This window comes from Aquarana catesbeiana, linkage group LG03 (genome assembly GCF_042186555.1).
Source record: "Aquarana catesbeiana isolate 2022-GZ linkage group LG03, ASM4218655v1, whole genome shotgun sequence".
Classification (NCBI taxonomy): domain Eukaryota; kingdom Metazoa; phylum Chordata; class Amphibia; order Anura; family Ranidae; genus Aquarana; species Aquarana catesbeiana.
The window spans coordinates 49868377-50001017 of NC_133326.1; the positions used below are offsets into that span (position 1 = coordinate 49868377).

General features: G+C 43.9%; 1 protein-coding gene across 2 annotated transcripts; it reads right to left on the bottom strand.

The window, feature by feature from the left end:
- Positions 1-17999: 17999 nt before the first annotated feature.
- On the bottom strand, positions 18000-81295 carry LOC141131351 (protein shisa-like-1). Of its 2 annotated transcripts, XM_073618509.1 has the most exons (5): positions 80807-81295; positions 62322-62886; positions 45531-45702; positions 27687-27900; positions 18000-18740 (listed from the first exon to the last, which is right to left on the bottom strand). In XM_073618509.1, exons 3-5 carry the CDS (start codon positions 45697-45699, stop codon positions 18476-18478), a joined length of 648 nt encoding a protein of 215 aa, XP_073474610.1. In that variant the 5' UTR covers positions 45700-45702; positions 62322-62886; positions 80807-81295; the 3' UTR covers positions 18000-18475. The 2 variants fall into 2 exon arrangements, with proteins under 2 accessions (XP_073474610.1, XP_073474609.1); XM_073618508.1 differs by lacking the exons at positions 62322-62886; positions 80807-81295 and having other exon boundaries at positions 45531-45861.
- Between the last annotated feature and the right edge of the window lie 51346 nt (positions 81296-132641).

Sequence of the window (132641 nt, forward strand, 5' to 3'; positions counted from 1 at the left end):
ACTTGTGTCTTTTTTCAATCAGACTGTAACCATGAATTCAGTGAACTAGACTTGCTTCTAGGCCCTGTGCCAAGTGGCTGTACTCATGCTTATTTGAACACAGGAGGTTTGCCACTCGGCATTGGGGCCATTTGGGAGATGGCTTTGCATTTTCTGAATTAACACAAAGCAATCTCTGATTGGAGGAGGCGGAGAAACAGGGTGGTGACGTCACGCTCTCCGCCTCATCCAATCAGAGAAAGCTTCATCCAATTTGCATGAAATGCGAGTGTGACTGGCTCTCAATGGAGCCGTTTCACACTGGTCCGAGGTGGCCACGGAGCGGATGGCAAAAGGGTCCTGTGACTGTTTGGGTCTGGTTCAGATGCAAATTCAGGCAAAAATTGGGACCTGAACTGGTAAACAGACATGCACTGGACCCCAGGCACGAACCCATGGCCGCACATATGTGAACCCGGCCTAAAACGGGTTTACCATTCACCATACCACACTGGAGGACTGTTGCATATTATGATTTTATTGTGACTTATTTGCTGTATAAAATCGGATTATAAATTACTTTTTTCATTGGAATGCCTTTAAATGGCTTTATGCAAGCAAATGAGCATTCAGTGTCCTAACATGCAAGATGCTTTGATAAGTCTTAATTATAAGCAATAACTTTTATGTTATATTTATTATATTTGATATGCTTTGAACTGGATATTCCAATCAAATTCTTCTCATACTGTCCCTGTACTAACAACATTCTTGACAAAATGTAAGACTGATGTCACCAGCAGCAAAATCGCTCTGGAAAGGTTTCCATTTACCTCTATGGAATCACTCTCAAAAGAGGAGAGAGGCAGCATCTTCTTGCTGGTCTGGGTAGGGGGCAACTCTATTAGAAAAGGTAAGTGGTTAGTTAGTGATCCTGTCATGGTAAGTTGTTACCAGATCTCTCTTGTGGCATGCCCATAAATATCGTCTGTAAAGTAAAGGTAAAAGGTAAATCATCATGTCAGTATATATGTTTGTTAAGCTGGCCATAGATTACTCTTTTTTTTTTTCATCAGCCAGCGGGCTGTTTTTAAAAAATACAAACAGATTCCGCCATTCCAACCAAGCAAGATGGGATCTTTCCTGATGAGTGTATTCTGGCAGCAGGGACTCTCCCCTATCAGAATACACTGATCAGCAGCTGCAGTCCATCGGCTGCAGATGCTGATTGAGAGAAACTTTCCTACATAGCCGTTTGAGAGAAGTTGATTGTTAGAGCGACTTCTGTCAAGGGGGAGTGGCCACACATCGATTAAAAGTGGGCCAGTCTCTGCTGAACCAGCCAAATTTGGATCCATCTGTGGCCAGCTTTAATATTACTACAAAGACACAATCACATTCATTTATTACCAAGAGCCATTTGCCATTTTTTTTGGATAGGGTTGAAAGCAGTTAAAAACTGGTATAAGATTTGATTTTTTGTCTTTGATATGTGTTGCTTTGATTTTTTTATTGGAAAAAATATATATAAAACGCAAAGCACTGTGATGCTAAATAGCTGATAATTACACATAAAACCAAGTGAGGCTGCTATCAAAAGAGAGTGTTTTCAGAGTCACTTAAAAAGAATAAATAATGATATTTGAAGCGCTTCATAATGTGCATGAAAATGAATATATAAGAATAAATATAAATAGTCAAATAAATCCAGCGGTGAGTAAAAATTCCTAAAAAATCCAGCAATCAAAATAGTGTAAAATTATAAAAAATTTGTGACACCAAATGTGTAAAAAAATTCACATAAAAAATCCACATAAAAATAAATATATAGGGATGTATTCAGAAGGTTCAATTATACAGGTGTAGAATTCTGATTGGTATAGAGCTTTTGATCACTAGCAAAGCTGTTTAACCACTTGCCGACCGCCGCACGACTATATACGTCGGCAGAATGGCACGGGCAGGCAAAAGGACGTATATGTACGTCCTTGCCTGCCCGCGGGTGGGGGGTCCGATCGGACCCCCCCCCCGGTGCCTGCGGCGGTCGGCAAATCTCCCCCAGCGATCGGAGGTGAGGGGGAGGCCATCCATTCGTGGCCCCCCCCTCGCGATCGCTCTCAGCCAATGGGATCATTTCCCTGCCTCTGTATTGTACACAGAGGCAGAGGAAATGATGTCATCTCTCCTCGGCTCGGTATTTTCCGTTCCGGGCAGAGGAGAGAAGACTGCAATGTAAGTGCACCAACACACTACACACAGTAGAACATGCCAGGCACACTAAACACCCCGATCCCCCCCCCGATCGCCCCCCGATCCCCCCCCAATCACCCCCCCCCCCCGTCACAAACTGACACCAAGCAGGTTTTTTTTTTTTTTTTCTGATTACTGTATTGGTGTCAGTTTGTGACAGTTACAGTGTCAGGGCAGTGAGTGTTAGGCCCCCTGTAGGTCTAGGGTACCCCCCTAACCCCCCCTAATAAAGTTTTAACCCCTTGATCACCCCCTGTCACCAGTGTCGCTAAGCGATCATTTTTCTGATCGCTGTATTAGTGTCGCTGGTGACGCTAGTTAGGGACGTAAATATTTAGGTTCGCCGTCAGCGTTTTATAGCGACAGGGACCCCCATATACTACCTAATAAATGTTTTAACCCCTTGATTGCCTCCTAGCTAACCCTTTCACCACTGATCACCGTATAACCGTTACGGGTGACACTGGTTAGTTTGTTTATTTTTTATAGTGTCAGGGCACCCGCCGTTTATTACCGAATAAAGATTTAGCCCCCTGATCGCCCGGCGGTGATATGCGTCGCCCCAGGCAGCGTCAGATTAGCGCCAGTACCGCTAACACCCACGCACGCAGCATACGCCTCCCTTAGTGGTATAGTATCTGTACAGATCAATATCTGATCCGATCAGATCTATACTAGCGTCCACAGCAGTTTAGGGTTCCCAAAAACACAGTGTTAGCGGGATCAGCCCAGATACCTGCTAGCACCTGCATTTTGCCCCTCCGCCCAGCCCACCCAAGTGCAGTATCGATCGATCACTGTCACTTACAAAACACTAAACGCATAACTGCAGCGTTCGCAGAGTCAGGCCTGATCCCTGCGATCGCTAACAGTTTTTTTGGTAGCATTTTGGTGAAATGGCAAGCACCAGCCCCAGGCAGCGTCAGGTTAGTGCCAGTACCGCTAACACCCACGCACGCACCGTACACCTCCCTTAGTGGTATAGTATCTGAACGCATCAATATCTGATCCGATCAGATCTATACTAGCGTCCCCAGCAGTTTAGGGTTCCCAAAAACGCAGTGTTAGCGGGATCAGCCCAGATACCTGCTAGCAACTGCGTTTTACCCCTCCGCCCGGCCCAGCCCAGCCCACCCAAGTGCAGTATCGATCGATCACTGTCACTTACAAAACACTAAACGCATAACTGCAGCGTTCGCAGAGTCAGGCCTGATCCCTGCGATCGCTAACAGTTTTTTTTGTAGCGTTTTGGTGAACTGGCAAGCACCAGCCCCAGGCAGCGTCAGGTTAGTGCCAGTAGCGCTAACATCCACGCACGCACTGTACACCTCCCTTAGTGGTATAGTATCTGAACTGATCAATATCTGATCCGATCAGATCTATACTAGCGTCCCCAGCAGTTTAGGGTTCCCAAAAACGCAGTGTTAGCGGGATCAGCCCAGATACCTGCTAGCACCTGCGTTTTGCCCCTCCGCCCGGCCCAGCCCAGCCCACCCAAGTGCAGTATCGATCGATCACTGTCACTTACAAAACACTAAATGCATAACTGCAGCGTTCGCAGAGTCAGGCCTGATCCCTGCGATCGTTAACAGTTTTTTTGGTAGCGTTTTGGTGAACTGGCAAGCGCCAGCGGCCTAGTACACCCCGGTCGTAGTCAAACCAGCACTGCAGTAACACTTGGTGACGTGGCGAGTCCCATAAGTGCAGTTCAAGCTGGTGAGGTGGCAAGCACAAATAGTGTCCCGCTGCCACCAAGAAGACAAACACAGGCCCGTCATGCCCATAGTGCCCGTCCTGCTGCATTCGCCAATCCTAATTGGGAACCCATCACTTCTGCAGCGCCCGTACTTCCCCCATTCACATCCCCAACCAAATGCAGTCGGCTGCATGAGAGGCATTTTTATGTCCTCCCGAGTACCCCTACCCAACGAACCCCCCAAAAAAGATGTTGTGTCTGCAGCAAGCGCGGATATAGGCGTGACCCCCGCTATTATTGTCCCTCCCGTCCTGACAATCCTGGTCTTTGCATTGGTGAATGTTTTGAACGCTACCATTCACTAGTTGAGTATTAGCGTAGGGTACAGCATTGCACAGACTAGGCACACTTTCACAGGGTCTCCCAAGATGCCATCGCATTTTGAGAGACCCGAACCTGGAACCGGTTACAGTTATAAAAGTTACAGTTACAAAAAAAGTGTTAAAAAAAAAAAAAACACAAACAAAAATATAAAATAAAAAATAATAGTTGTCGTTTTATTGTTCTCTCTCTATTCTCTCTCTCTCTATTCTCTCTATTGTTCTGCTCTTTTTTACTGTATTCTATTCTGCAATGTTTTATTGTTATTATGTTTTATCATGTTTGCTTTTCAGGTCTGCAATTTTTTATACTTTACCGTTTACTGTGCTTTATTGTTAACCATATTTTTGTCTTCAGGTACAGCATTCACGACTTTGAGTGGTTATACCAGAATGATGCTTGCAGGTTTAGGTATCATCTTGGTATCATTCTTTTCAGCCAGCGGTCGGCTTTCATGTAGAAGCAATCCTAGCGGCTAATTAGCCTCTAGACTGCTTTTACAAGCAGTGGGAGAGAATGCCCCCCCCCCCCCCACCGTCTTCCGTGTTTTTCTCTGGCTCTCCTGTCTCAACAGGGAACCTGAGAATGCAGCCGGTGATTCAGCCAGCTGACCATAGAGCTGATCAGAGACCAGAGTGGCTCCAAACATCTCTATGGCCTAAGAAACCGGAAGCTACGAGCATTTTATGACTTAGATTTCGCCGGATGTAAATAGCGCCATTGGGAAATTGGGAAAGCATTTTATCATACCGATCTTGGTGTGGTCAGATGCTTTGAGGGCAGAGGAGAAATCTAGGGTCTAATAGACCCCAATTTTTTCAAAAAAGAGTACCTGTCACTACCTATTGCTATCATAGGGGATATTTACATTCCCTGAGATAACAATAAAAATGATTAAAAAAAAAAAAAAAAATTAAAGGAACAGTTTTAAAATAAGATAAAAAAGCAAAAAAATAATAAAGAAAAAAAAAAAAAAAAGCACCCCTGTCCCCCCTGCTCTCGCGCTAAGGCGAACGCAAGCGTCGGTCTGGCGTCAAATGTAAACAGCAATTGCACCATCCATGTGAGGTATCACCGCGACGGTCAGATCGAGGGCAGTAATTTTAGCAGTAGACCTCCTCTGTAAATCTAAAGTGGTAACCTGTAAAGGCTTTTAAAGGCTTTTAAAAATGTATTTATTTTGTTGTCACTGCACGTTTGTGCGCAATTGTAAAGCATGTCATGTTTGGTATCCATGTACTCGGCCTAAGATCATCTTTTTTATTTCATCAAACATTTGGGCAATATAGTGTGTTTTAGTGCATTAAAATGTAAAAAAGTGTGTTTTTCCCCAAAAAATGCGTTTGAAAAATCGCTGCGCAAATACTGTGTGAAAAAAAAAAATTAAACACCCACCATTTTAATCTGTAGGGCATTTGCTTTAAAAAAATATATAATGTGTGGGGGTTCAAAGTAATTTTCTTGCAAAAAAAAATAATTTTTTCATGTAATCAAAAAGTGTCAGAAAGGGCTTTGTCTTCAAGTGGTTAGAAGAGTGGGTGATGTGTGACATAAGCTTCTAAATGTTGTGCATAAAATGCCAGGACAGTTCAAACCCCCCCAAATGACCCCATTTTGGAAAGTAGACACCCCAAGCTATTTGCTGAGAGGCATGTCGAGTCCATGGAATATTTTATATTGTGACACAAGTTGCGGGAAAGAGACAAATTATTATTTTTTTTTTTTTTTTTGCACAAAGTTGTCACTAAATTATATATTGCTCAAACATGCCATGGGAATATGTGAAATTACACCCCAAAATACATTCTGTTGCTTCTCCTGAGTACGGGGATACCACATGTGTGAGACTTTTTGGGAGCCTAGCCACGTATGGGACCCCGAAAACCAAACACCGCCTTCAGGCTTTCTAAGGGCGTAAATTTTTGATTTCACTCTTCACTGCCTATCACAGTCTCGGAGGCCATGGAATGCCCAGGTGGCACAAACCCCCCCCAAATGACCCCATTTTGGAAAGTAGACACCCAAAGCTATTTGCTGAGAGGTATAGTGAGTATTTTGCAGACCTCACTTTTTGTCACAAAGTTTTGAAAATTAAAAAAAGAAAAAAAAAATTTTTTTTTTGTCTTTCTTCATTTTCAAAAACAAATGAGAGCTGCAAAATACTCACCATGCCTCTCAGCAAATAGCTTGGGGTGTCTACTTTCCAAAATGGGGTCATTTGGGGGGGGTTTGTGCCACCTGGGCATTCTATGGCCTCCGAAACTGTGATAGGCAGTGAAGAGTGAAATCAAAAATGTACACCCTTAGAAATCCTGAAGGCGGTGATTGGTTTTCGGGGTCCCGTACGCGGCTAGGCTCCTAAAAAGTCCCACACATGTGGTATCCCCGTACTCAAGAGAAGCAGCAGAATGTATTTTGGGGTGCAATTCCACATATGCCCATGACCTGTGTGAGCAATATATCATTTAGTGACAACTTTGTGCAAAAAAAAAAAATTGTCACTTTCCCGCAACTTGTGTCAAAATATAAAATATTCCATGGACTCAACATGCCTCTCAGCAAATAGCTTGGGGTGTCTACTTTCCAAAATGGGGTCATTTGGGGGGGGTTTGTGCCATCTGGGCATTTTATGGCCTTCAAAACTGTGATAGGTAGTGAGGAGTAAAATCAAAAATGTACGCCCTTAGAAATCCTGAAGGCAGTGATTGGTTTTCGGGGCCCCGTACGCGGCTAGGCTCCCAAAAAGTCCCACACATGTGGTATCCCCATACTCAGGAGAAGCAGCTAAATGTATTTTGGGGTGCAATTCCACATATGCCCATGGCCTGTGTGAGCAATATATCATTTAGTGACAACTTTTTGTAATTTTTTTTTTTTTTTTTTTTTTTTTCATTATTCAATCACTTGGGACAAAAAAAATGAATATTCAATGGGCTCAACATGCCTCTCAGCAATTTCCTTGGGGTGTCTACTTTCCAAAATGGGGTCATTTGTGGGGGTTTTGTACTGCCCTGTCATTTTAGCACCTCAAGAAATGACATAGGCAGTCATAAATTAAAGACTGTGTAAATTCCAGAAAATGTACCCTAGTTTGTAGGCGCTATAACTTTTGCGCAAACCAATAAATATACACTTATTGACATTTTTTTTTACCAAAGACATGTGGCCAAATACATTTTGGCCTAAATGTATGACTAAAATTGAGTTTATTGGATTTTTTTTAGAACAAAAAGTAGAAAATATCATTTTTTTTCAAAATTTTCGGTCTTTTTCCGTGTATAGCGCAAAAAATAAAAACGGCAGAGGTGATCAAATACCATCAAAAGAAAGCTCTATTTGTGGGAAGAAAAGGACGCAAATTTCGTTTGGTTACAGCATTGCATGACCGCGCAATTAGCAGTTAAAGCGACGCAGTGCCAAATTGTAAAAAGTGCTCTGGTCAGGAAGGGGGTAAATCCTTCCGGGGCTGAAGTGGTTAAAAACACTTGCTTAATTAAGGTGCTCATTGACCTTTATAGTAACAGTGTGTTTTTTGCTTCTATTCACAACCAATGTGAGAATCATTAACAGGCAGATAAGAGGAAAAACCAATCATTGTGCAATAGTTAGGATACCAAGGTACACAGGCAAACTTCAATCCACTCACGTGTGCCTTATAATGATAAGGCATATGCAGGTTTTACTATAGCAGTCAGCCGCCTTAGACAGGAGCAGATTCAGTGCAGTACACTGTGTGATACTGCTGATCTGCACAGAGCATCCTTGGCTCCTCCAAGGAGTAACCGCGTTACACGTAATCCGAGGTTTCACTGTATATGAAAGTGAAAGGGTAAATTCTGTTCCAGTCACTAGATGGGCTTCTTTTAGTTAAATGCTAATTAACTTGTTTAGCTAGTTGGAAAGGCTAGTTAAACAGGAGGTTAGGTTGGCAAGAAATGGACGGAGGCAAGAAGTGAGATCACACATCTATGTGCTTGAGAGGAACACAAAAAGGTTGATTTACTAAAACTGGAGAGTGCACAATCTGGTGCAGCTGTGCATGGTAGCCAATCAGCTTCTAACTTCAGCTTGTTCAATTAAGCTTTAACGAAAAAAAACGTGGAAGCTGATTTCTATGCAGAGCCTCACCAGATTTTGCACTCTCCAGTTTTAGTAAATCAACCCCACGGAGCTGCAGGATGGAAGGAAGAGTGAGCAGCCATCGCTTTTCCTTCCATCCTGAAGACTTACCATCACCTCTAATCTCCAAAAGGGCCACAGGCAGCAATACAAACCTTAGAATTACAGAAAAGGGTGCCAAACCAAAACCAGATACAAGAGTTGAAGATAATTTTAATTGTTAGTAAAAAAGTCCTAATGAAAAATTATACATGACTTTTTTTTACCACCAATTAAAATGGTCTTGGATTCTTTTATCCGGTTTTGGTCTGGTGCTCCTTTCATATATGGTTTGAGCTGTTGCTGGATGCCCATCAAGGGAAGCCTTGCTGTGTGGGAGCCACATCACCAGAGCTATTGAGATGGTTTGAAGCTTTCCTTCATCTGACTACACATGCAAAAGGTTCGTATTGCGATTTGCTCGTTAACCGCGTTACTCAGAATCCGAGGTTCCTCTGTACATAATTTTACAATGACTTTAACCAAGGTTTATTTTTGGGGTTACGGCATGTCATAATGCTGACTCCTGCACTGTGCTGTCTATCATGCTTTAAAGGATCAGGATTTTTTTTTTTCGGGTTACAACCACTTTAAGATCGTCATGATGATATGACTATATTTGAATAAACGTAGATTATTGTACATACTGTAAATAAATAAGACATCTCCTCCTCTTTTGTCCAAAGACATGCTGGTAGGTTAATTAGATCCCATCGAAAAATTGGCCAAAATATGTGTATGTTGTATGTGTATGTGTTTGTAAGCGCATCTGGACCCCTTGGGGTAAAGGACCACTCTATACCGCAGATGGACACCGGTGGCAAAAAGTGCCCTGAGGCGATTCAGTTCGCATAGGTAGCACTATACAAGTCACTCATTCATTCATTTTTGTAGCCAAAATTAATATAAAAGGTCCTATTTTTTGAGGAAACACGCTAGCGGTGCATATGATGAGCAGCATTTATTGCATTAATTTTTTCTTTTTTTGGCTTTCTTTTCCATTTTCACCCGGTGATCTAGCCAGTCTGTTACTAAAAAAAAAAAAAAAAAAAAAAAAAGGTTTTCAGCAGAATGTATCAGTTATAGAGTTGAGACAAGCCATTTAACACTAGCAGGGGTACTTCCATTGATCAGCTTTTATGTATTTAAATAAAACATTTATCCCAAAAGGAAAAAAACTGTTTGTTATAACTGCTTATAAAGTATTAGCTGGAGTTTGGCTTCAATTTGTTTAATGCATTAAAATCTGCTAGTACATCTAAAATTGTGCCCCAATGTGCTCCTCCATCCAGAGCGGAGGCACTCCAATACAGGAAGTGTGTTACTGGACAGATCGCCAGGTGAAAACAGGGGGGGGAAACTAAACAAAATGATTGCAGCCATCAGTTTTAATGATTGGTAAGCTGCAATGCAGGGCGTTAAAAAGTAAAATGTAAATGTATTTTATTGGGATTTTATGTGATAGACCAACACAAAGTGGCACATAATTGTGAAGTGGAAGGAACAATTTTTTTTTACAAATAAATATGTGAAAAGTGTGGTGTGCATTTGTATTCAGCCCCCTTTACTCTGATACCCCTAACTAAAATCCAGTGGAACCAATTGCCTTCAGAAGTCACCTTATTAGTAAATAGAGTCCACCTGTGTGTAATTTAATTCCAGTATAAGTACAGCTGTTCTGTAAAGCCCTCAGAGGTTTGTTAGAGAACCTTAGTGAAAAAACAGCATCATGAAGGCCAAGGAACACACCAGACAGGTCAGGGATAAAGTTGTGGAGAAGTTTAAAGCAGGGTTAGGTTATAAAAAAAAAATATCCCAAGCTTTGAACATCTCACGGAGCACTGTTCAATCCATCATCAGAAAATGGAAAAGAGTATGGCAAAACTGCAAACCTACCAAGACATGGCCATCCAACTAAACTGACAGGCCGGGCAAGGAGAGCATTCATCAGAGAAGCCACCAAGAGGCCCATGGTAACTCTGGAGGAGCTGCAGAGATCCACAGCTCAGGTGGGAGAATCTGTCCACAGGACAACTATTAGTCGTGCACTCCACAAATCGGGTCTTTATGGAAGAGTGGCAAGAAGAAAGCCATTGTTGAAAGAAAGCAATAAGAAGTCCCGTTTACAGTTTGCGAGAAGCCATGTGGGGGACACAGCAAATATATGGAAGAAGGTGTTCTGGTGAGATGAGACCAAAATTGAACTTTTTGGCCTAAAAGCAAAACGCTATGTGTGGCGGAAAACATACACTGCACATCACCCTGAACACACCATCCTCACTGTGAAACATGGTGGTGGCAGCATCATGTTGTGGGGATGCATTTCTTCAGCAGGGACAGGGAAGCTGGTCAGAGTTAATGGGAAGATGGATGGAGCCAAATACAGGGCAATCTTAGAAGAAAACATGTTATGCCGTGTACACACGAGCGGACTTTCCGGCAGACTAGGTCCAACGGTCTTTCCGATGGACTTTCGGCGGAGTTTTGACGGAGTTTCCGAACCAACGGACTTGGCCACACACGATTGGACTAAGTCTGTTCAAAAGTCCGGTCGGTTTGAACGTGATGACGTAAACGGGACTAAAAAAGGAAGTTCAATAGCCAGTAACCAATAGCTTCCCTTGCTTTGTATTTGGTCCATTGCACTAGCACACAGACGAACGGTTTTCCTTATTTTTAGTCCGTTGGACAGATTTGAAACATGTTCTATTTCTAGGTCCGTCAGATTTTTATCCCGAAAAGCTATCGGACTAGTCCACACACGATCGTATTGTCCGCCGGAAAGTCCGCTCGTGTGTACGCGGCATTAGAGTCTGCAAAAGACTTGAGACTGGGGTGGAGGTTCACCTTCCAGCAGGACAACGACCCTAAACATACAGCCAGAGCTTCAGTGGAATGGTTTACATCAAAGTATATTTATGTTAGAATGGCCCAGTTAAAGTCCAGACCTAAATCCAATTGAGAATATGTGGCAAGACTTGAAAATTGCTGTTCACAGACACTCTCAATCCAATCTGACAGAACTTGAGCTATTTTGCAAAGAGGAATTGGGCAAAAATGTCACTCTCTAGATGTGCAAAGCTGGTAGAGACATCCCCAAAAAGACTTGCAGCTGTAATTGTAATGAAAGGTGGTTCTACAAAGTATGGACTCAGGGGGGGCTGAATACAAATGTACACCACACTTTTCACATATTTATTGTAAAAAATGTATAAAACCATTTATCATTTTCCTTCCACTTCACAATTATGTGCCACTTTGTGTTGGTCTATCACATAAAATCCCAATAAAATACATTTATGCTTTTGGCTGTAACATGACAAAATGTGGAAAATTTCAAGGGGTATGAATACTTTTTCAAGGCACTGTATATTACATTTTTACATGTTTAATACTGCTTGAAGTCGCGGTTTGCATATGTAATGAGATCCCACACTCTATTGTTCCTTAGTGGCATTTTCTATGGTGGTACTGGACACAAAGGTAGCAGATGACTGCAATCTGTCCACAAAATATTATGTCAGATAGTGATACATGCCTGAAAGCAACAGAAACTGGGTCAATATTTTATATAATGTATTTTTTATTTAGTAAAGTAAAACACTGTATAATTTCATCAATTAATTATTCATAGCGCAAATATTCTGTCTAGCAGCAATATGCACATACCATAAGGTATGGGAACTGCCACTGTAAGCACAGTAAAGGGGAAAATAGTGATCTAACCCAAACCCAAAACGATAAGAAAATCAGCACTAAGACTTGGCTGCCTTAATGAAAACTCATTTATCAAGTCCAGATCTCTTCTGCCAGCAGTCAAGATTGCCAGATGGTAAGTTGAGGACTTTTTAGGTAATGCTTCTCAAAACCATACTAAATAAATACATACTTTATTTAATTAATACACAACAGATCATTATCAGCAGGAAATTCATTTTTATGGTACATATTTGAAATGCACACTTCCAATTTAATTTACATGAATTATTAAGAGTTATTAACCAACAAATATTATTTAGAAAAAAAAATCACAAAGCTATTGTTTACAGTTTAGGTCTAAAATCCTTATCAGTATCACTGTAATCAAGGCACCAGGCTTTAAAGAATGTCTTTTCGCTATTACGGCAAACATTGAGGTTGATTTAAAGCATACAGGCTGTTCACTTTGCAAGAGAATTTTCACTTTGCAAGGGGATTTTCCCTTAGTTTGGTGATTGAGGTGTAGCTCCGCTAAGTCATCCAATCATGTGCATAAATATTGTTTTTTTCTTTTTACTCTTGCACGTGATTGGGTATTTGTTGCAAAGTGATTTTTCACCACATTCATCAAGTTTACATCCTTTGCAAAGTACAAAAATCCCTTGCAAAGTGTACAGCCTATTTGCATTTAGTAAATCAACCTCTTTGTGTCATATAAATGTAATAATTAGTAAAAATGTGCAGGAAGTATTCATTCATTCCTTTAAAATCACCTCTTTGGACACAGTTAGTCCAAATGAAACAATGCTTAAAAAATAAAAATAAAACAAAAGCAGCATGGTAGTTATTGGATTTTTTTTTTTCTTACCCCTTAGCGAGTATTATTACCACCAAGAACGCAGTGTTTTTATTAAAGCCCAACTCCGGGCAGAAAAAAAGTGATCCCTTGCCGCGGGGTCCAGGGGAGAGGAAAAACAGTTTTTCCTACCTGATCCTCTGCTTCCCCAGCAGATAGCGCTCCCCCATGGTCCAGCGAGGCATTGCCCCTTGGCATCCTCATGTCCAGAGCAGGGTTATGGACGCCAACACCTACAGTGCGGACACAGCCTCGCTGCCAGGGATAATTTTTTATTTGCCCAGAGTTGGGCTTTAGTTTTCTCCATATTTCTGTCCAGTTGTTCTAGGTGTTCCATTTTTCACTCACAAATGTACTTCGGTAATTGTCTTCCAATTCCACCCCTTTTATCCCTGTGTTTATGACTTTGGTAGGGACATTCATTTGTATATTTCTGCTGGGACAGGGACTGATGGTGCAGGGTTCCAAAATCGCTCCGTGCTGAGATGCATTGATGTGAATGGACAGCATTGAAAACAATGTGGCTTCCCTTGTCATGCGATTCTATGCGACTCAAATCGCATGTGAAATCACACTAGTGTAAACCAGACCTCAGTGAGCAAAACAAATAAATAAAAAAATTGTACCGCAGTGGTATTATTACACCATTGCCCGTTTGCTCCCTAGGAGCTATTAACGTTTTTCTTGTATCAGGTTGGGGTAATGGAATGGGACTGGGGTGCCTCCCTGACTTTTCCTTGCCTCCAGCTCTTTCTGAAAGCAGCAGAAGGCCAGTCCAGGGGGTTTGAACGTCCAGTATATGCTCTCTGTATATGCAAATGAGCTTGCATCTAGTCCCCTTTCTTATTTCATACAGCGTGGTCATGCAATATCCATATCTGTGTATATCCATGCATATCCATAAAGGCTTCTTGAGTATATAAATGATTACTTGGATACATTCCTCTTTGCCATTAATGTATAACCCAAAGATTATTGGAAGGATGAAAAGCATCTATACTAATGTAGTATAGGGGTATAGCAAACAATATGGATTTTAAAGGCATCAACAGTTATCCGATGATTGTTGTATGATACAAGCAATTTCAAAATATTGATCCGAGTGCTGTGTCTGTATTTGAGAATCTAGAACTGCTTCTGTTGAGACTTGACAGTAGTTCACCATTGCTACTACACAACATGAATAGGGAAAAGCAAAGTGACTTCAGCTCAACAGATTTACTGATGTTGCCATCTCCATAATTTTGATGAAATTGGCCTCTAATGGCACCATGAAGCTTGCTTAGAAAAATGTGCTTGAAGAAAGTTCTAACTTAAAAAAAAAACCTTCCCATGTTGCTTAACGACTCAAACTCTAGAAATCAATTCGTAAATGTCATGCAACAATGGGTTAAAGGGAATAATAGCGCAGCACGTTGTAACAACAAACCAAAAAAAAAAAAAAAGGCAATAGTGAGGATACAAAGGCAACAAATAGGCAGCTGTGACAATATACGGGCAACAAACAAAAATGGGCAGCTGTAACAATATACAGGCAACAAACAAAAACTTGCAGTAGTGAGAATACACAGGCAATAAATGGGCAACTGTGACAATAGACGGGCAACAAATAAGAAATTGCTACAATACATTAGCAACAAATAGGCAATTGTTACAATATGGGGGCAACAAATAGGCAATGATTATAACACTCGTGAAACAAGCCGACAACCGGTACAATATGTGGGCAAAGCAAAGAGCAATTCTAAAAATACAAGCGCAACATATGAGCAGTTGTTACAATAAGATGGCAACCAATAGGCAGTTGTTAGAGAAGGCAGCTAACAAAACGGCAATTATGACAATATATGGACAAGAAATGTTCAATGGTGACAATATGCGGGGAGCAAATTGGCAATTGTTACAATGAGTGAGCAACAAATGGGCAATTGAGATAAACAGGAAATCATGAAAATGTACAGGCAACAAAAAGGCAATCATGAAATTATGAAACAGAAAGGTGAGGGTAGACCCCACCTAAAAGTAATTACCATGGACTAAGCAGCTTATAAAGGGATCTTTAAAGGAAAATTCATAATAGTACAAAAAGCTGGATTAAAAAATTCCACCACCAACACCCAAGCAAGAGAGTTAAAAACAGACAGCGTTGTCTACAATTGATGCAGCTGTTTTATTTATATCGCTTATACATCATTCACATATAAGCCCATTAACTGGTGTAGTGGCCTGAAAGGTACTATTATGAACCACTTGATAAAGATCTTCAGGATTCAAAAAGAACTTCCCAAAAAAGTTTATAGATGGGTGGCCAGATCACATATAAATATGGGTTCTTGTGTGTGTATGGCTCCAAGAATCACATAGATGGGGAGAAGTCCACAATACACCGTATGTCAATGACAGATCAAAAAGCCAAAGTTACTGTGTTGTTATATCCAAGGTCTGAAATTCCACTGTATGGAATTAGTTTGGTAAGGCAAACACTGGATTAAAACGTTTGATGACGGCCCTTCAAGTGTGTATAACGCAGTTCTTAGTGCTGCTGTGTTTGACCATGAAAACCGCTGGTGTTAACTGTGGCACTTTACCATCACAGATGGTCTAAAGGCACATATCATGAAGCCATAGCACGACCTGCAGGTCCTCCCACCCAACCTCGATACGGTTGGTTCCCACTTGCATTCCAGCCTTGGATGACCGGCTTACTCACACTGGCAGACTGCAGGTGATCAGTGCGAGGCGGGGGTCAGTGTAGGAGGCTTTACTGGAGATTGGAGTGTTCACCACTTGTCAGGTCTGATCTTGTGGAGCAATGGCTTAGCATGCCTAATCCAAGATGGGTGCCATGCTGATCAAGGAGTCCATTGAGCATGTGCAGGTAAGCAGACTGCATTGGATGTGACGACGGATCGTCACTTACCTGGTGTCGTATTGTCCGACATGTTTCGCCCAATCAACTTGAGCTTCATCTGGGATGGGAGGGGCTAGACATTTATTTATACCATAATAAACAAGGGTGCAATTATACTTTTCGCCACTGGATGTCACCCTCACCATCAACACCACATTCTTATAGGGAAAATTGGCATTGGTTTCTGTTAAGTTAGCCATAGTTCCATTTTTGTGGAGCTGAAATAGGCCACAGGAGACCAGCAGATGTACCTTACAATCTCGGTGATAGTCCCCGGGATTGTAGGCAAACTTTGGCTTTTTGATCTGTCATTGACATACAGTGTATTTTGGACTTCTCCCCCTCTATGTGATTCTTGGAGCCATACACACACACAAGAACCCGTATTTATATGTGATCTGGTCACCCATCTATAAACTTTTTTGGGAAGTTCTTTTTGAACCCTGAAGATCTTTATCAAGTGGTTCATTAAACACCTTTCAGGCCACCACACCAGTTAACGGGCTTATATGTGAATGATATATGAACGGTATGAATCAAGCAGCTGCATCGATTGTAAACAACGTTATCTGTTTTTTAACTCTCTTGCTTGGTTGTTGGTGGTGGAATTTTTTAATCCAGTTTTTTGTACTATTATGAATTTTGCATTAAAGATCCCTTTACATGCTGCTTAGTCCGTGGTAATTACTTTTAGGTGGGGTCTATCTTCACCTTTCTGTTTCATCTTGCCTATGATTACCTGGATTACACCTTAACGCAGGGGTAGGCAACCTCGGCCCTCCAGCTGTTTTGAAACTACAAGTCCCATGAGACATTGCAAGACCCTGACAATCACAGGCATGACTCCTAGAGGCAGAGGCATGATGTGATTTGTAGTTTCACCACAGCAGGAGGGCCGAGGTTGCCTACCCCTGCAGCTTAACTGGTGAGCCAGCAAATAGAGGATCGCTATGTTTATGTAATTATACGGGGAAGGAAAGGACAATTGTGACAATACATTGGCAACAAATGAGCAGTCATTACAATAGTCAGGCAACAAATAAATAATCTTGACAATATTTCAACAACATACAGGCAATGGTTACAATGGGCACAAAACAGGCAATTGTGACAATGCATGAGGAATGGGCAGTTGTGATAAAACATGGGCAACAAATGGCAATCATGACAATACGCGGCCAACAAATGGGCAATCATTACAATATGTGGTAAACAAAGGAACAATCATGACAGCTCTTTGTCAAGAAGTTGTGACAGTTGTGACGATAAGTGGGAAACAAATGGGCAGTCATGGCAATGCTCAATCAAGAAAAAGGCCAGTGTGGCAATACACATGCAACAATTTGTCAATCATTACAATATGCAGGCAATAAAATGGCAATCATACATCATATTAATTTCAACAAAGTATCCAATGTCAGGTTCCAAAGTAACCAGGGTGGCACAAGAACGGGTTTGGGATTGATGAAGGAGCTTTTGTAACCTTTAGGAGCCTTTCAAACTCATTGCACTATTAGGAACCACTGAAGAACACCTTAAAGCCGTATTAAAGAGCTTGTAAACCCTGCTTAGTCATTTTTACCTACAGGTAAGCCTATAATAACGCTGTAGGTAAAATAAATATCTCCTAAATATTAGGATTCTGGCCCCCCCTCCCTATATGAATGAGTATGGGGTTCATGGTACCCCTACCCATTCACCTGGAGAAAAAAAGTGTAAGGCTTACCTGTAGGTAACATGGTTATCTCGTTTAGGAGTTATTCACTATATCCGCATGTGCCAACATCGTCGGCACATGCGCACTGAAGAAACGGCTCACTCGTGCCGTTTCTTCAGTAGCCATGCCGTGACCGCCGGCACCCGCACGCATGCGCAGCAGTGACATCATTACTTCCGGCGCTGTTATTGGCCGTGAACCCGGAAGTAACTCCAGTGGAAGATGTCTGCGCGGTACTCGGAGGGCCGACGCCGATCCAAAGCATCGTTCTAAGGTAAGTATTTCATAATGAGCTAGTATGCGATGCACTATGCGATGCATACTAGCTCATTATGCCTTTGTCTTGCAGGGGTTTTTTTTTTTTTCAAGGTTTACAACCTCTTAAGTGGTTAATACCGCTTTAATTTCGCCTTCCCCATTGACTCCGATGCAAATTGAAGAACGTTACTGAATTGTCTAGATAGTTCCCAAATTTTGGCAAAGTGAAAACTTTCAGTTTTGCTCATCCCTAAATAGGAAACGTAATTGCTCTACTAATAGATCACCTCCAAGCCTGCCATTTACCTTCAGACGCCAGGAGAAGGAACGTTCTAGGTCACAATACATGGTATGTGTAATGCAGGGGTTAACACATCCTCTATTAGTATTCATATCTTGGAAGCTGGTCTTCTACATATCTCCTGGAACAGTGAGAATGAATGATTACTTCCCTCTTACCAAGTCATGATTGTTGTGTCGTCAAAGCGTATAATAAATATGACTATTATCTCGGTGGTTCAGTCTTAATATTTATCAGCTCTCTATTGTTCTTCCACCTCCGCAGCATCTTCACACTCTGCCATCTAAAGGCTTGTGCCCGCCCTGTCTGCCATCCGCTGCCATTCTATCCGCTACACCTTTGTTCCATCGATCAACGCCTCTATTTGGGTTTCTATGGAAAATTGGAAGGACGAGGTGCTTCACAATCCAAGTATGACTGAGCATGCTGCAGAAAGATTTCTTATTGAGTCTGTAGTAATAGATGAAATCTACAATCATCAGTGAAAGAATCAGAAGTCCGTAGAAGCCGATGCCAAGCAGAGGAAGCGGGCTCCTTACAAAAATACACCAAAGGAAAAAAAAAATCACTCTCAGATTTACATTGACAAACCATTACACAACATGTAAACTGATGTCTGCATTGGAGCTAATACTGAGTCTGATGAAGAGATCTGATTTTCTGTCCTGGGGTCACCTGAGGATGAAATTGTGACTGTGATGAAAAGGATAATAATTGTTACTTTCTTTTTTTGCAAGATTTCTTTTATAATAATAAGGCCCCGTTTAGACCTGTTTGTAATGGTATTGGAGTACACCTGTTGTAAGGGGTGGGCACAAGGGGCGGCTGCCCTGGGCACAGCGTGTATTGTAGAGATGGGATGCATCACTATATCTGTCAGCTATGTATGGAAGCAGCAAAGAGAGGAAGGGATAGCCAGAAGGAGGTGCAGGCTGTACTCTCTCTCCCCCTCCTCCTCACATGCTCACACATAATAGACATGTGCAGTTCATTTTGTTCCGAACTGAAATTCGGACAAATTTATCATTTTCGAAAACTATTCGAATCGATTCGAATTTCATCCAAATTTTTTTTGTTATTTTGGATTTGTTTAAATTCGGTCCTATTATAATTCAGAAATTCGAATACATCCAAATTTCCGAATTATAATAGGACTGAATTTAAACTAATTATAAATAATGAAATTCTAATCGATTCGAATAGTTTTCGAATTTCAAATAGTTGTTGAATTCAAATAGTTTTCAAATTCTTAAAGTTTTAGGATTCAAATCATTTCCAATTTCCAAAGAGAATACAATAGAATAGAAAATAAAGGAATATAATAGAAAAAAAATGAATAAAATATAACAGAAAATAAAAGAATAGAATAGAATTGAGGAAACCAGAACAAAATAGAAAATAAAAGAACCGAATAGAATAGAATATTAACGAACAGAATAGAATAAAATGAAAAAAGAATAGAATAAATAGAATAAAATAGAACATAACCCTCTTCTGAAATTCGGATTTCAATTAGAGTAAATTTTAATTTTAATACAAAAGAAAAGAATAGAAAAGAACAGAATGGAAAAAAAAGAAGAATAGAATAGAGTATAATAGAATAGAAAAGAATAGAATTAAAAAAACAATAGAATAGAAAGAATATAACCATTTCCCAAAATTCAAATAGAATCAATTCCCATTTGAATAGAATAGAAAAGAATAGATTAGAAAAGAATAGAAAATAACAGAATAGTATAGAAAAAACAACAGGATAGAATAGGATAGAAAGAATATTTCCCAACATTCAAGTAGAATCAATTTGAATAGAAGAGAACAGATTGGAATAAGACGATTACTATATTTTTTCTATTCTATTCTACTCTATTCTGTTTTTTTCTATATCCTCTGTTATTTTCTATTCTATTTAAATTCGAATTGATTCTATTTGAGTTTTGGGAAATGGTTATTTCTATTCTATTGTCTTTTGAATTATATTCTTTTCTATTCTCTTCTTTTCTTTTCGAATTTCAGAAGATGGTTATGTTCTATTTTATTCTATTTTTTTATTCTATTCTATTCTGTTTGTTTATTTTCTATTCTATTTTGTTCTGTTTTACTCTATTATATTCTATTCTTTTTTTCTGTGATATTCTTTTCTATTCTTTTTTTTTTCTATTCTATTCCTTTATTTTCTATTTTTCTTTACACGCTTTGGAAATTGGAAAACTATTTAAATTCGAAACTATTTGAATTCGAAAACTATGCAAATTCAAATTTGAAAACTTTTCATATTAGAATTTGAAAAGTTTTTGAATTGGAAAACTATTCAAATTCGAAAAGTTTTAAAATTTGAATGAGAAAACTATTCGAAATTGATTAGAAAACTATTAGAAATCGATTCGAATTCTGAAGATTTGAATCAATTTGAATAAACAAAACTAATTCTGAATACGAACAAATAAATTTAACTGAACGCATTTATGTAAATGATGAATTGAAACAAAACAATTTTTTTCGTTCTGCACATGTCTAGCACATAATAAAGGGGGGGGGGGGGCAATTTGGCATCTTTGCCCTGGGCACTGGATAATCTTATACTGGCACTGATGGTAACCTGTGGTTGAATGCACAGATTCCTCTCTATGTGTGGTGCAATGCCATTCAATGTGAATGACAGTCCAACATACTGTACTGTAAATGGCAATGTAGTACTGTATGTTGTGGGGCACTGCATTGCAAAAAAAAAAAGATGATCACGTGTTTTTTTTGGTCCATTGTGGTATGTTGGCAGCCCATTTAAAATTGAAGGCTGTCTTAAACTTACATAACCATACTGCACAACATGACATGTATTAACTCACCCCAACAAATCAATAAAGTCTACTTTTAAACATTCCCAATTTTTAAAATTTACTGTAAATATTCACAATTTGTAAGATCAGATCTCTTCAAAGTCTCTTCACCTGAAGACACACAGAATACGACTTTGAAAACGTGCGATTTCAGATGAAGTCCCACAATTTCAAAGCCGTAGTCAATGAACGGGGGGGGGGGGGGGTGGCTTAGGCTCAGTTTACGCTACTGTGATGTCACTTTGACTCAGTTTGCAGTGGGATTATGTAGTGCAACTTTGATGTGACTGGTTGCATTTTGGATATGGTTTGCATATTCTCTGGGGCCCAATCACACTGTAAATCACACCAAAGTAGCACATTGTTATTTCCATTAGCATGCAATGCAGTGTGACCCAAGTCGCATCTGACATCGCATCAGTGTGAACCAGGCCTTACTGTGAACATGCGGACATTTTTGGGACGTGTTGCATATTCTTTGTTGTTAATATTTTATATTTAATTGTAGGTATTTACTTGTCCCTAATTGTGTCCGTATGGTACAGGTTGTGTATACAGACATGTTTCTGATGTGTCATTATGGTAGATTTTTTTGTCTGCAGATGTGTTTTTGGAAGTGTCATTAATCACCTCAATACCGGGCACCTATACCCCCCTCCTGCCCAGGCCATTTTTCAGCTTTCAGCGCTGTCACACTTGTAATGACAATTGCGCGGTCATGCAACACTGTACCCAAATGAAATTTTTATCATTTTCTTCACACAGATAGAGCTTTCTTTTGGTGGTATTTAATCACCACTGCGGTTTTTATTTTTTACCAAAAAAAGACAGAAATTTAAAAAAAAAGAAAAAGTTTTTCTGCCATTAAATTTTGTAAATAAATAATTTTTCTCCTTCACTGATGTGCGCTAAGAAGGCGGCACTTATGGGCACTGATAAGGTGGCACTATTATGCTGCACCGATGGGCACTGATAGGCGGTACAGATAGGTGGCACTGATGTCCACTAATAGACAGCACTGATAGGATGCACTGATAGGTGGTACAGATAGGCGGCACTGATGTGCATACTGATGGGAATTGATGGGCAGCATTCATGAGCAGGCACTGATGGGCACTGATGGGAATTGATGGGCAGCACTGATGAGCAGGCACTGATGGGAATTGATGGGCAGCACTCATGAGCAGGCACTGATGGGATTTGATGGGCAGCACTGATGATGAGCAGGCACTGATGGGCACTAAAAGGCAGCCCTGACTGCCACCAGTAATGGGCACTGATTTTTGTCACTGATGGGCACTAATTGGTGGCACTCATGGGCATTGATTGGTGGCACTTCTGGGCCTTTACTGTAATCATGATTGAACCTGATTACATGCCCTGTTCCCCCCTGCAAGAAGATGCCGCTGATCGTCTCTCCTCGCCACACGCTATGTGGCGATGAGAGTCAATTACTGGCACTGCCTGTATTTACAGAGATCAGGGTCATGCGTGTCCTAGCAACACGGTGCGGCCGCAATCTGCGTGCGGGAGTGGCGGTTTGGGTGCGCCATCATATGACGTCCACCCAGAACAAGAGCCGCACCATCCCTCCGTCATTCGAAGGTGGGCAGGTGGCAAGTGTTTAAGATTTACCCCCCGGAAGATTTACCCCCCTTTGTGACCAGGCTTTTTTTTGGGATGCTGCACTGCATTACTTTAACTGACAATTACATGCTCATGCGACGCTGTACCCAAACAAAATTTATGTCATTTTGTTCCCCACAAATAGCGCTTTCTTTTGGTGTTATTTGATCACCACTGGATTATTTATATATATATATATATATATATATATAATTATTTAAATTATTATAAATTAGTATATTTTACTTTCTGATATAAAGCATATCCAATAAAAAAAATTCTAATTTGCCGCTGCATTGGACTGAGATGATTGGGATGATGTGTGGGAAGCCCATTTTGCATGTTTAGTCTCCACTAGAGACCAGTTAATACATTTCAAATTCCTGCATACAGTATATTTCACTCTAGCTAGGCAGGCTAGAATACAACATATAGGGACCAATCCTCTAGTGGTTGGAGACGCTTAATCTCAGTGCAGGATTTCTGCATATCTTTTTGGGATTGCCCTGCCATTAAGCCCTTTTGGCAGGAGGTTGCAGCATGTATTGCATCAGTCACTTTAATCTCCATCCCCCGCTCGGTGGAAGTCTGCCTATTGAGTCTAGTTGAGCCGCAGACGACTACTAAGGCTTTACGTACACTTCCTACTATTATTATTTTATGGCAATTCTACTTCCTCAATTCTTACCAAAGCAAGTTTGGCACTCTCACCTCACTCCCGCCTGCAACCTCCTGGGACACGTCACATGTCGCATGTCCCATGTCCCAGATGGCTGTAGGACCACTCTGACAGTGCAACACGATCCCGCACATGCTCAGTGGGGAGCTGGCTGTAAAACAGCATTAAGGCCCCTTTCCCACTTGTGTGACTTGTCCTGCGACTTGGGACTGCAAAGTCGCATGACAAGTCGTACCCCATGATTTCCAATGAGTACCATTCATATCTGTGCGACTTCAAAAGTAGTCCCTGTATTACTTTGGTCCGACTTTGATGCAAGTTACACAGGCATTCCCTGAAATTGCATAAAAAGCGCGTCAAAATTATGGCCGCGAAGTCGCTGTCGTGTGAAAGGGGCCTAATGCTGGTCATACACTATACAAAAAATTGTCTGAACCCATTTTTGAAAAACGAACATTCGGCCGTGAGCGCAAGCAATAGTGCCATCATGTAATGACCGATAAATCTTCAGTGGACATAAATGAATGCATTTTTTGTTCATTTTTTTACATATACCTAGTGCAGACAGTTCGGACGGGAAACACATTAACCTTTCAATTTATTGTTCGTTCGGCAAAAAAATTTCCAAACTTTTCCTTCCTTTTTTTCGGCTCAAGAACGCCCTAATGATTATCGATATTGTGCCCATTAACTGGCCGAAAAACAAACGGAGTGTCTAAATGCTCGAATTTCAGCCGATTTTTTGTATACTGTATGGCCAGCATAAGTCACACAACTCCCACAGCCAAGATCACAGTTCCGGGGATCCGAATACCGGTGAAGAACCAGACCAGGTGAAGACAACGCCGGACTCCTGGGCTGGTAAGTGACACTTTCTTAAAAGTCAGCAGCTACAGTATTTGTAGCTGCTGACTTTTAATATATTTTTCAAAACGACCGGAGTTCCTCTTTAAATTCTCTAATTCTGATCATGATCTTGCCAATGTTACACAAGTTACATCTTGGTTATAGATAGGGCTAGTGTTAGGCAGGGCATTAGAGGGAGGGTAAGGCTACATTCACCCTGGCGATTTAGACCGGAGCAAATTGCAGCGGCAGGAATCTTCTGATTGTAAGTGGCTCGGTGCTGCTGCGTCCAGCAACAATTGCTGCAGGTAATGGCTGGCTGTGCATAGAACTGTGAATAGTCCGAGTCGCAGCCGCCGGAAATCTGCCATTACATTGAACAAGTCCAGAAGCTGCACCTAGCCACTCACAGCAGCAGAAATCAGAAGATTCCTGCTGCTGCAATTCTTGGCACCGGCCTAAATTGCCAGGGTGAATGTAGCCTATATGTTAGGGTTGGGGTTAAAAGGAGGCCTAATGCTAGGAGTATAAACATAGAGAGAGTTTGTGTTAGGACTGGGGTTATCAGTGTAAGGGTTAGGTTTATAAAGAGGGTTAGTGTGAAGGATGGAGGTATAGATAGGAATAGTCTAATGCCCTGTACACACGGTCGGACATTGATCGGACATTCCGACAACAAAATCCATGGATTTTTTCCGATGGATGTTGGCTCAAACTTGTCTTGCATACACATGGTCGCACAAAGTCGTCGGAAAATTTGATTGTTCTAAACGCGGTGACGTTAAACACATATGTCAGGACTATAAACGGGGCAGTAGCCAATAGCTTTCGTCTCAATTTAATCTGAGCATGCGTGGCACTTTGTGCGTCGGATTTGTGTACACACGATCGGAATTTCCGACAACGGATTTTGTTGTCGGAAAATTTTATAGCCTGCTCTCAAACTTTGTGTGTCAGAAATTCCGATGGAAAATGTGTGATGGAGCCCACACACGGTCGGAATTTCCGGCAACAAGATCCTATCCAGTGGCGTTGTTAGGTGGGTGCGGGCCACACCCGTGTGACACCCGCCAAAGGGGTGACACCCGTAGGTAGCGGCATGCACTGCTAACACTGCCCCTTGCCCTGATCTGCACCTCAGGTCTTGCGTTGTGTCCCTCAGCGCAGCGGACTGAAGCCGCCTCCCCCTCCTCTCTGTTTACATCCACACATCCACACACGGCTGTGTCTGTCCGCGATGTTCTGAGGTCTGTAAACTTTATGTATATGTGGGTGGACATGTGCAGGGGGTGTCTATACTAATGGGGGGTCTGCACTGAGGGGGGATTCTATACTAATGGGGGGTCTGCACTGAGGGGGGGATTCTATGCTAATGAGGGCTCTGCACTGAGGGGGATTCTATACTAATGGGGGTTGGCACTGAGGGGGGGTTATACTGATGGGGGGTCTGCACTGAGGGGGATTCTATACTAATGGGGGGGGTCTGCACTGAGGGGGATTCTATACTAATGGGGGCTCTGCACTGAGGGGGGATTCTATACTAATGGGGGTTGGCACTGAGGGGGGGGGGGTTTATACTGATGGGGGTTTGCACTGAGGGGGGATTCTATACTAATGGGGGCTCTGCACTGAGGGGGGGATTCTATACTAATGGGGATTGGCACTGAGAGGGGGATTCCATACTGATGGGGGGGTCTGCACTGAGGTGGAAGGTTGATACTGATGGAGGGGGGTCTGCAGACTCTGCACTGAGGGAGAGTGTCTGTACTGATGGGGGGGGTCTACAATAAGGGAGGGGTGTCTGTACTGAGGGAGGGGGTCAGTACTTAGTGGGGGGTCTATACTGAGGAAAGGGGGTCTGCACTGAGTGGGGGTCTGTACTGATGGAGGGGGGTCTGTACTGAGGGAGGGGGGTCTGTACTTAGTGGGGGGGTCTATATTGATGGAAGGGGGTCTGTACTGAGGGAGGGGGGCTATATTGATGGAGTCGGGTCTGTAGTTAGTGGAGGGGGGGTCTGTACTGAGGTAGTTGGTGGAGGAGGGGGTGACACCAATTTTTTCGGCACCGGGTGACACCAACCCTAGTGACGCCACTGATTCTATCACACATTTTCCAACGGAAAATCCGACCGTGTGCACAGGGCATTAGAGTTATAGGCATGGGCGGCCCATCCATTAAGGGCGCACGGACGCTGCCCCCACTATCCATGCATCTGGCCCCTTTCAGGACGCCGGATGCATGGATTCCAATGGGGGGTGTTTTTTTGAAGTACCTGATTAGAGCCAGAGGCTCTAATTGGCTTCAAAATAAGGTGGTGCTTGGGGCGCAGAGAATGCGCTCCGAGCCCATCCAGGTGTGTTACACTAGAGAATGAATATTCGCTATTATAACACTGATCCTCCTCCCGGCCAATCAGGAAGCAGTTGTGGGACCCATCACCTGATTGGCTGAAAGGACAGGCGACCCTATTTGTCGCCTAGGAGGAGGGGAGGAGATGCACGACCACCATGATGGATGAGAGGACATGCCTGGCCGATGCCAGCCACCTAGATGGGGTAAGGCTGCCCATACATGTTCGAATTTCGAAAGAATTTTCTTTTGAAAATCAGAAAATTTGTGCGTTTTGTGATCCGATGCCACAAAATTCGGCCAACCAAGCCTTTAATTTCACCTCCTGTTGCTACAGAAAAGAATTTTCGTGGCTGGGAATCTTCTTTTCTTTACGGGAATTTTCTTTTCTTGCACATGCACCACATTTCTTTTAGAATTACATTTCTCGCACAATTCTCCCATCATTGATTAGAAAATCGTTCCTTTTTCAAAAAATTTCCAACATGCCCGATTACTCAAAATTGGGCATGTTGGAATCGGCTGTTGCTGCAGCACACTAATGGTGAGATATACGAACGAAAATTCTTAGATAAGATTTTCGAAAGAAAATTCTTTAGAAATTCGACCCATGCCTAAGACAGCGAGTGGGTGGGAAAGGGGGGGGGGGGACTGGGGGGTTTGAGGTGTTGCCAACTGCCGGGGCGGGGGGGGGTGAGTGTTCAGGATTGTTTGTTTGCCCCCACCCCCAAAAAAAAAAAAAAAACAGCAGCTACTGGTTATAGGGCCTTATAGTTTTAGATTGGAGCTAAAGGGAAGGTTAGCATTAGGTTGGTATTATTGAGAAGATTGCTCACAGCCTCACACCAGGAGCTGACAGGCAGGAAGGTGGGGGGGAAGAGAGGAGAGACTGCGGGATGGCAGAGGCATGTAAACTGACCACGATATCACGGATCAGCAGCCATGGGGGACACAGGAACGGGCAGGATCAACCAGGTATTTTACTGCATAGAAAGGGACACAAGCACTGACCTGCTTTAAAGGAACAGGATCTCGTTTTTTTTTTGTTTTTTTTTAGGGTTACAACCCCACAAGATATTGTAGCAAAAACTACCAGTGCGAAGCTCCCAATGCTAACAGCCAATATGAAAATATTATAGACTTACCTATAAATGTAGGTAGCAATTTTTTCAGACAGATTCACTTTCATTACACTTTCAAACTCGTCCTGTTTGCAGCAGTATTTCAGAGAGTTGTTTCCTGTATAGCAGCAATACATATGCTCATGAGAGTCACTTAAACGTGGGCAGTGAAATCCCGAATGGTACACGTCTCCTTGCCCCGGGTATCCTTCACACGTCCGCACATTGAGAGAGGAAGCTTCAAAACAGATAAACAACTGACATAACTAACTGACAAGACTAACATTCTAACGGAAAACAATGATACACTCAAACCATGCACACCTTTATTTGGCAACCATTGTTTGGGTCTTTTTTTTATCACTTTTTTTTTTAATGTTTTGAATAATGCAGTAAAAAGGATATTACAGGGAAAAAAAAAGAAAAGCATTTGTGTCAATTATTCCAACACACAATCATAAATCGTAAGTACAAAGCATACTGATGAGTTCAACACTGAAGGGTTTTCAATAACCCTGGATAGAATAATACATAATAAGATGTAGAGTAATGGAGAAAATAAGGTATTTATCTCTCAGGATTGTACAATATCAGCAGTGCTAGGATTTATAATCGACATCATCATTAGAGAGAAAAAAAAAAACAAAACAGTAAAAATAGTAACATTATACAAGTAACAATGTTCAACAGTAGTCAAGTTGCTAACGTATATAGAGCACATACTGTATATTTTTGAGTGCCAATGGTAAGGGCACTACGCTTGACTCGGCCATAGATAGATCAGATCTTGGCCAGTTCAGCAGGGGCTGGCCGAGATTTAATCCATCTATGGGCAGGCTGGTTGTACTGCAGTCAATCCTTCGATCGACTTCAGTACAACCAGCCAGTCAGATTTTTTTCATGTGAACAGTGCCGGCGCCTATAGCAGCAAGCAATGATCATTGTGTTCTGCTTGCAGTGAAGTCTCCCTGCCGGCAGAACACAATAGCGCTGCGGGAGGTATTCCTCCATAACGCTGACTGTGTTGATGGGGGAATCAATCAATTTTCTTTCCTTCCACCCATGGTCAAAAGAAAGAAAATTGCATAATTTGTGGGTTGCTTTAGCCAGAAGGTGTCATGCCTATAAGAATAAATACAATGTTTTCCTTCTTTTGTGTCATCTGTTTATTTTGTACTATGCAAAATATTAATAAAAAGATAAATACAATGTTTTTGGGGTAAAGGGTAAGCCTAAAGGTGGGGTGATCCTGTGTGTTATAATGGGGGAATAACCTGGGCCGAAACTAGGGGGGCGGGGGCATGTGCCCCGCGCATGCCATTCAGGGGGTTCCACGGCTGGTACCGATCCTGCTGCAGCTTAAAGCCCTCTTCTCCTCCTCCTCTCCCTCTCGCCAGCAAGCATTTAGCTGCTGCAGGAGAGAAATACAGCGATCGGTACCAGTTTGCTGCCCAAGCTGTAACTTCTGTCTATGCCCCTTCTTAAACTGTCTGGCCCCTGTACTTCTCTGGTCTCCCCCAGGCCCCAGTGCTAACCTCCTCTTCCGCCAGCTAGCTGTGCAGTCATTTGTCCCACCCCTCCTTCCTTCTCCGTGCTCTTCTGGTCGCCCCCCCAGTGCTCCCCTCCTCTCCTCCTGCCGGCTAGCTGTGCAGTAAGCGGGGGGGGGGCTGAATAAAGGCATAATCCTCAGCTTATAGAAGTTCAGCATGTGATCTGGAAAATAGCCACAAAATAGTTACAACATAACCCTCCTCGGCACTCGTTCTCCTGGTCTTCCCTTCCCCTGCTCTCCATCCTGAATAGCACCTTTATTAAGCCCGTCTGCTTACCGCATAGCCAGCTGGCAGGAGAGGGGGTTAGCGCCGGGGGGGGCCAGAGGAGCGCGGAGGAGAAAGGGGGAGGGGGCAAGAGGCTGGACAAATGACTGCACAGCTATTGCCTGGGAGTCTGAGAGTTTTCCTGCCTTATTGAGCTTCTTCTTACGTCGTCTCTCTATTGTATCAGCCTTGTACACTGTGCATCGTGCACCCCTAAACCCTGCACTCTGTACACAGCACACCCCGAAGCTCTGCACTCTGTCTGTAGTGCACTGCTCAACCCTGCACTCTGTACACAGTGGACCCCGAAACTCTGCGCTCTGTATGTAGCACACCCCTAAACCTTGCACTCTGTACATAAACCCTGCACTCTGTACACAGCACATGCCCAAACTCTGCACTCTGTATGCAGCGCACCCCTAAACCCTGCACACAGTACACCCCAAAACCCTGCACTCTGTATGTAGCGCACTGCTCAACCCTGCACTCTGTACATAGTGCACCCTGAAACTCTGCACTCTGTATGTAGCGTACCCCTAAACCTTGCGCTCTGTAGATAGGCACCCCTAAACCCTGCACTCTGTACACAGCACATGCCAAAATTCTGCACTCTGTATGTAGCGCACCCCTAAACCCTGCACTCTGTACACAGCACACCCCGAAACTCTGCACTCTGTATGTAGCGCACCCCTAAACCCTGTACTCTGTGCACAGCACACCCTGAAAGTCTGCACTCTGTAGGTAGCGCACCCCTAAACCCTGGGGTGGTGGGCTGGCCGAACTGAGTCTTTGCCCCGGGTGAAAGAATGTCTTAGCTTTGCCACTGGGCATACCATTGTTTCTGAGCAATAGCTCATATGAGATTACAGGAGATCAGCTGTCGAATTGGGTTGTATTTGACATGTACATATTTGATCTTTCAAAACAATACAATTGCCAAGATATGCTCGCTTTATTCAGTCTCCAGCTTGGCTTATTTTCTAAAAGGGTTTTAATGCTGAGAAAAAAATAAAATAAAATGATATTTATATATTATATATATATATATATATATATATATATATATATATATGTAAAGAAGTGACCTGTTGCTACATCTATATTGGCCTTTTGTGATGTAAAGTTATTTATCTCTGATCCCTAAGGAGTAGTGTGGCCATTGTCAGTCATCCATTTACAATAAGAAAAATTAATAACTAGAGAAAGGAAAATACTATAAAGGTCTTTCATTAACTGATGGAGTAATAGACATGCGGGTCGCATGAGTAATCTAAAAAACGCTGAAAGCATCTGGCTTGTGAACACTAAAATGCTTTGACATTTGAACAAATATCACACTGAAAGCTGCAAAAGTTCCAGTTATTTCTGGCTCATGCTGATCCGGTTTTATTGTCCATTATGACAAGGCTAGGACAAAATGGATGGAATTAGTCATTTTAAAGTAAGCTCACATTATATATTTAGGGGCTGCTCAATCAGACCCTTTCTTTAAAACACCATGGGCATAAATGAGTAAAGCCAAATATCAAGCAGAAATTTAGAACCTGTGCGTACTTTACAAATCATGCAGAGAAGCAAAAGTACATGATGACTACAGGAATATACTTGGGCTGCTGTACTCAAAGGCCTCTTGTACACCGCAGCTTGAGAAAGCACAGTACAGCATTTTTCTTCTTTACTGATCTAAAATACAGCCCCCTGTACACACAGCACTGCAAATTTTTGAGTAAAAAAAAAAAAAAAAAAGAAAATAAAAAGCTGCGTTTCCGGTCAGCATTTTACGCTGGTACCTGTACATACACGCAAATGCGCTCAAATACACATATATTATTATTATCAGGGCTTTTTTTTCCCTCAAACAATAGGTGCTGGAACTCAACCACGACCCCCCAAAACCCCTCCCCCCACACACATACCCTCCAAATCACATCAAATAGTGAGTGTGGTCATATTTCACAAACAGTAGAAGGGTCTTAAAGGGGCATTAAATATCAGGATTGCATTACATACAGAGTGCAGAGTTCATGGGGGTTACACACAGAGTGCAGAGCTGTCACTTGTAAACACAGAAACCAGACTTCTGTGTTTACAAGTGATTGTGGTGAGCAGGCACCAAAGGGTCTGAGCCACCAAGTTCCCCCTGAAAAAAAGCCCTGATTATTATTATTATTATTATACAAGATTTTTATAATGCCAACAGTTTGCGCAGCACTTTACATCATGAGGGCAGACAGTACAGTTACAATAGAATTCAATACAGGAGGAATCAGGGAGCCCTGCTCGTTGGAGCTTACAATCTGAACATAAATATTAATTAATTTTGCCTAGGAATGTATTGTAAGTGTGAACGTGTATATATGCGCAAAGCAAACGTCTGCAATTACGTCCAGAAATGCTGATGCTCAAACTTCAGTACCATATGCAAGAGGCCAAAGACTTTCTCTCCATATTTGGATCATCAGAAATCTGGCCATGGAGTCATTTACTCCCCACAAGTGAGTAAATGATGATCAAATTTGGATCAATAAAAGCTAATTTGGCTCATATTCAACTATATATGGGTTTTTGTAATCAGACTTGTACTAAACCACTGATGGTCCACGAGAAACTTTTGGTGGTCCCCAAGGGTTCTGCCGCAAATCGACATTGTGGTGGATGTATACCGCCCAATGTTTTGGTTCCAGTGTTGTTCTCAATGCACACTGACTGTCCACACTGACAGCTCACATTCATACTCAGGCCTCCTCTGCAGTTCCGGCTTCTGACAATTCTAGGTTATAGGACTGCCAGTATTAATCACTTGCCGATCGCCCTATAGCAAGACGGGCACTGTGCGCAGGATCACACATATATACGTGACCCCGCACTTCCGGGTAGCGGGCGTGAATAATCACAGTGGGAGCCAATGTGCGGGTACCGTGGACTCGAAGTCCACCGGCACCCACCGATCGTTCGGTAGAGAGGCAGAGCGGCAGTCTGCCTATGTAAACAAGGCTGATTGCCATTCTGTCAGGAGGCAAGGCATGGATCCTGTTGGATCCAGGGACAAGGATTCATGTCTTCACCTAGAAAAAGCTCCTCTCACACTGTAAAAAAAACACTGGCTAGGCACACAGTTAACCCTTTGATCGCCCCTGATGTTAACCCCTTCCCAGCCAGTGTCATTAGTACAGTGACAGTGCAAATTTTGAGCACTGATCACTGTATTAGTGTCACTGGTTCCCAAAAAAGTGTCAGTTAGGTGTCTGATTGTCCGCCGCAATATCGCGATCCCGCTATAAGTCGCTGATCGCTGTCATTACTAGTAAAATAAGTAAATAAATAAAAATTCCATTAAAATATCCCATAGTTTGTAGACACTATAACTTTTGTGCAAACCAATCAATATACGCTTATTGGTATTTTTTTTTTTACCAAAAATATGTAGCAGAATACATATTGGCCTAAATTGATGAAAAATTTGATTTTTTTTAAATTATTGGATATGTTTTATAGCAGAAAGTAAAAAATGTTGTTTCTTTTTCAAAATTGTCGGCTTTTTTTGTTTATAGCACAAAATATAAAAAGTGATCAAATACCACCAAACAAAAGCTCTATTTGTGGGGAAAAAAAGGGTCACAAATTTTATTTGGGTACAGTGTCGCACGACTGCGAAATTTTCAGTCAAAGTAAGTTTAAAGTGCCGTATCGCAAACAATGGCCCGGTCATGAAAGGGGGTAAATCTTCCAGAGTTGAAGTGGTTGAGTTGGAAAGGAATTTTACCTTTTTGTAAGTAAATTGGACCCTTCCTATTAGGACATTTTATCTAGGTCAGTGTCACATCTTTGACAAAAAAAAAAAAAAATGTAATCAATTATATTGAAATCTTCTCACGCTTCTAATAATGAATTTGATGGGGGCAAATAGTACTTATTTTCTGTCAAATAAAGTTGCATGTGTTTAAATTACTTGGGCCTGGGGCGGTTATCCTGGAACATTTCTTAGCTAAGGGCACCTTCCTGCCTGCATGCCTGAACTAAGGGCAGATGAATACCAGGAAGTAAATGCTACAAAAATCATCTGCTCTTACTCAAGATGGCCATGGCTAGAAATGCTGGGGCAATGTTTATCAAAGTAATTTCTCGACAAAATAAAGCATGGAGACATGGATGCGTAGGCGGGTTTGCTTTGAATATTTAAAATGAAATAATTAGTGTTTTCAGTTTGTGTTGCTCAGATATAGTTTCATTCAGTGGCGGCTGATGCTTAATTTTCTTGGGGGTTCACCCCACGCCCCCCCCCCCAGTCAGCCAACTACATAACAAAAACAACCCCCCCGGTTGCTCGATCGATTGCCTGTTTCTCTGTCAGGCACCCCGCCAGCCCCTGCACTTACCCCATCCAGGTGGCGGCTCCCCACCCCCCGCATCTCCACCCAATTCCCCAAGCGTGTCGTCCTGCTCCGCCCACAGAGCAGGACGACGCGCTGACGTCACCTCCAGACTGTGTTCTCCTCCAGTAGGATGGGTTTGTCTGTGTGTGTTCGGCCGACACACCGGACTTTAGGCTTGTTTTTTGGACGTTCTATGTAAGTGTGTTTTTGACTTTCCTATTTAATAAAGCTAAAAGGTTTTACACGATTGGAGTTTCCCACTTTGTGTTACATGCTATATTCACCACTGCACCGATCGGGTCCCCCTGATGTTCTGAGGCACAGCCGCAGCAGTCCAGCCCGGGAGCTTTACAGCTGATATGCCCGTTATGATCCTCTGTAATAGGGGATCATTTACGTCTGGTAAGAAGTAACCCCTTCTGTACTGGTGGTGGTTCACCTCTTTCGCTGCATTGAAGTTGAAGATCTCCTTATGAATGGATCTTTTGAGCTTTTGTTTTGCACGGGTGGATTAGTATTTTCATCACAATGAGAGACTTTTTTCTTCTTTATATATGAAAGAATTATTCTGATCACATGTGTACATATTGTTTCACCAATGATGAGCATTTAGATATATACTGATAAGGAAATATCTATTTTGTTAATTTATTTTGTTTATTTAGTGCGGGATATAATTAGATCCAACACCGTATATATATATATATATATATATATATATATATATATATATATATATATATATATATATATATATATATATATTTATATTCAGTAGCGCGATTCAGTTGTTTTTTCTATTTCTAATTTGGTATATGTGTGTCATATATTTTGAATTGCTGCTCTCACGATTATTGGTTTATGGTTTATTGTTTTCACTTTCTTAGCGCAGTTTTATTTTCTCTTTTTCTTAGTACTATTTAGGTAACTGGTATTAGAAGACGATTATCTAATACATCATTGTGATAACCCTCAATCAGCCTTAGAAATCACCTGGAAGTTCTGGACTAAGGGGAAGGCGGTGAGACACCTCCTGTGCCAGGTTGGCACATGGGTAGAATTAGCAGAGCAAAATGACCCATATCTGCACACCTCTCTCCACAAAATACTCAGAGCTAACTCTGAATTGTCATTTCTTTTACCTACAATCATGTTTATCAGAATGAGCAGTTCTATTCATCACAGGCCTTCAGCAAAGTCCTTCTATACAGGCATCTGCTTTACCATGCAAAAAATGAAATCCTGCACAGTTCAGGATCAAGCCATACTTTGCTAGATTATAGGTTCATAAGAATATTACATGTGCCATTCCAAGAATTAGAGTTACACTAATGAGATCAAGAAGAGGGCATTGTTCTCATCAATATTAAAAGCATTTGATGTGCAGAAGAAAAAGTGATGAAGCCGCTCATCAAATGATAAGCTTAGCTTTGATTTAAATTTAAAATATATGCAGACACTTCCAAATAATGTTACCTGTGAACGTGTGTATGCAAATGAATTAGAATGTAGCAGCAGAGCTATGTACCCCAAAGGGTTGAACTGCCAAAAACCTTCTGTGAAACTGATTAATACAAACTTCTAAAAGAGAACAGAACTGCTTCTAGTGCAGTGATAGAGGCACAGTGATTATATAAAAAAAAATGTCAGTTCTTGGTGCCAGAAACATGTACCTTACTCACTTACCTACAGTATATTACACAGTGGGTTTCCATTCACAAAAGCATCTCGTATGCGGTATGTAAATGTCCAGACATATTTCCCTAAACTCACTATACCGCTCTGTGCAAAACGCTGAAAACGCTTGGTAAATACCAAATGAACAGGTGTTAAACTCAATTCACAGATGGAAATAAATCATTAAACGCATGCGGTACTTAAGTAGCGATCGAGGCATGTGATATTTAAAGAATGTGTATTGGTTGCCAAGGAGCGGACGGCTGCCGGCGTCAACAACTAGTATACAACATGGTTGTTAAGGAGCAGGCGGCTGCAGTGTCCTTAACAACCAATGAGTCATCAGCTGTCAGTGGGGTTCCTGGCTGACAGCTGAATGTAAAAAAATGAAAAATTAAATTAAAAAAAAAAAAAAAAATGGCGTAGGGTTCCCCCAATTAATACCAGACCCTCATCTGAGCATGTAGCCCGGCAGGTCAGGCAAGGGGGAGGGGGCGAGCGAGCACCCTACCCCCCTCCTGAACCATACCAGGCCACATGTCCCCAACATGGGGGGGGGTGCTTTGAGACAGGGAGGCTCCCCGTCTGCAGACCCCCCACAACCACCAGCCAGGGTTGTGGGGAAGAGGCCCTTGTCCCCATCAATATGGAGCCATTGGCTCCCGCTGCTGTCAATCACAACCAGTGAGGCATTCTGTGTCTTATGGATGCAGAGCGCTGGCTCAGGAGCGAGCATGCACGATTACCCCCAAGTGCCCCCCCTTGCTATGGGGGCACTTGGCAAGGGGGAGGGGTCAAGAGCACCAGTGGGGGACCAGAGAAGAGGAGGAGCAGGGCTGCTTTGTGCAAAACCACTGCAAAAGCAGGTAAGTGTAGCAAGGTCCCTGGTTTCCTTTAGTCTAATGAGAACCTCCAGAGCCAAAACCTGCTGAAATCCTTCCGTACAGAGTGGGTTGTGAGACATAGTGGGTGTAATGCCAGTTAGATTCATGGGCGCCAGACACTTCTTGAATGCAAAGAGATTTTATTTCTCTTAAACAAAACTTTGGGAGAGAGTGTTAGGGCCAGGACACCCTTAAGCAGTTGCAACTTTAATTGGCAGACTCCGAGACTTCTACACGAGGACAGCCAGGGCTGTGTTTTAGCCTAGGCCGACAAGGCCTAGGCCTAGGGCGGCACTTTGCGGGGGGGGCGGCAAAAAGGGCCGCCCCCCCACATGAGAGAAAGCCCCCCCACCCGTCTTGCTGATTCCTGGCTCCCGCTGCCAGCTCCCACACACTTGCAGCCCATGGTGGCCGGCTTTCTGTAGCGCCGCCACTGTGTATGGGCGTGCTTGGCAGAGGATGGGGGCGTGTATCTCACGCCCCCCTACTCTCTGACAAGCACGCCCATACATCACGCCGCTACAGAAAGCCGGCCGCCGCGGGCTGCAAGTGTGCAGGAGCCGGCAGCGGGAGCCGGGAATCAGCAAGATGGGTGGGGGGGCTTTATCTCATGCGGGGGGGCGGCGTGTGTCACTCGCGCCCCCATAAGCAACAGGTGACAGGTGGAGCCTTAAGCTCCGCCTACCCTCCCCTGCACTGCTTTCCTGCAGTGAATCTTCTCCTCTGCCCTGGGGCTGTGATGTCAGGAGGAGAGAGAGGAGCATGAGGGAAACCCCCAGGACAGCAGGTACAATGATTTAATAAAGTATATCAGTGTTATGGGCACTGGCAGAATTTGATGGGCACAGTGGCAGCATTTGATGGGCACAGTGGCAGCATTTGGTGGGCACAGTGGCTTCGTTTGATGGCACAGTGGCTGCGTTTGAGGGCACAGTGGCTGCATTTGAGGGCACAGTGGCTGCATTTGAGGGCACAGTGGCTGCGTTTGAGGGCACAATGGCTGCATTTGATGGCACAGTGGCTGCATTTGATGGCACAGTGGCTGCATTTGATGGGCACGGTGGCTGCGTTTGATGGCACAGTGGCTGCGTTTGATGGCACAGTGGCTGAGTTTGATGGCACAGTGGCTGCGTTTGATGGCACAGTGGCTGCGTTTGATGGGGCACAGTGGCTGCGTTTGATGGGGCACAGTGGCTGCGTTTGATGGGGCACAGTGGCTGCGTTTGATGGGGCACAGTGGCTGTGTTTGATGGGCACAGTGGCTGCAATTGATGGCACAGTGGCTGCGTTTGATGGGGCACAGTGGCTGCATTTGATGGGGCACAGTGGCTGCGTTTGATCGGGCACAGTGGCTGCATTTGATGGGCACAGTGGCTGCATTTGATGGGCACAGTGGCTGCAATTGATGGGCACAGTGGCTGCGTTTGATAGCACAGTGGCTGCATTTGAGGGCACAGTGGCTGCGTTTGATAGCACAGTGGCTGCGTTTATGGGCACAGTGGCTGCGTTTATGGGCACAGTGGCTGCGTTTATGGGCACAGTGGCTGCGTTTGATGGGCACAGTGGCTGCATTTGATTGACACAGTGACTGCATTTGATAGCACAGTGGCAGCATTTGATGGGCACAGTGGCTGCATTTGATGGGCACAGTGGCTGCATTTGATGGGCACAGTGACTGCGTTTGATGGGGCACAGTGACTGCGTTTGATGGGGCACAGTGAGGCTGCAATTGATGGGCACAGTGAGACCTGTACTGTAGCTGCTGACTTTTAATATTAGGACACTTACCTGTCCAGGGTCCAGCGATGTCGACACCTCAGCCGATTTTCGGATTGGCTCTCGGGTTTTGCCACTATCATTCATGGTAAGGGAAACCGACCGGTTCCCTACTGCACATGTGCGAAGCGCGTTGCATTTTCTGAATGGCCCAGTGGAGGAAGGAGGAGGGGGGGCAAACTTCAGAGGGGACAGCGCAGTCTCCTGGAAGTGGGGAAGGGTACCTGTCAGAAACAGGTACCCGTTCCCCCCTGAAAGGTGCCAAATGAGCCTAAAGAGGAAGGGGTGTTGTTTACAGATGATAGGGTGGGTCTTAAACAGGAAGGGGTGTGGCCTCGGCAGGATGGGGTGGGTCGTATTTAAATTAGGGGGATGCATGCGTTTAGTCAGGCCTAGGGCAGCACAAAACCTAAATACACCACTGAGGACAGCCGTGCACAGAAAGGCATCCAGCAAGACGCCACATATACATGTGTAGGAGTGCTGTTTCCTATGGCAACAATCTTTAACAGTTTCTAACACAAAGTATAACAGTTCCTTCACTTCCACTACAATCACTTCTTGTAGTTCTTCAGCCCACTGAGCTCCCAGTCTCTCTTACTAGACTAAATGACTAAATGATTCACTGCCACTGCCAATCTTCACTGTAGTATCTTCCTCAAGTGTCACCCCCGGCTCTCTGCTGGGTTCCTAGCTTGGCACTCAAGATACTCCTCAAGCTTCATCCCACTGGCTTGCTCGGTCTCTGGCTTGACACACAAGGCTGCTCTGCAAGCGTCACCTCCGCTGGTTGGGTCCCTGGCTTGATACCCACTGAAGTTTTCTGATTCTTCACTGTCCCCGGTTGGTGAGAATTCTGCTCCAGTACTTGCTTCAGCTACTCACTGTGGTCCCTGATAATTAGGTGGTTGGACCCTTTGTGGCGACAGCTCCCCCTCTACCTCAGACCACGACAGGTTCTCCGGCCGGTGGAACTGTCACTTCTGGTTGGACTGCAAGCCGCAATTCCAACCCTACGCTGCTCTCTTGTTTCTGGATAGGCCCTCACACAGTCTAGCACACAGATGTGCCCGGGATAGGCCCAAACTCCCGCCTAGCAGCCCTGGCAGCACAACACAAGTCCACCCAGACAGCCATCCAGGTGGCACAGAGCACCGATCACCTGACTCCACCCAAATATGTAGGTTCTATGATAGGCCTTTTACTCTGATCTGTGATCAGCCAAGTTCCAAGGACTCGGCAATCACAGAGCGCAGGGGGCACGTGGGCAGCGCGAGCATGGGAGGACATCCATGTACGCCCTCCCAGCAATGTAAGACCGCGCTGTAGCCTTCTTTCGGCTATAGTGCGGGCATCAAGTGGTTAATAACATTTTTTTCTTTACAATCACTTTAAAATCCTTTATTTTTAATACATATGAATATTACATTATGTCCAGGTTAGGACACTATCTGCCTAAAGTTTGCATGTTCTCCTCCCTCCTTGTGTAAGTTTGCTCCGGGTACTCTGGTTTCCTCCCACACTCCAAAGACAAATTAGTCCATTGGGCGTTATTAGGAAAATATCCCTTACATTAGGGGCGAGTGGGAAGAGCAGTCAGCTAAAAATATAATTCGTGTCATCCTGTTGCCTCTGCTAAGTGGTGTTGGACCCTAAGACATCATCAGATGGGAGGTCAGTTAGCTACAGCTCAAGTGACACTAAGCATCCTCTGGAGGAACCCTGGCTGAGAGTGGCTACACTACAGGCTGGCTGCAGAAAACTACAGGAGGGGGCGGGGACAAGGGGGCGGGAACAAGACCAGTCACAATATACAAGCAGTTGGGAGCAGCAGTGAGCGGTCTTTATTACAGGAAGCTCCTGCACAAATCACACACTGGATTGCTGCACAGATCTGGAAGAAATACACAAAGCACACCAAGATTCAAAAAGGAATACATTAGATGCATGTATTTAGACATTTGCCTATGCCAGAGGTCAGATTTCATTTAAAGCAAAACTTAAGGTGTTACTAAACCCACAACAGTAAAATCAGTCTGTATATGCAGTAAAACATGTCTTATACTCATTGTGGAACCTAAGGGGTTAATCATCTACATGTGTGTAAAAAGGCTGTTTGATCCTGTCTTCTCTGATCCTCCCCTTCTCGCACTGTCTCCAAACGATCTCCTGATAGTAAAAAGCCTTGGGGGCACTCTGCACATGCTCAGTTTGGTTTGGTGTGTATTGCTAGAGAATTTTTTTTTTCTTCTTGGGAGGATGCATGTGATCAGCACAGGGCCAATCAGCACTGTCCAGACTGTGGGGTTGATATAGTTGCTCCAGGACTTTGTAAATGAGGTAAAGCTTCACTTTGCAAAGAATACCCAATCACGTGCAAGGAGAAAAAAAAAAAAAAAAAGCATATTTGCTTGCACATGATTGGACGATGGAAATGAGCAGAGCTTCTGTTCATTTATAGAAAAAGGAAAAGAAACTGTGCTAAGATATAAAATGTGTACCTATAAATAATAATTATTATGTAATGGAAGCAGCAATTCTCCTGTGTAACATAAAACAGTGAAAAGATATAGAAAGAAAATAGGATCTGTGAGTTTAAACAGATATAAACCATAAATTATTGAATGAAACACGTCAATATTAAAACCATTCACAGTACTATGTGAGTAATAAACTGAGTGAACAGGTGTGAGAGTGAGGTTATTGATACAATAATCTCAAAATACCAAAATTGAGAGCTTGGTGAACCATAAATAAAATTGGAAATTCAATAAAAATTGTAAATAAATATATTAAATCACTGTGCAAATAAAGCAAAAAGTCTTATGCCCCATACACGCGATCGGACATTGATCGGACATTCCAACAACAAAATCCATGGATTTTTTCTGACGGATGTTGGCTCAAACTTGTCTTGCATACACACGGTCGCACAAAGTTGTCGGAAAATCCGATCATTCTGAACGTGGTGACGTAAAACACGTACGTCGGGACTATAAACGGGACAGTAGCCAATAGCTTTCGTCTCTTAATTTATTCTGAGCATGCGTGGCACTTTGTGCGTCGGATTTGTGTACACACGATCGGAATTTAACCGATCGGCTTTTGTTGTCGGAAAATTTTATAGCCTGCTCTCAAACTTTGTGTGTCAGAAATTCCGACGGGAAAAAGTCCGATGGAGCCCACACATGATCGGAATTTCCGATCGCACCGACCGTGTGTACGGGGCATTAGTGTAACAAGCTGTAAAATATGTCATCCACCCGTGCAAAACTTAGGGATAAAGTCCATCCACAAAATGAAATGTGTCTTCAGTCACTGATGGAGGAAAGACTGTGTTGAATCCACCACCACTATAGAAAGAATCACTTCTTACCAGATATCCGTGATCCCCCATTACAGAGGATCAGGGAAAGCATATAGTGTAGGCACAGCTTACTCCAAAGCACACCGAACTTGTTTGTTATCCTCCAGATGTCCTCATTGGTAGTCAGGCCCATGAATGGATACCCGTGGCATGTAAAAAATGTAAAGGCTCCAATAGTGTAAAAAAACTTTTGGGTGTATTAGAAAGATTAAAAACAAAGTATCGCACTTACAATGTTGCATCAATTAGAACGCCTAAAGTCCAAAGTGCCGGCCGGCGCACGTTCGGACAAACCCATCCTTCTGGATACTCAAACAGTAACACGAGGTGACGTCAGCGCGTCGCTCCGCCCCTCAAACAGTAACACGAGGTGACGTCAGCGCGTCGCTCCGCCCCTCAAACAGTAACACGAGGTGACGTCAGCGCGTCGCTCTGCCCCTCAAACAGTAACACGAGGTGACGTCAGCGCGTCGCTCTGCCCCTCAAACAGTAACACGAGGTGACGTCAGCGCGTCGCTCTGCCCCTCAAACAGTAACACGAGGTGACGTCAGCACGTCGCTCCGCCCCTCAAACAGTAACACGAGGTGAAAGCGACGCACTGACGTCACCTCGTGTTACTGTTTGAGTATCCAGAAGGATGGGTTTGTCCGAACGTGCGCCGGCCGGCACCTCGGACTTTAGGCGTTCTAATTGATGCAATATTGTAAGTGCGATACTTTGTTTTTAATCTTTCTAATAAACCCAAAGGCTTTTTACACTATTGGAGCCTTTACATTTTTTACATGCTACAGGTATCCATTCATGGGCCTGACTACCAATGAGGACAAATGGAGGATAACAAACAATTTCGGTGTGCTTTGGAGTAAGCTGTGCCTACACTATATGCTTTCCCTGATCCTCTGTAACGGGGGATCACAGATATCTGGTAAGAAGTGATTCTTTCTATAGTGGTGAATTCAACACAGTCTTTCGTCCATCAGTGACTGAAGACACATTTCATTTTGTGGATGGACTTTATCCCTAAGTTTCGCACGGGTGGATGACATATTTTACAGCTTGCACAGTGATTTATTATATTTATTTACAATTTTTATTGAATTTCCAATTTTATTTATGGTTCACCAAGCTCTCAATTTTGGTATTTTGATATTATTGTATCAATATCCTCACTCTCACACACCCGTTCACTCAGTTTATTACTCACATAGTACTGTGAATGGTTTTAATATTGACGTGTTTCATTCATTAATTTATGGTTTATATCTGTTTAAACTCACAGATTTAGCACGATCCTATTTTCTTTCTATATCTTTTCACTGTTTAATTAATACTCACATAGTACTGTGAATGATCAGCTCATTTACTAAGCTCTGGAGCAACTGCCCTTTGCAAAGTGCACAGTCTATTTGTCTTTATTAAATCAACCCCAGGGGGTCAGGGGTCCTGCAGCCTCATAGGACAGTCAGAGTAGAATAAAAACTGCTATATACTGCTATACAGACACAAGACTGCTATATACTGCTGATGAGAAAAGGTATTTAGCAGTTTATTTTTAATAAAATAATTGTATTTCCATGTTCTGTGTACTGTGGGAGACCAGATATAGTGAATGCAGGGCCCTGGGTTTAGTAACACTTTAAATGTTATCTGAGCGCCACAAACTGAAAACGCTATTAAATTAATTTTAATAATCACAGCAAACTCCCCCACCCATCCATGTCTCCATGCTTTATTTTGCTGAGAAATCACTTTCAAAAGTACCCCCTAGCATTTCTAGGTGTGGCCATCATTAGTAAGGGCAGATGATCCACTTTGTAGCATTTACTTCCTGGAATCCATCTGTCTTTAGCTCAAGCATGCAGGTTTGAGGGTGTGCTTGGCTGAGAAAGTTCCTCTTCCAGATGAACAAAGAAAAAAAATGCAATAAAGACTCTGAGATGTATGACATCATTTTGGCCTAGGCTAGAAACCAGGAAGCAACTGAAGAAATGTAAAAAAAGTAAATATATATGGCTTTCTATCTATTTACTAAAGCTAGCAGCATATAGATTAACAATAGTTAATATTGACCGAGTTTAGAACCTCTTTAATATTAACCCCTTCCAGCCAACGTAAACACATATATGCTGGTCTCACTTGGCTTTTTTTCCATGGGGTCGCATATATGAACATCTCCTTTTGTGCTGGGAGTGCGCCACACAGAGACCAGGGTCTCACCGAGAGCCTTGGGCCTCATACTAACCATCGGGACCCGGATCTCCTGATTTTAGGTCACCTGATCGCTGTGGAAGCCTTTGATTGGCTACCACAGGGATCAGTCACTGTGAAGCCCGCCACTCTGTTTTTCTCTTGAATGTAGAGGAAAGATGCAATGGGGGTTATTTACTAAAGGCGATTCCACTTTGCACTACAGGTGCAGTTACTGTAGATCTGAGGGGGACATGCAAGGGAAATAAAAAACAGCATTTTAGCTTGCACATGATTGGATGATAAAATCAGCAGAGCTTCCCCTCACTCAGATCTTCCCCTTTAGATCTACAGCGACTGCACTTCCAAGTGCACTTGTAGTGCAAGGTGGATTTGCCTTTAGTAAATCAACCCCAATGTATCTTTCTATTTCCTTGGAGAGAGAAAAAATAAGTGTGTGTAAAAAAAAGGTTTGATCTAGGTTAGTGACAGGGTTAGTGTGTGGGTCAAGGTCAGGGTCAAAGGTTAAGGTCAGGGTCAAAGGTAAGGATCATTATATTTTGGGCAGGATTTTTTTTGTTTATTATCATCAGTGGAGGTTAGGGATTAATTTACTAAAGGCAAAAAGACTGTGCCCTCTGCAAGTGTAGTTGCTCCAGAACTTTGTAAATGAGCAGAAGCTCTGCTGACTTCCATCATCCAATCATGTGCAATCAAAAAGCAGTTTTTTTTTCATTTTCCTTGCACGTGATTGGGTACTCAGGGTACTAAGCTCTGGAGCAACTGCACTTTGCAAAGCGCGCAGACTATTTGCCTTTACTAAATCAACCCCTATGTGTCAGTGTGTTTTAGGTAGGACAAAAAAAGCAAAAAGCAAAATGCGCATTAATGCTTCTGGGCTGTACTACGGGTACAAACCACAACGGACATACATATATGTGGTATTGCTACGATCGTCAGGAGAAGGAGAATTTATTTTGGATTGTTCTTTGGTGGTATATTATAGTAGTAACAAGAAAAATACAGCTAAAATAAAAAATAAAATTTTTTTTTTTACTATTTTGGGCCAGTTATTCTTTGATAATAATAATAATAATAAAAAAAAAAAATATATATATATATATATATATATATATATATATACATATATATATATATATTTTTTTTTTTTACTATTTTGGGCCAGTTTTTCTTTGATAATAATAAACTTTTTTTTTTTTACTATTTTGGGCCAGTTTTTCTCTGATAATAGTAAAAAAAAAAAGTTTTTTTTACTATTTTGGGCCAGTTTTTCTTTGATAATAATAATAATAAAAAAAAAATATCCATAACCATTTACTACCAAATGAAAGCCCAATTTGTCCTAAAAAAACAAAAAAAAAAACAAGGTATAATCCACCTGGATACACAAAGTAGTTGTGATGATATGTACGGTTTTACTAACACATGTCAAAGTTGCAAAATTGTGCTTAGGCAATAAGATTTGTTTTACCCTTAGGGGGTAAATGAGGCTGGCTCTTGTACTATGTAGTTGATGGTAAGACCTAAAGAAAATTGTACAATCAGATTGTATATTGTATGGTTAGCCTAAAAAGCATCCTAGTCATTTAAAAAAGTTGGTCAGTACCCAGCCCTGTAGCTAACAACAAAAAATATGTTCTGGTAAATATACACAGAGCTACCCTGTTACTACAAAATCACGGGTGAAGAAATCAAATAACACTTAGAAATAAAAGTCAGAAGAGCAGAAGGTGCATTTGTCTATTACAGCACACGAGGAGGATACCTTTCCAGAGATAATTGAAGAGCAGCACGGTCCAGCGAAGCAGGTTTGCTGAATTCAGCTGCTTCATCTTCTCAGGGGTTGCCGTGTTCTGTGGACATTGTTTGCCGGAGCGGTGGGTTGGGAAGAAAGATACAAAGAAACCGCAAGCGCCATTATCTTTTGCATCCATTACCTGTGACAATAAACAGAGAATAAATGCCATTAAGGCTTGCCACATGAGCAAATACATTTTATTGTTCCATTCCAATTAGTTCCTCTTATAAAAGCAATAGTCTGCTCCGAACTCTTCTGGGTGCCTATTATTCCAGCCGCGTCGGTTACCTGGCAGTTCTGCCTTCGGAGATTACAGTACATTCCATTCTGACACATGAGTGATCGACCACTGGGCAGGACACAATGAGCCGTACTCTGCAAATCACACACTACAAGTGCCATTTATAAATATATATATACTCACACACACATATACATGTAATTATATTGAGCTCTGGTGCTTAACTGGTGCTTAATACAGTTAATTAAAGGTCTGTCTACTACCATTTTTTTTCTCTTTTAGTTTTAATAAATGGCAGTTGCTTCACATGGATCCTCAGGTCTGCCCCCCCCCCCCCCAACCAATTTAGAAGAAATGGCCGCACACCATTATAGAGCAAAATCCTTTTTATTTGGACATCCCAAAAACTACAGGAACCAGAATGCTGGGTAGATGCGTTTCGCACACTTCCTGTGCGCTTAGTCAACCACACAGACACACAAACATTCACGGTTTGAGTGCTGATCGCACAGAAAGGCGCTCCGCTTTCCCATGCGATTCATGTGTGATTCAGTGCAATGCGATTTTCAGCCCTTTCATTTACATAGGCTGATATCGCACTGGATCGCACAAAAAGTAGTGCATGCGCTACTTTTAAAAACTCCCTGTGCTGCGGTACCATTCGGTCTGGTGCAGGCAAACACATTGCATTTACAATCTGCGTTTGGGGTGTCATTAGGATTACATTGACGCCTGTAGCAGATCGCACACCCAGTGTGTTTTGAATGTGGTGTGGGAAATGCGCACGGAACACGGGTTTCCCCCCTCCATGTTCTGGTGCAGCCTTTTTCAACCGGGGTGCCCTGAGGTTTCTTCAGGGGTGCCTTGGCAAAATGCCTAAAAATTGCCCAAAAATTGTATACAAGCCAGCGTGTGGATGAAGGCTGCCTTTTTAGTTACACCAAGTCCATAGGCGTGCGCAGGGGGTGTGACAGGTGTACCTGGGCACACTCTAATCACTGTGTGCAGTGCCGATTCCCCCTATTGCCTGGGCTTCCCCCCATGCTGCACTCCCAGGTTGAAGATTGGGGGGAAGGGGCTAGTTAATATGTCCTTTACTGACCTCTTCTTTTTCTAAATTAACATTGTGAACACACTCACTCACTGTGTTCATTCGTATCTGAAGCCTAGTAAACTGTGTTTACTAGGCTTCAGTTTGTGAATGAACAGGAAGCCACAGAGCACTATCCCATTTTTTCATTGTCCAGTGCAGCTGAGGCTGCAGAGAAAGGCGTGGGTGTTTGAGCTTTGGGGTGCACATCCTAATGCAATAGGCTGCACACACCTATGACTAAGTCACAGGTTTTTATTATGCACAATTACAGCCTTCTGGCTGCCATCGTCCTAATGACCAATGGCATTATCAGTTGCTAAGGAGGATGTCAGCCACCTGCACAGCATCCTTGTTTGACCCTCCCCTGCCCCTCTCCATCAGCGTGGGGTCACATTAGCTGAGTGATGGAGAAAAACTGAGGGAGAAGAGAAACCTTGGAATACTAGTCAGTACCAGTGTGCAAAAGTATATTTGCTTTAAAAGAATAAATCACCTCTAACATTGGGTGTCCTACTTGGACTTGTGGATGTTGCTGTATTATGTAAAACTATTAGAATAGCTTTTATATTTTAGAATGGAGTGCCTCGATACTGTCCCAAATTTTTAAAGGGTGCCCTGAGACTCTCTTTCATTTTTAAAGGGTGCCTCGAGGCTGTCCATAATTTTAAAGGGTGTCTCAAGACTGTCCGTAATTTTAAAGGGTGCCTTGACTGAAAAAAGTTTGCGAAACCATGATCTGGTGTGAATGGGCCCTGACTTTTTTATTTTAATTTAGAGACACAAGAAATGATTAGAATGAATAACTGATTCAGTCCATCAGTATCACACCTAGCTGAAATGGCAGTTTCAGTTTACTAAACCTTCAGTCCCCATTCAAACCGGTGCGACTTGTCATACAAGGCTAGGTTCACACTAGCCTGCATGGTAAATCGCAGTATGGTGCCGTGCAAGCTATTGCATTGTCAGATCAAACTTTTTTTTTTTTTTTACTTTATTTGAAGTGCCACCTAGTGACACTTCATTCATGTCACTGCACAGAGGTGCAGTAGCAGTGTCTTTAAGACCCATTCAGCCAAGTGGCTGCCGGTGTTTCGTTTAGATTAGGAGACCAGTCAGAATGTGTAATGGAAGTGACATTTTGTCACCGCCATCTTGCTACACCCCGCACCCGTCCACAGTAAGTATACAGTGAGAAGGGGGCAAGCGGACATCTTGTAACACCCACTGGAAGTTTTGCATTTTACACTTTTTTAACAGTAAACTGAATTTATATAGTGAAATACAGTACTTAGAACTCCGTGTGACTGTTTAGATGTTGAGTTTTAAAAGCAGCCGTGTTCTGTCAGATTAGTAAACCTGTGAGATCAGCAGGCTTGCCACTGCATTTAAAATTCAACTTCACAGTCATACAGAGTTCTAAGTACTGTATTTCACTATATAAACTCAGCTTACTGTTAAAAATAAGTGTAAAATGCAAAACTCCGGTGGGTGTAACAAGATGTCCACTTGAGCCCTTCTGAGTCTATCCTTACTGTGGACGAGTGCGAGCTGTAGCAAGATGGCGGTGAATAAACGTCACTTCCGTTACACATTCTGACGGGTCGCCTAATCTGATGAAACACCGGCAAGTACTTGCATCTCTTGATGGTGGAGAAACCGGTGTGTAGCACCCCCTTGTGTAAAAAGTTGGGATTGATAGAAGCTTCTGGAATGTTCCAGAACTTAGTGGGTGGGGGCATGGAGATGAGAACCTGAATATTCAAGGGATCTCTGCCAAATCCCTGGGCAAGGGCAGCCCAGAAGGTGGAGAGATGGTCCTTAAATATTGTAGAACCTGGTCTTGTGGGGAGAGATTCCAGGATTCAGAGGCCTGGAGGGCAGAAGAGGTGTGCAGTGATGAGGCCAGTGTGCTGTGGAGAGAGAGGAAGGAACCAGAGAGGGACCCTGATCACCCCCTTCAGTTCATATAGGAGACATCCTGCCAAGCAAGTAGGACCTGCACTGCAGGAGGCCTGGACAGAATACCCCCCCCCCCCCCCCCCAAAGCCATAAGGAAGAAATCAGCCAGGTGCAAAGTCTAGCTTGTTTCAAGAAGGGACCGTGTACAACCTACCTCCTTCATCCCTGCTTGGGGAAAAGTTCAGTAAAGTCAGGTGCATTTTTGCAATAGGGAGGATATAACTGGCAGTCTGTTGGGGACTTGTGCTTTGAGGGTCCATCAAGGACTTGTGATTATTCCTGTGGGAGTTTAGTCCAGGATCTATTCTGTAAGTTGGGAGTAGTTCAAATTGTCCTCAGGAATCTTCTGTAAATACAGTTCTGGGCATCCCATATCATCTAAACCCTACCTAAGTTATATTCCCCTAATAAACTATCAAAACCAAGCTCATAGACTTGATTATTGACTGTGGAGTGTTTGCTGAAAATGCGTGTTGCCTGGCTGTGCAGACAAAGAGGGACACAAAATCCAGATGCTCCTGGGGGGGTAGCGCTACAAATGTAATCTCTCTGCTCTCTTCTCCTGTCAGCATGTTCCTTTTCAGCAGATGTGAGTGCAAGACACTTGATGGACCTCTCCCTCTCTCTGTCTGAGCATTATATTACTTGAAAAAAGGGAGATATTTTCCTGCCCATCATTCTTGGTGAGATATCTGCCTGATTCTGATCACACTTTAACCTATACTATGCGATTTTCTGATTGTTCCTAACAATCTGTCCAAAATTTGTTCTGTGGGTGGCGCTGTCACCATCCTCCCGCCCGACATCCTCCAGCTGAAAAATTGGAGCAAGACAGAAAATTGTCAACTTCTGATTGCATCCATTCTTCAGGTATTCTGACAGTGGCTGGTATTGGCTGTCAGAATATAATAGCTGTAGCAGGAGATTCATCCATCCCTGCTGTATATTATGGATGGAATAATCAGATTGTTCTCATTCAGCCCACAGGATGAACAAAAATATCCAAACTGTGTATGTCCAGCTTTGGGCAGGAAAGCACAAGAGTAAAAGGGGAGGCTCCCTGCAGAGGTAAATGGGAGATAAGCACCTTCCCCACCTTTGATGAGGTCCAGGCTTCCACATTCTTGGTCTTCAAGTCCCCAAACTATTAAGCTGGCCATATACTGAGCATGTTTCAGCCAGTTCCTCATGAACCGGTCAAAGTTTGTTTCATAGGCGGCCCTGTTGGTACCCAACCACCCAACATCCTTTGACCAAAAATCGAGGAAACTCATGAGAAAATTGTCACCCAACAGTGTCTGTGTTTAGTTAGATGCAGATGTTGTTTGAGTATTTTTGCAGCCGTTGGCAGCAGCTGTCGGGGTACAATAGCTGCAGCAGGAGGAACGTTCAGCTTTAGGCCAGCCATACACGGTTCGATTCTCGGCCAGTTTAGCAGGAACCGGCTGAGATTCAAACTGTTAATGGGCAGGCTAAATATACCCAGTTGATTGAACAATCAACTTGGGTACAACCAGCTTGCCCGGACTCTCTTGCAACCATAGAAGCCGCTAGTGATAATCACTGTCTTCTCCCAGTGGGGGCGGCTTTCCCCCCCGCCCGCCAAACAAAAGAGTGTGAAGCATGTTTTAGGCAAAGGATCATCCACCATGTGGTAGCTAGGTGTGTCTAGAATCTTCTGTATGTAGCTATGCCAGGTGCTGGACTACAGCAATATGGAGAAAGAAACTTTGCATTTTTTCTCTCCCTCTACTGAGTTATGTTATGTTGTTATGCTGCACCATTCTCTTCTGGCCAGCAGGGGGAGAGCTAAAGCCAAGCAAGCCCATAGACATCTATGCAGAGAGTTGAGAATCCTGGGAGCTGTAGTTTGAGACGGCAGCCATATAATGGGACGAAATGATTCCTTACAATACAAATCCCAATAGGCACTGTGCAGTAGATGGAGATGAGATATGATTTTTATTAAACTACCTAGAATGATCTTCCTCTTGGCGCAGGGGGAGTTAGAGAGAGAGAGAGCGCATCTCTGCCTGAATATTTGCCTGCCAGCTGGAAACCATACCAACGGAGACCGAACCTAAGACTGGAGATGAGGACACCTGGGGGCAGCGTAGCACTGCCCACATCACGGCACCTGCATCACTGCCGCAGTGAGACTGTAGCATCCATTCACCCTCTGCTTCCCTCCACTGATCACGGGAGGTTTTTCGAAGGAGACCAAGGGGGTCCCCCTTCTACAGTGAGAGCTCAACACAGCATCCCTGGGACTGGTGACAGGGCTATGTGCCCATTGCTGATACCGCTAGCAGGGACTGAGCCACTGAGAGCAGGACACCAAGAATACCCAATCCATATTGCATCTATTTTGCACTCTATACTGCACTTATTCCAAACCTAGACTGAACCTTTACCAACCCTGTACCGCATTATACCGAAACTTTACCTCTGCTGAACTGCATCAACCTTGCACCTATGTCAAAACTATATTATACCTATGCTGTACCTACTGTATACTGCATTAACTGGGACTGTCATTAAAGTAGAAGTACAGCTATAGCTCGGGCTGAAGCCTGCTGTCGGCTGACGTCACAGAGCCGGTCCAGGCTTGGAAAAGATTGCGCCCAAATGATTGGGATAAACCCACATGCCTGGACCAGCACCCGACTCAGCAAACCACTGCTGAGAGCCTGAGCCAGCCACTCCTGCCCCCGCCACGGCCCAGTGCTCCAGTGAGTGCTGGAGCTGCAGAGCAGACTGCGGTGACTGACAATCACCAGCTCTTTGCTTAGGGAGCTCTGAGAACACCGCCGATTGCTCAGTTCTCAGCCTTAGAGCTGGCGGTAGACAGATGTAGCATTGGACTGATGCTGCATCCACCTAGGTAAGTTTGATTCTAAAATAAAAAAATCCCATACTTATATTTTTAAGTGCAAAGATACTGTTAAAGGGCCACAACGATAGCCGTCAGAAGAACGTCTCAAAGGAATGCCCCTCTCGTAATAATTATTCTGCAAGCCCCCTTAGTTCCCCTGCCCCGTCCGCCACCATTCTCTTTTTCTTTTGGACGGGGCATACCCAGTCAGTCTAGGACTAGCATTGCCACCATGCTACTGTTTATGCTGATCAGAATTCCAAATGGCATTTTATGCCTAGTCCCCACTGTTAATCACTTGGTATGTTAAATTGTGTTATTCTTTCAATATGGAAAGGTTTCTTCACAGTAAGAGCTGTGAAAATGTGGACTAGACTCCCTCAAACGCTGGTTCTGGCCAGCTCAGTAGATTGCTTTAAAAAAGGCCTGAATTATTTCCTAAATGTAAATAATATAACTGGATACTAACATTTATAGGTAAAGGTGATCCAGGGAATATTCGATTGCCTCTCAGGGGATCAGGAAGGAATTTTTTCCCCTGCTGGTGCAAATCGGATCATGGTTTGAACTATGGGTATAGGATTGCGTATATAGTGTATATTGTGTATATAGGAGTATATATATATATATATATATATATATATATATATATATATATATATATATTATTTTTTATTTTATTTTTTTTCTATTTTTTTCCCCTTTTAATGGTTGAACTAGATGGACTTGTGCCTTTTTTTAACCAGACTATGTAACCACCAATGCAGGGGGGGTTATGTTTCATTGCCAGAGACCACCCATGTGGGGGATTATTATAAAGTTTACTGATGCCAATGCTGGGGGTTATTAATGCGGTCACTGACATCAGTGCTGGGGGCTAATATTGCATTCACTGACACAAATGTTTGGGATTATTATTGCGTTCACTAACAACAATGATGGGGATTATTATTGCATCCACTAATGCCAATGCTGAGGGCTATTATTGTGTCTGTTGATGCCAGAGCTGGGGTTATTATTGTGTCTACTCAAACCACTGCTGCGGGATATTATTGGGTCCACTAAGACCAATGCTGTGGATTATTATTGCATTCACTGACACCAATCCTGGGGGTCATTATTGTGTCCACTGAAACCAATGCTGGGGGTTATAGTACCCCAACTTCTTCAATGTGCATTGCAATATGTTGCAAAAAATTAAGCAGGATGAAAACTTTAGGGCATGGAGATACAGAAATGTGCTGTAACTTAAGACCCGCTATAATTTTAAAGTTGACCACCACTGGATAAAACAAGCTTGATACACTGTATACACTGGGGAACAGGGAAGAGGGAAAAGATTCAGTTTTTCGGGCCAGACCGGAGTTCAGCTTTAGGAAAACTGTATACAGTGAGACATGATGCCAACCATATAGAATATATTTTAGGTTCACATACACCTTAAAGTAAACTCTTGCTTATAAATACACAAAGGCTGACCTCTCTTCTGAAAATGCTTTTTTTCTGGCTGGAACACTCATATAGCGGCTCCTGAGCATATGATGAAAAGAAATGCATAAGCCAACTTAACTTTCAAAAGTCTGATCTTCAGTCTGAGATTTAGCCCTCGTTCACATCGAATGTGGCTTTGAAATCTGAAATCTCACAATTTCAAAACCACATCAGTGCAACTTCAGGTGCGACTTTGAAGACATCCGTGTGGCTTCATGCACAGATGTCTATGCAAGTCACACCCAAAATTGCCAAAAGTAGTGCAGGAACTAATTTTTCAAATCGAGGCGACACCGCAAAGTCGCGTGGCATCGATTTGAACATGACCGTTGCCAACATTAGGGTGCAACTTGTCAAATCAAATGACAAATAGCTCCAATGTGAACGAGGGCTTACCAGCTGCTTTCTTGTTAAAGTGTAATTAAATCTACAGATGTAAAATACTCCTAGTGCTGCAGACCTCAGAGCTTATTATCTTCACTGTGTATTGATTTTTTTTTTTAAGCCTTTGTTTGCTTTGCATTGCTCTCTTGCAAAAAAAACTCTCTTCCTGAGTCCTGTTTTTTGGGTGGCTCCATTCCCTTAGACTCACACACTTTACAATCTGATTGTCCTTTAGATCTACCAACAAGTATAGAGTTTAAGGTTCTGCCTAATTAGATACAGATTGATTGAACCCCCCCACCCCAATGTTGAAGGCATGTGGTCTGGTATGGTTTTGGGGAAAATCCAAGCTACATGCTTAGGCAAGGTTCTGGTATTGATCTTTCTTGTGCTTTGCATGGGATTCCCCTTAAAATCAATAAAAAAAAAAGTTGCACGCCATTTATCCCCGCTCCTTTGATTTTGAATTTTCCTATCACGTAATGTTGGAGGGATTTCCCCTCACTTCCTGTTGTGGCTCTGAGCTAAAGAACTAAAAAAAAACCTTCTTTTTTAACTTTTGGATAGAGTAGAGATGTCACTTTTTATTGCAGTCTGTGCCCCCATTAGGGAGATTCACCTTTCTATTTTTTCTGTTTACCATTATTGTTAAATGTGAAAAAAAATCCCAAATTTTGGGTTGTCACCAGAACAGGAATAGAGGGTAAATCTTCCAGTGGGGACACTATTTTCTAGTTCTGGTGACAACCAGGGATTCTCTCACACTTCCAGTTGTGGCCATTGGATAAGAAGTGAAGTGAAGTCTCCCCAATGGGACACAGTTGGCAAAAAAAAAAACCTGACAAGGGTTATAACCCTCCCTTACTCTATCCAAAATGTTTTGCCTTTAATTCTACTTTAATTAAACGCATTGAGAATAAGGCGTACAGTAAAATATTCCATATGAGGTGACATCATGGAGACATATACTGTCGGATATACAAGGGGTCTGACATAAGGGCCTTCAGCCGCATTCCACCTTGCTGTTTTTTCACAAAGCCGAGTCTATGAGACACTTCATCTTCTACCTCTCAGCATGTCAGATGACCATAGAGAGACATTTTATGGCTGGTTTCATGAGCGCACAAGTTACCGTCCAGCTCTATATATAGACAGGTATTCAATTCTTGGCAGACACATAGACACAAACCAGCAGTAATATAAACGACTCTAAACAGAGAAAAATACCACAAAACACTGGGAATGAAAACACCTAACAGACCAGGAAGATACTTTGTACTTCTAAATGATACTCTGTGTTACCTGTCAATGAAAATCGCTGCCAAAAGCGATCAATTCAAGCAAGTGGGGGCGCATCGGAACCGCTCTGCAACTGTGTGTAAAGCATGCCGTTGTCAATATACATATTTACCAGCACACCATGGATCTTCAGATAGCGTCCAAAGGGTTTAGTTTATATTCTCATGGAACATGTTCCCAGAATGGGAATTACTAAACCCACAACAGTAAAATCAGTGTGTATATGCTGTAAAGCATGCTTGCTATACTCACTGTGGAACCTAAGGGGTTAATCCTCTGCATTGTGTAAAAGGCTGTTTGATACTGTATGCACAGATCCTCCCCTTCTTGCATTGTCTCCAAAACATCTCCGGATAAGACAGAGTTAGTGCAATCAGTCTGCACATGCTCAGTTTGGTGTGGATTGCTAGAGTTTTTTTTTTTCTTGGGAGGGCGCATGTGATTAGCACAGGGCCAATCAGCACTGCCCAAACAGAGGGTCAGGGGTCCTGCATTCTCATAGGACAATCAGGGGAGAATGAAGACTCCTCCTACAAACTTTACCTGATGATCAGTGCCCTGATTACATCCTAGATGTCATCTGTGAGGAGATGCCGCTGATCGGCTCTCCTCTCCTCACACTCTGTCAGTGTGAGGTTAGGAGCGCCAATTACCGGCATCTCCTTGTTTACATGCGACCAGCTGTGATTGGACACAGTCGATCACATGGTTAAAGAGCCGCGGCCACGGGTCTTTACGCAGATCGGGGTCGCGCCATGTCCTAGCAACACGGCTCAGCCGCGATCGCCACGCTGCATGCCCCCAGGGCCACGCGAGAGCGGTCGTTCTGGGCGGCCGTCATATGACGTCCACCCAGAACGAGAGCCGCGCAGCCCTCATTTGACGGCCGGCGGGCGGGAAGAGGTTAAAGGATTCAAACAGGTGGTGAGAAGGCAACAGTTGCTCGTCAACTGCACACCTCAAGGTGATCCACTGCAGATCACTTTCAGTGCGGTGGTGGACACCACTGAAGATGTTGTGGTTGTTGTGGGCAATGCTGGTTAGATCTTGTTTTCTGACACTCAATAAGGTCACTTCTTGGTAGGACTGTAATGTTGCTCATGTACAGGATGTGTACCGAATGGTGTATGTCTGAATTAACTGCTTCATAACCATCAGAAAAGGAGCTGGAGCGGGTCCTCATTGAAGTTTGACACCTGCAATCCCTGTTTGCATCCACGCTTGTACGATTCACTGCCACTGGCGTGTGGATCCACAACTCAGGGTAAGAGTACCGAATCCCCTTTATTCCTAGACGGTGGAGGCACAACCCCAGGTGTTGCGGAATTTGTTGAATGTTTTGATCACCAAACATCTGAATGAAGCACTGTTATTTCACTCAAGACCACATTGTGATTTCACCTTGATGTTCCATATATATGGACTTATTATTACATTGCCCTCATTTGTTGGCTTTCTATCTTGTTTACTGATCATTTTCTCACATTGTGCTATCCACATAACTTTTTATTCTCAAAAAAAGTATTTTTGTATTGTGTTTTTTCACTTGATATTTTTCACGTGGATTGTAGAACATCCCTTTGTGTGTCCCCAACACTTACATGTGTTTTCCAGCTTACATATATTTGTATTTATTTGGCACTAGTCACACATCACTGTGTTACCTAGTTTTTCAGTTTTATTTTATTTTGTATAGATTTGTATTCCTTTTTGATTTATTTACAGTTTTGGATTGTATAATCACCTGCCTGGAACCATCCCCAGGTTCTCACGATAATACTTTCATTGCTACACATCTACACAGTGCTCGGTTGGCTGAAATTCAGCGGGAATTCCACCTGCCCGTAAACCGCCTGATTTGTGACATGCCCACCAGGTGGAACTCAACTTTGGCAATGCTGCAGTAGCTATACATACAGCAGAGGGCCGTCAACAAATACTTGTGCGAGTACGGCACGACGACAGGCTCAGGCCGCCTCAGCTTTTTTTCCCCACGCCAATGGCTGATCATTAAGGATGCATGCATTCTATTGTCACCATTTTAGGAGGCCACAAGGATGGGGAGCCGTGACAGTGCATGCATCAGTGACACAATCCCTGTTGTGTTCCTGCTGGAGCAGACTCTGCATGGCATAATGGACAGGGCACTGGAGACAGAGCAGCAGGAGGAAGAGAAGGACTTCCTTTCCTCTAAAGGCCCACTTTATCCAGACACCATCATTCCTATGTCACAGAACACACAGGAGGCTTTCCAACCCCAGGACTCTTGGGAGTAGTACGTGGCTAGGAGGAGGAAGTTGCAGATGCTGTCATCCTTAGTGACCCCGAGGAGTCTGCTTCTCAAGCCTCGGCAAATTTGAGGCGCATGGACAACCTCATGCTTCAAAGCCTGCGAAAGGACCCAAGAATACGTGGCATAAAGAAGAAGGATGATTACTGGTTGGCATCCTCGACTACCGTTATAAGGGGAAGGTCTCAGAACTCAACCCGTCCCCACGTTAAAGAGGATTTTATTGAACGTTTTTCTTGACTCCAGTAGGTTACAGTGTCATGCAAAAAGGTAGTTTTGAGTCTTCTGTCGGTCAAGAGAGGAGCGTTGGAGAAGGCTTCCGCCTAAGTGAGGCATTTCGGAATTTTTTTTAGTCCTCGCCGCCCAGAGCTGTCAGCTTCCACATCCCATCGGCAGCATCTGCATCACATGTTGGACAATTACCTCTGGGCCAGAACAGAATTGGAGAGCTTTCCAGCTGACGATCCACTGACTTACTGGGTCATGAGAATAGACCACTGGCCAGAACTAGCCCAGTATGCTATTGCATTGTTGGGCTGCCCTGCATCCAGCGTGCTTTCAGAACGGGCATTCAGTGCTGCAGGAGGTTTCGTTACTGATCATAGAACGCGTCTGTCCACAGACTCCGTGGACCGTTTGACTTTTATAAAAATGAATCAGTCCTGGATTACCAGCTATAAAGCCCCTGATGCCGATGTCACTGATTAAGACTTTTTGGTATGTGGAATCTCTGCAGAACTTGGAGGCTGCCTAGCTTTGAGGGTGTTCAATCATTTCATCTGGAAGAATGTTTTTGGTATAGGTTTCATGGGCACAATTAACACCCAAAGACCAATTTTTCAGCACCTGTTTGATAGGTGCATATCATTGCAAATTTTTTTGCCTTCGCCAAGAGCACCTCTATAGGGTTAGGGGGCGGAAGGCGCCCCAGACACCCAAAGAGTATTTTTTCAGGTTTGAAAGCTGCATATCATTGCAATTTTTTACAGCAAGGCCAATTCTTGCTTTCATCAAGATTACCTCTATAGGGTTACGGTGGGAAGGCGCCACTGACACCCAAGGACCAATTTTTACGCACCCGTTACTTCTATCCAAAGTCAAAGTGACACCAGAATGTATCCAAAAGATATCCAATCTTGTTCCCAGTGCACTACATTGTGGCCTCATCATACACACTGACTCTCCAGCTGTTGCTGAGCAAAATAAAGGCAGCTTGCAGGGAAAATGTCATTTTTTTTGGCTTTATAAATGCAATTATTGCTGCAGCAGATTCTAGACATGGTACAGATCTACCACTTTACAGGGGACCCCCCAGGCACTATATTGGAAGGAATTTTTGCTTTTAAAAGTGAAAGCATAAAAATGAAAAATTCACTGCTCATTTAAAAATTAAGTTTTTCACAAACTTTTTTTTTATTGATATTGTCCCCCAGGGCAGGACCCGGACCCCTATAACCATTGTATGCCCAATTACTTGCATATAAGCCTTCAAAATGGGTACTTTTAATGTTCGGGTCCCATTGACTTTCATGGGGTTCGTTATTTGGGTCCGAACTTTCTCTGTGTTTCGAAAGTTCTGGTGCGAACAAACAGGGGTCCGTTCGGCCCATCTCTACTGATCACCATCATTATTACTATATCATTTTTTTTATTCCAATATATAGTTTGTAGATGCTATAACTTTCACACAAGCCAATCGATACACTTAATGGGACTTTTTTTTTACCAAAGACATGTAGAAGAATACATTTTGGCCAAAATGTATGGAGAAATTAGATTTTTTATGAGAGAGAAAGAGAAAGAGAAGAGAGAGAGAGAGAGAGAGAGAGAGAGAGAGAGAGAGAGAGAGAGAGAGAGAGAGAGAGAGAAAGAGAGAGAGAGAGAGAGAGAGAGAGAGAGAGAGACTGTCTTTTTTTCCTTTATATAGCAAGAAATAAAAACTCCATGGTAGTCAAATGCCACCAAAAGAAAGCTCTATTTATGTGAAACAAACTATATAAATTTCATTTGGATACAGTGCTGCATGACCAAGCAATTACCAGTTAGAGTAGCGCAGTGCTAAATGTAAAAAAATGGCCTGGTCAAGAAGGAGGTAAAACCTTCTGGAGCTGAAGTGGTTAAAGTAGATGTAAACCCAATCATTAATCCGTATATATTCTTTAACTTGTTAATATAATTTCAAAAAGCCAAATATCTTTAAATCTTTAACACCTGGTAATTCTGCCAGTCCTTGTTGAGTTGCTTCTGTTATGGGGTGTCTGTCCCTATCTCCCAGCTGCTCTTCTGTGTTGTCACATTGTCACATGTGCTTCTATATAAGAAGCCATGCCTAGGCTTAAAGCGGAGTTCCGCTGATTTTTTTTTAAGGCAGCAGCTGCAAATACTGCTGCTGCTGACTTTTAAAATATGGACACTTACCTGTCCAGGGATGTTGGCACCTGAAGCCGATCTGTCCCTCAGCTGTCGGGTGCTGCTGCCGCCATCCTCGGTAAGGGAATCAGGAAGTGGAGCCTTGCGGCTCCACTTCCTGGTTCCCTACTGCGCATGCGCGACTCGCGCTGCGCTATCCCACTGGTTCCTGCTGTGTTCTGGGATACGTGTGTATATGGGATATGTGTGATACGGGGGGCAGGGGTGGCGTAGATACCCGCGGGTAGCTCGGGTATCTATGCCTGGAAGTGGGAGCAAAATACCTGTATTAGACAGTTATCTACTCACCCATCTCCCCTGAAAGGTGCCAAATGTGACACCGGAGGGGGGGGAGAACCGGAAAAGCGGATGTTCCATTTTTGGGTGGAACTCCACTTTAATATGCTGGCATGGTCCACTACAATGATATGCCACTACTAGATCGGGAATTGGCTGCATAAGATTAATAGCACTGGGGTGCAAAAAAAAGGTGAAACATTATAAACAGAAAAGGAAGGCATTTGTATATGATGTTTGGGCAGCACAGTAGATTAGTGGTTAGCACTTCTGGCTTGCAGCACTGGGGTTCTCGGTTCCGATCCTGTTCAGGTCTTTATCTGCATGGAGTTTGCAAGTTCTCCTCATGCTTACATAGGTGCCCCAATTTCCTCCCACACTTCAAAGACAAGCTGGTAGGTTAATTGGTTGCTGTCTAATTTGGTATGTGTGTGTGTGAATTGAGATAGGGCCCTAACCATATAGTGCAGTTTTATCAAATTATATGATGGCAAAAGCCTATAATTAGGTTTTTTTTTTAAATAGCAAACATGTCATACTTGCCTCCACTGTGCAGCTCGTTTTGCACAGAGTGACCCTGAACATCCTCTTCTGGGGTCCCCCGGCAGCTCTCGCAGCTCCTGCCTGCATCAGGTAACCCCCTAGGAGAAGCGCTCACCCGAGGGGGTTACCTTGTGGGCGCACTGCCGAGTCCAGCATTTGCATCCACAGACACGAATGCCGGACTCGGCCCCGTGTCATTGGATTTGATTGACAGCAGTGGGAGCCAATGGCTGCGCTGCTATCAATCTATCCAATCAAGAGCCGGGACCCCGTGGAGAGAGGGAGAGCGCGTCCCCGCTGAAGAGGTGAAGGGGCTCAGGTAAGTAAAATGGGGGGCTGGGGGGCCGGTGACTGCCAGGTGTTTTTTCACCTTAATGCATAGGATGCATTAAGGTGAAAAAACACAGAGGTTTACAACCCCTTTAAGCTCATCATACACGATACATTCTTATTATACAGTTTCCTTTAGATCTGCCAACAAGTATGTAGAGCAAGGGTCTGCCTGAGCAGATACAGATTGAATTAATTGCTCAGGTAGGTCCTCATATTAAATCTATGGGAGATTTCACACAGGTGGAAAAAGCAGATGGCAGAGCCGCGGATTTACAGGACCTTGGTCGCCCACCTAAGGCTGGTTCAGATGTTTGAATGTGTGCAAAATCCTGTGCTTTATCTACATGCAGAGAAACACATTGACCTTTAGCAGACACGTGGCAATGCCATTACCTGTTATTGGCACCCCCAAACATCTGCAAACGCCAAAGCACATGGTGTTTTTTCCATGTTTCTTGCGTGAGGACAGCCCTACACTGAAAACGCAGGAAAACGAGAAAAACATGCAGCCTGGTCACACCGTACACACAATCGCACATTCCGACAACAAACTCCATAGATTTTTTCCGACGGATGTTGGCTCAAACTTGTCTTGCATACACACGGTCACACAAATCTTGTTGGAAATTTCAAACTTCAAGAACGCGGTGACGTACAACACGTACGGCGAGCCGAGAAAAATGAAGTTCAATAGCCAGTGCTGCTCTTCTGCTTGATTCCGAGCATGCGTGGAACTTTGTGCGTCGGAATTGTGTACACACGATCGGATTTACGACAACGGATTTTGTTGTTGGAAAATTCGAGATCCAGATCTCAAATTTTGTGTGACGGGAATTCTGATGGAAAATGTCCGATGGAGCCCACACACGGTCAGAATTTCCGCCAACGAGCTCCCATTGAACATTTTCTGTCGGAAAATCCGACCGTGTGTACGGGGCATAACATTGCAGCTGGGTGCTTTGCTTTGCGGCGTATGCAAATTGAACTTGGCTTTCAGCGTTTGACAACCTTATCCACTGGGGTCAATGCCAGCGTGCGCAACTGTGAGCCAAAAGATTGGCTCATGGATGCATTGTATTATTTTAATAAAAATTCCACTTGGGCTTATAAAAAAAAAAAACAGACATTTATGGGGCGTCAGGATCGCCTCCTGGCAACTGCAGCTATATCACTTTGTAGAGATCAGTAGACAATACCACCCATGTGAAACAGCCCGAGCCCAAAAGGAGATTGTACAATCAGATTGTATAGTGTATGGCCGTCGTTAGATTGTATGCTCCATGATGGCAGGCACTGGATGTACAGTATTGTAAAGCGCTGTGTAAATGTTTGGCGCTGTGTAAACGCCTTTCATAAATAACAAGCGTCATCCAATTAGGGCATAGATCTACTTTAACCAGTTCACTGCTAAACTCAATGGCTCTGTGTTTCCCAATCAGCACCCAAATAAAGAATTGCCCAGAAAATAGAACGTTTCCTACAAACGGCAGACAGCAATCACAGCCAGCAGTGGAAGCACAGAGTGCACGAGGAGTGAGACTTACGCGCAGCGGTGATGGATGGGTGTAGCTCCATTCTGCTGGACAGCTCCTTTGTTTCAGCAATGCCAGGAGTCCTCCTTCCACTCCACAACCCACAAGGGGGTGTTCTGCTGGCTCCACTCCCAACCTTTGCCCCGTCTTCTCCCACACTAAAAAAAAAAAAAAGTCTGGAGCGCCCCGAGGTAATTTATTAAAATGTATTCAGCGGCTAAACGCTCTAATTAAACTGGTGGGGGACTGGAGCAGCCGATCACATCAAATGACACCGCCGGCCGTCCTGATGGATGGGAGGATGGAGACTTTTCATTTGTTTTGCTTTTCAGCAATCTAGTAGCTTCTATTTCCAGAAAAGTGATGGAAAAGTTGCCTGGTCGGGGGGCAGCGGAGGCAGCTGACGTCACTTCGGTCCCGACGGTGCAGTTGCCGAGGCTCATCTGTCAAGAGGTTGGGTGGAGGTGGCACAGGTGTGTGGGTGGAGGCTTCATGTTAGACATTCTCACTAGCTCCGGCTTTGTTTCAGTGACCTTTGGCTAATCACCGTATTCTCCTGCTTCGTACCAGTGTGTGGCTTAAGAAAAAAAAAAAAAAAAGTTAGATTGTAAGCTCTTAAGAGCAGAGCCCTTCCTATTGCTTTTGTATTAAATTGTATTGTATTTGTACTGGCTCCCTTTATATTGTGAAGTGCAGCACAGACTGCTGGCGATTTTTAAATCCTGTATAATAATAAATCAACCCCCCGCTTCTTAATTTTCACAGTTACAACATTTTGTATCACTTACCCCTCCCTTTTAGATTGTAAGCTCAGGAGCAAAGCTGTCGGAACCCTCTTGTATTGAATTGTATTGTATCTGAACTGTATCCCTTTATATTGTAAAGTGCAGCGCAAACTGTTGGTTCTCTATAAATCCTGTATAAAAAAATAATTAAACAGATATGGAAAACGAGCAGAAAGATTTTGGACTGTACAAGTAACACAAGAAACATTCCCCCCCCCCCCCCTTTGCCCTTTCCTCCCCCTCTTTTCCTTGTTTTCTTCCCCTTCTTGCTATTTTTGTGCCCGAAATACATACAGTATATAGAAATGATGTTCCCTATGGATTTACATGAATAGAATGGGCGTTATATTTAATTTTTTTCTATAGTTAGGGATCTGTCGCAGGTTATACCACATTTAAAGAGGGTTTCCCTCTATGCTCCTGCGCCCCCCCCCAGGGAGCCACTGTGCCGGTGCTATTCTGTGCTGAGGTGGGTCCCATACAGTGAATGCATGTCTATCGGAGGTACTATTATGAATAAGACATAAACTTATGTACAGTATGTAAATGTTTTTGTTTCTTCTTAGATGAGTGCTGTATGGTTTTCATGAACCCTGATAAAGCAAAAGTAGGCGAAACGCGTTGGTACATGAAGACCCTTTGTATCAGCATTCATCCCTGATGCATGTCTAATACACAGTGAATTTTATCAGCACCGTTATTGTTTTTACATATTAAGACATACATGTTTGTATGAACTCTTTTTATCTTTATCAACAAATTGTATGATTTTATAGCATAAATTGTTTCGCTCCTTGTGTGGCCTGTACAGTCCAAAATCTTTCTGCTTGTTTTTAATATCAGTACAATATGGATGATGGCCTGAGTGTCACAATAATATATAATAATTCGACCCTGCTTTAAATTTTTCACAGCTTTTACCTTTTGTACCACTTGCTCCTCCCGTTTAGATTGTAAGCTCCTATGAGTAGGGCCTCCCTAACCCTCTTGTATTGAACTATATTGTAAAGCGCTGCACAAAACTGTTGTCACTATAGAAATCCCGTACTAACAACAATAATTTAAAAAAAAAGTATTCAAACCTCCCCATCAGAGAGGAGGGCTTCGTGCGGACAGAATACTCATAAAAAATGTATCGGCTCACTGAAAGGTGATGAAACAAGGAGCCCAGATGGACTTCTGTAATAGCAATGTAAAGTGCTGTTTTGTGCATTAAGGAACAAGCCAATCAGAAATCAGATCTGGGGCCCCCAAGGGCTGCTGCATACCTTGATTTTATTTTTTTTTTTTTGCAAGCAAATGGCTCTAAAAGGCAGCAAATGCATATTATCATCACAAGTGCTCATTAGCAGTTTGAGATTTCCTGCCATGTTGAAAATTGCTTTTACTATATTTAAAGCTGAATTCCAGGCAGACCCAATTACTGCACTTATTATATTCTTTTAACAATAAAAGAGCGGAATTCAACTCCCAAGCAAGTAGAATTGCTGGAATTGTATTTGGATTTTTGTTAGCCCCGTCCCCATCGCCATTCTGGACTAGGCCAGAATGATGTATCCCTGGTCCTTCAGCCTCCTGGGATACTAACATCATAGAAGGCCGCAGGATCCGCACACGGCGCGGCGAGGGGGGCGGGCTTCGGCAGATCTGGTGTGTCATCGGAGCTGGCTGCCTACGCTCAGAAGACGTAGCCAACTGAAAAGCACCAAGATGGTGGCTCTGGATGCGCTGTATGTAGGGTTGCCACCTCTCCGGGATTCACCCGGACAGTCTGGGTTTTGAGTCATGTTTCCAGGTTTCAGACCACCTGATACCCGGACACATTATTCAGACTGGACTATGGCTTCCCAGCAGGGTTGCTGGCTGCAGTTGTCTGAGCCAAGAGTTTCTGTTACACTCTCTTTCACACTGTGCAAAGCAAGCACTAACAGTCCCCCCCCACACACACTCACAAGTGGGAGAGGAGAGATCTGCTCCTCTCCCTCCTGCCCCTACCCCTCGGTGTCTGCCCACATTCCAATCCCTGGTGCTGTGCCTCAGATAAGGGAATTTGAAGACAGCAGCCACAGATACATCTGGATGAGAGGTACCAAGGGGTAAGTGAGTTCACCATCCATCCCTGTCATGTGACTAAACTCTCCCCTCTCCACCCCCTTCTCTCTCCTGCTTCTGAGTGAGTACACCAAGGTAAATCAGGGTCCTCAGAGCACCCCTTACATCAAAGTTCCCCTTCACATTATAGACCGCAGTGTTCCCCCTTACATCAGAGTCCTCTCCGTACATCAGAGTTCCCCCTTAAATCAGGGTTCCCCGAGCATCCCTTAAGTCAGAGTCCCCAGAGTTCTCCCTTACATCAGAGTCTGCAGAGTCCCCCCTTACAGTGTAATGCTCTGTACACACAATCGGACACTCCGACAGCAAAATCTATCTGATTTTTTTCCGACAGATGTTGGCTCAAACTAGTCTTGCATACACACGATCACACAAAGTTGGTCGGAAATTCCGAACGTCAAGAACGCAGTGACGTACAACACGTACGACGACCTGAGAAAAATGAAGTTCAATAGCCAGTGCGGCTCTTCTGCTTGATTCTGAGCATGCGTGGAACTTTGTGCGTCGGAATTGTCTACACACGATTGGAATTTATGCGAACAGATTTTGTTGTCGGAAAATTTTAGAGCCTGCTCTCAAACTTTGTGTGTCGGAAATTCCAATGAAAAAAAGTCAGATGGAGCACACACACGGTTGGAATTTCCGACAAATTGCTCCGATCGCACATTTTCCGTCGGAAAGTCCGACCGTGTGTACAGGGCATAAGGGAACTCTAGAAGTTCGTCAAAGGGTAACTCTGTGGACTCTAATGTAAGAGAGAACTCCGGGGACCCTGACATAAGGGATGCTCTGGGAACCCGGATTTGAGGGGGGGGCACTGAGAAATCTGATGTAAGGGGAACACTGAGAAATCTGATGTAAGGGGAACACTGAGAAATCTGATTAAAGAGGAACACCATGAACTCTGATGTAAGGGGGGACACTGAGAAATCTGATGTAAGGGGGAACACTGTGAACTCTGATGTAAGGGGGGACACTGAGAAATCTGATGTAAGGGGGAACACTGTGACCTCTGATGTAAGGGGGGACACTGAGAAATCTGATGTAAGGGGAACACTGTGAACGCTGATGTAATTTGGAACACTGAGAAATCTGATGTAAGGGGAACACTGTGAACTCTGATGTAAGGGGGAACACTGAGAAATCTAATGTAAGGGGGAACAATGTGAACTTTGATGTAAGGGGGGACACTGAGAAATCTGATGTAAGGGGAACACTGTGAACTCTGATGTAAGGGGAACACTGTGAACTCTGATGTAAGGGGGAACACTGAGAAATCTGGTGTGAAGGGGAACACTGTGAACTCTAATGTGAAGGGGAACACTGTGAACTCTGATGTAAGGGGAACACTGTGAACTCTGATGTAAGGGGGAACACTGAGAAATCTGATGTAAGGGGAACACTGTGAACTCTGATGTAAGGGGAACACTGAGAAATCTGATGTAAGGGGAACACTGTGAACTCTGATGTAAGGGGGAACACTGAGAAATCTGGTGTGAAGGGGAACACTGTGAACTCTAATGTGAAGGGGAACACTGTGAACTCTGATGTAAGGGGAACACTGTGAACTCTGATGTAAGGGGGAACACTGAGAAATCTGGTGTGAAGGGGAACACTGTGAACTCTGATGTAAGGGGAACACTGTGAACTCTGATGTAAAGGGGAACACTGAGAAATCTGATGTGAAGGGGAACACTGAGAAATCTGATGTGAAGGGGAACACTGAGAAATCTGATGTAAGGGGAACACTGTGAACTCTGATGTAAGGGGGAACACTGAGAAATCTGATGCTCGCAGTCTCCACTCTAATTCATCACAAACGTTTTCTATCGGGTTGGGGTCAGGACTCTGTGCAGGCCAGTCAAGTTTCTCCACCCCAAGCTTGCTCATCCATGTCTTTTATAGACCTTGCTTTGTGCACTGGTACAAATAATTTGGTGGAGGGGGGATTATGGCGTGGGGTTGTTCTTCAGGGGTTGGTCTTGGCCCCTTAGTTCCAGGGAAGGGAACTCTTAAGGTTGTCAGCATACCAAGACATTTTGGACAATTTCATGGTCCCAACTTTGTGGGAACAGTTTGGGGATGGCCTCTTCCTGTTCCAACATGACTGCACACCAGTGCACAAAGCAAGGTCCATAAAGACCTGGATGAGTTTGGGGTGGAAGAACTTGACTGGCCTGCACCCGATAGAACATCTTTGGGGTGAATTAAAGTGGAGACGGCGAGCCAGGCCTTCTCTTCCACATCAGTGCCTGACCTCACAAATGCTCTTCTGGAAGAATGGTCAAACATTCCCATAGACACACTCCTAAACCTTGTGGACAGCCTTCCCAGAAGAGTTGAAGCTGTTATAGCTGCAAAGGGAGGGCCAACTCAATACTGAACCCTACGGACTAAGACTGGGGTGCCATTAAAGTTCATGTGGGTGTAAAGGCTGGCGTCCCAATACTTTTGGTAATATAGTGTAGCTTTAAATATTGAATATATCCGGGTGACAAGTAGCACAAGAATGAGTGGTGTGCTGTCCTGAAGACAAAGAGCATTTGCCATGTATGCCTATTAGAATGGGTCGACTAATGCAAGTCTTTTCTGATTGGTTGTCATTAATTACTGCACATAACTATTCTTTACACAGTTATTAAAAATACATTCTGGATTCTTTACTCATTTAAAGTGCATGTAAATTCTAACAATACATTTATTTTATTTGCTCCTATTTGATCTGTTAGATATACCGTTTGAAAGTGTTTTATTAAATCCGGGAAGTATGTAAATTGCAGGATAAAATAAAGGAAGTGTGAAAAAAAAAAGAAAACAAATGCAGCCACTATATCTAATTACCGCTAAGCTGCAAAACTATCAGTTTTCGCTCTTGGGTTTAGATACATTTTAACTATCAATCAGCCTCCCAGAAATTCTGCATTTTCAAAAACTGTAGAATAAGCCAATAAATAAATGACAGGTGTTGTAAATGATAAATTATAATTTGCAGGCGTCAATAGGGATATAATGTTACATTGCACATAGAACGTTAATCCTCAAGGGGATTCCTTGTGTTGAGTGAAGATTTTCCCAGGAGGCAAAGTAAAAGGATGAGCTTTTCCTCGCTCATGAGCTCCGTTCTGCAGAGTGACATCTGGTCACATAGCCAGCCATAGCTTGAGGGTTTCAGTCATTCATTACTACACTGGCCATTAATTGAAGGGTTAATCTTAGCTTTGTGGAAAAAATGATCCGCACTCCGGTTGTTGCTCTTAAAATTTCTTCATTTTATTGAATAGCCACAGTGAACAAACGTAGATTAAAGCGGAGTTCCACCCAAAAATGGAACTTCCGCTGAGGTGACCCCCTGACATGCCGCATTGGGCATGTCATTTTTTTTGGGGGGGGGGGGCTGGTACCTTCTTTTTAGAGGGATCCAGCTCCCACTTGCTCCCGGCGCACCGCGGTGCAGGAAGGGAGATCACCTCTCTCCCCTCCCTCTCGGCAATCATCTGGGACACGTCACAGGTCCCAGATGATTGCCCGGCCAGTGCAGTGCATGCGCAGTGGGTGCCCACAGTTACAATGCCGGATAGAGGAGGGGGAGAGGAGCGGGGCTTCGTTCCCCCGCATCGCTGGACCCTGGGACAGGTAAGTGTCCGATTATTAAAAGTCAGCAGCTGCAGTATTTGTAGCTGCTGACTTTTCTTTTTTTTTTTTTAGCAGAACTTCGCTTTAAGGGCTCTTTCACACGGGGCAGATCAGTGATGATCCGCCCCGTGAACACCCGCTTGCTCAGCGGGGATCGCTCCGCCAATCCCCGCTGAGCAGGAAAACACTGTGCAGCGACGGACCTGTCAGAGCGCCGCTCTCCCCTATGGGGGATCAGATGATGACGGACCGTAGTGTCCGTCGTTACCCAAACTGATCCGAAAACGGAAGGAAAAGTAGGGTTTTCCTCCGTTACACTTTTCGGATCGGAGCGGTTCGGATGTCAGCGCATATGTCACCGCTGACATCCGACGCTCCATAGGGATACATGTATGTCCGTTTTTCATCCAAAAACGGAAGGATGGAAAGCGGACATACGGATCCCCCATGTGAAAGAGCCCCAAGTCAGTTGACGTGTTTCAGCCTATAAGGCCTTAGTCATAACCACATTACAGACATAAAACTATGAAATAAATAGTAGCTCTAAGGATCACAGGCTCCACCCATTGATTGTCTTAATTGACTGCAGGCAATTATCCAAAGAAGAGAATCAGCTGCAATACATATAGGGTGATCCATGTGTATGCCACTAATTTATACACACCTTGTAGTGATAATATGCACATTTATGTACACACACGCATGTACACACACATGCATACATTCATACATGTATAGACATATGCATAAGAAAGCACACCATAAAATTCAAAGAACATTAAATAAAAAAGATGAAAATAATAATCCAGGTATGTGAAAAAATAAAAACCCAGAAGAGAGAAAGGAAAAAAGAGAGAGGAGGCTCTGGGGAGAGACATTCTTAATGTAAGTGCAAGTCCAGATCCCACCTCAGGTTTAACCCGAGGCGATCTAGTTTTTCATCTAAAAATCCACCATGCTTCTCTCCCTGTCACCTCCTCTGGGCGAGTGAGACAATCGTTCTATTTCTCTGAAGCGAATTGAGGAAAGATCACCCTGATGACATTCTCTAAAGTGACGTGTTGCATTTCAAAATATTTCTAGCATTTGGGTTATTTGTGTCACAGTAATGTTCCCTATACGGGCTCTCAAGGGACATGTGGTACAACCTACGTATTGGAGGCTGCATGAAATACAGGTGATCAGGTAAAGTACATTGTTTGTGCCACAGTTGATGTATTGCCATATAATGAACTCTTCATCTGTGGAAACAAATGTTTTACCCAAAAGACACAACTTACAGTACCTACAGGTTTTTGTATTACAAGGGTAACTTCCAGGATAGGAGAGCCAGGTGGGTTGGCATTGTTTAGATGAGAAAATCAGGGATCCTCAAACTACGGCCCTCCAGCTGTTGCGGAACTACACATCCCATGAGGCATTGTAAAACTCTGACATTCACAGACATGACTAGGCATGATGGGAATTGTAGTTCTTGAACAACTGGAGGGCCATAGTTTGAAGACCCTTGGACTAGGTGATAGTGCAGTCACTAATATGGGCGAACGTCGGCTAGAAAAATGGCAACCTGCTTGCAATATCCCATTTAAATCTGTAAGATTGGCAGATTCTTTTTTATTATTCTGACTATTTGATGATATTCTTGGGAAAATGTAGTTACAAACGTAATAGGTTTGCACGTTCTTCTATTTCTAAAGTTGTAAGGTTTATAAGATTTATTCTTATTTTTATACTCTCTCTTGGTTTTAGGCTTATCTGACAGTAAATCCTCTCTGTCCATTATCAAAACCCTTTCCAGTCCTTGATATTTAACAGATTCGTTATAACCTCGGTCCAATAAGCGCTGATGAATGACCTTGCATTCCAGCTCAAAGGCCGAGTCTGTTGAACAGTTTGGTTTGGCTCAAAAAAACTCCCCATAAGGGATGGCATTGATGGTGTGGGATGGATGACAACTGGGTGCAAAAAGTGTAGTGTTACCAGAGCATGGTTTCCTATAGGTGCATGTTGAAACATCACCCGTAGTTGGATCGCCCTTTAGACCCCTTTCACACCGAGCCGCCTAGGGCGTCAGCGGTAAAGTGGCACTATTTTTAGCGCCGATTTACCGTAGTTTTAGTGCTGATATTCGTCCTCTAGCGGAGCGGCGTTTTGCCGGCTTTATCGCAGCGCTGCCCCATAGATTTCAATGGTGAGCAGCCATGGAGGAGCGGTGAGTTCACCGCTCCTTCACCGCTCCAAAGAAGCTGGTGACAGGACTTTTTCTGACGCCCTGCCAGCGCACTGCTCCAGTATGAAAGCCCTCGGGCTTTCACCCTGGAATGAATGGAGCAGCTGTTTTAGGGCGGTTTGCAGGCGCTATTTTTAACGCTATAGCGCCTGCAAAACGCTCCAGTGTGAAAGGGGTCTTATGCCACGTACACACGGTCGGACTTTTCAGCTACAAAGGTCCAACAGCCCGTCCGACAGACTTTCGACAGACTTTCGATGGACTTTTGGCGGACTTTCAACAGACTTTCTAACAACCGGACTTGCCTACACACGATCACACAAAAGTCCGACAGATTCGTACGTGATGACGTACAACCGGACTAAAATAAGGAAGTTGATAGCCAGTAGCCAATAGCTGCCCTAGCGTGAGTTTTTGTCCGTTGGACTAGCATACAGATGAGCGGATTTCTGGGTCCGGCAGAGTTACGACGTAAAGATTTGAAGCATGTTCCAAATCTAAAGTCAGTCAGATTTTTGACTGGAAAAGTCCGCTGAAGGTCCGGTGAAGCCCACACACAATCGGATTGCCCGCCGGATTTGGTCCGTCGGCGTCCATCGGACAAGTCCGGTCGAAAAGTTTGACCGTGTGTACGCGGCATTAGGGTGATGTCGATGTTACCTATAGTTACATAGTAGGTGAGGTTGAAAAAAGACACAAGTCCATCAAGTCCAACCTATGTGTGTGATTATGTGTCAGTATTACATTACATATCCCCGTATATTGCGGTCATTCAGGTGATTATCTAATAGTTTCTTGAAGCTATCAATGCTCCCCGCGGAGACCACCGCCTGTGGAAGGGAATTCCACATCCTTGCTGCTCTTACAGTAAAGAACCCTCTACGTAGTTTAAGGCTAAACCTCTTTTCTTCTAATTGTAATGAGTGGCCATGAGTCTTATTAAACTCTCTTCTGCGAAAAAGTTTTATCCCTATTGTGGGGTCACCAGTACAGTATTTGTAAATTGAAATCATATCCCCTCTCAAGCGTCTCTTCTCCAGAGAGAATAAGTTCAGCGCTCGCAACCTTTCCTCATAACTAAGATCCTCCAGACCCTTTATTAGCTTTGTTGCCCTTCTTTATACTCGCTCCATTTCCAGTACATCCCTCCTGAGGACTGGTGCCCAGAACTGGACAGCATACTCCAGGTGCGGCCGGACCAGAGTCTTGTAGAGCGGGAGAATTATCGTTTTATCTCCCCCTTTAATGCATGCCAATATTCTGTTTGCTTTATTAGCAGCAGTTTGGCATTGCTGAGCCTATCATCTACTAGGACCCCCAGGTCCTTTTCCATCCTAGATTCCCCCAGAGGTTCTCCCCCCAGTGTATAGATTGCATTCATATTTTTGCCACCCAAATGCATTATTTTACATTTTTCTACATTGAACCTCATTTGCCATGTAGTCGCCCACCCCATTAATTTGTTCAGGTCTTTTTGCAAGGTTTCCACATCCTTCGGAGAAGTTATTGCGCTGCTTAGCTTAGTATTGTCCGCAAATACAGAGATTGAACTGTTTATCCCATCCTCCAGGTCATTTATAAACAAATTAAATAGGATTGGTCCCAGCACAGAACCCTGGAGAACCCCACTACCCACCCCTGACCATTCTGAGTACTCCCCATTTATCACCACCCTCTGAACACGCCCTTGTAGCCAGTTTTCAATCCATGTACTCACCCTATGGTCCATGCCAACGGACCTTACTTTGTACAGTAAACGTTTATGGGGAGCTGTGTCAAATGCTTTTGCAAAATCCAGATACACCACGTCTACGGGCCTTCCTTTATCTAGATGGCAACTCACCTCCTCATAGAAGGTTAATAGATTGGTTTGGCAAAAACGATTCTTCATAAATCCATGCTGATTACTGCTAATGATATCGTTCTTATTACTAGCTGTCTAAAAAGTCGATGCTGAAAGCATCATGCTCAATTGAAAAATGCACATTTAACTGATTGTCATTAAGGCAAATTTCCAAAATTCATGCAATCCTTTAGTGTCACCATCCCACACCATCATCGATATAACGACCATACCATACAATCTGCCTGGCAAAGAGGTTGCTTGGAGAGAACAAAAATTGCTCCTCCCACCAACCTATGTAGAGATTCGCCATGGATGGTGAGAATCTAGCATCCATCGACGCCCCACAGCGCTGTACCTAATACACACCATCGTATAAAAAATATTTGTGCTTTAAAGTGGTGTTCCGGCCGAAATTATACTTTTTAAATAAAAATACCCCTATAATACACAAGCTTAATGTATTCTAGTAAAGTTAGTCTGTAAACTAAGGTCTGTTTTGTTCGTTTATAGCAGTAGTTTGTTATTTTATAAACTTACAGCAGGCCGTGGCCATCTTAAGTGTGGGCATCTGAAGCCAGACTGTATTTCTTCCTGGATCTCATCCTTGCAGATCTCGCACATGCTCAGTGCAGCACAAGCAGTGTAATAGGTTTCAGGTCAGGTTTCCACAGCAACGGCAGTGTCAGAGGAAGTTGCCGCCCCTTCCCAGAAGGCATTGCAAACAGGAAATGATGCGATGGGCCGCGGCCAGGGAGGAGGAAGTGAAAAATGAATACAGCAGATATACAGTAAGTGCTGAGAAAAAAAAATTAAAAAATATCCAATTCGTTTACAGTGCACAGTTTAGTGAGGGATGCTGAAGAGTTGTAAAAGTGGGTGGAGCTCCACTTTAAAGGGGTGTTCCGGCTGTTTTTTTTTTGTTTGTTTTTTTTTAAAGTCATATTAAGTTTTAATATGGACACTTACCTGTCCAGCGAGCCCACGATGTCGGCACCCCGAGGCTGATTCGTCCATCGGATCGGCTGCCGGCGTCCTAACTAAGGGAAACAGGCAGTGTAGCCTTGCGGCTTCACTGCCAGATCCCTACTGCGCATGCGCAAGTCGCGCAGCGCTTTGTGAATGGCCCCGTTGTTTCTGGGACACACACATGTCCCAGAAGGCAATGGGGCCGCTCGCCGAAGAGGAGGAAATGCATAGGAAGAGGCAGATTAGGAAGACTGCCTAGCAACAGGGGTTTCAGTTACGTTAAAAAAATTTTTTTCAAATGTTTTTTTTTTAAATTTTTTTAAGAATATTGATGCACTATTTAATTTTAGGGTGGCCCTCCACTTTAATAAGAGCTCAACGCTTAACAAAATAAACTCCTGAGATTAGGAACTATAGCGTTGAAGATGATATTGGATGGCCTGCAATCCAGCGCTGTGGGGGATCGACAAATAAAGTGCCCGTGCCCGTGGCCGTACTCTTATAACACCCATAGAGGATCTCCAATTATCATATGTTGTGGCTGATTAAAGATGTTTTTAGCCAATGTCTGATTTGTGTTTGTGGAAAGACGACATTATAATGATCAGTTAAACAGCTAGCTACAACCTAACCAAACTTTTAGCCTAACCCAGTGATATCTAAACTGTGGCCTGTGGGGTGGATGTGGCCCTTTGCTTGCCTTTTTCCAGCCCTTGGGGCACTATTTCTCCCACTGACACAAAAGATGGGGCACTATTCCTCCCACTGACACCAATGATGGGGCACTATTCCTTCCACTGACACCAATGATGGGGCACTACTCCTTCCACTGACACCAATGATGGGGCACTATTCCTTCCACTGACACCAATGATGGGGCACTATTCCTCCCACTGACAGCAATGATGGAGCACTATTCCTCCCACTGACACCAATGATGGAGCACTATTTCTCCCACTGACACCAATGATGGGGCACTATTCCTTCCACTGACACCAACGATGGGGCACTATTCCTCCCACTGAAACCATCGATGAAGCACTATTCCTCTCACTGACACCAACAATGGGGCATTATTCCTCCCACCGACACCAACGATGGGGCAGTATTTCTATCCATTACCATAACCTACCACTAGAAAAAAAAATTCCCACTCCTGACGTTCATGGGTAATGCCATATGTGTGTGCATTATTTGTTGTGTGTACTCGAAGTAGGGCCAAGAAAAAATAGTATACATTTTGCTTTTTTACACCCGACCTAAAAATCACACTTAACACTATACAGTATTCTTCTCTTCTAGGAAGAAAAAGATACAATGCATCTTTTCCTCCTTTCAGAAGAGAAAGAAAGTACAAAGGTGGGTTTTTTATCTACTGATCACTGTGATAGCCAATTGCAGGCTGTCAAAGTGAATATGTGCATAGTTTCCAACTGTCCCTCTTTTGAGACCAAACCCCCCCATCCCTCTTGCAGCCGCAGTTGCCCTCTTTTTGATCTGATGTGCACATCTCTATACAAAATGTACTATTTTACTACCAAAAGTGTAATGCTGCTCCAAACTTTTTATCCAACCTCAATATTACTGCATTTGGTATTTTGAAAAGCCAATATAAAGGAAAAATAGAGGTCAAAAATGCACTTGAATGGTTTAGCCCATTGGTCTCCGGATATGACCCCTTGTTTAGCTTTGGCCTGGCTTTGGGGCACTATAACTTCTACTGATACAAAGCACTATTCCTTCCATCAACACCAACATTGGGGTATAGTCCCCCCCCCCCCCCCAAATACCAATGACGGCCCCTATTCCCCTCAATAATATCAATGATCAGGCACTATTCTTCTTACTTATACTAATAATGGGCACTATTACTCCCATTGATATCAATGATGGTCCCCTATTCCTCCCACTAATACCAATAATGGGGCACTATCCCTCCCACTAATATCAATTATGGCCCCTATTCCTCCCATTAATACAAAAAATGTGCACTATCCCTCCCACTAATTTCAATTATGAGGCACTATTCCTCCCATCAATACCAATGATGGGGCACCATACCTCCCACTGATAGCAATGGCGAGGCATGATTCCTTCCACTAATACCAATGATGGGCCCCTATTCCTCCCATTAATACCAATGATGGGCCCTATTCCTCCCATTAGTACCAAAAATGGGGAACTATTCCTCCCACTAATATAAATAATGGGGCACTATTCCTCCCAATAATACCAATGATGGGGCACCGTTCATCCCACTGATAGCAATGCCGAGGCATGATTCCTCCTACTAATACCAATGATAGGGCACTATTCCTCCTCCTACTGACCACAGGCATCATCAGAGAGACGATTGGTTCCACAGAGACAGAGAGGATCCCTCTCTGCAGCCTGCTGGCAGGGAACAGGCATTCCCACTCAGGCTGTGGCTGTGCTCTAAAGAAAATGAGCTGTAAGACTTTGCATGTTGTTTTGATGAACTTGGAAAGTATTTTGTTGATTTAAATTGAAAGTACATTTGGGCTTTAATAGTTGGCAGTATTTATTTGTTAATTGCTTGACTTGGCAGTTTGTGACTATGCCTACCAACAAAGTTATTTTGTTTAGATGGTACATGTGCTGCAGAGCTGATGCAAGAGATCAGAGTAGATTTTCATCATCATCTCGCAGTCTATGTGTGTAGTTGGTCCCCGGTATAAGAGTAGATTTCACGTAGAAAGTTCTACATCCATCTGTCTGGCACCTATCAAAGCTTAAAGCGTTTCTAAACCCGAGAATGAAAATGAAATATATTGCAGCTTACCACTCCTAAGAAGTGATGGTTACATTTGTTTTCTTTTTTCAGGCAAACACATAAAATACCTGTTGATCTACCAGAAATGCAATGTCCTGGTAAATTCCAACAAGCCGGCCTAAAGCAATATCTTATCTCAGTTATAAGCCATCTCGTGTAAACTTCAAATTTTTTTCCTCCCCATGCCATGGGAATGAATGCAGGAAGACCTCTTTGTAGTCCTAATTAGGAGAACTGCCTGGGTGACAACCATGGATCCCTCCACAGATACAGTGGAGGAATGAGCATAACCATCCAAGGATAGAAAGTGTTACTGACTGGATTGCCAGGTGAAAATAAAGGTTATAAAAATTTGCCGCGCTATAAAGAAACTAGCAATAAAAAAAAACGTGTATGCACATCAAGCAAAGACAGGAAAAACACCCGAATGGTATCAGTCCAATGGGGAGTCCATAGGTGAAGATTCAAAGAAGCTCTAAAAAGTGAAGCATTGCACCAATTTTTGAGCTTCAATATCACTCCAATTATGCGTGACAACCGTGGATATGGTTAATGTAGCAACGGGTGAATTACCGCAGTGCTCCTCCACCATGTATTTAAGATGGCTGCTTACCAGAGAGAGTGGACTCCAAATTATAGTGCCCCGTACACACGGTCGGATTTTCCGACGGAAAATGTGTGATAGGACCTTGTTGTTGGAAATTCCGCCCGTGTGTAGGCTCTATCACACATTTTCCATCGGATTTTCCGACACACAAAGTTTGAGAGCAGGCTATAAAATTTTCCGACAACAAAATCGGTTGTCGGAAGTTCCGATCGTGTGTACACAAATCCGACGCACAAAGTGCCACGCATGCTCAGAATAAATAAAGAGATGAAAGTTATTGGCTACTGCCCCGTTTATAGTCCCGACTTACGTGTTTTACGTCACCGCGTTCAGAATGATCGGATTTTCCGACAACTTTGTGTGACCGTGTGTATGCAAGACAAGTTTGAGCCAACATCCGTCGGAAAAAATCCATGGATTTTGTTGTCGGAATGTCCGATCAATGTCCGACCGTGTGTACAGGGAATAAGTGTCACAAGCGCAGTATAGCAGATATCCCTCAGGATGAAGACCCCTTGATACTGGCTTCCTTCTGGTATTCTTATAGGGAATAATATATATATATCAGGTTGAATGTTCTAATATAAACACTGATTAAAATGAATGAGTGATATCCTTGCAGGGCAAAAAATATGACTCAATATCACATAACATGTATTAAAGAGCAACTGCAGTCTGCTCACATAATTTGTAATAAAAAACATCCTTGCCATTCTGAAGCTTCCCTCCAACCACTTTGCATATTATTTTATATATATTATATTTATATATATTATTTTATTTATATATATATTGTGATTTTGCATTTGCCAAATATGCTGTAGAAATCTTCCTCCACTAAATCTGGCTGCATCCATTTTAACTGTGGGCAGCTGAAGCTGCTGCCTGTTCACTTCCTAGATTTACACAGACACACACAGAGGCACACCTCCAGCTCTGCAGCTCTCATTGGCCCTCTTATGACTCACACCCCTCCCTTTCTGGCAAAATCTCATGAGAGTAAGAGAGAGAGCTGTGCATGATGTCATAGGCTTTTTACCAGAGAAGAAAAAGGAAGTGGGCTGTATAAGGTATTTACTGTCAGAAAAAAAAAATGTTTTATTATCCAAAGTTAAAACAACAAGGGCAGAAGATTTAATAGATGGAAAGATGAAAAAATGACTGAAGGTCCGCTTTAATTGCTATTTCTATGTCCCAGTTTGAGCGCTCAGATAGATAAGAGTGGGGACCTGCACTTCACAGTAGTGTTTTTGCATGGCTTCACATACATTTACAAATCCATGTACCGCAGACTTCTCTTTCAAATCTAAATAATTCGGCATATAGTTAAAGCAGTATTAATCTCAAAGCCAAAAAATGTATTTTATTGCAGCTTACCAATTCTTGGATGTGGTGTCTGCATTATTTTTCTTATTTTAGGCTTTTTTCCCCTTTTATTTTCACCTGGTGATCTGGCTGGTAAGTCTGTTATTTTTCAATTTCCAGATCAAGTTGTCCAGACAAAGTGGCAATTAAAGGGTTTCCCAAAAGGAAAAAATACTGTTGCTGTAACTGCTGAAAAAGTGTAAGGTGGAGTTCAGCTTAAATTTGTAAGTCAAATCCATTGAAATCTGCTAGTACATCTAACACTACACTCTCCCCAGATTGATAATGCTGCTGTCCAAACGTGTCTCTGTTGCTCTTCCATCCAGAATGGAGACGCTCTAAGGCCGGCCCTAATACACGGTTTGAATAATCGGCTTATTCAGCAGGAACCGGCCAAGGTTTGAACCTTGTATGGACAGGCTAAATGTACCAAGTTGATCAATCAATCAACTTGGGTACGACCAGCCTGCCAGATTTACTTGCGATTATCTATGCTATAGCTGCTAGCAATAATCACTGTCTTCTCCTGGCGGGGACGGCTCACCTCCCCCGCTCCCGCCCTCCCGCTGGGAGAACACAATGTCTGGGCAAGAGGGATTCCCCCGTCAGCACTGCCTGTGTTGATGGGGGAATCATGCACATTTATTTTCTACAACCTGTAAAAATGTTTGCACTGTCTATGGCCGACCTTATGCCTGGTACACACTGAGTTTTTTTTTTTTTTTCGTTCAAACTAGTGTGTTGAACAAAAAAAAAAATGTCAGCTCCGGTTGGAGCCGCTGTACTAATGATCCGATGTTAGTACAGCGATCTCCCGCACTGAGCTGTTGTGTTCTAACAGGGGGACGCCCCCCCCGGCAGAACACTCCAGTCAGCGCTCTCTGCTATAGGCTGAAAGAGCTGATCGGAAGCCGGTCGGCTGCTGGTTTTCTAGCATGCACGTCTGAAAGAAACCGGCCAAACGTCCGGCCTCTGTCAGACCGGCTCCCATAACACGTGCCGACAGTGTCAGCTGGTTTCATTGAACTGGCCGATGTCGCTCGACATTCGGCCCGTGTGTATGGGGCTTAAGACAGGAAGGGGGGGAATTGTAAACACCACTGTCAGCAGTAAATGGTTTGTCTCAATCCAAAAAAGAAGATACTACATCTGCAGAACAGCTTGTTCTGTTGAAAAACAACAGACTTACTGGCCGGATCACCAGGTAAAAATAAAGGGTGAAAAAAGGCCTAAAAGAAAGAAAACTAATGCAGCTACCACATTTAAGGATTGGTAAGCTGCAATATTTGGGTTTAATAATGCTTTTTTGGGCATTAAAAAATGGGTTTTTAATACTGCTTTACATTTAGGTTTAATATGGCTTTACATTTTAATATTGCTTTACATTTTAATACTGCTTTACATTTAGGTTTAATACGGCTTTACATTTTAATATTGCTTTACATTTTAATACTGCTTTACATTTAGGTTTAATCCTGTTTTTCATTTTCTCCTAAAAAAAAAAAGCAAAATATAAATGCATAAAAGTCCCTTCAAGGTTGCTGTTTACAAAGAATGATATCCTTGCAGTAAAAAAAAAAAAATGACTCAATCACAGAACATGTATTAAATGCTATTTCTATGTCCCAGTTTGAGAGCTCAGATAGAGAAGAGTGGGGGCCGCACCTCACAGTAGTGTTTGGCGTGGCTTCACATACATTTTTAAATACAACTGCAACTGCATTTCAGATTAATTTTCCACTTACATTTTCTCTTAATTAGCTGAATTGGTTTCTGGGAATTTTAGTAATATAGAAAGAAATAAAAATAAAAAGAATAATGAAATACTAATATATATAATGTAATATAATAAATAATATTAATATAATGTAATACTATTAAATATAATGTAATACTAATAAATATAATGTAATATAATAAATCTAATGTAATGCTACTAAATATAATCTAATACTAATATATCTAATGTAATATAATAAATCTAATGTAATACCATTAAATATAATGTAATACAAATAAATATAATGTAATATAATAAATAATATAAATCTAAATGTATATAAAAGTGCATACTATAAATGCCCCGGTAAGATGGTTTACAAAGAATGGCATCCTTGAAAGATGACTCAATCATAGACGACTTCATTATTGGGCCGTACCTTATAAATATCGTCCATCGCCTCGTCTCGGGATGAGGATCGCCTCTTGTTATCTTGCTCGCTGTGTGAAACTTCCTCTCTGTAACTTACGTTTCATTAGTCGTCTTGCTGCCAACTTTCTCCGAAAATGTTTTTAAGGAAAAAGACAAAGCACTGACCTCGATTACACGACACAGTTTTGAAGCATATGAAAAAAAAAAAAAAAAAGCTTTAAAAAAAAAAAAAAAAAGCCTTTTATAAGGAGGAAATCCTTCCCAGCATCTGCATATGAGCTGAGTACAGCTGCTTTTCCGGCTCCTCTGGGGTACCGAGCTGAACTGCAAAGTGTTTTGCTCAAATTGAGTCTCTGTGGGGACCTTCATTCCGCCCCGGGCCCTCCATTTAAATTTTAAACTAATCCAGTTTCTATGGATATATGTACTTTCTGTGGAAGGGATACAGCAGGCACCAGCAAAGAAGTTTTGTGTGTGTTTGTATGTGTACGCCTTTTAATTCAATAACGGCATTTTAAAATGGATCTGGCTTGGTGATGTAATTGATGGTTTGTTTCCACTCGCAGGCTGCCAGCCCTTGATAATTATTCCTCTGGGAGAGACGGAGGTACTGTAAGTGCAATACAGCCTTCCATCAGTACAAGGAGACTTGCTCTCCATAGCAACAGAAGGGATTCCAAAGTCTTGCTGGTCCTGATGCTGCAAATTTTGGGAGATTTGCTCCAGGTAATAAAAAAAAAAAAAAAAAAAAGTGTGTCTGTTAAAAATCTTCAGGGGTTCAGCAAAAGAAAAAAAAACAAAATAACATGCAAATTAATATCAGTTACACCCACAGGGACCCGGGAGCATCTGTGCAAAGTCTTCTATGTATCCTAATGAACAAAATAAACTGCTAGAACGGAAAATACGAACTGGCACTTTAAAGAGGAACCCCAGACAAGACAAATATGATTAACCATTAAAAAATACAACAACAAAAAAAAACAGTGTTTTTTTCCAATACTTACTTTTAATCCAGAGATTTAAATCCAGATATTTTCAATATGAAACCAAGATCAAGAACACAGGGACCTCAAACTAACAGGAGGAAAGTTCAAAACTAATCTTAGAAAGTATTATTTTACTGAAAGGGTAGTTGATACTTGGAATAAACTACCAATAGAGGTAGAGAGACAGTCAGCGGTAAGTGGCTTCAAACATGCTTGGGACTAACATAGATCTATAGTCAAATTAAAAAAAAAAGTTAACAAAACAAATGTATAAATGAAAAACAAAAAAACAAAAAAAAAGGGCAGACTCGATGGACCATTTGGAATTTTTTCTGCCGTCACTTTTTTGTTTCTATTTCCCCTGCAGTACTTCTTTTCCACCACAAGATGCCCTCAGTCTGATGGCCAACATGTCCGTCCTGGACCCGCCCCCAGCCTGTGACTCAACAGTGAAAGGAGAGGCAGCACAGTGATGAGCTCATCTGTCTGTCGCTCTGTCTATTCCTCCTATCAGCATGTGCCTTGTCAGTACATGAACTGTCGGGCTCTTTTTCTTCTGCCTTTTATGCCTCTCCCAGTCTAATGCCGCGTACACACGAGCGGACTTTCTGGCAGACTTGGTCTGGCGGACCGGACTCCGTCGGACAATTCGATCGTGTGTGGGCTCCAGTGGACTTTTTTCCCCAAAAGTCAGACGGACCTAGAAATAAAACATGTTTCAAATCTTTTCGACGGACTCAAGTCCGCTCGTCTGTATGCTAGTCCGACGAACTAAAACCGACGCTAGGGCAGCTATTGGCTACTGGCTATCAACTTCCTTATTTTAGTCCGGTCGTATGTCATCACGTACGAATCTGTCGGACTTTGTGATCGTGATAGGTGTGATCGTGTGTAGGCAAGTCCATTCGTTTGAAAGTCCGTCGGAAAGACTGGCGGACCTAGTCCGTCGAAAAGTCCGCTCATGTGTACGCGGCATAAGTTCTACTGTACAGGGACCGTAAGAGGCTGTTACCAGGTAAAATTCAGGTACTTATAATGTTTGCATTAAAAAAAGAAAAAAAAGGTAACCACTTGACCTCTGGAAGATTTACACCCCTTCATGATCAGGCTATTTGTTGTGATACGGCCCTGCATTACTTTAACTGACAATTGCACGGTCATGCAACACTGTACCCAAATAAAATTGATCTTCATTTTTTTCCCACACAAATAGAGCTTTCTTTTTGTGGTATTTGATCACCTCTGCGTTTATTTTTTGCTCTATAAAAAAAAAAGAGTGACAATTTTGAAAAGAAAACAATAATTTTATCTTTCCGCTATAAAACACATCCAATAAAAAAAAATCCCACTAAGCGTATATTGATTGGTTTGCGCAAAAGTTATAATGTAACTTACTATGGGGTATTTTTTTTTTCACTAGTAATGGCGGTGACTTATAGTAGGACTGCGATATTGCAGCGGACATTCTGATACTGACATTCTGATACTAACTGGCACTTTGTGGGGGACCAGTGACACTAATACAGTGCTCAGTGCTAAAAATATGCACTGTCACTGTACTAATGACACTGGCTGGGAAGGGGTTAACATCAGGGGCGATCAAAGGGTTAACTGTGTGCCTAGCCAGTGTTTTACTATACTGTGGGAGGTGCTTTTACTAGGGGAAGAGATTTATTTCACAAACTCCATCCCTTCCCTCTGTCAGAATGGAGATCTGCCTTGTTTACATAGGCAGATTGCTGTTGTGCCTCTCTGCCAAACGATCAGCGGTTGCTGAAGGACATTGAGTACCGTGCACCCGCCGATTGGCTTCCACTGTGTGTAATTACAGCAAAAGCAAGCCACCGGTGGTATGCATGCGCACCCCTACCCACAAGTGTGGGATCATATATTCAGGATCCAGCACACAGGTGCCACCCTGTAGCAGTAAAACTGCTAGAGTGCGGATAGGAAGAGGTTAATGATGCAATAATGATTACAGAGCTGTAATTATTTGTGTCTTCTGGAGTTCAGTTTTAAAACTGAAATAGCTCTGTATGTATTTCCTTAGGAAAAATGTTTCTGTAAAATCACAGAAAAGGGAGAGGTCACAGTCACAGCTGTATGTAAACTTTACTGGTATATTTTGCATAGAAAAGATTGTAACAATCAGCACTCCGTCTTCAGTATAGCTGAGCTCCCTCCTGAGTCCTCCCACTGCAGTGAGGGGAAAAAAGTATTTGATCCCCTGCTGATTTTGTGCATTTGCCCACTGACAAAGAAATGATCAGTCTATAATTTTAATGATCGGTTTATTTTAACAATGAGAGGCAGAATAACAACAAAAATATCCAGAGAAACGCATTTCAAAAAAGTTATAAATTGATTTGCATTTTAACAACCACTTAAGGACCAGGCCTCTTTCTAAGATTTGTTGTTTACAAGTTAAAAACAGTTTTTTTTGCTAGAAAATTACTTAGAACCCCCAAACTTTATACATTTTTTTCCCTAACACCCCAGAGAATAAAATGGCAGTCGTTGCAATACTTTCTGTCACACCGTATTTGCGCAGCAATCTTACAAGCGCACTTTTTTTGGAAAAAATACACTTATTTGAATTAAAAGATAAGACAACAGTAAAGTTAGCCCAATTTTTTTTATATTGTGAAAGATAATGTTACGCCGAGTAAATTGATACCCAACATGTCACGCTTCAAAATTGCGCCCGCTCGTGGAATGGAGACAAACGTTTACCCTTTAAGAACCTCCATAAGCGATGTTTAACCACTTGCCGCCCGCCATATAGCAAAATGACTGCGGCAAAGTGGTTTCAATATCCTGACCGGACGCCATATGACGCGGCGATTGTTGTTGCGGTGTGTCAGTCTGACACACCACAACTTCAATCAAGGCTTCGATCGGACCCCAGATGATGACTTCTAAGTCGAAACGCGTCGGAGGATATGCTGAGACCACTGTCTTCTTTTATACAAGCGCTTGATTTTACTGCTAAACACGTGAGTGTATTTCCTTTGCTTTTTATGTATTAAAATTTCCATACGGAGTTACACTATATGCCTTCCACTTTCTTTTAATGATGGGGCTGACTGCCTATATCTACTGAGTCCATCCATACCTTACACTTGTTCGGAGGTCCATCTGGAGGTCATATCTGGATAGAGCATCTGATCCCCTTGGTATATTATACCACAAAGCTTGATTGACTCACTAGGTGTACACCTATTTGAGTTCAATCCCTCTGGTAAGCAGCTTCTGGTGTCTTTGGTGGTGGACCTACTATTAACTGTTATTACATCATACATATTTGAAGTTAAAGACTGTCACTATTATATCCACATGTGGTTGAGGATTATCATCACACATGACTAAAGCTTGTCACTGACTTTTTTCTTTTTTGGACATCACACGTCCAAGTTCCTCTGTTTATAGACATCACATGTCATAATAGAGGACTGCTTGGAGTATTTTTGAGCACATCATTTATTATTCACGTTTTCTGTACTCATATTATTTGTTATGGTTTATATGATCACATAAGCGCTGCACATTTCACCTAATTTGTCATTTTTTGCAACTTTATCCACTGCTGTGCTGGCTGCTTTAGTCTTTTTTTCTTTTTTTGAGACAGCGAGGTATATATTTGTTTATAATACTAGCACTAAGTGGCCCCGAGATATGGGGCCCCAAAATCAGTTCAGAAAATGTCATTCTCTGATGCAGAAGTGCTTGACATTTTCTGAACCGAATTTGGGGCCCCATATCTCGGGGCCACTTGGTGCTAGGAACCCCAGCTTTAGATATGTTGTAGTGCTAGTGTTCCACTGGGTTTGCACACCAAATTTGGGGTTCCTAGCACCAAGTGGCCCCGAGATACGGGGCCCCAAAGTCGGTCAACTGTGTTCATCTGCAGCAATGTCATTTCGGGACCCTTTGGGTCCAGAGGCCCTAAATGTTGGCTGCAGCTAGGTGGCATCTAGGAACCCTTAACTACCGAGTTTGAAGTTCGGGTGACCTATGGCTGCAAATGGGCACAGTGAGGCTGCAAATGGGCATTGTTGACCCTCTTTTCCACTTACAGTAGCTGCGCATTTCTCACCCTAGGCTTATACTCGAGTCAATAAATTTTCCCAGTTTTTTGTGGTAAAATTAGGCTTATATTCGGGTCGACTTATACTCGAGTATATACAGTATTTACAAAGTTTTGTAACAGAAACAAAAAAAAATATTTTTTTCACAATTTTCGGTATTTTTTTTATTTGTTTAGCAGAAAATAAAAATCTCAGAAGTGATCAAATACCACCAAAAGAAAGCTCTATTTGTGGGAACAAAATGATAAAAATTTAGTTTGGGTACAGTGTTGCATGACCGCGCAATTGTCATTCAAAGTGCGACAGCGCTGAAAGCTGAAAATTGGTCTGGGCAGGAAGGTGTATAAGTGCCCTGTATTGAAGTGGTTAAAAAATTCTACAGGTTGCATGTTTTGAGTTACAGAGGAGGTTAATGGCTAGAATTATTGCTCTCACTCAACCAATCGTGGCGATACCTCACGTGTGGTTTGAACACCGTTTTCATATGCGGGCGCTACTCACGTATGCGTTCGCTTCTGCTTGAGTGCTCGACGGAATGGGGCAAGTTTAAAAAAAAAATTCTTATTTATCTTACCTTTTATTTTTATACTGTTCTTTAAAAAAAAATAAAAATGGTGTCACTTTTATTCCTATTACAAGGAATGTAAACATCCTTTGTAATAGAAAAAAAGCATGACAGGTCCTCTTAAATATGAGATCTGGGGTCAAAAAGACCTCAGATCTCATATTTACACTAAAATGCAATAAAAAAAAATTAAAAATGGCTCTTTAAGAGCTATGGGCGGAAGTGACATTTTGACGTCGCTTTTGCCCTGCAATGGTATGGAGACAGGTGGGGGCCATCTTCCCCTCACTCGTCTCCATACCCAGGAAGGAGAAGGGGGGGCCCTCTCCCGCCGCCAATAAAAGTGATCTCATGGCAAGTGATCTCGCCGCAGAGACCGCTATTATCGGAAACCGGACCGCCCGCTGAAGAAGAGGATACTGGGGTTACTGCTGCCATAACAAAGATATCCCTCTTCAAAGGGAGGACGTATATCGGCGTGCGGCGGTCCGGAAGTGGTTAATACATGAAATAAGTATTTGATCCCCTATCAAATCAGCAAGAGTTCTGGCTCCCAGGTGTCTTCTATACAGGTAACAAGCTAAGATTAGGAGAACACTCTATTAAAGGGAGTGCTCTTTATCTCAGTTTGTTACCTGTATAAGCCGAGGTTCACACTGACAGCGGGATTGAAATTGTGCGAGTTCAGCTGAATTTACACGATTTCATTCCGCATGTCAGTCCCGACTTCGGGGGTGATTTCAGAGACATCTGTGCGGGTTGCTGCATAGATGTCAATGGAAATCACACCCCGAAGTCGCCAAAAGTAGTACAGAAACTACTTTTGGGAATTGGTGTGGCACCGCACCGATTCAGACAGTGCCATTGCCGCCGATTTGGCATGCGATTTGACATGTCAAATCACTCCAATGTGAACCAGGGCTCAAAGACACCTGTCCACAGAAGCAATCAATCAGATTCCATAGCTCCCAACTGTCCCTGATTTCGATGGACTGTCCCTGATTTAGAGAAAAGTCCCTCTGTCCCTCTTTTCCCCTCATTTGTCCCTCATTTTGGTCTGATCTATATAGTTTTATATGGAATGAATTTTTTATCCTTGAAAAAGTGTTTCCCAGTGCTAAACCTTCCATTAAATTTCTAAATTGCTGCATTTGTGAATTTCAAAAGCCAATATAAAGGAATAGTGATAAAAAAAGCCCTTGTGGATTTAATTAACCTTTTTTTTCGGTTAATTCTCCTTTAAGGAGGTGTGGCAGGGAGGCGTGTCCTATGCCTTCAAACATTTGCTAGTAGGTGTCCTTCATTCCCATCTCAAAATGTTGGGAGGTATGAGATTCCAATCTCTCCACCATGGCCAAAGAGCTGTCCAATAATGTCAGGGACAAGATTGTAGACCTACACAAGGCTGGAATGGGCTACAAGACCACCGCCAAGTAGCTTGGTGAGAGGGTGACAACAATTGGTGCGATTATTTGCTAATGGAAGAAACACAAAATAACTCAATCTCCCTCGGGTCCAGGGCTCCATGCAGGGTCTCACCATGTGACATTTCAATGAGAACCATTGACGGCCCATCCATAAAGGGCACACGGGTGCCACCTCCCCTATCCATGCATCAGGCCCCCTGATCTACATATCAGGGCACCTGACTATGGATTCCAATGCGGGGAGGGTGTTTTTTTGAAGCACCCAATTAGAGCAAGAGGCTCTAATAGACTTCAAAAAAGGGTGGGCTCAGAGAGTAGAGCATTGCGCTCCGAGACCCACCCAGTTGTGTGATGATAGCGAATTAATTTTCGCTATTTTCACACTAATGTTCCTCCCCGCCAATCAGGAGGCAGGTCGTGAGACTGGTTTCCCAATTGGCCAAAGGGTCAGGCGATCCTTTTGGATGCCTAGTGCTTTGGCAGAAGAGGAGACACACCGGAGCCGCGGCTGCCAGCACTCCAGAAGAGTAGGAGAAGACACCACAGTCCCATCACATGAGCGGGTAAGTGCCAGACCACCCATGGGGGGAGGGTGCTGTCTCAGTGCCGACACCGGGGGGTGTTGTTTGTCGCCCCCCCAAAAGAAGAACCAACCAGCCGCCACTGATGAGAACGGTGAGGAATCAGCCCAGAACTACAAAGGAGAATCCTGTCAATGATCTCAAGACAGCTGGGACCATAAAAACCAAGAAAACAATTGATAACACACTACAGTGTGAAGAACTGAAAACCTGCAGCACTCGCAAGGTCCCCCTGCTCAAGAAAGCACATGTACAAGCCCATCTGAAGTTTGCTAATGAACATCTGAATGATTCAGAGGAGAACTGGGTGAAAGCGTTGTGGTCAGATGAGACCAAAATCAAGCCCTTCCCTGAACGTGTGCCGTGACTGGCGGCTCCGGCTTGGGAGTGACTTCACGTGGCTCCAGCCAGTCACACAGCCGGAGTCTGCGGACCCGGAAGGAAGAGGGGCGAAGATGGATGCTTCCTGCCGCAGTGACAGTGTGGGCTTCATTTACAGGTAAGTGCCACATGCACTTACACATGCACTTCCACATGCTATGCATACTAGCCCATTATGCTCTTACTTTGCAGGGTTTGCAGGAAACAAAAGAGGAAGCAAAACCCATCAGGGTTTACTTCCTCTTTAATGGCCCTGTAATCTATTTTTCCAGAAATTGTTTCTTACTGCATGTTAACGTTCTTTGTGAGCTCCCGAACCTATCCTTCAAGTGGCCAGTCAAGGGGCCCATTGCATCACAGAATCAGACCTACCGGGTTTCAAGCTGTGATCTGTAGTCCTTCACTAGTTGAAGGGCCGGGGGGGACACATTCTCAACTTTGAGGGGATTAAGCTAGGACAGTGGGACCTGTAGTCCTTCACTAGTTGGGGGGGCAGGGGTGTTTGACACATCCTGAGCTCTGAGGGGTTCATGCTGGGACTTGTAGTTCTTCACTTTTGGGACATCACATTCCCAAAAGTAAAGGACTACAAGTCCCAGCATGAACCCTGGCTCAGATCTAAGAATGTGACCTCCTCCTCTGCTGCCAGCTCATGCACCCATGACACACATGCTCCACATGACATATGTTCTAATTCATTTACTGCTTCCGACCTCACCTCAGGCAGGGTTGACTCTGGAGAGGTGCTCCTTGCAAGTCAGTGATAGTTCCCTTCCCTCTGAGGCGCATGCTGCCACACAGGAGAAGATGGAGGGAGGAGGTGGGTGGAGCAAAACAGTAATAGGCGCAGAGGAGGAGGAAGACCCTCTTACGCTCTGAATGCTGGGGCCTCTGCCTCATTTTCCTCCCTGGGACGGTGACATCAATGGTTGCTAGATGTCAGGCGGCAGGCGATCCTAGCAACCAGTGCAGACGATGGCCAGCGGTGAAACAAAAGGGTCTCGGCTAACCGGGTCACTCTAAGTAAAGCAGAGCTGCTGCTGCAGTGGCCTTTTCTGGGGGCATCAGATCGGCCTGGGGGGAAATTGCCACCCTGTCCCCCCTGGCCCAGTCCACCCCTGTGCACCGGGGCTTATTTTTTATTTATTTTTTACATTTCTCCCATTACTTCCTTCCTAAGCACACCCTCCTGCATGCATGCCTAAGCAAAGGGCAGATGGATTCTAGGAAGTAAATGCTACATGAATCATCTGCCCTTACTCAAGATGGCCACGGTTAGAAGTGCTAGGGGGCTGTTTTTCAGTGATTTTTGAGCAAAATAATGCATGGAGACATGGATGGATGGGGGAGTGTCAGAAACCATGAATCAGACCGAGACAGATGTACAGTTAAATTACACTTGTTTAATAATAAAAGTAAATAGAACAAACGTAGTCATAACATAGCCAAAGTTTGGTAACCGAAACGAATAGTCAGACAAGCCAGAAATTCGGGGGGCCAGGGATCAGCATAGTGTAAAAGCAAGCAGGATCTGGAGCCAGAAGGAATGTCAGCTAAGCAAGTCTTTAACAGGAAACCAGGAGATAGTCTCTGATGTTGACCAAGGTGAAGGCAGAGATAATCTGGGCTGGACGGCTTAACCACTTCAGCCCCAGAAGAATTTACCCCCTTCCTGACCAGAGCACTTTTTGTGATACGGCACCGCGTTGCTTTAACTGACAATTGCGTGGTCATGCGACGTTGCACCCAAACAAAATTGACGTCATTTGTTTCCCACAAATAGAGATTTCTTTTGGTTGTATTTGATCACCTCTGCGTTTTTTATTTTTTGCGCTATAAACAAAAAAAGAGCGACAATTTGGAAAAAAAAGCAATATTTTTTATTTTGTGCTATAATAAATATCCCCCAAAAATATATGAAAAAACTAATTTCTTTCTCAGTTTAGGCCGATATGTATTCTTCTACATATTTTTGGTAAAAAAAATCGCAATAAGCGTATATTGATTGGTTTGTGCAAAAGTTATAGCGTCTACAAAATAGGCGGATAGATTTATGGCATTTTTATTATTAACTTTTTTTATTAGTAATGGCAGTGATCTGCGATTTTTATCATTACTGTGACACCCTGCGGCGGACACATCGGACACTTTTGACACTATTTTGGGACCAGTGACATTTATACAGTGTTATAAAAATGTGCCGATTACTATGTAAATGACACTGGCAGGGAAGGGGTTAAGGGTGTCCTAGGGAGTGATCCTAACTGTGGGGGGGATGGGCTCACTACAACATGACAGAGATCACTGATTCCGATGACAGGGAACAGTAGATCCCTCCCTGTCATGTTGCTAGGCAGACCAGGGAAATGTCTTGTTTACATAGGCATCTCCCCGTTCTGCTGCTCCGTGTCACAATCGCGGGCGCCGGTGGACATCGAGTCCGCGGGACCCACGGGCACGCTCACGGATTACGCGGCGGGCATACGCGCCACGCCGGCAGCGCGCGCCAACTAAGCCGAATCTTAAAGAGGATGACAGGTACGCCAATTTGTCCAGCCATGCCATTGTGCTGACATACATCGTCATGCGCATCTTCAAGCAGGATACCATCAACAGGTGAGTCACTGTGGAGAGATAGGAGCTGGCAATTAGTTTACAGCTGAGCGGCCAGCTCAGAGAAGGAAGGTCTAAGCCCAGCCCTGACAATACCCCCTCCTCAATGACCCCTCCCCCTCGGAGGACCACCAAGCTTGAGGGGAAAACGTCTATGGAAATCACGGAAAGGCCCAATAAACCGAGGTGCGGACTTCAGAGAGGGAACACGAAGTCGGAGGTTGCGAGATAACAGCCAGACCCTGTCCTCAACCTGGTAGGAAGGCGCAGGCACCTGCGGTCAGCATGGAGTCTGTACCTATCATTTGCATGTCGCAAAGCCTCCTGGACTTGTGCCCAAGTGGAATGAAGACCATGGAGATGCTCCTCTAAAGCAGGAATACTCTGCAGAACAAAAGAGTCAGGCAACATGGAAGGTTGGAAACCATAGTTCACCATAAACGGGGACAATCGGGAAGCAGAATTCAAGGCACTATTGTGAGCAATCTCTGCTCACGGTAAAAGGTCTGAACAGTTGTTATGGTCAGAAATATAGCAACATAGGAATTGCTCCAAGGACTGATTGGCTCGTTCTGCGGCCCCATTAGACTGCGGGTGATACGCAGAGGAGAAAGCAAGCTGATTTCTCAACTGTGCACAAAAGGCTCGCCAGAACTGGGACACAAACTGACTACTCCTGTCTGAGACAATCACCTTGGGTAGCCCATGTAAGCGAAAGATCTCCCGAGCAAAAATGGAAGCCAGTTCCTCAGAAGTGGGCAACTTCTTTGAATACAATGAGACATTTTCGAGAACTGGTCAACCACCATATGGATAACTGTGTTGCCCTGGGAATTGGGTAACTCCGCAATGAAATCCATAGACAGGTGGGTCCAGGGCCTCTCTTCATTGGGCATGGGTTGTAGGAGGCCCACTGGAAGGTGTCGTGGAGTCTTACTCTAAGCACACACGGAACAGGCAGCTACAAAGGTGGTTATATTAGCACGTAGACTAGGCCACCGGAATTGTTGGGAAATGGTCCAAAAGAGTTGATTCTTCCCAGGGTGGCTAGCAGCCTTGGGAGGATGGCAAGTCTGGAGCACGGCAGTACAGAGACACTCAGGGACAAAGCAGCGGTCACAAGATTTCTCAGAAGGAGCATGAACCTGAGCAGTAAGAATTTTGTCACCCAGAGGAGAAGTAAGACTGGTGCGAACTGTAGCCAGAATATGATCAGGAAAAATCAGAGGAACCGGAACCGACTCCATCTTGGAAGTGGAGGAAAATTGTCGTGACAAAGCGTCAGCCCTTACATTCTTAGCATCTGGTAAGAATGAGACAATGTAGTTGAAATTAGACAAGAAAAGAGCCCACTGCGCCCTCCCGGGAGAGAGGCGTTTAGCCTCAGACAAGAATGTGAGTTTCTTATGGTCAGTAAGAATGAGAACCGGCACAGTGGTACCTTCGAGGAGATATCTCCATTCTTTCAGGGCTAAAATGATCGCTAACAGCTCTCTGTCACCAATCTCATAATTACACTCCGCAGGTGAAAATTTCTTGGAAAAGAAGCCACAAGGATGCATAGCGCTCTCAGAGGTAGGACATTGAGACAGAAGGGCGCCAACTCCAGTCTCAGAAGCATCAACCTCAAGGATAAAAGGTAACATAGGATCAGGATGTGCCAACACAGGAGCAGCAAAGGCAGCCTTGAGAATCACAAATGCCTTAATGGACTCTGGAGATCAACTCTGTGGGTTACCGTCCTTTCTGTTATGTCAGTCCCAGAGGCAAGAAGTTATGAATAAACTTCCGATAATAGTTGGCAAAGCCAAGAAAACGCTGCAGAGGACGTAAACCCATGGGTCGGGGCCATTGAAGGACTACTGAAAGTTTCTCTGGGTCCATCGAAAAACCAGCAGTGGAAATGACATAACCCAGGAATTTAACCTGTTCACGATGGAATTTGCACTTCTCCAATTTACAATAGAGATGGCTCTCTCAGTTTCTGAAGAACACAACAGACATCTGTGTGGTGGCTCTCCAGGGACTTGGAAAATATAAGGATATCGTCGAGAAAAACCACCACACAACTGCAACAAATCTCGGAGGACATTGTTAATAAATTCCTGGAAAACTGCCAGACCAAAAGGCATTACGAGGTACTCATAATGGTCTGTTCTGGTATTAAACGCAGTTTTCCACTCGTCGCCCTCCTTAATCCTCACGAGATTGTGTGCCCCTCTCAAATCAAGCTTTGTGTTGCTCCCTTGAGGCAGTCAAATAACTCTGTAATCAACGGAATCGGATAGGCATTCTTAATCATGAAACGATTGAGACCCCTATAATCAATACAAGGTCTCAGTTCACCACTCTTCTTCTTCACAAAGAAGAAACCAGCACCAGCAGGAGACGAGGATTTGCAGATGAAACCTTGAGAAAGTGAGCCGTGAACCCGGAAGTAACTCCGGTGGAAGATGTCTGCGCGGTACTCGGAGGGCTGAGCCTGCAACATACTCCTCCATGGCCTTATCCTCCAAGACCGACAAAGGGTAAACTCGGCCACGAGGGGGTATGGCACCAGGTCGAAGGTCAATTGCGACCGGAGTTGTATGAGAGTGCTTCTCCTAGGGGGTTATCTGATAAGAGGAGGAGCCGTGAGAGCTGTCAAGGGACCCCAGAAGTCCGTGTTCGGGGCCACTCTGTGCAAAACGAACTGCACAGTAGAGGTAAGTATTACAATCACTTTAAGTGGACTCTCCCTGGGAATATCTGCTTTACGTCTGCTATGTGTAATGTTCAGGAAAACAGAAAAGTGATATCACACATCATTTTCTTCACCAAGACATATAGAAAAGCACAGACACTGCGACTTCCTTTACTTTCTCTGGCATTAGTTGCTAGATCTGCACTGTAATAATCCCATTTATCTGTGTTTGTTCAGAGACTGGGGAACAGTACAGACCAGATAAAAAACACCCCCCTACACCAATTCATTCTGAATGCAACCCCAAATGTGCTCTTTTATATATGTAGTACCCAGTGGTATATTTTGGTTTTGTGCTGCCTAGGCAAGACTAAAATCGGTCTCCCCCCCATCTAAATTTGTCCCACCCCAGCTGCTTTAAAATTGCGCACGCCCTTGCAAAGGTGACAAACGCCGTAAATTTTACTATCCATAGTTGATGCTTTAAAAGCCTTTACAGGTTACCACTTTAGACTTACAGAGGAGGTCTGGTGCTAGAATTGCTGCACATGATCTGGTGTTCGCTGTGATACCTCACGTGTGGGAAAAACACTATTTGCATGCAGGACCAACACGTGCGTTCACCTTTCGTACGAGGATGGCGGCACTTTAAAAACATTTTTTTTTTTTAATTATTAATTTATTTTATGTTTACACTGTTGCTTTTTTTATCACTTTTATTGCTGTCACACGTAATGTAAATATCCTTGTGACAGCAACAGGAATGTGCTCATTATGGAGAGAATTGGGGTCTATAAGAATTGGGGTCTGCCCTTAAGCCCTGGTTTACATTGCAGTGATTTGGCATGTCAAATCACATGCTAAATTGGCGATTTTTACCGGCAACTGCACCGTCCGAAATCGGTTCAATGATGCATTTGCGGCGCCAATTCCCAAAAGTAGTTTCTGTACTACTTTTGGTGACTTCGGGGTGTGATTTCAATAGACATCTGTGCATGAACTCCGAACAGATGTCTCTGAAGTCACCCCCAAAGTCGGGACTGACATGCGGGAATTAAATCGTGCGAGTTCAGCTTAACTCGCATGATTTCATTCCCGCTGTCAGTGTGAACCTAGGCTAAAAACTCTCAAAACGCCAAGGTTGTGTTTTTGAATGCTTACGATTTTTAAAAAAATAGGATTTTTTCATCATACTTACCTGTAAAATCCTTTTCTTTGAGTACATCATGGGACACAGAGTTAGGCTAATATTCATTACTTGTTGGGTTATACTTCATCTCCAGGTGAATGGACATTGGTAGACCAAAGGTCTTTAGACAGGAAGTGATCCCCTATATAACCCCTCCCATACAGGAAGTACTTCAGTTTTGTAGCAAGCACTAAATCCTCAAAAAAGAGGGGAGGGACCTCTGTGTCCCTTGATGTACTCAAAAGGATTTTACATTAAGTATGATGAAAAAATACTATTTTCTTTTTCATACATTATGGGACACAGAGTTAGGCTAATATTCATTACCTACTGGGACGTCCCAGAGCAATAGCCTCGAGGGGAGGGAAACACCCTGCCAAACAATAGCCATCACAACTTATACAGCAGCCCGCAGTACACTGCGACCGAAAGCGGAATCCTCGGCTGCTCAAACATCCACTTGATAAAATTTTGTGAACGTATACACTGAAGACCAGGTGGCAGCCTTACAAATCTGAGCCACAGATACCTGATGGCAAAAAGCCCAGGAGGTTCCTACATCCCTGATAGAATGAGCTCTCACCTTAAAGGGAGGAGCTTTACGTTTCAGACCATAGGCCTGAATGACCAATTGACGGACCCTATTAGCAAAGGAAGCTTTGGAAGCAGCCTGCCCCATCTTGGGTCCTTTTGGTAAAACAAAAAAGGAATCTGATCCTCGGATCTCCGCAGATCTAGACAAATAAACCTTGACTGCCCGGACAACGTCCAAGGAATGCAGTCGTCTCTCTTCTGCCAAACGAGGCTAAGAGAAAAAAGAAGGCAAAATAATGTTCTGATTTAAATAAAAGGCTGACACCACTTTTGGCAAAAAGGATGGAACGGGTCATAACACAACCCTGTCATGGTGAAGGATCAAGTGTGGTTCCCTGTACGAAAGGGCCACCAACTCCGACACCCTTCTAGCTGAGATGATGGCCTTCAAGAAGTCTAACTTGTGTGACAGCAAGTCTAATGGAATTTCCTTGATGGGCTCAAACCGTTGTTTCTGTAACACAGACAGCACCAAGTCCCAAGGACACATAGATGATTTAGAATGTGGATGCCATTTTCTGGCTTCACACCAAGCGATATAAGTCTTCCAGACCTTATGATAGATCTTCCTAGTGACAGCTTTTCTAGCATTCACTAGGGTAGATACCACTGGTCCCGAAATGCCATGGTCCTTTAACACACCCTGGCTTCCATAGCCATGCCGTAAAATTTAGAGACTCTAAATTGGGGTGGAATATAGGACCTTGAGACAGTAGAACGGGGTGACGTAGAAGCGTCTATGGCCCGTCTATTGTTAGTCTCACAATTTCAAGGAACCACTGCCTTCTGGGCCAGGCTGGTGCCACCAGAATGACTGGACCCCCTCTCTCCGAATCCTGCGCAACAAATTTGCAAGGAGAGGGATCGGAGGGAAAGCATAAACCAGGGAGTACTGGCTCCATGGAACTACCAGAGCATCTGCTCCGATTGCCAGAGGATCTCGTGTTCAGGACACAAACTGCTGTAGCTTGTTGAAGCTGGATGCCAGTAGGTCAACCTCTGGCCATCTTCAAAGCTGGCAAATTTCCTGGAACACCCCTGGGTGTAGGGACCATTTCCCCGGGCAGATCTGCTGGCGGCTGAGATAATCTGCCTTCTAGTTCTCTACCCCCGGGATATGGACTGCCAATAGAATCAGCACATGTCCCTCTGCCCAGGCTAGTACAGTGGGGCAAAAAATATTTAGTCAGCCACCAATTGTGCAAGTTCTCCCACTTAAAAAGATGAGAGAGGCCTGTAATTGTCATCATAGGTATACCTCAACTATGAGAGACAAAATGTGGAAACAAATCCAGACAATCACATTGTCTGGTTTTTGAAAGAATTAATTTGCAAATTATGGTGGAAAATAAGTATTTGGTCACCTACAAACAAGCAAGATTTCTGGCTCTCACAGACCTGTATCTTCTTCTTTAAGAGGCTCCTCTGTCTTCCACTCATTACCTGTATTAATGGCACCTGTTTGAACTTGTTATCAGTATAAAAGACACCTGTCCACAACCTCAAACAGTCACACTCCAAACTCCACTATGGTGAAGACCAAAGAGCTGAATCTGCAATAGGCAAGTAGCTTGGTGTGAAGAAATCAACTGTGGGAGCAATAATTAGAAAATGGAAGACATACAAGACCAATGATAATCTCCCTCGATCTGGGGCTCTACGCAAGATCTCACCCTGTGGGGTCAAAATGATCACAAGAACGGTGAGCAAAAATCCCAGAACCACACGGGGACCTAGTGAATGACCCGCAGAGAGCTGGGACCAACGTAACAAAGGCTACCATTAGTAACACACTACGCTGCCAGGGACTCAGATCCTGCAGTGCCAGACGTGTTCACTGCTTAAGCCAGTACATGTCTGGGCCCATCTGAGGTTTGCTAGAGAGCATGTGGATGATCCAGAAGAGGATTGGGAGAATGTCATATGGTCAGATGAAACCAAAGTAGAACTGTTTAGTAGAAACACAACTCGTCGTGTTTGGAGGAGAGAGAATGCTGAGTTGCAACCAAAGAACACCATACCTACTGTGAAGCATGGGGGTGGCAACATCATACTTTGGGGCTGTTTCTCTGCAAAGGGAACAGGACGACTGATCAGTGTACATGAAAGAATGAATGGGGCCATGTATCGTGAGATTTTGAGTGCAAACCTCCTCCCATCAGCAAGGGCATTGAAGATGAAACGTGGCTGGGTCTTTCAGCATGACAATGATCCCAAACACACCGCCCGGGTATGGAAGGAGTGGCTTCGTAAGAAGCATTTCAAGGTCCTGGAGTGGCCTAGCCAGTCTCCTGATCTCAACCCCGTAGAAAACCTTTGGGGGGAGTTGAAAGTCTGTGTTGCCCAGCGACGGCCCGAAAAAAACATCACTGCTCTAGAGGAGATCTGCATGGAGGAATGGGCCAACATACCAGCAACAGTGTGTGACAACCTTGTGAAGACTTACAGAAAACATTTGACCTCTGTCATTGCCAATAAAGGATATATAACAAAGTATTGAGATGAACTTTTGATACTGACAAAATACTTTTTTTCCACCATAATTTGCAAATAAATTCTTTCAAAAATCAGACAATGTGATTGTCTATATTTGTTTCCACATTTTGTCTCTCATAGTTGAGGTATACCTATGATGACAATTACAGGCCTTGCTCATCTTTTTAAGTGGGAGAATGTGCACATTTGGTGGCTGACTAAATACTTTTTTGCCCCACTGTATATGGTTCACCTCCTTCAGAGCTGAACAACTCCTGGTACCGCCTTGGTGGTTTATATAGGCCACTGCAGTGGCATTGTTGGACTGAACCCTGATTGGGCAGTCCTGAAACTCCACCGTCCAGGACCATGGGGCCAGACGTACTGCCCATAACTCCAGGACGTTGATGGGCAGGATATGTTCTGTCCTTGACCATTTCCCCTGTGCTGTAAGCTCCTCTAGGGTCGTTCCCCAGCCTGAGAGACTGGCATCTGTAGTCAGTACTCTCCAAGTTACCGGGAGGAAGGATTTTCCCCTTCGCAGGTTCTGATCATGCAACCACCAGTTTAGGCTTAAGCGTGCCCGAAGAGATAAGAACATTGGATAATCCAGGGCTTGTCCTCTTCTGTTCCAAGCCAACAAGATGTCTTGTTGTATAGGCCTGGAATGGAACTGGGGATAGGGCACTGCCTCGAAGGAGGACACCATCCTTCCTAGAAGACTTATACAGAGCCGAATGGAGTGTTGTCTGGTGTCCCCTATCTGACGCACCTGATTCTTCAGGGCACAGATCCTTACGGGTGGCAAAAATACCCTTGCTTGGACCGTATCTAGGATCAGACCTAAATACTTTAGACTTTGAGCTGGTCTCATGGTTGACTTTACAGTATTTATGATTCAGCCAAAGCTTTCCAAATACCACACTGTGCATGTTATGCTCTGTTCTAGAGCCTGTAGTGAGTGATCTCTGAGCAGGAGGTGGTCCAGATACACGAGCACCAAGATCCCTTGGGCCCTCAAAAGACCCAGTGCTGGTGCTAGGGCCTTTGTGAACACCCGGCACCTGGGGAGCTGTGGCAAGCCCGAAGGGTAGAGCCACAAATTGAAAATGACGTTCCTTTACTGCAAATGGCAGGAACCTATGATGAGGCTAAAAGATAGGTACATGTAAATACGCGTCTTTTATATCGATAGAGGCTAGAAAGTCTCCCATCTGGAGTGAGGCTACTACTGAGTGGTCAGACTCCATCCAAAAGGACTGGATCAGTAGATACTGGTTCAGGGATCTTAGATCCAAAATGGGCCTTGTGTCCCCATTTAGTTTTTAAAACGTAAACAGGTTCGAGTAAAACCTGGCGGCCCTTTGGGATACAGGAACCTCTACAATCACTCCTTGATGCACTAAATGATGTAGTGCCTGAAACAATCAGTCTCTTTTTGGAGGATCCGAAGGAACGCTGGATCTTAGAAACCTGAGGGGACACCCCCCGCAACTTCAGCTTGTAACCGCGGGATAAAGTTGAGGTGACCCACTCGTCCTGAACTATTGTTCTCCAAATGTCCGCAATGTGCAGCAGCCTTCCCCCCACCCGATAGAGTGGGGGCGTCCCCTTAAAAGGAGAGCTTGTTGCTGGGTTTAGATGAGTTTTGGACCCAGGGCTTTTTCTGGCCCTGGCCTTGTGGCTTGCCCCTGGCTCTAGCGCCCTGTTGGCGGTGGAACTGCCTTGGCGCTGAGACACTTGAGGAAGCAGTCCTTGAGCTTTTAATCGAGGGACGCCTGGTGCTTTTCTTCACAGGAAATAGAGAACTCTTCCCTCTGGAAATCTTTTAAATATATTTGTCCAAATGATCACCTAGTAAATGTTCCCCATGAAAGGGGAAACCTGCCAAAAACTTTTTACAAGGAAGCTCGGCTGACCAGTTCTTAAGCCACAAAGGTCTGCGCATATGTACAGACAAGCGAGCCAAAGAGAAACCTTCTTTATTGAATCCTTTAAGGTGTCAACAGCAAAACACAGTGCTCAAGGAATATCTGTCTTACTTTCAGGCAAATCATCCTCCTGGTTAGGCCATTTGACCTGATCCTTTACAGACTGGCAAATACCAATTGCTGAAACAGCTGGTTGAATAGCTGAACTGGCCAAAGAAAAGGAAGCCTTTAATAATGACTCCAATTTCTTGTCAACAGTGTCTTTCAAGCTCTGTCCGTTATTTACCAGACAAGTTCTTGTTTAAGGAAGAGACTGCTGCATCTACAGCTGGCATGCACCACTTCTTTACAAACTTTTCATCCATGGGATATAAAAGGGAAAACCTCTTAGGAAGAACAAAAATCCTAGATGTTCCCAATCAGTATACACCACCTGTTCCAACAGAGGGTGTAAGGGGAAAGCCTGTGCGTCCTGAAGAGGCCTCGGGGACCCCTAAGAGGACCAGGGGGGCTCAGTAACCTCTGAAAGAGGCAACTTAAAGGCAGAACAAACCATCTCGGTAAGAGTCTGGATCAAAAGCCTCTGCGACAGAGGCAGACATCAACTGGATATCTTCTTGTCCAGATTGCTCAGAAGCAGATTTCTCTGCCAGGCCCTCCACAGAATCCTGAGCTTTTAGCTCTTCCCTATCCTTAATCCATTCCTGCTCCAGACTAGGAGGCTCCGGGGAGGGGGATCTCTCAGGCTTCTTGCTGCCCTGCGGGATGGAGGCAATCATGCCAGCAATCCTGTGCTCTAACCCGGCTAGGGCCGAGGACAGTTCATCCTTGGTGAAAAAGGGTGAAGCAGCAGCGTTGACTGTAGGCACAATACCAGATAGGCGCAGTGGCTCAGATTGCCCAGAAGCCTCTGGTCTTTCAGGGGATGAAAAACACTAGGGATATGACTAGGTTCGTCAGGAACTATTGATGCCATAGGTGTGCCCTTCCCTGTAGTGTTAGTCCCGCTCCTCTTTTTCGAAGACATTTACTAGCCACAAAGAGAGAGTACCTGGGTGTAATATTAACACACCTCAGAAGCGAGATCCTTTAATAGGGCTTACCAAGCCTCTATGCAACAATCCTGCTAAGCATCTTTAGCCTGCCAAGCAACACCTGGTGACTCACTTGACCCGGGTAAGGAGAAATGCACCGCTGCAAATGCCTGGTTCAGAGCCTGCTCTGTGTCCCACAGCTGCCTCCTGGAAGCACTGTATGCTTGGCATACACAGCCTAAATAAGCTGGCTGTGCGCCGGAAGGTTCTGCGCATGAGTGCACGCGCACGTGCGCGGTCCCAGCGAATGGGCGAGGCTGTATTCGCATATGACGCAAATCTTTGTGCGCCATGGCCGCCAAACAAACTGCTGAGCACAGCGCTTTTGCAAACACACGTGCGCCATGGAGAAATGGCGCACCATCGTGCGCCACCATACAGGTAAAAAACAGCCAGACAAGCAAAAAAGGCACACTTTGCAAACACCCACAGCTAGCCCAAAACTCCCCCGTATGGTCACTGCACACAGGTGTCCAGCCTCTAGCTAGCTCGACTGATTGTTACAATCACTGGGACACCCCACAATAAGTAAATAAAAGGGGTTTCACTTACCCGCCCAGGCGCAGGGCAGCTTAGTAAACTAAGAGCCCAATCTTGATTCACCACAGCGGGTTCCTGTCACTTGAGGACCTTCAAGGAGTGGGTACCCTTTTCATATTTAGGGTCCACTCCCTTGGACCTGTACAGCACCCTGCAGGAATGCCTTAGCGCTGAGGTGTCCAGGATTCCACTTTGCAGGGTTCAGTGCCCACAGGTCGCATTACAGGCAAAACCTTGCAGGATCTTGAGCCTTCTTTGCGAGGCTCGGGTAACATTTATCTAAGCATATAGAGCCTGTGTCAAATGGATCCGATCGGTCAATCCCTGGATTCATTTAAGAACCATTTGTGGGACTAGAGACCTGGAGCTCAGAGAGCTCAAACAAATGTGCCATCCACCTTGCAAACACTGGTAAAAAAAAAAAAACTGAAGTACTTCCTTTATGGGAGAGGTTATATAGGGGATCACTTCCTGTCTAAAGACCTTTGGTCTACCAGTGTCCATTCACCTGGAGATGAAGTATAACCCAGTAGGTAATAAATATTAGCCTAACTCTGTGTCCCATGATGTATGAAAAAGAAATGGCGCCAATGGTTTCCGAGTAGGAGATATGCCCCAGGTAGTACCCTTCTGACACCCCCAAAGGCAGGATAGCATCTCCAGAGGAAAGGAGTGGACTAGCATTTCACCCCAGGACTGAGTTCATGGCTAAAATGGGGGGACCGAGAAAAGGATATTGGGCGCCAGTCACTTTTGTCTTTTTAAAGTTTGATTGCAGAATGGTTAAGAAGGTGAGGGTTAGGGGTCCCAGATACCGTAGCAGATCACTTACAGAGTCTCCAGATCAAAGCCCAGCTTCAAAGTGCCAGAACTTTTAAGCTGCCCCAGCAACACTAAGCATATTCCCATATTTCAGTGCGGCCTCCAAGTGAGTCACCAGGCCCTTCTGTGAGACCAACCTTCTTCCTGGCTCTCTTCAGCAAGGGGCCTCCCCTGGCATCTTTTCCTTGGCACAGCTTCCTCCAGACCAAGCAGGACAGCTTTAGGACACGTTAGGCCTCAAACAGCCTATTGTGCCTAACAGCAGAGCTTCATCCAGTCCAGTGTTGCCAACCGCCCGTGTTTTTACGGGCAGCCCGTAAAAACGGGGCTATTTTTTCATGTCAGTGAAAACCCGTAAAGAAAATTTAATGCCCGTAAAAATGACGGTCCCGGCTTGGAACTGCGCATGTGCAGTCCCGAAGCATCCCGAAGCATTGCCGAGAGTCTCCGATCATCCCTGTGACTGCTGCTACTTGTCTTGTACCCTCCCCCTTCCTCCGACAGCGCGCCTTATTTGATTCTGGGAGATGCTGGGAGGTGGGGGAGGAGAGGAGTGGAGTGAGCGAGCCTGCAGTGAAGCGCCCGCCCGGACGGACTTCAGCCTAGCAGGGGGTAAGCTTATCTAGCCTAGCAATTAGCTAATTTCAGTTGTGTCTTTACTTGTGTTAATGCCGGCAGGAGGAGGGGGGCAGAGGATGGGCTGTGTTGCAGGCTTCTGTAGCAGGCTTGTGTGCACTGTGCAGATGTTTTTTTGTGTGTCAGATCTGCTTTTCTTCTAAAGGGAGGACGTTTTCTCCCCAATCTCCTATTACCTGCAGTGCTCACCACCAGTACAGGCACAGCCACCTCAGTCCTCCCCAGAGTTAGCAACTCATGTGTCTGTAGCACAGTGGCACTACAAATCCAAGCATGCCAGGAGAGGGGAGGCAGCAGCAGCAGCAGCAATATGATTTGGCTGGTATTTTCTGATGAAAAAGTGCTGCTGTATATTGTGTTTGTACTGTATGGTGATAATATAATTATGTAATCTGCTTGATGGTCTTGAGGTGTTTATTTATATATATTTTTTTTTTTATCTGAGTAAGTAGTGAGCACATTTGGTCTTCTGTACCATGTCCGCAGCCTATGACCGTCTCCTGTACCATGTCCGCAGCCTATGACCGTCTCCTGTACCATGTCCGCAGCCTATGACCGTCTCCTGTACCATGTCCGCAGCCTATGACCGTCTCCTGTAGCATGTCCGCAGCCTATGACCGTCTTCTGTACCATGTCCGCAGCCTATGACCGTCTTCTGTACCATGTCCGCAGCCTATGACCGTCTCCTGTAGCATGTCCGCAGCCTATGACCGTCTCCTGTACCATGTCCGCAGCCTATGACCGTCTTCTGTACCATGTCCGCAGCCTATGACCGTCTTCTGTACCATGTCCGCAGCCTATGACCGTCTCCTGTAGCATGTCCGCAGCCTATGACCGTCTCCTGTAGCATGTCCGCAGCCTATGACCGTCTCCTGTAGCATGTCCGCAGCCTATGACCGTCTCCTGTAGCATGTCCGCAGCCTATGACCGTCTCCTGTAGCATGTCCGCAGTCTCTGACCGTCTCCTGTAGCATGTCCGCAGTCTCTGACCGTCTCCTGTAGCATGTCCGCAGTCTCTGACCGTCTCCTGTAGCATGTCCGCAGTCTCTGACCGTCTCCTGTAGCATGTCCGCAGTCTCTGACCGTCTCCTGTAGCATGTCCGCAGTCTCTGACCGTCTCCTGTAGCATGTCCGCAGTCTCTGACCGTCTCCTGTAGCATGTCCGCAGTCTCTGACCGTCTCCTGTAGCATGTCCGCAGTCTCTGACCGTCTCTTGTAGAATAAAACCCAGAGCCACCAAGCTGGAGCCATTTGACTGAGCCCTGCACGGTGCACCTGAGAGGAGGTCAGTGACAGCGCCGCCAGGCCAATCTGAGGGGGAGTCACTGATGTAAGGGGGCACCGATCTAAAGGTTTCCCCCCTATATTAGTAAACCCCCTTACCTTAGTGTATTCACTGTACGGAAGGTGGTCTCTTGTCACCAGAGTGCGCCCCACATCAGAGTTCCTGGCGTTCCCCTTTACATCAGAGTCTGCAGGATTCCCCCTTACAGTGCAGCAAGGAACTCAATCTGAGGATCCTGATGTAATTGGGAACTCTGATGTAAAGAGAACAAAGTGGACTCTGATATAAGGTGGTCTCTGGTCACCAGAGCCCCCCTCTACATCAGAGTTCCACCTTAGATCATGATTTGCAGCATTTCCCTTTACATAAGAGTTTCATTTCACTGCAAGAGGGAATCCTGCAGACTCTGATGTAAGGGGGAACTCTGTGCTGGCCGGGTTATAGTAACCTGACCTTCGTGTCAATGCAGAAATATGTTTTTTACTTTTGTTAAACTTAAACACATTGCTAATAGCACTAGATATATGTTTATAGTTTAAATATTCATATTTGCACTGTTTAGCACTGAAAACTGTAATTATAGGTACTTTTTTGCAGTGCCAGTAAAAAATTGGTGCCGTTTGTAAATTTTTGGTATCCTGCCAGTAAATTTTGCCTCGGAAGGTTGGTAACACTGATCCAGTCCCACATCCCTAGGCCTCAGTCCAGGGAAAAAGAATGAGCACATGGCCTTCCCAAGTATTTATATCCTCCCTCAGCATGCACAAGTGCCACACACACACTACTGGATTGGCTGAAGAAAATATAAATATTTCTAACTTAGTTTTTGTTTGTGAAAGCTCATACTATGACCAGTGATACCGGTGACATCTACTGGGGACAGTGAGAAATAACAAGCCAACTTAAGCTTAGGGATAAAACAGGCAAAGTTATGAGCTAACTACAGCCCAGCCAAAAACTAAATTGACAAAGTAGTCCATGTTTAGGATAAAGGGGCTACATATACCCCTGCTTTGATGTTTCATATATAAAAGAAATGTACACTGATCAGCCATAACTTTATGATCACCCACCTAATATTGAGTAGTTCCTCCTTTTGTTACCAAAGTAGCTCTGACCCGTTGAGACATGGACACCACCAGACCTCTGAAGGTATGCTGTGGTATCTGGCACCAAGCTATCATTAGCAGATCCTTTAAGTCCTGTAAGTTGGGAGGTGGTGCCTCCATGTATTGGACTTTTTCCAGCACATCCCACAGTTGCTCGACTGGAGATGTGTCACGTACCAGGCTGGAGGCTGAGGTGAAGAGAGGGCTCCCCTTGCGGCTGAGTGCACAGTACCCCTGGAGTTAGAGACAGAGGATGCTATGCCCAGAGATGCACGGGTTGCCTGCTGGTGAAGCTGTCTGATGGTTCCGGGAGCGGACACCCAGGAGCAGAGAAGGTGGTCACAGCCAATGAGTCACTGGAGATACTGATGGATCTTAACAGGTGGAAAAGCAGAGATGTCATTTCATGAAGGGGTGTACTTGGTCACCAACATTATTTAGGCAGGTAACATGTAAAGTAACATCCGCATGAATGGCAGGACCCAAGGTTTCCCAGTAGAACATTGCCCAAAGCATCACATTGCCTCTGCTGGCTTGCCTTCTTCACATACTGCATCCTGGTGTCATCTCTTCCCCAGGTACGTGACGCCCATGCACCCTGCCATCCACATGATGTAAAAGAAAACATGATTCATCAGAGCAGGTCACCTTCTTCCATTGTTCCGTGGTCCAATTCTGATGTTTACATGCCCCAGGGGCTGACTGAAAACTTTTGGCCCAGGGACCAAGTAAACCCAGTGCCGCCTCCCAACCCCCATCCCAGGCTGAAGCTCCACTCCAGGTACTCTCTGCTTGCCGGGCAGGTTAGGCTGTGCAGTGCCTGCTGCACTGACTCCGGGTTCCTGAACCGGGCGGCTCGGTCAGGGCTGGCTGGGGGGGTTGAGAGCGCCTCCGATGGGCCGCCTCTGCTTGGACACGGCCTACACTACCATTGCCAGGGAGGCAAACTGTGCTCTGTCCTCTTCTTCATCCCGCACCCGGTAGGACAACAGCGGGGACTTTTTACTCCTCTTCATCAGGAAGCCTTTAGGCATGTCTACAGCAGAAGTGGTACAGCCTTTTTACATGGCATCAGAGCAACCTGGGGGGAAATTGCCCCCCATCTCAGTCCACCCCTATTGTGCCCATTGTAGGTGCTTTTGGCTGTGGACACGGGTTAACATGGGCACCCTGACTGGTCTGTAGTCTCACACAGATGTCCATTTATTCTGCTTTAAACACATCAACTTCAGGGACAACATGTTTACCTGCCGCATAATATATTCCAGCAGTGTTCAGATGCCATTGTAATGAGATAAACAATGTTATTCAATTTACCTGCCATAACGTTATGGCTAAATGGTGTACAGCCCTTTCAATGTGCTATTTATATACATTTTGTAAGACATCAATTTAATGTAAAAGAGCAGCCATATTATTTTACAAGTAAAAAGGCGCAATGCTAAGATACCTCAGTATCATATGTAGTTCCCAATAGTCGAAAAGGGCAGAAATAAAGGAATATATATGTGTGGACATATATATTGATGAGTCCTTCAGGGCTGCCACCAAAAAAGACCAGAAGCGAGTTCCAGTAAGCTAGAGGAAAAACCACGAAAAGGGGCGCCTCTGAGTATGTATCATGAAAACTTTATTGAAAAACAATATCCACTCACATGTAAATAGGTAGAGTTGAATTCAGGCATGTCTCTGGGCTCAAGAGGGACTGCAGGTCACAGGATATCCTTTTTCTGCTGGCTCCACATCAGATCCACAGAGGGTAGGCTGAGATGACAATGCAGCAAGTCCTCCTTCAGCTGTCCATAAGTTACACATCAAGGCCGGATGGGGTCAGAGTAGGGACCACCAAACAGGATGTGGGTTCCGGGAGCAGTGTTGGGGGAAGTCTGACGTCAAAAAGCCTGTGTCTAGCCGCGCTGTGGGTCCCCGAAAGCTCGTCCGGCGTCTGCGATGTAGTGAAGACACGGCCGTGTAGTCGGGGCCAGAACGAGGCTTGGGAAGCAAACACAGCGTGGTGCCTGGCTGTGACGTCACTGCTGTATGACGCGTTTCCAAGCCTGCGTGCTATTGGTGTAAGAATAGCCACGCTCCTTTCTCAAGCATGAGAGATGTTACACCTATTTGCAATTTTTTTTTTTTTTACCAAAAATATGTAGGAGAATACATATTGGCCTAAACTGATGAATAAATTAGTTTTTTATATTTTTTTTTTGGTATATGTATTATAGCAAAAAGTAAAAAAAATTCTGGGGCTGAAGTGATTAAAGCCCACCTTTTTTCCGCTGCACATATGCGTTATACGGCACAATAGGTTAAGGGCGAGTTTACATTAGCGTTGCCCTCTGAATAACAATCCAAGGTGGAGGGCCTTATATCGCATCCTCACCGCCTGTTTTAACCCCCAAAAGCCTGCATTGCACACGGTTGTGGGGTGGTTGTAGCATAGCCCCCTTTTTGCTGCACCATGATGCAAAGTTTCACTGCCACAGCATGTGTATATGCCTGCTTAGCGGCCTGTTTTTACCTCTCCTGCAACCACAAGTGTAAAACTAGGCCAAAAGGTGAAAGATTGAATACACTAGAATTTCACGTTAAATTTGCCTTTAAAAACAACTTCCCACCCAAGTTACGTCATATGACGTCATGGACTTTGAGCGGGTATATCTGAATGATTTCTGCAGCTACAGGCATCATTTAGATATCGGCTTCTTCAGCCGGCGATTCCCTACACCATAAGGATGATCATAGCGGCTCTTCTGCCACTTGATCATTCTTACAGGCGGCGAGAGGTGGACGCCCCTCCCTCCCGCCGCCCTACGGTGCTTCTACCAACTCACCGCTTCCATCGGTGAGTCAGACACAGGATCCGCCGGCCCCGGATGGTGACCATAGAGATTTCCGGCGGACTGGGCGCGAGGCTGGGCGCGATGTTATGACGTCATGCCCGGCCTCTGCATTCAAACGAATGGCACCGCCTCGGCTGAGAAGCCGAGATTGTTTTATTTATTTTTTTGATTTCAGGCTTCCCAGCCTAGAGGTGAGATGTGGGGTCTTATTGACCCCACATCTCACCGTAAAGAGGACCGATCATGTCATATTCCTATTACAAGGGATGTTTACATTCCTTGTAATAGGAGTAAAAGTGATCAATTTTTTTTTAAAGTGTCAAACTAAAAAAAAAAAAGTAAAATTAACAATAATTAATTTTTTTTTTTTTTAAGCGCCCCTGTCCCCGTGAGCTTGCACGCAGAAGCAAACGCATACGTAAGTCCCGCCCACATATGAAAACGGTGTTCAAACCACGCATGTGAGGTATTAAGCGAGAGCAATAATTCTAGCCCTAGACCTCCTCTGCAACTCAAAACATGTAACCAATAAAAAATTTTAAAGTGTCGCCTATGGGGATTTTTAAGTATCGAAGTTCGGCGCCATTCCACCAGCGTGTGCAATTTTGAAGCGTGACATGTTAGATATCAATTTATTAACTTCATTTTTCACATTATGCAAAAAAATTGCGCTAACTTTAATGTTTTTGATTTTTTTTTTTTTTTAAGCATGAAACTGTTTTTTTTTCCAAAAAAAAAAAAAGGGGTGTTTGAAAAATTGCTGCGCAAATACTGTGCGAGATAAAAAGTTGTAACGACCACCATTCTATTCTCTAGGGTCTTTGATAAAAAAAACATATAATGATTAGGGGTTCCATGTAATTTTCTAGCAAAAAAAAATGATGAATTTTACATGTAGGAGAGAAATGTCAGAATTGGCCTGGATGGGAAGTGGTTAATAGGGCAAAGAGAACATCACAAAGTGAAGTAACTTTTGCAACTATTCAGTAATTATCTGTAGTTGGTTTGGCCATTCTGAGCAGATGAAAAGAAAAATTTGGGTGGCTGCTTTAGTTTCCTTTTTTAGGCTTTTTTTCCTTTATTTTCACCTACCTGATGATCCATCCAGCAAGTCAGTCCAGCCAAGCTTTCCAGCAGAAGTGACAGAGGATAAAGACAAACCATTTAACACTACATTTATGTAAAACCTTTATCCCAAAAAAAAAACAAAAAACTGTTGCTGTAACTGCCTAAAAATTTTTTTTAAATTCAGCTTTAATTTGTTGGTCAGGTCCATCTAAATCTGCTAGTGCATCTCATGCCCTGTACACACGACCGGTTTTCCTGTCGGAATAAACTCTGAAGGTTTTTCCGATGGAATTCCGCTGAAGCTGTCTTGCATACACACGGTCACACCAAAGTCTGACCGTCCAGAACGCGGTGACGTACAACGCGTATGACGGGACTAGAAAACGGAAGTTCAATAGCCAGTAGCCAATAGCTTCCGTCTCGTACTTGCTTCAGAGCATGCGTCGTTTTTGGTCCGTCGGAACAGCATACAGACGATCGGTTTTCCTGACAGAAATTGGTTCAGTCGGAAAAATTTAGAACATGTTCTCTTTCTAGGTCCGTCAGAATTTTCGACGTAAAAAGTCCGATGGGGCATACACACGATTGGAATATATGATGAAAAGCTCCCATCGGACTCTTTCTGTCGGACATTCCGCTCGTGTGTACACGGCATAACCCTCTCCGCAGATGGACTATGCTGCTGTCCAAAGGTGTTCCTGTTGCTCCTCCGATGGGGTGGAGACACCTGGCCTAAGACAAGAAGTGTGCAACTGGCCAGATCACCAGGTGGGAGAAAAGCCTAAAAAAGCCTAAAAAAAGAAAATGAATGCAGTCACCACATCTAAGGATTGATAAGCTGCAATATAGTCCATTTTTGTTTCTGAGTTCAATGCCGCTAAAAAGTGAAATCAGATCTTTGGGTTACCGCACCTTCCACAATCATTCGTCAACGGCCATATTACTTTCTGGAAGTGTGTTGGTATCACTCAGGACACAATGCATGGGAAGTGGAATTATATTTCTGTAGAGATGTGTGATGGATTCCTGACAAGCTAAACCGGGCTGGTAAAACATAGCAGGGTGCAGAGGGCGCATAACTCAACAATCCATCCTCTAATGCTGTATTGATTATTCATAGATCCTTCCCGAAATGCAGGAACTGAGTGATCATCATGGGTGAACAGTTGTGTGCACGGGAAACTCTCCTGTGTACAAAGTCTAATTTACTGTAATGGCATCGACTTCCTACAACTATTTGCCAATGAAGTTTGATTCTAAAGCTTTGTTTAGACATGCAACCAATAAGATGTCTCCTCACTGCCTGTTTTAACCCCGTAAATGCTGCACCAATGCACTGCAACTAGGTGCTTTGCCCACAGTTGCAGGACGATTGTGGCGCATCCACATTCACTTGAATGGATCATGTTTGGCAGACAATACAGAATTGCAACCGTGGCATATAACCTCCCCCCCCCCCCCACCCACCTGATGCCTCTGCAGATTAAGGAAACTCAGCTGAACCTCAGGCTTTGAAGACCCCCAACCACAATTCCAAATGGACTCTAATGCCACGTAACACACGATCAGAGAACTTTTTGTCGGAAAATGTGACCGTGTGTATGCTCCATCGGTCGTTTGCTGGCGGAATTCCAGCCAGAAAAAGATTGAGAGCAGGTTCTCTATTTTTCGGTCGGGAAAAGTTCCTATCCGAAAATGCGTTCATCTGTATGCAATTCAGATTTGCAAAAAATCACGCATGCTCGGAAACAATTTGACGCATGCTCGGAAGCATTGAACTTCATTTTCTCGGCTTGTCGTAGTGTTGTACGTCAGCACGTTCTTGGCAGTCGAAAGTTCAGAGAACTTTTGTGTGACCGTGTGTATGCAAGGCAAGCTTGAGCGGAATTCTGTCGGAAAAACCATCAAAGTTTTTTCTGACGGGAATTCCAATCGTGTGTACACGGCATAAGGCCTGGTTCACACCTATGCAGGTTGCAGTTTGCATACTCCAGGTGCATTTTGTGTTTTTCAATACACGTTTTTGATCCACTGAAGTTTATGGAACCAAAAAACAGGAAAAAAGTCCCTTTTCTTAAAATGCACAGATGTGAACGTGACCCATAGGAAACCATGTTAAATGGACTGTAGTGTATTTCTGCAAAACTGAAAATGCACTAAAAAATGTATAGGTGTGATCCAGGCCTTCGGCTCCTCCAGTCACACTTGTGCGATTTGTCATACAACTTTGGACATCAAGTCATTCCCCAAGTTTTCCAATGATCACCATTCATATATACTATATTACCAAAAGTATTGAGACACCTGCCTTTACACATACATGAATTTTAATTACACCCCAGTCTTAGTCCGTAGGGTTCAATATTGAGTTGGCCCACCCTTTGCAGATATAACAGCTTCAACTCTTCTGGGAAGGCTGTCCACAAGGTTTAGGAGTGTGTCTATGGGAATGTTTGACCATTCATTCAGAAGCGCATTTGTGAGATTAGGCACTGATGTTGGACAAGAAGGCCTGGATCGCAGTCTCCGCTCTAATTCATCCCAAAGGTATTCTATTGAGGTCAGGACTCTGTGCAGGCCAGTCAAGTTCCTCCTCCCCAAACTCACTCCTCCATGTCTTTATGGCCAAGACCAAAGAGCTGTCCAAGAATGTCAGGGACAAGATTGTAGACCTACAGAAGACTGGAGCGGGCTACAAGACCATCGCCAAGCAGCTTGGTGAGAGGGTGACAACAATTGGTGCAATTATTCACAAATGGAAGAAATGCAAAATACCTTTCAATCTCCCGCGGTCTGGGGCTCCATGCAAGATCTCACCTAGTGGAGTTTCAATGATGAGAACGGTGAGGAATCAGCCCAGAACTACATGGAAGAATCTTTATCAATGATCTCAAGGCAGCTGGGACCATAGCCACCAAGAAAACAATTGATAACATACTTGACAATGACCCAACAGCCAAAGCAACAAAAGAATGGCTCAAGCAGAAGCACATTAAGATCCTGGAGTGGTCTAGGCAGTCTCCAGACCTTAATCCCATAGAAAATATGTGAAGGGAGCTGAAGATTCGAGTTACCAAACATCAAAACCTTAATGACGGAGAGAATCTGCAAAGAGGAGTGGGAAAAAAATCCCTCCTGAGATGTGTGCAAACCTGGTGGTCAACTACAAGAAACGTCTGACCTCTGATTGCCAACAAGGGTTTTGCCACCAAGTACGAAGTCAAAGGTGTCAAATACTTATTTCACTCATTAAAATGGAAATCATTTTATAATGTTTTTGAAATGCGTTTTTCGGGATATTATAGTTTTTCTGTCTCTCACTGTTAAAATAAACCTACCATTAAAATTCTAGACGGATCATTTCTTTGTCAGTGGGCAAACGTACAAAATCAGCAGGGGATCAAATTCTTTTTTACAATCACTGTATCTTCTTTTTCTTAAGTTTCTATTCTATTGTAGGACTACAGATGGGATACCATGCCATGACTATTATCCTGCCATGTGTATCCTCTGACAGGAAGCCTGGATGTTCCTGTTACTTAATATGGCATATTAGATTACACTGCTCTGCACAACACAGGAACACAGTCTTACCCTTTATCATTGACTTTAGACAGAATTGATTAGTTCAACCACTATATAAAAAAAGATGTTTTAGTAGTAGAGAACTGATGCACTTACACCCATTAATTCTAGGTGTTTGAGTACCTCAATGGTATAATAACCAACACCATCACAACAGTAGTCATCTGCTAGGCTCAACTGGGCCATCTACTTAAAGTGGAACTTTAAGTCGGCCACACATTGATTGAAATGCAACCTGTTCAGCGGAGACCGGCCAAATTTTCGATCTATGTATAAGCAGGCTGAATTGATCCATCGATCAACTTGGGTACAACCAACTGGCCTGATTTTTTAACATACGATTACTGCTGGTGGCTATACTGTAGTACTGTAGCCTCTATCAATAATCATTGTGCTCTGCCACCTGGGAAGGGCCCCCCGCCAGCAGAACAAAATAGCGCTGCAGGAGGCATTTCCCAACTGAATGTGTTGAGAATTTAATCATCTGTGCACTGCTTTATTATTATTATTATACAGGATTTATATAGCGCCGACAGTTTACGTAGTGCTTTGCAACACTAGGGCAGACAGTACAAATACAATACAATTCAATACAGGAGGAATCAGAGGGCCCTGCTCTTTAGAGCTTACAATCTAGGAGGGAGGGTCAAGTTATACAAAAGGGTAATAGCTGTGGGGGATGAGCTAATGGAGAAAATAGTGCAGTTGTTAGATGGAGGCAGGATAGGCTTCTCTGAAGAGGAAAGTTTTCAGAGATCGCCTAAAAGTGGATACATTTGGAGACAGTCTGACAGATTGGGGTAGGGAATTCCAGAGGATGGGCGAGGCTCGGGAGAAGTCCTGGAGTCGGATATGGGAGGAGATGATGAGGGAGCTAGAGAGCAGGAGGTCTTGGGAGGAACGGAGATGGCGATTAGGTTGGTATTTTGAGACTAGGCTAGTGATGTAGCTGGGGGCAGAATTGTGGATGGCTTTGTAACTTAATGTTAGTATTTTGAATTTAATTCGTTGGGCGAGTGGCAGCCAATGGAGGGATTGGCAGAGAGGGGTAGCAGACACTGATCGGTTTGTAAAGTGGATGAGTCTGGCAGCAGCATTCATGATGGACTGAAGGGGGGATAGTCTATTTAAAGGTAAGCCAATGAGGAGGGAGTTGCAGTAGTCGAGGCGAGAGATAACTAGGGAGTGAATCAGGAGCTTTGTGGTTTCATTGGTTAGAAAGGGATGTAGTTTAGAGATGTTGCGGAGGTTGAGGCGGCAAGCTTTGGAAAGTGATTGGATGTGGGGCTGAAAGGAGAGTTCAGAATCCAGGATAACACCTAGCACCCTGACATGTGGGGACGGGGGGATGGTTTTGCCATTGCTCTTCACAGATAAGTCAGGGGAAGAGACACGTGGGGGAGGAAATATTATAAGCTCGGTTTTGGACAAGTTGAGTTTGAGGAAGTGGTGTGACATCCATACAGATATGTCTGTTAGTAAGTTAGTGATGCGTGAGGAGACTGATGGAGTGAGTTGAGGGGTGGAGAGATAGATTTGTGTGTCATCAGCGTAGAGATGATATTGAAAGCCGTGAGAGACTATCAGCTGACCCAGGGAAGAGGTGTAGATTGAAAATAAAAGAGGTCCAAGAACAGAACCTTGGGGGACCCCGACAGAGAAGGGAAGAGGAGTGGAGGAAGTAGAATTGTAAGTGACACTGAAGGTGCGTTGGGATAAGTGGGATGAGAGCCACCGAAGAGCACAGTCACGGAGACCGAGGGAGTAAAGTTTTTTGAGGAGGAGGGGGTGGTCAACCGTGTCAAAGGCAGCTGAAAGGTCCAGAAGTAGGAGTACAGAATAGTGGCCATTGGTTTTTGCAGTTAGTAGGTCATTTGTGAGTTTTAAAAGAGCAGTTTCTGTGGAGTGTTGAGGGCGAAATCCAGATTGAATTGGTTGTAAACTAGGCGTTCAAGGAGTTTAGAGGAAAAGGGGAGCAAGGGGATAGGGCGTAGGTTGTTAAGATTGGTAGGGTCCAAGGACGGCTTTTTAAGTATGGGGGTGACCAGTGCATGTTTCAGAGCATTGGTGAGGGAGAGATTGAAGATGTGGGTTAGAGAGTGTAGGATAGAGTCAGAGGGCGACCGTAGTGTTTGAGAGGGAATAGGGTCCAGGGGGCAGGTGGTTAGGTGGGCGTTAGAAAGGAGTTTAGCAACTTCGTCTGTAGTAGCAGATTTGAATAAGGGAAGTGTCAATTGTACCTGTTGTTATGGGGTCTTAACTGGGGGAGATACCTGTAGAGTGGAGATTTCATCACGGATTGTATCAGTCTTGTTTTTGAACTGATTAGCAATCTCCTGGGCAGTGAGTGAGTCAGTGGGTGGAGGCTGTGGAGGACGAAGTAGAGAGTTGAAGGCAGAGAAAAGGTTACGGGACTGGATGAGAAGGTGTTAATAAGAATTGTAAAATAGGTCTGCTTGGCAGTGTGGAGGAAAGAATAGCATTTTTGGAGGGCAGATTTGTATTGGTTGAAGTCTTTGAGAGACTTAGGCCTCATGCACGCAAGACGCTGTTAAACACGCGATCATAGGCAGTTGGACACTTTTTTCAACTGTCCCTGAACCCATTCAATGTTATCCTATGTATCCATGTACACAGTCTCGTTTTTTGGCGTTTTTAGGCAGTTGCGTTTAACCTCGTTTTTCCAGAAGCAAAAAAATGGGTTCAGATGCAAAAGTTTTCCACGTTTCAGACGCTAAACGCCGGCACCGCGTTTAGCCGCGTTTGCGTCTATAAATGTTTTTAAAGAAACATTTTATGACCCGAATTTGGGGCCCCATATCTCGGGCCACTTGGTGCTAGGAACCCCAAGTTTGGTGTGCTAACACAGTGGAACACTATAACATATCCAAATTTGGGGTTCCTAGCACTAAGTGGCCCCGAGATACGGGGCCCCAAATTCGGGTCACAAAATGTCAAAAACTTTTCTGCAGCAGAGAATGACATTTTGTGACCCGACTTTGGGGCCCCATATCTCAGGGCCACTTGGTGCTAGGAACCCCAAATTTGGATATGTTATAGTGTTAGTACAACTGTGTTAGCACACCAAATTTCTAGCACCAAGTGGCCTTGGGATATGGGACCCCAAATTCGGGTCACAAAATGTCATTCTCTGCTGCAGAAGTGCTTGACATTTTGCGACCCGACTTTGGGGCCCCGTATCTTGGGGCCACTTAGTGCTAGGAACCCCAAATTTGGATATGTTGTAGTGCCGCCTTATTAGTATCCGTCATATGTTGTAGTGCTAGTGTTCCACTGTGTTAGCACACCAAATTTGGGGTTCCTAGCACCAAGTGGCCCCGAGCTACGGGGCCCCAAAATTGGGTCGCAAAATGTCATTCTCTGCTCTGCAGATGCTTCTAGACGCAAACGCAGTAAAACGCGGCTAAACGTGGCATGCAAACGCGGCAAAATGGGCGTTTCTAAAGTTTCAGCTTTTAAAAACGTGTTCAGCAGAGTTTGCACCGGCGTCTCGTGTGCATGAGGCCTTAGTCTTGTGCCACAGACGCTCAAGAGAGCGACTACGTTTTTTGAGAATGTTAGTGTCATCTGTTTGCCAGGGTTGTAGGGGTCGAGGCCTGATTCTGCATGTAGTGAGGGAAGTGAGCTTGTCCAGGGTGGAGGACAGGGATTTATCGTAGATGGAAGTGGCTTGGTTGGGGCAGGGCCAGGCAGGGGAGAGATTTTGTCATAGTGGTCGTCAGTAGCAGAATAGAGGAGAGAAGATTTGAAGTTGCCAAAGTTTCTAGGGTTGATGGTTCGGCGATTGGAGGGAAAGGTGGTGGAAGACAGGGAGAGAGAGAAACTAATAAGGTGATGGTCGGAGAGTGGAAAAGGATTGTTTGAGAAGTTGCATGGAGCACATAGGTAGGAGAATACAAGGTCAAGGGTGTTGCCATCAGTGTGAGTAGAAGCCTGTACCCATTGCTTCAGGTCAAATGAAGAGGTTAGACTAAGAAGTTTAGAAGTAGCAGGAGTGTTTGTATTAGCAGGGATGTTGAAATCACCGAGAAGGATTGTGGGAATTTCAGAAGAGAGAAAGTAGGGTAGCCAGGCAGAAAACTCATCAAGGGAAGTCGATAATGGTCCAGGGGGCCGGTAGATCACAGCGATTCTTAGGGAAGTTGGAGAGAATAGACGTATACAGTGAGCTTCAAATGATGAGAGGGAAAGAGAGGGAGGGGAGTGAATAACCTGGAAGGTGCATTGGGGGATAGGAGGAATCCCACTCCACCTCCCTTGCGTCCATTAGGCCTAGGGGAGCGAGTCCAGGGAAGGCCACCCTGGGAGAGGGAAGCAGGAGAAGGGGTGTCAGATTCGTGGAGCCAGGTTTCGGTGAGAGCAAGATAAAAGGAATTAGTGACAAAGAGGTCATGAACAGCGGTGAGTTTGTTGCAGACAGAGCGAGCGTTTCAGAGGGCGCAGGAGAGAGGGAGGCCGGCGTTGGAAAGAAGGGGAAATGTAGACTAAATTGCGTAGATTGCGACTACTGCCAGAGGGTGTAGGGTGATGAGTGTGTTGGGTACAGTTAAATAAGGGAGGCCCAGGGTTTGGGGAAATATCTCCAGTGGTTAGGAAAAGCAGAAAAGTAAGGGAGATAATATGAGAATACGATTTGTATGAGGGGACATGCTTCGTTATCTTGGGGGGTTTGTCAGCAAGTAGGCTTATGCCCTGTACACACGGTCGGTTTTTCTGATGGAAAATGTCCGATCAAAGCGTGTTGTCGGAAATTCCGACCGTGTGTGGGCTCCATTGGACATTTTCCATCAGATTTTCCGATACACAAAGTTTGAGAGCAGGATATAAAATTTTCCGACAACAAAATCCGTTGTCGGAAATTCCGATCGTGTGTACACAAATCCGACGGACAAAGTGCCACGCATGCTCAGAATAAATAAAGAGATGAAAGCTATTAGCTACTGCCCCATTTATAGTCCCGACGTACGTGTTTTACGTCACCCGCGTTCAGAATGATCGGATTTTCCGACAACTTTGTGTGACCGTGTGTATGCAAGACAAGTTTGAGCCAACATCCGTCGGAAAAAATCATAGGATTTTGTTGTTGGAATGTTCGAACAAAGTCCGACCGTGTGTACGGGGCATTAGAGTTAAAAAGAGGTTGCCAGGTGCTTTAGTCCGAAAATTAAGTCCTGATAGATCACTTTAGGCTGGTCTCTTTTTTTGCAGGTTCCACCTGCTGGTTGAACAAAAAAAATAATCATAAACCTAGGCTTAATGTACACTTACACCATCACTTACCACAGCAAAACGCAAACGCGATTTTGCTGCTGTTTTCGTTTTCCGGCAGCCAGCGGGCAAAATGTTCTCATTCTAAACGTGATTCTTCCACGTTCAGGAGAGGAAGGTTGAACCTCACCTACCTGCAGCAACTCCTAAACTCTGCTAAAAGCCTATATGTACATTGACACACAGGCTTTTATGGTGTTGAGTTTAGGAGCTGCTAGTGTACATGGAGCCTAAAACTTACAAAAGATATTGTCTTATCTTATCTCTCCGATTCTCTTTCTCCCTCAATGGCAGCCTGTGAACTATAAAGCCCAGTACACACTGCAAGTTTTTTTTATTTTTTATGTTTATCCCCGTGAATTGAAAGAAAAAACAAACAAACTGACAAATCATTGGCCCATCGACCCCCCCCCCCCCCCCCCAGAATACACTGAAAATTGGCCTGGGCAGGAAGGGGGTGAAAATGCCCTGTATTGAAGTGGTTAATCCATGGTTAAAATGGAGTTCCACCCAAAAGTGGAAGCTCCGCTAATCTGCTTCCTCCCCCCTCTGGTGCCACATTTGGCACCTTTCAGGGGGGAGGGGGAAGCGGGTATCTGTTTTTGACAGGTACCCATCCCCGCTTCAGGGAGATTGAGACTCGGGGACGTCCCTTGAAAGTTCAGCCCCCCTCCTCCTCCTCCTCTCTCTGCCGCCGGGCTAGTTAAAAAGCGCAGCACGCTACGCGCATGCGCAGTAGGGAACAGGTGGTTTCCCTTACCACAAATGGCGACGGCAGCACCCGAGAGCCGGTTCAAACATCAGCTGGGGTCCTGGCATCACAGGATCCCTGTCCTACAATTGTACACACTCACCAAAAGATGTCCAGTTCCTGCTGAACCTGACAATTTTTACATAATGTGTACCCAGCTTAAAGCTTCTGTCAGCCTTCCTCTCTAGCTAAACCAAAACATATGATCAAGGCTGAAAACGTGCATGTTTTATTAGAAGATTGAGTTTGAGACCAAGGAGAGGAGGAGAGTTTCCAAAAAGGAAGTCACTGCTTTGAGCTTCAACAAAATGGCGGCCTTAAGCAAGAAGAAACAGGAGCAATGCTGAAGGCAATTTACAGCACACACGAATTCTGGTGGGATAAAATAGGATTTTTATTACAGCTTACCTGTAAAATCCTTTTCTTGGAGTACATCATGGGACACAGAGCCTAAGTAATTACTTAATGGGTTATGGGCCACCTTCAGGTGTTGACACTGGTATACCCAATCAATTAAGTTCACTCCCTATTTAACCCCTCCTCCTTCCAGGAGCACATCAGTTTTTGTAGCAAAGCAATATACTTAAATCCCAAAAGAGGGGAGGGACCTCTGTATCCCATGATGTACTCCAAGAAAAGGATTTTACAGGTAAGCTGTAATAAAAATCCTATTTTCTTTATTGTACAACATGGGCCACAGAGCCTTAAGTAATTACTTAATGGGACGTTCCATAGCAATGCTACTTGAGGGGAGGGAGAGACAACTTGCAGGGTACCCCCAGACTTGAGGACTTATACTGCTGCCTGCAGAACACTGCCCCCAAAGGCAATATCCTCATACCTCCTTACATCCACCTGAAAAAATTTTTGTGAATGTATGCACTGAAGACCAAGTTGCGGCCTTAGAGATCTGAACCATGGAGGCCTGGTGACGCATTGCCCAAGAAGCACTAACCGCCCTGGTGGAGTGCACCTTAACTTGAAAAAGGGGAATCTTACCCCTTAAATTATAAGTTTGAATTATAACTTGCCGAATCCACTTAGCGACATTGGATTTCGACGCTGCCTGTCCTTTCTTAGGACCCTCTGGCAGAATAAATAAGACATCAGTCTTAAGAATCTGAGCAGTTGTCTTTAAATAGATTCTCACTGCTCTCACCACATCAAGACAATGTAGTGACTTTTCTTCCCCGGAACATGGTTTTGGAAAAAACGATGGCAGGACAATATCTTGGTTCAGGTGAAAACCTGAAACCACTTTTGGCAAAAAGCCTGGACGAGGGCACAACACCACTCTGTCCTCATGAATAAGCAAAAATGGCTCTTTACAAGAAAGAGCAGCCAATTCTGAAACCCTCCTTGCTGAGGATATAGCAACCAAAAATATCAGCTTCCATGTCAGAAGGACTAAGGGAATATGCTGTATCGGTTCAAATGGCTGTTTTTGTAACACTGAAAAAACTAAGTTCAAGTCCCAAGGGCTTGAAGGTGATTTAACTGGCGGATTAATCCGCATCACCCCTTGCATGAAACCCCGGACTAAAGAATGCGTAGCAAGCAGTCTTAATTGTAGAAAAGCCAGAATTCTACCTATGATATAACTCCGAGGGTGCCAACCCTTGGATTCACACCAGGAAACATAATATTATGCTATATATAGTTCTGGAAGCTGGTTTCCTTGTATTAATCAAAGTAGAGATAACTGACCCGGAAAGCCCACGTTTCTTCAGAATGTGGTTTTCCATAACCAGGACGTTAAATTTAGCATTTATAAAGTAGGGTAGAATATCAGCCCCTATGAGAGCAGGTCTGGCTTTAGTGGAAGGGACCATGGATTCTCCACTGCCCTCTTTACGATTTCTGCATACCATGACCTTCTGGGCCATGCTGGTGCTGCCAGAATTACCGGTTTTCTTTCCAGCTTGATCCTGCAAAGAAGTCGAGGCAGCAATTGAATAGGGGGAAATGCATAGATCAGCGAGAACTGATCCCGCGGTATCACCAACGCATCTGTTTTGCATGCGAATGGACCCTTTGTTCTAGACACAAAGTTGAGTAACTTTATGTTGAACTGGATGCTAGAAGATCTACGTCGGTAGTCCCCATCTTTGATAAACAGCCCGAAAATATGTTGGGGTGAAGAAACTATTCCCCTGGGAATAATCTGCTGGCGACTTAAGTAGTCCGCCTGCCAATTCTCTATTCCCGGAATGAAGACTGCCGATGGGCACAGAAGATTTCTTTCTGCCCAGTTAGAATATGGGTCACCTCTCTTTGCACTGAGAGACTCCTGGTGCCCCCTTTGGTGATTGATATAGGCCACAGCCATGGCATTGACGGATTGGATCCTGACAGGACAATCCCTTAACCTGGAAGTCCAGGCTTTCAGAGCCAGACGCAACGCCCGGAACTCTAGTATGTTGATGGGCAAGGCTCTTTTGGTTCTTGAACACTGTCCTTGGACAGTTGTCTTCTGTCGTTACCACTTTCCAAATAACTGGTCTGAAGGATTGACCTTTTAGCAGATTCTTTAGTAACCACCAATTGAGGCTTTGGGACACCCTTGGGGACAGCCGCATTGGCATGTTCAAAGCTTGGATCGTTTTGTTCCAAGCAAATAGAATAATGTTTTGCAACAGTTTTGAATGGATCTGGGCAATGGCAACTGCTTTGAATAAAGCCAAGATCTTTCCTAACAACCACATGCAAAGGCGAATGGAGGGATCTCCTTTTGACCTGACCATCCACACCAACTCTCTTATGGAGTTGTTTTTTGCCTAGGCAAGAACACCTTTTTCTGGGCTGTATCTATGATCAGACTCAAATACTCCAGCTTTTTTAGCGGTTTTAAGGGAGACTTCACTAGATTGAGAACGCAACCCAGACTTTTCCAGGTAACTGGTTGTAATGCGTACACCTTACTCCGAACACCGATTGGTCTATTAGCAATAGATCATCTAGATATGCCAAGACTGTTTATGCCCTGTGCCCTTAACCTGGCTAGAGGTGGGGCTAGCACTTTTGTGAACACTCGGGGTGCTGTAGCTGGCCCGAAGGGCAAGGCTACAAACTGAAATGCTGTTCTACTTCGAACCGCAGAAACCTTTGGTGAGCGGGAAATATATGGACATGCAGATATGCATCCCTGATGCCGATAGACGGCTGAAGTTTTCCCCCTTGTAGGATAGAAACTACTGACCTGATCGACTTCATAGAAAGGAGCGGATCTTCAGGAACGGATTTAAATTCTTTTAGATCTAGAATGGATCTGTTGAATTTCTGCGTGGATCTGTACGTGTACAGGAAATGCATGAAAAAGGCAGCGAAGGTTTTAAGGAACCCAAGAAGAAACAGAACTGACTCTACTAGGTAGCTTGAAAGAGGCATGAACCATCTCTATAAGAGATTTGTACCAGCAATCTCTCAGATTGCGAGGCTGAAAAAAGGTTCAACTCCAGTTGTCTCCTCCGCAGAGGAGTACTCCGTTTGCCTTTCTTCCTGATCACCTGAGGGTAACCCCTCATCCTCTACCCACTGTTCCCTTGATAAGGGATCTAGGGTGGGGGAGGGGGATCTAACATCCTTCCTATCCTTGGATAAGGGATGTGGTTAATGTTGCTAATTTTCCTTCTAGGCCCTGCAGGGCGGGGGAAAAAAACGCATTTTCAATCATGTATACAGAGGCTGAATGTTTTCTCCTCTAGAGTCTGACGGTGGAGGCTGTCCCCACTGCCTAGAGGCAGCTGCCCCTGGCGTAGGGGAAGGAGTCTGTTTAAATAAAAGGACGTTTATACCTTCTTTTGGGCAAAAGAGTACTTTTCCTGCTAGAAATCATTTGGATGTATTTGACCAAATTCTCCCAAATAGCCGCTCCCCATGAAAAGGGAAACTTTTTTGCAAAATGCTTCAGCTGACCAACCTTTTAACCACAGGGTCCTACGCATGTGTTTTAGCACAAGTGCAAGGCGGGACACCTGGTGGATAGAGTCTTTTATAGCGTCTATGGCAAAACATAGCACCTTTGGTAGTTCGGCCTGTTGTGCAGGGACCAGGGGCGTAACTAGAAATAGCAGGGCCCCATAGCAAAATGTTGTATGGGGCCCCCTGCAAACAGCCCCCCCACACACAAAGCTGCCCTAGTGTCAATGCAGCGTGACCTGTGCCACATACAGCATGACCTGTGCCCAATACAGCATGACCTGTGCCCAATACAGCATGACCTGTGCCCCATACAGTGTGACCTGTGCCCCATACAGCGTGACCTGTGCCCCATACAGCCCCACCTATGCAGAGGAAGAGGCAAGCCACCCGGATCAGCAGAGAGCGGCATTGCCCGCTGTAATAGCTTTCATTTGAATTTCCCGTCTTCCCGGTGCTCATCGTCACATAACCCCACCTCTTGGCCCGACGCCTTTGATGACGTCACATGTCCCGCTTTGGATCGGCGTTCTGTCTATCAAAGGCACCGGGCCAAAAGGTGGAGCTATGTGACGTGAGCCCCGAGAACACTGGAAATTCTAATGAAAGCTATTACATCGGGCAATTCAGCTCTCTGCTGATACGGACAGCTCGCCTCTTCCTTTCCTCTCTCTTCCCCTGGCTGGGAGACTGTGCCGGCGGTGCTCTTATCCTCACAGGGCCCCACTCAGCTGCGGGCCCCATAGCGCCCGCATGGGTCGCTGTGGTGGTAGTTACGCCCCTGGCAGGGACCTCCCTAAGGGCCTCTTTGAACTTGTCCTTTAGGTGACTGACAGATGCCTATTGCAGCGACTGCAGGCTGAGAAACGGCACCTGCCAGGAAATAGAAGATTTTAACTAAAATTCCAACTTCTTATCTGTTGGATCTTTAAGCATTTGTGCATTGTCTACTGGACAAGTTAAATTTTTATTGATGCTGGAAATCACAGTGTCTACTGCTGGTACTTTCCATCTTTTGTGAATTTCTCCTCCATGGGATAGAGAACTGGGAAACTCTTTGGAGGGAGAAAATGCTTATCCGGATGATCCCATTCAGCATAAATAAGCTTTTCTTGGCTTGTTTTTCTACGTGATCCCCTGAGGGTAATACCTCCTCTTGTGCTCACTGTTCCCTTGGTAAAGGGTTTGAGGTGGGGAAGGGGGATCTAGCACGCTTCCTATCCCCTTGGATGGAGGATGCGATTAAAGCCGCTAATCTTCCTTCTAAGCCCTGCAGGGCAGAGGAAGATGCATCTTCAGTCACGTATACAGGGGCTGAAATGTGAAAAACAGTTGCAACACCAATCGCTTCCAAAAACTCACCCTGGCTTGCCATATCTGGTATCAGTATGTGGAGGTATGGCTGGAGTTCCCAGTGCCTGGGGGTGGAACTTTTGGTGCCTTAGTAGTAACCTTGGAAGCCAAAGTGCTAAGCACAAAAGCAGAGGCACACTTAGGCCCCTTTAACACTGGGGCGGTTTGCAGGCGTTATTGCGCTAAAAATAGCGCCTGCAAACCGACCTAAAACTGCCGCCACTGTTTCTCCAATGTGAGGGCTTTCACACTGAAGTGGTGCGCTGGCAGGAGAGAAAAAAAAACTCCTGCAAACAGCATCTTTGGAGCGGTGAAGGAGCGGTGTATTTACCGCTCTTAAACCGCTCCTGCCCATTGAAATCAATGGGGGAGTGCGGCTATAGCGAGCGCTTTTAACCCTTTTCCGGCCGCCAGCGGGGGCTAAAACCGAACCGCTAGCGGCCGAATACCGCCGCTAAAATGACAGTAAAGCGGCGCTAAAAATAGCGCCATTTTACCGCCGACGCCCCCACCGCCCCAGTGTGAAAGGGGCCCAAGAAATGTTCTATTTGCTGAGCAATAGGAAAAACAATGGCAGCATAGATTAATCTGATGCTAAACAATAATGTCTTTTCCTGTACTGAAAACGCCTGTGTAAAACCCTCACGTGCTCCAGTATTCCTGTGTCCTGTGGCAGCTCTTGCTTCAGTTGCTCTGGTAGACACATTTAGTTATCAGAAAAATAAAAAACAAATTTCCGCGCTTAGGAAAAAGGAACTGCAGCCCCCCCCCAGCAAAGAACATCACCACTGTGAGGTTCGGAAAACAAGAAAATACTATTACAGGGGAATTGGCGCTGTTCAAAAGTGATAAAAATATATTAAATAAGAAATGAATGAAAAATGTTCCCTGTGTGATAAATCTAAACCATACACACTAATGTGCAATAAAGTGCAATGTGCTAAATAATGGTATCTGAAATATATAAGCAATAAATAAACAATAAATAACAGTGATATTAATACCACCAGATAACGTGCTGAATAACTCGGTAGCTCAAGGAGCTAATTAAAATTAAACAATGTCCCCAAGTGAGTCCGCAGCAGTCCACAGTGAATAAATAGCAAGAATTGATATATAAAACTAAATGAAAAAATTGATGAATAGTGTAAAAAAATATATATAAAAGAAAAAAAAATATATATAAAAAATGGTGTAAAAAGTTCAACTGGATATGTGTATATATATATATATATATATATATATATATATATATATATATATATATATAGCTAAAATGCTGAAAAAATGTATATATAGTCTGTGAAGAATTTCAGTACATAAACTCAAGAATAATAGTGTGATGATTCTTCAGTGCTCCCCACCTTCATCTGTAACCCCCACTCGTGCCCGCACTCTCCACAGCGCCTAACCCCTGCAGGGGTAACAGGCGTGTAAGCTGGGATCCAGCAGCGGTGTCCCCTTGTGGTAGATAGCCCTTCGAACGGGCGCCGTAATCTTCCCCTTTACCATGGAAGTCCTTCAATCATTAGATGTGGTGGCTGCATTTGTTTTCTCTTTTTAGGCTTTTCCCTTCTGTGCACCTGGTGATCTGACCAGTCACACACCTTCTGTATTGGTTTTCACCATTGGTTTTTAGAGCCGATGTTTGAACCGGCTCTCAGGTGCTGCCGTCGCCGTTTGTGGTAAGGGAAACCACCTGTTCCCTACTGCGCATGCAAGTAGCGCGCTGCGCTTTTTAACTAGCCCGGCAACAGAGAGAGGAGGAGGAGGTCCGAACTTTCGAGGGACGTCCCCGAGTCTCACTCTCTCTGAAGCGGGGATGGGTACCTGTTAAAAACAGATACCCGTTTCCCCCTCCCCCCTGAAAGGTGCCAAATGTGGCACCAGAGGGGGGAGGGGGGGAGCAGATTAGTGGAGCTTTCACTTTTGGGTGGAACTCAGTTTTAACCATGGATTAACCACTTCAATACAGGGCATTTTCACCCCCTTCCTGCCCAGGCCAATTTTCAGTTTTCAGTGCTGTTGCACTTTGAATGACAATTGCGCGGTCATGCAACACTGTACCTAAATTCAATTTTTATCATTTTTTCCCTACAAATAGAGCTTTCTTTTGGTGGTATTTGATCAACTCTGCGGTTTTTATTTTTTGCGCTATAAACAGAAAGAAGAGCGACAAGTTTGAAAAAAAAAAAATATTTTTTACTATAATAAATATCCCAAATTTTTTGTAAAAAAAATTAAAAAAAAAAAATCGCAATAAGCTTATATTGATTGGTTTGCGCAAAAGTTATAGGGTCTACAAAATAGGGGATAGTTTTATGGCATTTTTAAAAATTTTACTGTAATGGCGGCAATCTGCAATTTTTATTGTGACTGACATTGCGGCGGACATATCAGACACTTTTGACACCATTTTGGGACATTCACATTTATACAGCAATTAGTGCTATAAAAATGCACTGATTACTGTATAAATGTCACTGGCAGGGAAGGGGTTAACACTAGGGGGCGATCAAGGGGTTAAATGTGTTACCTAGGGAGTGATTCTAACTGTAGGGGACTCACAAGGGGAGGAGACCAATCGGTGTTGCTCTGTACTGGGAACACACCATCGGTCTCCTCTCATCTGACAGGACGTGGATCTGTGTGTAAACGATCCTGCTGTTATCGGGCAATCGCGGGTGCCCAGCGGACATCGCGGCCTCCGGGCACGCGCACCGGCTCCCGAGTGACGCATCGGTGCGTGTGCCCCCAGAGGGCCGGGAAGCCCAGGATGTCATATGATGCCCGCTCAGGATGGGAGATCCCTCCTGCGGACATCATATGAATATGGGCAGGGTGGGAAGTGGTTAATCTCATCTTGTAAGCCATGGTCCTTTTTGAAGCTTGCAGAATGCTATCACACTAGTTGGCCAGGAGCCAAGCTTTTGTTCAGCCTTGCTCTTCTTTCAGATGAAGATTCTGATATGCTACAAAGCTTTGATGTGCAACTTCTTACATTCCAGACAGCTCCCAAGAATGCGGAGGCTTGGTATATCCAGATTTCATATTTCAAACACATCTTGTATTATGAAATAAAACATGTTGCCTTCCGACATAGGTGTTTACACAAAGCTGTTGACATGTTGGTTGAACCTAATATACAAGGCCAAAGTGTTTGGGTTTAGAACAATGGGCATGGTTTTAAATTTGGTTTTCAGTGTATGAGTATTTTGGCATGGATATCTCAATTTTTATGATTGGATGATAGGTATGGGTATATGTGATATTGAATATTTCATTTTTTTTTTAAAGTAGAGTATTAAAGATTAAAGTAGAACTCTAGCCAAAATATTTTTCTAGTACTGGATAGAGCAGGAGAGAGTTAGAATGCGTCAGCTTTCTACTGGTGTCTTGTTGGGGAAACCCACCTTCACAACTTGTTACCACTGACACCAAGACAGGCCGTGAGGATGAACTTCTTGATTTTACAGTTGCCTCAGAAGTAAAGAGATTAGAACTCTTGTGAAATGTAAGGCTCCGTTCACACCAATGCGTTTTTTGCAGAAACACTACAGTCCATTTAACATTGTTTCCCATGGAACACGTTCACATCCATGCTTTTTTTTTTTTTTAGGGCGCTGCGTTTTTGGAATGGTTCAGGGACATTTTTAAGATGCAAAGCGGTGCTTTTTTGGTTCAATAGACTTCAAGAGAAGCTGCAGAAAAGTATTTAGCGTGTTTTAGTTGTGATTTTACCACAATTCACGTTTTGCGCTTTTTTAATCTGCTCAACAACAAATTCCAAAAAAAAAAAAAAAAACCTAAAAATTTCAAAAACGCATCTACAAAATGTGTGCAAAAATGCAAAACACACTTTAAAAATCACTGCAGAAATGATCAAAAACAAACTGCATAGGTGTGAACCAAACCTAAGGCAAGATTTCACCTTTCTTCGGAGAGATTGCCACTTACCTTCTGGTAACATCACTGGGACAGAAAGTTTAGGGAAATCTCACAAATAGGAACACAGACAGCATTTAAAACCTATTTGTGAGATAATACACGATAATGAATCCAAGCTTAAAGAAGAAAAAGGTTTTCACTGGAACTCTAATGCCGCGTACACACGGTCGGACTTTTCGTCTACAAAAGTCCGACAGCCTGTCCGACAGACTTCCGACGTACCTTCGGCGGACTTGCGGCAGACTTTCTTACGAACGGACTTGCGCACACACGACCACACAAAAGTACGACAGCCTAGTACGCGGTGACGTACACCAAGTCCGACGAGACTATAAAACGGAAGTTCAATAGCCCGTACGACACCCTTTGGGCTCCTTCTGCTAATCTCGTGTTTATCTCGTGTTAGTAGAAGTTTGGTGAGAGACGATTCGCGCTTGTGAGACTCGTATTTTTCAGTTCGTTTTAACTGTTGTTCAGTCTGTGCTTGTGAGGTTTGTATCTGCTTTTCAGTGCGTTTGGTCAGTTGGCATTGAGAAATCTTTGTTTTATTGGCCGCTCGTTCCTGATTTTCAGGTCGTTCTTCACAGGCCTTGCTGTTCTTCAGTGCGTTCTGTTTAGTGCGTTCTGACCAGCCGACCGTTTTGAAGCCATGTTACCTGTACGTACTCGTCGTAGAGCTCGTGCATTGTATGTGCTTGGTGCTGTAGTTTATTCTTCAGCCCAAGACCAGTCCATGAACAGGGCGAGGAGGAGTTCATGGACCAAGAATTGGTTGCTTCAGCGTGACCAGTTCTGTCACATGCCTTTGCTCCGTGAGATCCGTGAGAATAATCCTGAGGATTTCAGGAACTTTCTCCGGATGACGGACCCCGTTTTTGACCGTTTGTTGGCTTTGCTGACCCCCTATATCAGCAGGCAGGATACCTGCATGAGGCAAGCCATCACTCCGGAGCAGAGGCTGGTCGCTACCTTGCGGTATTTGGCCACAGGGAGAAGCCTGCAGGACCTTAAGTTCTCGACAGGCATCTCCCCCCAGGCTCTGGGGATCATTATCCCAGAGACCTGTTCTGCCATCATACAGGTCCTGCAGAAGGACTATATTAAGGTAAGATATTTTTCTTTTATTAGCATCACATGTTCTTTTATGTAATGTTTGATAATGTGATGTATTTCTTGCTTCAAACACTACTTACCATCATTGCAATATAGTGTGAATGTCCCCTTTTTATCCTCACACATGCTGGAATTTTTTACTGTTATTTTTTGTCATGCATGTATATTTTCCTTCAATAACCTTCCCAGCATGAAGTGATGGGAACATATCCACCTAGTCTACTCATTTGGAATGTATTTTGTTTGAGTGTATTTAGTGTGCTGCTAATGAGCAATTATCTAGATTTCACAACCCCCCCACCCCCCCCCCCCCACCACCTAAACTCACTCCAAATAGTGTGCTGCTAATGAGCAATTATCTAGATTTCACAACCCCCCCACCCCCCCCCCCACCTAAACTCACTCCAAATAGTGTGCTGCTAATGAGCAATTATCTAGATTTCACAACCCCCCCACCCCCCCCCCCCCACCTAAACTCACTCCAAATAGTGTGCTGCTAATGAGCAATTATCTAGATTTCACAACCCCCCCACCCCCACCCTCGTTAAAATTTGCTGGAATGTTCTGTGGTGTTGATTTGTCTAAAGCAAATATATGTTGCACTTTGCAAAATGCATGTGCACTCTACAAGTGCATTTGTTCCAGTGCTTTAGTAAATGAGCAGAAGCTCTGCTGATTTCCATCATCAAATCATATGCAAGCCTCAAAGTGTTTTCATTAATTGCCCTTGCATGTGATTGTGTACTCCTTGCAACATGAATGCCTTTTTACATTACCTCATTTACTGTAAGCTGGTTAGCAACTGCACCTGCAGAGTGCGACAACTGCAGTCTTGTAGCCTTTTTAGTCCCTAAATTCCTGCGTGTCCTAAAAGTAATTTTTTTTAGGGATTTCACAACCCCCTAAAATGTAATCAATGTTCCATCAGAGGGGGTGAGCAATCTGATAAGTGTGCCTTTCCATATTAGTTATTCCAGAACAATTAAATTATTGAATGTTATACTGATGCTGGGGAATAATGTTTTTAATTGTCTAATTTTCTTGCAATGTTAGCTTCCAAATTAATTGATTTTGGTTTTCGTGTTTGATTTCCCAGTTTCCTTCAACGCCACAGGAATGGCAGACTGTGGCATCCCATTTTGCCAGCCGTTGGGACTTTCCCAATTGTGGAGGGGCTATAGATGGGAAACATGTCCACATTGTGCCACCACCCCATTCGGGGTCATATTATTTTAATTATAAGGGGTTCCACAGTATTGTTTTAATGGCGGTGGTGTCGGCACACTATGATTTTTTATATGTGGACGTGGGGAAGAATGGCCGGATGTCGGATGGAGGAGTATTTGCCCAGACGGAGTTCTGCCAGCGTCTCCAGAGTGGTGGCCTGGGATTGCCACCTGATGAGGATAACGTGGAAGGACTCCCCTTTATCTTCATTGCCGATGAAGCCTTCGCTCTCAGCAAGCACCTCATGAGGCCATTCCCCCAAAGAACCCTCACCCCGGAGAGGAGGGTTTTTAATTACCGGCTGGCCAGAGCTAGAAGAGTGGTTGAGAATGCGTTTGGAATTCTGGCCAGCCGGTTCCGCCTGTTTCAAACAGCCATTAATTTGGCGGAATACAAACTTAATTTTATCGTTTTATCGTGCTGCATTCTGCACAACTTTTTAAATAAGCATTCTCCAAATTATATAGGCACAGTTGGGCCTGAGGCCGGACAAATAGAAGCCAACCTTACAGGCCTGGATACTGTCCGTACTGGCTTGGCCCCCCAAAGTGCCCGTCAAGTTAGACAGCAATATGTTAATTATTTTATGGGTAGGGGGGCCATTGCAATGGGCCAGGATATATAATTTTTGACAATAAAAAAATTATTGATGAAATCTTGCATTATATTTATTGCTTGCCTTTCTTTTGGGCTGTCTCCTAGGTTATGGTCGAGCAGTTGTAGTGCCAACTGTATTGTAATTTTAAATGTCTAAATAAGCTCCATTGCCACTGTAAACAACTTTTTTACAATTATAACTAAAATGATACTGAGCCTTGAAATAACAAACCACACATTTATTTAATTCCTATAAGGAGATGTTTTTATTAATGGTTGTTATGCATTCCGTTCTGCATTTAGTATAAAATGTTCATAGACAAAAATAGAATGATATCTTAATAATGTAGCAAAATATAATTATATCTAAATATTTATACCTAATCCACAAAAAAATATTTTTGGCTTTTTGATTTTCACAAACAGGCTTTTTTTTTTGTTTTGGGAAAATCAAGTTTTTTGTTTTTTTTTTTTTTTTTTTAAACCAATTTTTTGGTTTATGTTTTTTTTTTTTATCAAGTAATTTTTGTTTTTATTATTTTTTTTTTATAAAGTTTGTATATTAATTTTTTTTGGTTTTTTAAAATCAAGTTTTTTTTTTTTTTGGTTTTTTAAAATCAAGTTTTTTATTTTTTTTGGTTTTTTAAAATCAAGTTTTTTATTTTTTTTGGTTTTTTAAAATCAAGTTTTTTATTTTTTTTGGTTTTTTAAAATCAAGTTTTTTTTTTTTTGGTTTTTTAAAATCAAGTTTTAATTTTTTTTGGTTTTTTAAAATCAAGTTTTTATTTTTTTTGGTTTTTTAAAATCAAGTTTTTAATTTTTTTTGGTTTTTTAAAATCAAGTTTTTATTTTTTTTGGTTTTTTAAAATCAAGTTTTTTTTTTTTTTGGTTTTTTAAAATCAAGTTTTTAATTTTTTTTGGTTTTTTAAAATCAAGTTTTTTTTTTTTTTTTTTTTGTGTTTTTTGAAAATCAATTTTTATTTTTTTGTGGATTTTTGAGGTATTTACGAGAAACAGCCCTCCTTTTTTACATTAGGTTAAACAGCCATTTATGTTCTGCCAAAAAAAAAAAAGAGAAGGCCCAGAATGGGGTCAGCAAAACAGGAAATGAAGGACATGATTGATGTTTTGGGTCGAATCTAAAA

Coding starts and splice junctions, on each gene's coding strand:
- LOC141131351 (XM_073618508.1), bottom strand. CDS start 45,759: ATGTATTTGCTCATGTGGCAAGCCTTAATGGCATTTATTCTCTGTTTA. Junction 27,901..45,530: donor CTTCAATTATCTCTGGAAAG/GTATCCTCCTCG, acceptor TCTGTTTTGAAG/CTTCCTCTCTCAATGTGCGG. Junction 18,741..27,686: donor ATTGCTACCTACATTTATAG/GTAAGTCTATAA, acceptor TATTTTTGTAAG/GAGCCCGCTTCCTCTGCTTG.